General features: G+C 43.4%; 3 protein-coding genes and 2 pseudogenes across 4 annotated transcripts; 2 read left to right on the top strand and 3 right to left on the bottom strand.

Moving 5' to 3' along the window:
* Nucleotides 1-27,141: 27,141 nt before the first annotated feature.
* Nucleotides 27,142-33,817, bottom strand: LOC143387942 (carbonyl reductase [NADPH] 3-like). The gene is made up of 3 exons (XM_076842024.2): nt 33,547-33,817; nt 32,064-32,171; nt 27,142-27,578 (listed from the first exon to the last, which is right to left on the bottom strand). Exons 1-3 carry the CDS (start codon nt 33,815-33,817, stop codon nt 27,142-27,144), a joined length of 816 nt encoding a protein of 271 aa, XP_076698139.1.
* Nucleotides 33,818-59,239: 25,422 nt separating this feature from the next.
* Nucleotides 59,240-59,818, top strand: LOC143387934 (nucleoside diphosphate kinase 6 pseudogene; annotated as a pseudogene).
* An 8,173-nt stretch (nt 59,819-67,991) lies between these two features.
* Nucleotides 67,992-71,447, bottom strand: LOC143387932 (carbonyl reductase [NADPH] 1-like). The gene is made up of 3 exons (XM_076842018.2): nt 71,159-71,447; nt 70,361-70,468; nt 67,992-68,719 (listed from the first exon to the last, which is right to left on the bottom strand). The coding sequence occupies exons 1-3, from the start codon at nt 71,445-71,447 to the stop codon at nt 68,283-68,285; spliced, it is 834 nt and encodes a 277-aa protein (XP_076698133.2). The 3' UTR covers nt 67,992-68,282.
* A 19,925-nt stretch (nt 71,448-91,372) lies between these two features.
* Nucleotides 91,373-94,597, bottom strand: LOC143387931 (carbonyl reductase [NADPH] 1-like; annotated as a pseudogene). Its single transcript, XR_013155256.1, has 3 exons — nt 94,309-94,597; nt 93,512-93,619; nt 91,373-92,090 (listed from the first exon to the last, which is right to left on the bottom strand). The product of XR_013155256.1 is annotated as a carbonyl reductase [NADPH] 1-like (transcript).
* A 21,729-nt stretch (nt 94,598-116,326) lies between these two features.
* Nucleotides 116,327-127,598, top strand: LOC143390086 (SET domain-containing protein 4-like). Its single transcript, XM_076842688.1, has 7 exons — nt 116,327-116,406; nt 117,893-118,322; nt 119,527-119,701; nt 121,358-121,439; nt 122,599-122,679; nt 125,597-125,720; nt 127,419-127,598. The coding sequence occupies exons 1-7, from the start codon at nt 116,327-116,329 to the stop codon at nt 127,596-127,598; spliced, it is 1,152 nt and encodes a 383-aa protein (XP_076698803.1).
* The last annotated feature ends 16,581 nt before the right edge of the window (nt 127,599-144,179 follow it).

Genomic DNA, 144,179 nt, shown 5'->3' with positions numbered 1-144,179 from the left:
AGAACCTCACTTTTGTTGAGCCTGGCTTTGATTTTGCCATCCTCTTGCCTCAGCTTCTTGAGAAGCTGGATTACTATAACTAGAAATTACTCACATCTTGAAGCATGGGTAAATACAAAAATCTTACAATACCAACTGCTTTGTGTAAGTGGAGGTTCAACAGGAACTCTCATTTATTGCTAGCAGGATAACAAAATTGTACAGCCACTTTGGAAAAGTTGGGCATTTTCTTACAAAGCTAAACACAGTCTTAACCACAATTGTCACAACCACTTTTATGATATTTATCTAATGGAGTTGAGATCTAATGCCTACATGAAAATCTGCATGCACATTTTTATAAGGTCTTAAGTTGTGGATACAGTTAGGTGGAACTTCACTTGCCTAGTGTGCATGAGTTTCTGAGTTCCATTCCATGATTACACAAAAATAAAAGTATTCATACTTCCGTTATTCATAGTTGCCCAGAACAGGAAGAAAACAAGATATCTTTCAGTAAACACTTACATTTTTTTTAATTAAAAAGTGTCATTTTCATCAAATGATGTGTTGTTCAGAATACAAAATCAATGGGCTAACAAATATGAGAGGACACAGAGGCACATTTAATGCATACTGCTTAAAGAATAGCTGGTTTAAAATTTTATAGCTCTGTGAGTTCAAGTATGTGACACTCTTAAAAATGCTAAACAATAGACAATAAAGTATTAATGGTTCCATAGATTCAGGGGCAATAGAAGACAGTGAAGAAATGAAGAACAGAGAACTTTTATATTCTGACACTGTTAATAATGTAACAAAATGGTGGACACTCAACAGAATATTTTATCAGTTTCTTCAGAAATAAATAACAAGTAGTCCAATTAGTCTTGGTTGCCATTTTATTGGTTCTCTAATGATAATGAATCTAAATGAATAGGCAGAATGTAAATAATAGAAAAATCTGTGTGTAGAGAAGGCATATGGGAACTCTTCTCTATATGCTAAATTGCCCTGTAAATGTAACCTTATTTGAGAAAAATAATGCCTTTCTACAAAAACAAACAGAACACACTGGGGGTTCTCATACCTCAGCTATGAGCTATGCCTGGATGGCCCTCACTCAGTGACACAGATGCCTTCATTCTAAAAATTAATGACCCACCACAACTCTGTCTTTATTTTCCTATGAGGTTTTTGTGAACCTTTTGTAAGATATAGAAAGTTCAGGCATCCATTTTCAAAATATTGTATTTTAGTTTTAATTGTCAACTCACTGAGGATATACAAATATCAGAAAATAAAAAACAGAACAAAGGGTCACCAACAGGTAACACCTGAGTGTGGCAGACAGGAAGTGAGTGGAAATGGTCTTGCCTGACTAACACTGATCACTAACACTGATCACACAATAAAGGAGGGAGGACAACTAAAGGGACATTTATTTAAAAAACCCAATAGAGAGAGTTTAAGTTAGGCAATGTTAAGGAATACTGTACATCTCACATACTCACCAATGAGGAACAAGGGGAAAGGCCTTGTGAACTAGAGAAGGAAATTCTCATTGTTTCTGACTGTTCACCTAGACAGTGGATCTTACAATATTATCAGTAAAAGCCTCATTTAATGCTATATATTTTGTCTCTTATGAGTACTTGAGCTTGTTTCTCACACTCTCCTACCAAAAACATTGTCAAAATTTTCAATCTCTTTATAGAGAATGGTAAACAAAAGACCTTATAGGGAAAACTAGTATCTTACCTACTGAAGAAAATTGATTCAACTTTAACGCAAACATGAGTGACATGTTATCTTCCTGTAAAATAGATAGTACTTCCTTAAATACTGAGAACATTTGTTCCAATGTAATTTTACTACATTTATACTGAAGAGAAAATGATCTGAAATGGCTTTTTAGAAAGTCCATAGCAAAGTGAGGCACAGTGATGCATGCCTGTAATTCTGGTATCTTGAGAGGCTGAGTCAGGAGAATCATGATATTAAAGCCAGCTTCAGCAACATAGCAAGATAGTCAAATATTCTGTCTATATTAAAACTGGCTGAGGATGTTACTCAGCAACTAATAACTCTGGGTTCAATTGCTGGTACCAAAAAAAAAAAATTCCACCATGTAGCTTATAAAATGATTATGCTGGGTTGGGGTGGTGGCTCAGTGTTAGAGTGACATATCTTATGAATAAACACTCAAGATCACTCCAAGTAAACAGTACTGCATGAAATAACCACACAGAGGCAGAGTAATACCTTTTCAGGGGATTCTGTGATGACTCTTCTGACCTACAGGGGTGTGTGGAAATAAAGAAAGGAGCATGTACTGAACCCTTTTATTGTGAAGTAGCCATTGAAATGAGGGAAGGAGTAGCATTACAAAGGAACAGGTGAGTGTAACTCAACCCCGTGGCTTATGACTACACATGTAGATCTTCCTTGCTATCTGAGCAGGGAGAACTTCCAAGTTAGCAAAAGATGTAGTGACTGGTCAGAGCCTTGTGTTTTAGGGATGCAATGTGTGGTCACTCAGAGTGGCTTTCCATTTATCCCACCTTTATTAATATAAATTAAAAAGTCAACTGGGAAATTTTATCTCTCACTGGATTTTTGATCCAAGATCATCATCATAGAATGTGTTCATAATTTTAACTTTCCTGACAAACCTAGGAAGCGGTATTTCTAAAAACTCTGTATCTGGGAGTTTCAATTTTCTGTGTCAGGTTTTTCAGTCATTTTCACAATTACTGGGTGAAACTCTACCTTTTGAAATCTGATTAATTTACTGATTCATTTTTAGTACCTTAAGACTCTCAGTATCACAATTAAGAAAATGTTTGTAATATGTGTAAGACTTATTGTGTCCTATGGGGCTCTGTTTCCACCCTTTTCCTCACTTAATAAAATTGAGTGGAGGCCTTGTGTCAGCCATAGTATCATTAGTTTAAGTTATAGATAATAGTACACATATTTAAATAACAAGAAAAGATTTACCATCTGTAGTTGGTCCTAGATTTTGACAAAAGTTATCTAAAGGGACCATGACAAATAGATATTTAGGTTTTACTATATGTATAATCTGATTTTTGACTTTAACAGAATTATCAAAATTAAAGAATATAATAAGATGTATATAAAAATGTGTATTTTTGAAATTAGCTCTAGATTAACTTAAATAATTATATTAATTTGGAATTTTGACTGTGACAGAGTGTTTAACTTAGAAGCAGTGGTCTTTATTAGGGACATGAGAAAATATATCTATCCAAAATTGAAATTACATATGTTAAATAAACCTAGATATATATATATATATATATAAACCCAGACTGGTGGTATTCATGTAGATACCAGGTAAGTGCAAGTGAAATAAGGAGCTGCTCCCAGGACACTCTCACAGAGGAGCAGGCACAGGATTCTCATCCCAGCACATTGTGATGGCAAAATTACATGGCCACTGGAAAGAAACTGGAAATAAAACATGAAACAATGAAAACCCACACAGTGATTAAAAAGAACAGAACACCCTGGTGAACTTCTAGGGAGTGTTGCTAAGATCTGTTAGATTTCAGAAGTGATCTCAGAAAGGTGCTTATTGTGCATAAGAAGACGCATATTGGGCATGTGTCTTAGCAGAGGGTACCACAGTGAGAGGTAAGAGCAGTGTCTGCTATGGTTTGAATACAGTTGTGCCTCTCAAGATCCATTGTGATTAAAGGATTGTTCTGCAGGGAGGAACTGTTGGGAGATGGAGCATACCAAGATGTCCTCAATCCTCCCAGCATGCCCTCAGGAGGCAGCTCTTGTGGGACTCCTTGGTAGTTCTTATAAAAAGGTTGTTATAAAAGTTCTCACTAGCTCTCTCTGCTTCTTGGCACTAGATGTGACCACTCCTACCACCACCACTGACCATTTGCCATTAGCCATGAGGTCCTCACCAGGACTGATCCAATGGAGGCACCATGACCCTGAGTCTCCAGACCTGTGAACTAAATAAAACTTTTTTCTTTGTAAAGTTACCTATCTTGATCATTTCTTTATAGTGATGAAAAGCTGACTAAGGACAGTGTTCCACGTTGTAAGGATGCTGGGCCATACATGAGAACAGATGGTCTATAAGAACTGGATCCTAATGGGGGTACCCAGCTGAGGCAAACTTGTCAATAGAAACCTCAATGCCAATTCGAGCTAAAAGGCTGAGTCTGATAATGGACTGTGGAGAGAGGAATTCTTGTTAAGATTTTTAGAGACAGTCTGACAGCAGTAGGATTCATCATACTTTCACCCACAATGGGGAGTTGAGAAGGAGGCTACCTTCCCATCTCTCTCTACTCCTGCTCCACATCAAGCCCAGGGAGAGGTTTGGAGGGTCCCACCATCACCAGGCAAGGAAGAGAGTGTGGTGAAAGGGGCCCTAGGTTGCTCACAGTGGGGCCCTGGAGATAGTGAGGACAGACGAGACCCTGCCCAGTGTGGAAGAGGGAAGCTGGCTGTTAGGGGGGGATGCAGGAGAACAACTTACTTGTTCTCGAGAAGGATAAAGGAGTCATGCTGAAGCTGTCTGAGTTCAGGTCATTTTGACAGACTCTGTTCCAGAAATTACTTGCATGGTGGGGGACCCTGAGAGGAGGTTATATGAGCTGTCTCTGTGGCCATAGAATGCATGAGAGAGGTCCCTGAAGAACCCCTAAATCCCCATGAAAGAGCTGGCTTTGAGCATCTGACAGAGGGGATTATAATGGAGCACTTTCTGGGCTGGGGATGTGGCTCAAGTGGTAGCACGCTCGCCTGGCATGCGTGCGGCCCAGGTTCGATTCTCAGCACCACGTACAAACAAGGATGGGTCCGCCGATAACTAAAAAATAAATATTAAAAAAAAATTCTCTCTCTCTCTCTCTCCTCTCTCACTCTCTCTTTAAAAAAAATAATGGAGTACTTTCTGCTGAGAGGCTAAGAGCAGCCTAATGAGTGGAGGAGGAAGAGGAAAAAAGAAAAAAGAGAAAGAGGAAGGGGAGGAAGATGAATGAAGAAGAGGAGGACTTATAGGGATATAGAGAGGAGGGATTCGAGATTAGAAATGTAGGGATGAAGGCCGCAGAGACAGGGCTAGACAGTGCAGGGAAGTGTGAATAAGGATGATGGGAACAGGGGAAGGAGGGAAGAGGAGCTGGGGAGGAAGAATGAAAAGTTAGATGCAGGGATGAGAAATGCAGAGAGAAGGCAAAGCCGGGGGGTGGGGGGGCGGGGTGAAGGACACAGGGATGAGAGATGCTGGCATGAATGACAGAACCGTGGAACACAGCCATTAGGAATACAGGGATGCAGGCATGGTGACCACAAAAATGAGGGATGTGGGGATCAAAGGTGGAAGGATGAAGGCTACGAGGTCCAGGAAAGAGAGACAAATGCTGACGAATGAGGGGAGCAGAGGTGAAGAATGTAATGTAGGTTTTATCTTAAATATCTCAATACTGCACCTACTAAATAAAACAAGATGTGCCTGCGGCAGCTGTGGTGGAGGCAGTTCTGGGGAGCCTGATGTGAGTTTGGGGACCTTCGCAGAGGCTCTGTAGTTTTGTGGGGAAATTGCTTTCTGGGTGCAGAGAATGGGAGTCCCATCTCCAGTCTCCGCCACACCCTGCAGACAATAGGATAACTATTTGTTTTTCACTGGAGAAATGCCATTCATCGTTACAGCAGTAATGACCTAACTGGAAGGGCACTTTAGAAATTTTCACAAGTTTATGGTGTCCTCAGCCTCATTTCTGGGAAAAGGATGAAGCCCAAAGTTTAAGTGTGGGGCAATGACACAAGCACGTCCAGCACGTAGGCAGGCGGGTGTCAGCAGCAGCCTGGAACGCGTTTCTCAGAATACCCACGTGGAAGAGCTAGGTGACAAGGACATGAGTTCATTCGTGTCAATTAAGTGATGCATCCTCTGCCTGGGGACCTCAGCCCATCAGTCACTCTCTCACACCCCATCAGGGGTATAACCATACCAGTGACCACAATGTAGCCCCCAATGACACAAGATTCTAAACAACATCTGCATAAAGTCAAGTAGGGGAAGGGCTCTTTGGAGCTTGGCCAGAGCCCCATCGGCAGCCCCAAGTCCTCTAAATGTTGTGCTTTGGACACAGCATTTCCTCTAATTTCCTCTAGGTTCTCCTAAAACTCCAATATCTGGAAAACCCTTTTCCCTCCAACCAGCCTTCCCTGCCACTCGGAGATCCTGCCTAGGGTAACCCAGCTCTTCCTCCACCCCAGCTCAGACCCTCACAGAGACTTGTGTCGTCAGTAGAACTCAGGAGGGACATCCCAGCCCCCTTGATCCCAGATGCCCTGCAAGCAGACAGGCTCCACCTTGCTACAAAGCAGCAGTGAAGGCAATAGGTGTGACTCAGCTCAGACAGGGGCACAGTGGCAGCCTTCAGTGCCTTCAAGGCCAGGAACACAGAAGGGACTGGCCCTTTGCCAGCTCCCCAGGGCTGAGTAGACAGAATATGAGGGGAGTTTTGTAGAAGGTAAACACTCCTTGACACTGGGAGGACCCATTGATGATCCTACCCACAGAAGACATACCCCTGGGCAAAACAGGAGGCCAGGGTTGGGGGCTCAGGGTGAACCTGCCCAAGTTCACACCAGGGTTTGCAGCTCGCAGAGCAGGTGGCTTGAGTTTTTCAGCCTGCAATCTTGACTGGGATCACAGGACAAAAATTTGAAAAGGGCACTCATGGATAAAATAAGGGTTATAACTAAATTAATGTACTTATATTCTTAGAAGACTGGATATCCACAAGTGTTAACCAGAACACACAACTCCCCAGAGCCCCTCTTTCTCATCTATTTTGTTTGCTCACCATGATAATGTTCTGACCTCAAGGCAGGTGACATCAGCAGAACTGGCAATGGGAAGCCAGATTTTAAATGGACATGAACCCAAACTGGCATAATCATTTAGCGTTTTAAATTATGTAGCACAAAGCAGCCCCAGAAGATGCTCCATGTAATAGCTATTGGGATTCTGTCACTCATATGACGCTGGAGTTACAAGTAAACATCTACATTTGAGCCACTCAGGGTAAAATGTTGAGACCTCACTTCCATAAGGAACTGCTCTCAGGTATCCCCACAATTCTCCCCACTGTTCCTGCCCTCTTCTTGCTTCATGACTCTTCACCACTGTCATTGACTGAGCAGCAAATGAGGCCTTAGGAACCACATTTATAATATGTGCTCTTCAATTGGCCACTATTAGAGGAAGTATAAGTTACTACCTAAGGGAGTACATATGTATGTGTGAAAGAGAGAGTACATGCATGCATGTATGTGTGCCCGAGAACATGTGTATACATATGGGTGAACGTGTGTGACAGTTATGTCACAGAACAAGTCTTATCCTGTATCTGAGAAGATGAATGATTTGTAGAAACACAGACAAATCTGTTAATTGCAGGATGAATGACTCTGGCAGCTGTGAGTCTGTCACCCTCAGATTATACATCATAAAGGAGATCTTGATAAAAGAGTGAGTTTACTGCAGTGACATCCCATTAATTCATCCTTGGCAGGGAACAGTGAAATCTAATTTTTCCAGATAACTTAGATTACCCTGTAATCACTCTAACTCACAAATTAGCATTTGACTGGAAACATTTTTATCCTTAACCAAACTATTCAAAACACAATTTAATTTTCCTTCAATGACTCTGGTTCCTTTCTGTGAAAGCTGGGTCATTTCATATGATTACAACAAGGGAAATTTCAACAGTGGGTGTGTCCATTCGATCCCTACAGAAATGGCTCCAGTTTACTACATCTTTTGGCCTCGCTTGTGCTCTTACTGGTCAGCCACAAGTGTGTGACTACAGTGATTCACAAAGGCCCACAGGATCAATTATTTCAAAAAGGTGAACCTGACCGTAATCAATTGAGATGCTCTTTTTCAGCTGACATATAATCCATCTAGTTTAAGTTTGCGGAAGCATAGAGAGCAGGCTGGAGCTGGGACTCAGGAAAGCAGGGATGTGCCACGGCTTCATGACCCTGGACAGTCGGGTTATGCAGGTGGGCACTGTGGTGCTGGATCTTCAAACTGCTGCTGAGTTTTCACACCACAGTCCTTAAACCATATAGACCCTTGGAGTTACTGGCTCTTACCCTACTGTATTCCATGGAGGACCGCAGATGGCAGCTGCTCCTTTGTGCTTGGAGTCCTTGCCCACTGAGCCCAACCTGATGCTGGGCTGGGTGTCTGCAGCAGCTGGGCCTCCCCTCTTATCAGTGGAAAGGCCAACAGTACACTGTTCTCTGCTTCTGCTGACGTCTCCAGAGCTGGAGCACTGACTCAGTCCTCCCCTCTCACTCCCCTTTAGGGGTCTAGATTAAACCAAGAACCAGGAGCTACAAAACTGAGTCCAGACTCTGGCACTCAGTGACTATCACTTAACCAAAGAATTCAAAACACAATTTATTTTTCCTTCAATGACTCTGGGTCACTGGTCAGCACTGTAAGCCTTGGGAATAGGGACAAGCTCATAGCTCCTAAGAACAGTAAAAACACAGAAGTTGGTGAATTTTTGTTTGTAAATCACAGAGGATTATAAAGATCATAAAGAAAGATGGGTATTGTGCTACTCTGTATCAATTGTCTCATTTGGTGTCCCCATCAATCCCATGAGGTAGGAGCTCATAATACCCCATTTGTCAGATGAAGAAACGTCATTAAAGATTACAGTGGTAAAAGATCAAAGTGATGTACTTAAGAGCTCTATAGCACCAGCTTTCTTCTCTGCTTCACAGCCTTCTTCCTAGTCCAAAGTCAAAGCTGACCCTCCCACTGTGTCTCTCACATCACTACCTCCTGATGCAGGTGAGAGGAGGAGGAGGGTCACTGCTGGCCCTCTGGACCTTGCCCATAACCTGGAGTCTTAATCATCAGTCTCATAGATGAGCAAAGAATTTTGAAATGTCAGATTTCATTTTCTACTTACAACATGTTTTCAAGACTAGTTCATCAAAAACTGACTTACTTCCTCTAAGATTTGCCTTTTGTTATGTGGCCACATTTCAGCTGTCTTCTGCTCCACTACAGGCTGTGGCCAATCCCACAGGGCAAGGTCAGATAGGAACAGCATTTGGCTGCTAGTAACAGAACATGGCTTAAACAAGAAAGTATTTTATTTCTCTCTCATGAGAAAGAAGTCAGAGCGAGAGTGGAAGTTCCACTGTGTCCTCAGGGACCATCTATCTTTCTTCTCTGCCTCCCTGGTGTGTAATTCTGACAAAAGTTACTGCATCCCTATTGCAGCCAGAAAGACAGAGGAAAGAAGGAGGAAAGAAAAAGAATACAGATAACTTCTTAAGGAGTTGTACATATCTGGTCCAGCCCAAAACAAATCAAAACAAAAAAACCAGAAACCGTACTAGGTATATCCATCAAAAGGAGGATAATCCTCTTTATATGAAATGCTTGGGACCAGAAGTGTTTCAGATTTTGGAACTTTTCAGAGTTTGGCTTATTTGAACACTTTGCTGGTTGAACACCCCTAATCCAAAAATTTGAAATCCTCCAATATCTGAAACCTTTTGAACACCATATTAACACTCAAAAGGTTTTGGAGTATTTCATACTTTCAGATAAGGGAGGCTCAACCTGTATGTAGGTGGAAAACCAAAAGGGGAAAAGGAGCAATCAGGGTTATTCAATTAACCCTGACATTCATGCCTAGAGGAAGCAGCTGTGACCCCAGGGCAGGATGTCTAAGCAAAGAGGATTCTATCTGAAACTAGAGGCTCGAGGCAGCACAAGTGCTGTACCTCTGAGGCACAGCAAGCAGAGGCAGGGAAGCAGGAGTGGTGTCCCTGACTGTGCTGTGGCCGTGCTCAGTTGACAGTGCAACGGGAGCTCTCTGGGAGACCTCTTATTACATCCACATCCAATAGTTCCCTGTAGTTAGTGGAAAGTCAATGCCGTGGAAGAGCTTAGCTGTACTGGAGTAAAATTTCCCCCTTGCTGCAGTGAGCTACAGAGTCTATCCTCTTTGGTGAAAAGTGTTGACCCAATCTGTTTCCTGCTTGATACATCTGAACACCACAGACTAAGTAAGTTGTAAAGAATAGGTTTTCTTGACTTATGGTTCTGGAGGTTGGGAAGTCCAAAAGCATGGCCCTGGCATCTTCTTGGCATCTGGCGAGGGCCTTCTTGCTTCATCATAACATAGTAAAGAGCATCATGTGGTGAGACAGAGCAAGTGTGCCGGCTCAGATCTCTCTTCTCTTCTAATAAGGTTAATAATGCCATCATGGGGAATCACCCTTCTCTGATCTCAGCTAAACTTGGTCACCTCCCAAAGACCCTACCACCAAACACCATCAACTCATTATTTCAGGGATTATGTTTCCAGCACTTTTGGAGACACACTCAAACCATAGTAGATGTTTTCCTAATGGTCCTGATAGAATTGGTGAACTGTTAACAGGTGAAGATTCCACCATAGTATAGCTAAGACCCTTATTCCTATAGACTGGGACACTGACTTAGAAATAATGTGCAGATCTGAGACCACTTGAGTCATCATCTGTTGGAGGTAAATTTGAGTTTGAGCTCCAAATATTTCATCAAGTCCATCTGTGAACTGGCTGTTGTTTGTCTGTAAGATGCCTATAGAAAGAGGGCAGAGAGGGAATATCAATGCATCCTGCTTTGAGCAAGTCCCAAGGGGTTCCCTCTCTCTATAGATGCCCTTTTACAGATAAACATGAAAATCAGACAGGTAATAGGAGGAACCTCAGGTGCAAACTTGATGACAGCTGCTCTGGGCCAGGTTCTGGAGACATTTTTCTTACCAATCACTGCAGTTCTCATGGGGTGGTCTTGGTACAAGTCAGTGTCCTTGTCAGACCAAACAGTAGCTTACTCCATATTTTCATATAACAATTGTAACATGAAAATGGCATCACCGTTGTGCCTTAGTTGGTTTCAACTAAGATACTCAAATCCACAGATTCTCAAGTCCCTTACATAAAATGATTTAGTATTTGAATATAACCTATGCATATCCTCCCACACACTTCAAATCATCTCTAGGTAATATTATACCTAACACAATGTAAATGCCGTGAAAATCGTTGTCATACTGCATTGTTTATAGAACAATAACAAGAAAAAAAAGTTTAGTACTGATTTTTTATCCTACTTTCTATCTGCAGTCGGTTGAATCTATGGATATAGTACCTGTGGATACCATGACTATATTTCACTAAAAATAATTTGAAGACACCACTTCCACTTTTGATAACTCTTGACAGAGGCAGTATTATTATTTTGAAAGCTATCTTAAAACAAATTGAAAAAGAAAATTCTGACCCATGGCCTACATTCTTTACTTGACATAAGGAGACCCCTAAACTCAATTAAGATTCTAAAATTATCTGCCTAAAGGATTTTTAAAATTCCAGGTCAAAAAGTACAAAGTTCAATAATGAAAAGTACTTTTTCTGGGCACATACACTCCAGGCCTTTCCTTCCACCAAGTCCTCTTGTGGAAGGGCTGGGTGGTGAAAACTTTGACAAAAACAAATTAATTGGCATGACCCAAGAAAGGACATAGGTTTATAGATTCTTGAAAACACCAACTAAATAGGAACTCCTAACAGAGACACCTATTGATATTGTAAACAAAAGTCTAGCTAGAAATTAGTATTATGTCCTAGTCATCGGGAAAAACAAAACTAGAAATTTCTAAGGGTTCTGAAGGAACACCAAGGAAGGGTACATGTGGTCAGCTTTCCCTCATCTTCTTTTCTTCCTCATTGCTCCCATTACTTAAAAGACTTTGAAGATTATTTGCAGCAAATTGTATTTTCTAAAATTGAAAACTATGATATGCCATTAGCTAAAGCTAACCACCACACTGTACAGAAACCTGTAATAGCCCATTTTTTGTTACCATAGTGAAATGCCTGAGGCTGGAGACTTTACACAGGAAAGAGGTTTATTTAGCTCACAGTTCTAGAAATCTAAGAGCATGCTGTTGACATAGGCTTGGCCCTGGCAGGGACCTCAAGGTGAATGGTGTCTCAGTGGTGGAAACATATGTGAGAGGGAGACAGCAAGGTGAGACAGGAAATCAGAGAGCAACAGAGGATCAGGCTTACTGTTTTGAGCAACTCACTCTTGTGAGAACTAACTCGGGGTCCAATAAGAACTACATTAACCCTTGCAAATACAGCACCCCAAAGGCCTAACCACCTCCCATGAGGCACTACTCCTTGAAAGTCCCACCAATTTTTAACATTACCACACTAGGGACCAAGCTTCCAACACATGAACCTTTAGTGGACAAACCACATCCAAACCATAGCAAAACCCAAACCAGACCCACAGAGAGAGACCACATGCAGAGGCCCACTTGTAGAAGAACCTCCAGGCACATAATTAAAAATCTTTAGATGCTTCTGGCTCCAGCGTCTGAGTCTTCCAGCTGCAGCCCCAGGAATCAGAGAGCAGAGACAAACCCTTCTGCTGCACCCATCCAAATGTCTGATCCACAGTATCTATGAAAATAAGGGACTGTTTTAAGCCACTAGGATTTGAGGCCATTTGTTACACAACCATAGAAACCAGAACATTAAGTAATCACAAAAATGTCTGTCATTATGTGCACACTCCAGAGCTAACTAGCCCAGGTGAACAGATCTAGCACAAAAGAAAAATGCAACCTATCATAAGATCTCTTAAAAGTCCATGGGAGATACTGCCAAAATTGCTTACTCTGTAAAAATTTGAAATGAGAAAATTCAAGAATTTCCAAAGGAAAGAGGAAAAAATAACCTTCTTATTATGTGTTGAATCTTAAATTTTTTTTCAAGGGAACAAAGTTTAACAATGACTCTCATTAATGACCTTGGTTACTAGGTTACAAAATGAGAAGAAAAGTAGATCATTCACAGCTTTTAAACATAGCTGGAAAAATCTTTTTAAATCATTTTATAAAAATAGAAAGATACAATTGAAAGAAAAATTTTATACAATTTTCTTGATAGATCTAATCTGTAAACAGATTAGGGTGAGTTAGTGTTTTTGATCTAAAACATTTCATTCCTGCTCCTACGTTAGGATGAAGTCTGTAAAGAACAATGAGAAAAACCTGGAGAGTGTACCAAGTTATAATTTGTATTTAGTCTTCTAGAGATCTGACGTTTTAAGGCAATCAAGTAAGTTGAATTCCAAGGTGGGAGCAGGCCTTTTGAGGAAACATGGGGCACACTATCTACCTCTCTTTGAGCAGAGCACAGGGGACACATGTGGCCACTTTTAAGTAAAAAGGTATCATCTACATTTTAGCAAGTAATTAAAGGTAAAGTCTGGGTTAGTATGTAGATTTGGAATCCCTGGAGAAGCCAGACTTCAGGGAGTTCACACTTGCAGAATCACTGAGTGCTCTCTAGAGAAATATCAGAAACAGGCAGAAGACTAGAGAGACCTCTCTAAGTTGCACAGGCATGTGGGTGTGCAGGAAAAGATCAGTCACTGTTGGAGGGCAGGTACAAAGTCACACTCATTTATTTGCATCCTTCCTTCCTGCAGCAAAAACCTTAAGATACCCAGAGAGGGGTATCAAATGCTCCCACCTACAGGACATAGGAAAAATCCATTGATTTTGAAAAAGGAATAAAAACAAAACCCATTTGTCTCTGGGAGAGGAATAGGTAACTTTTTGCCCCCAGGACACAAGAAAGATCCATTGCAACTGTGAGGGATGTAGAAGCAAAAACTTCTTACTTCAGGGAAAAGGCAAGAAACTATTTGGGGCCCAGGATCTTACACCAATATCAAGCAGAGGCCTGCTATCAATGAGAGGAGGGGAGGAAATACCTCTCCAAGACCAACCATGATATACAGAAGAATTTAGTTGTCACAGGGAAGACAGGCAAGAGAGCTGAAAAAGCCCCACATTGAGGTTTAGGATCTAAGAAAGAGGGTGAATCAGGACAATAGAGAATCTGCCCTCTTACCACAAGCCTAGTACTGAATAGCAAGTAAAGACACCCTACCCTGCAGGAGAGGGAAGAACCACTCTGGGCCAAGGCATGCTAGAACTGCTAAAATGAAAGGGATCATTATGAACACTGAGAAGAAACATCTTATAGCCCTTTCTCCAACCTAAGCACAAGATAGAAGGATCTCCTATTTAGAGAAACTTAAAGCTTTAGCTGCATTGAAGGTAACAAAAGCAATAACAAAACCTAAACCCAGTTCAACTCCTAAAAGGACTGAATAGGCACAATTACTTACTGTATAAATACTATTTATCTCTGACTGCAGTGTTCTACTACACACAATGGAATTCAATCAAAAATTACAATTTAAAAAAAGTAAAATAAAACAATATAGATATAAAGCAATTGACAGACATAGACTTGATGACCCAAAAAAGAGTTGGAACAACCGGACTGGAATTTCAAATACTATAATTCATACACTAATGCATTTAGTGGAAAGGAGAGGCAATGACCATTAACAGACAGAGAATTTTCCAAGAGAGATTAAAAATATAAGAAAGAGTATACTAGGGATGCTAGAAATATATGCTATCACAGATGAAAACTTATTTTGAAAGGCACAAGAGTTGAATGAATACAGCTTTGGATTAATTAAAATAAAACTTGAAACTGGATCAACAGAAATTATCCAAATAGAAACACAAAGAGAAAAAAATGGCAAAACATTCAAAGACTGTAGGATATCATCATATGGTCTAACATACATATCATTGGAGTCACAGAAGGAGAATAGAGAGAATGGTGCAGAAGAAATATTTTAAGACAAAAAAGTAACGATAATGATAAACTACAGATTCCAGAATCTCAGAGGACCCAGAACAGGATAAATACCAAAAATAAAAGAAAGGAAACAATATCAGTACCCACTACTCACATCAACTGTTGAGAGCCACAACCAAAAGGGGCCCCAGCAAACTTCCAGCTGCCAGCTGATGATTGGCTCACAGCGACCCCAGCAAACTTCTAGCTGCCAACTGATTGGCTCCTCTGCGGTGATGCTCATTGGGCTCTTTCCCTGCCCTTTCAGACCACGGAGCTGCTCATTGGGGGACTTTTTTTGGCTCCGCCCACACGACCCAGCCAATCGGCCTCAAGAGCAGGAGGAGTGGGGGAGGTTGAGAGGCTTGTGGGAAGCCGGTGGTGGCAGTTGGGCTCTGAAGGTTTTTCCTGAGGAGCTGTGTGGTTTGGTGTGTGTGTTCTAAAAATAAAGTTCGTTTCTTTTGACAAGTGGCTCCTGAATTGTGCCCAGCCAGACTGCGGCAATCAACAACAAAACTCATGCATTGGGCTGGTGTTGTGGCTCAGTGGTAGAGCATTTGCCTAGCATGTGTGAGGCACTGGGTTTGATTCTTAGCACCACATGAAAAAATAAGTAAAATATATTGGGTCAATCTACTGCTAAAAATATTTTTTTAAAAAAAGCCACACATTTACACAGTCTACAGTCAAACTGCCTAAAGCTTCAAGAGAAAAGCTTGAAGGCAGCAAGAGAACAGAGAGAATATTACATATAGAGGAGTCAAGATAAGGGCTGAAAAAGGAGAAAGCTGTCACCAACAACTCTATATTCAACAAAACAGTGTTTGAGGAATGAGAGTGAAATAAAGGTGTTCTTGAATGAAAGAAATCTAAGAGAATTTGTTATCAGCAGACCAACCTGCTCTGAAGAAACAATGCTAGTGGAAATTCTTCAGATAGAACAGAAACAATAGAAGGAAACTGGGAACATTAGGAATGGAGTAGAGTAAGAAATTGTAGGTATTAGCATTCTCCAGAGGAACAGAACCAATACAATGTATGTAATTATGAGAGGGGATTTATTTGATTGGCTGGATAGTCCTACAGTGGCCATCTGTAGGCAGGGAGCCAAGAAAACCAATAGCTGCTCAGTCCAAGAAGACAGAAGCTTCAGAATAAGAGGGATCAGTGATGCAGTCTCAGTCCAAGGCTAAAAGCATGAAAGACCACCAGGAGCTGCTGATGTAAGTCTACATTCAAAGGCTGAAGGAGCTGGAGGTTGATGTCTAGGGGTTACAGAAGCACAAAAATATAGTCACTCAAGAAAGGTTGAGCGGGAGCTTCTCCTAAGGCTCTGACAAGTTACCCAATGTTCCCCAACACTTTTCCCTCAATAGGCAGCTCTCCTCATGGCAGCTCCTTCTGTGAGGACTCGCATCATTAGGTGACACCCATCTGCCTTCTTGCATGCCACTGTCATCAGGGGAATGAAGTGAAGTCAGTGAGGAGCTGAGATGCACCTGTACCCAGATCTGCACACTATTCCTAAACAGAAAATAGAATTTAAGAATAAGAAAAAAGGTCAAACAGGTCTTATAGCACAATATCCAAAATGCCCATCGTGCAATAAAAAAAAAAATCATTTGTCATATGAAGAACCAGGAGATTTCCCATTCAATAACTTGAAAGGCAAATTATAAGATGGCAACATTGAAATGACTCAGATAGGGCTGGAGATGTGGCTCAAGCAGTAACACACTCACCTGGCATGCGCAGGGCCCTGGGTTCAATCCTCAGCACCACATAAAATACAATAAAGTTGTTGTGTCCACCAAAAACTGAAAAATAAATATTAAAAAATTCTCTCTCTCTCTCTCAAAAAAAAAAAGAAAGAAAAAAATGACCAGATATTGGAAATATCTTCTAAGGATTTTAGAGCAGCAATCATAAAAATACTGCAGTGAGCAATTATGAACACACTTTAAAAAACTAAAAAATAGAAAATGTCAGCAAATAAAGATATTAAAAGTTACCAAGTGAAGTTATATAACAAAAAAATATAATAATTGAAATTTAAAACTCACTGAATGGCTCAGTGATACTTTAGATATGATACAGGAAAGATTCAGCGAACTCAAAAACAGATCAATAGAAATTTCCAATTTGAGCAATAAAGAGAAAGCAGGGGGAAAAAATTAAAAAGGCAGAACCAGAGATTCAAGAGAAGGTGGAAGAGGCGGAAAAGGAGCCAGGAGGAGTGGTGGTGATATTTGCACAACAATGTGAATGTACTTAATGACACTGAGCTATATGCCTAAAAATGGTTAAATGGCAAGTTTTATGTTACACATGTTTTACCACAACAACAAAATAACAATTCCAAATGTGTATTTTCAATTAAAGTTTCGAGATGTATAAACAAAAATCAATAGAACTGTAAAAAAAAAAAACACCAAAAATTCACCACTATAGTTGGAAACTGCAACACTACTCAGTTAGAAATTGACATATTGGCAAAGATATAGAAACCCCCAAAATACTATCAACCAGCTTGACTAACTGAAATTTGTAAAACACATTACCTGAACCAATAGAACACATGTTCTTTTCAAGTGCACACATAACATTTGTCATATGTTGTCTTGACACATCATATCAATCATGTCATGATAAAACCATAAAGCAAACCAAGTAATTCGAGATTTAAAATAATAAAAATTGTATTCTTTGACCACAATGAAATTCAACTGGAAAATAATTACAAAAATATATCTTGAAAGCTCTTGTGCATTTGGAAATATTTTTAAAAGTACACTTAAACAAACAAACAAAAACTTGTGTCAAAGAGGAAGTTTAAAATGGAATTATAAAATGTATTTAATTGGATACAACAGAAATTGTGAGATGCCCGCAAAGCTTAGAGGGAAATTGATAGCATTAAATACTTATATTGAAAAATGAGAGGACAGGGGAGGTAGCTCCATGGTAGAGTACTTTCCTAGTACCTGCGAAGCCCTGGATTTGAGATCCCCAGCATCAAAAGAAGAAAGAGATATCTCAAATCAATGACCCAAACCTCCACTCTAAGAAACTAGGGGTAAAGAAGTATTGCTTGTATTCCGTGTGCATTTCTATATTTAGGGGTTAAAATCATAGTGTGGCTTTATTTTGGGAGCCATTTCCCACTTTCTCAGCGTAAGTTCACACTTTGTGGCACATTTTTCTGTGAACTGAGTTCTTTGATCAGATGCAATTTTGTGTGAAGCAATGAATAATCAGAACATGTGTCAATTCCATTGAGGACAAATCAATGTTCTTTCCATGATGAAAGGGTTCAATGGAGGCAATATTAATAGGTCTACATTTTTTGTACAAGAATATATGCTCCCCTAAGGCAGAACTTGTTTCTTGCTCTATCTCCAGTCCCTCGGAAAGTTCATGCAACGTGGTAGGGGCTCGGTATTTTTGCTGAACAAAGAAATTCACTTAAATGTTCTATAGCATATAAGCTTTGCCAGGACTTCCTGCCTGTGTCTTAGGCCATGTTATCTTTGAGATCAACTCTTCATCTTTCTTTTGCATATTATGTTCCTTCTTCCCTTTCTGTTCTTCTGTGCTCTCTCATCCCTCTTGTTATACTGTTGTGTATATAAGTTTTGAGGCACTTCTTTTTTTAAAGAATAACTTCACTGTAGGGAGCCCAGGCCCAGGTCAGACCAAGGACCATCCCTGCCACCCACACTAGAACCCAGGCCCAGGCCTAGGACCACCCCCACTGACGTGTGTGAGAGCCCAGGCCCAGGACTGCCCCCATGGAGAGTGGAGGACCATACTGTGGCTCCCTGTTTATCAATGCATCACTCCCCCAGCCCACCTCCATTTTAGAACACTACAGCCATTACCATAGCCCTCCCAATATAGTAGCCTCCACCTTGGGACAACAGACAGGGCCTTGAGGCAGCTGCCCACCCTAGTACAGCAAGTCACAGCACTGCATCTCCACACAGGCAGCCCAAAGCCATTGTAAGACCCATCTTTTCAGGCTCATCTCTGAAAGTAGTAGCATCCATCTTGGGAAACCCTCACTGCCATCCTGAGTTACCTTCACTAGTGTCACCACCACCTTTAGTTGCAGTAGCATCCATTTTGGGACACTGGCAGGAGACTGGAAGACCAACACTGAGGGGGGGTACAGGTAATCTGCAGGGACACTACAAGATTATAAGGTAGAAACTGTAATACCTAGAACTGCACTGCAAGAAAGGAAAAAAAAAAACAAAGGAAGGAAGTGCATCAAACAAGCCAAGATACTACAATAATAGAATCCATGGACAGGGCAGTGATGAAATGTCAGAGAAGTTCAGAATGTACATAATTAAAATGATCTGAGAAATAAAGAATGACATAAGAGAGCAAATATAGGCAAAATTGATCACTCCAATAATAGATAAGAGAGAAAATACAGGTAGCAAAAGATTACTTCAAGAAAGAAATAGAGATTCTGAAAAAAAGATCAGAAATCCTTGAAATGAAGGAAACAATAAACCAAATAAAAAACTCAATAGAAAGCATCACCAACAGACTAGATCATTAGGAAGAGAGAACGTCAGATAATGAACACAAAATATACAATCTTGAAAATCAGTTGACCACATAGTGAAGATGGTAAGAAACCATGAACAGAAGATCCGAGAATTATGAGATAGCATCAAAAGACCAAATATAAGATTTATGGGAGAGAGGAAGGCACAGAGATTCAAACCAAAGGAATGCACAATCTCTTCAATGAAATAATATCAGAAAATTTCCCAAACATGAAGAATGAACTGGAAAATCAAGAGGCTTATAGGACACAAAATTTACAAAATTACAACAGATCTATACCAAGGAACATTATAACGAAAATGCCTAGCAGACAGAATAAAGTTAGAATCTTAAAGGCTGCAAGAGAGAGGAATCAGATCACATATAGGGGAAGACAAATTCGGATCATAGCAGATTTTTCAAACTAGATCCTCAAAGCCAGGAGATCCTGGAACAACATAAACCAAGCTCTGAAAGAAAATGGATGCCAAACAAGATTCTTATATCCAGCAAAACTAAGCTTTAGATTTGATGATGAAATACAAACCTTTCATGATAAACAAAAGTTAAAAGAATTTACAGTGAGAAAGCCTGAACTACAGAGCATCCTCAGCAAAATATCCCAGGAGGAGGAAATGAAAAACAACAATGAAAATCAGCAAAGGGAGGGACTACACTAAAGGAAAGGCCAATCAAAGGAGAAACCAAGTCAAGTTAAAAACCAAAAATAAACCAAAATGTTCAGGAATACAAATCGTATTTTAATAACAACCCTGAATATGAATGACCTAAACTCATCAATTAAAAGACAGACTGCCAGATTAGATGAAAAAAAAAGGCCCAACAATATGGCTGCCTTCAAGAGACTCATCTCACAGGAAAAGACATCCATAGACTGAAGGAGAAAGGGCAGGAAAAACATAACACTCACATGGACCATGTAAACAGGCAGGGATTTCCATCCTCATATCAAATAAAGTGGACTTCAAACCAAAGCTAGTTAAAAGGAATAAAAAAGGACATTTCATACTGCTTAAGGGATTGATACATCAACAAGAGATAACAATCATAAATATCTATGCCCCCAAACAATGGAGCATCTATATATATCAGACAAACCCTTCTCAAATAGACCACAACACAATAACACTGGGTGACATTAATACACCTCTCTCACTGCTGGATAGATCTTCCAAACACAAACTAAACAAAAAAATTATATAACTCAATAAAACAATCAATGATTGAGACTTAATATACATACATAGAATATTCCATCCATCAATGAGCAAATACACTTTTTTCTCAACAGCATATAAATCCTTCTCCAAAATAGACCATATGTTATGCCACTAACAAATCTTAGCAAATACAAAAAAAAAAAAATAGAGATACTACCCGGCATTCTGTCTGACCATAATGGAATGAAATTAGATATCAATGATTAAATAAAAAATAGAAGCTACTCCAATTCCTGGAGGCTAAATAATATGCTATTGAATGATGCATGGATAACAGAAGACATAAGGGAGGAAATTTTAAAAATTCTTAGAGGTAAATGAGAACTCCAATACAACTTATCAAAATCTCTGGAACACTATGAAGGCAGTGCTAAGAGGAAAGTTCATTACATTAAGCTCATTCATTAAAAGAAGAAAAAGTCAACAAATAAATAATCTGACATTACATTTCAAAGTCCTAGAAAAAGAAGAACACACCAACACCAAAAGCAGTAGAAGATAGGAAATAATTAAAATAAGGGCAGAAATCAATGAAATTGAAACAAAAGAAACAATTCACAAAATAAAAATTGACAAAACAAAAAGCTGGTTTTATGAAAAAATAAAATTGATAAACCTTTAGCCACCCTAACATCCTTTCCTTCAGGCTAGCCCCTAACCTTCTACCCTCAGGGAGGAGGCAGGATGGACCCTTACGTGCTCAAGGCGCAGAAGGCTTGAAGTCCCTCCTTAAGGCATCCCCTACCCTCGGCCCCGCCCCAGGCCTGTTCTATCACTAGAGGTCAGGGGAAGTGAGGTCACTTCTTGGAATGATCCCTTCATGGGTGCTCTGGCCCAGGAAAGAAGACTTCTTGTCAACTCTAGCATTAATATTTCCGGAATAACCCTCACCCCTTCCTATCATCTAGACCCACGCCACCTGGCCTGACAGCTGCAGAGCTAGAAGCCACAAGTGAGGCTGAGGGAGTCACCCTAGCTTGCCCTATCCTGGAATAGGGCATTGGCCCTATTCTGGTTGCCCCAGCTGGGACTCCCCGCCAATCAAAATACTGACACCTGTTGATTCAGGTTATAATTTCTGTTGTGGCCGCTCCCCTTTTAACCCCTGAGAAGCCCTTAGGAATTTTTGGATCTGGTCTGGGCTTCACTAAGGCTAAGCAGTCCACGAATGGTCTTGGAGAGTGAAGAAAGTCCACCGACATTTGGAAATTGTATAGAACACTTTGTATTATATGTATGTTTCTGGAGTAGGGGGTGTATAGTTTATACCAGATTCCTAAATGGATCTATCACCTCTCCCAATGCACCAGGATGCTGGATCTCTGGCCTAGCCACACTCCTGATTTGATTCTATCTCCATTTGCCACACCCCAAGTATCCCAGATGTAAATCCTTTAATTATCACTTTTAGGAGTCATCTTAAATAGAAGCAGAGAAAAATTAAACGGTTAAGCCACATTTAGCAGGGGGAAAAAGGTGAATTTTATGAAAATTTATTTCCTAATAAAGATATGATAAACTCTGTTTTTACAAAATGGCAGACAAAGTGGCAAAAAAACAATTGGCAAATGAGTGTTTTTTTTTAGGTTGTTCAAGTCCCAGCCACACTCACTGCAGTTCTGAACTAGCAGAGATGAAAGAACCTCTTTATACTGAACATTAAAGAGAAACAGCCTCCATTTGTGTCCAAGCCAACATCTACCAATTTGCCCTAATACACTTATATAAATTTATGCCTTGGAGATATGCCACCTGTCTGTAAAGAACTCCAGGTGTGAGAGGGATTCATTTAAAATAAGTTTGACACACTCAAGTATTGCAAACCCTTAAAAAAAAACAACTCAATGTATAATCAAGATTGACAGGAAGCATTACAACATTAAGAACCAAACAGAGGGCTGGGGTTGTGGCTCAGTGCCAGAGCGCTTGCCTAGCACATGTGAGGCACTGAGTTCCAACCTCAGCACCACATAAAAATAAATAAATAAAGGTATTGTGTCCAACTACAACTAGGAAAAAAAAATAACGTGCTGGGAGTATAGCTCAGTGGTGGAATGCTTAGCTAGCATGTGCGATGTCCTGGGTTCAACCCCCAGCACCATTGAAAAAGAACTGACTATTCCTAAAGCAAATTTGTTTTCTTTCTCAACTTGTCTTGTCACACTTAAAAGTCTATTTCATCTCTTTAAGATGTGTAAGTAGAGCTGGTTCCTTGTGTAACAGTATTCAAACTAATTAGCATTTCAACTTTAATTTACATCTGAACTGTAGTATTCTCTTGATAATAAAGAAGACTTTGTATGCCAGAGCCCATTATATTCTCAGACTAGGGCTGACCCCCATTGGAGACACTGTCCAGTTAAATGCATTCTCAGTTTTGATATGCAAATATTGGTGACCCTTCAGACCTATTCTATAAAGTAATTCTGCTCCACCCAGCAGCATTCATCCTAGTGTTCATCCCCACTGCTCTCTTAGTGGAGGAGAAATCTTGTGCGTGTCTCTATTTGATGCTGTGCCCAATTTGTGGTCAACTTGCAGTAACAAGGAAACCTTTGTCCTGCTCATCATTATCACCTATTTCATCTCCACATGACATTGCTGTTCAGAGCTTTGGTCTGTCACAATTCCTTTTGCAGTGTGGTAAAGGAAGGGAAAGGCAAAGGGCCAGGTCTAAAGCTGGTGTTATTCATGGGTTTACCACACAAGCATGAACCTAGAAAAGCACACTACAGAAAAGCTGTTGTTGAAGTGTCCATTGGCTCCATCAGTACAGGAGGACCAATTTAAAATATGCTGCATTTAAACCGTACTTCATTTCTCCGTGGAAAAAATATATCCAGGATAATTTAGGGATCTAATGGCCAGATAGCTTACAAATCATTTAGATTAGCTATATCATCTCCCTTATTTTTAAAAAAAAGTATTTATTTTTTAGTTGTAAGTGGACACATAATATCTTTATTTCATTTTTCTTATGTGGTGCTGAGGATTGAACCCAGTGCCTCATGCATGCTAGGCAAGCACTCTACCAACAAGTCACAATCCCAGCCCATCTCCCTTAATTTTTACACCAAGAGAGTTATCCGTGGTCTCTAGAGTCACAGCAGAAGCTACAGAAGCCAAGCACCAAGGAGTTTTGCAGTAAGATAGTCCTGGATATGGTCCAGGCTTGACTCATAGCTCTATGATCCTAAGTATATTAATTAGCCTCTCTCATCCTTTATGTCTTCATTTGAGGGAAAAATGACCTTAAGGGACTGTGGTGGAATTATGTAAAATCATGTTGGAAAAGTACTAGTATGACAAAGCTTTGCATGCCATGGTTCTCACTTCATGATTTTGTTTTCCTTTTGATCCCAAGCCTAATTACTCTTTTCTCTGCAGCATACCGTGAAATATTTTAGTGTACTTCTATTTACAATGTTCCTTTGGATCACAAGTAGCCACTATCCAATTTGACCTAGTTAAGGAAAAGGGAAATTTTAAGGAGACAAAGCTATATTAGTCAGATTTCCATCACTGTGATAAAATGTCTGAGAAAAATAAACTTAAAAGGAGGAAAGATTTATTTGGGCTAATGGTTTCAGAGGTTTCAGTCCATGGTCACTTGGGACCTGTGGAGATAAAGAACAATTGGTGGGGAACATGTGGCAGAGCCAAGCTGTTCCCACATTAGAGTGGCCAAGAGGCAGAGAGAGGAAGGGACTGGGGTTCCTTCAAGTGCATGTCTCCAGTGACCTACTTCCCCCAGCTAGAGCCCATCTCCTAAAATTTCCATCTCAGTTGCACCATTGGCTGAGGACCAAGCTTTCAACAGAGGAGATTCAGGGACACACTTAAGATCTGAATCACAATAAAGGGTATCTTGTAGCATCTCGTACATCCCAGATTTTCAGGAATGATCTGAAGTCAGGGAAGGGATGCCTCTGAGGGGAGTGGCCTTCTCTAGAGAAGTTAAATGTTCCTTTTGAGGTTTGACCTTCTTCTCTAGTTATGGCCTGGCTCCCTCTGCTCCTGGGACCATAATGGATGGGATGTTGCCGCATTACCAGCTCTGATCCTATCCAGCTGGTCCTACTTTTTAGAAGGACCCACACCTGGAACAGTCAACAGAGGCTTGCAGGGCAAAGTCACCTTCCAGTTGCTGAAGCTCAGCTCTTGAGGAAGCAGAGGGGAGGCAGGAGATACCTGGACAGAGGGTGCTGGGGAGACCATCCAGCGAGGGCCCCTGCAGCACTTCTCATGGGAAACGTCATTCTGGCCAACAGCTGACAATTATGAGTCTTCCAAGTGAGCTACAAGCTAATCCAATTGTCAAGCTGGAACTGGCTAGAGACAAACAGGAAGTAGAAATAAAACAAGGAGTGGTTTACTTGTGTACTTTCTGTCTGTGACTTAGCCAGAGTCTGAGTTCTGTGGTTCCCCAACTATTGCTCATCATCAGCAGGAATCTGGAAGTTGGCTGGAGGGAGAGACCAGGGTATGGAAGATATTCAGGAAACTTGTTGAAAAACCATCAAAGGAGGAGCTATGGCCTAAGGTAAATAGATATTACTGAGTGATATAAAAATGGGTTAAAAGGAAGTGGACTTACTGAGTGCTATAAAAATGGGTTAAAAGGAAGTGGAATGCAGTCTGGGTGGGACTCAGACTTCTCTGCATGCCAAGGGGATGAAAGAGTGAGGTGACAGTTAAGCTGATACTTTGAGGTGATGGAGAGTCAAGAAAAATAGATACCTGCCTACACCATGGGATATGCCAGAAATAACAGGGTTTCCTTGTTTAGCCTTGGTCCCCCAAATAAACACAACCTTGAAAATTTCTATGCTTTATTGATTCCTTATGTCTGAAAGGAAATGTTAGGACATAGGCTGTGACCTTTGTGAATATGATGATCAAGTATTCGGTCACTGGTTCACACTGAACAGCTGTCATATACTTGGTGATGCGAATGAATTTGCAGTTTCTCCCCCTTTGTATCCTCTCCATCACATAACTGTTGAATTGTTGGGGTCTCCTTTGGTTAGCAGCTCCTTCTCAAGTCTTAACTCCCTTACAAACCTTTGCCAGTAATTTCTCCTCTTTGATAAGATCATTTGGTCTCCAGGTTTTTTTTTTCTATAAGGCATAGCCAGCACTCAGGAGGCTCAAAACCAAGCCCACTTGAAAGCAATGAGTCACTGTGACTCACAAGTGGACTCTCTTGTTATGGAGACTATAAAAAGGGCTCAGGGATTCATCCAAAAAATCGCCCTGGGCTGTAGCTCAGAGAGGGGTATCAACAGGGGAAGGAGATGATCTGCAGTTAGGAAAGCACAATGATGAAGGACGTGGCAGGGCAGCCTTGGGCAGTAGTGCAGACACAAATCCCAGTATGGCTGGGCACGGTGGCACACACCTATAATCCCAGCTGCTCAGGAGGCTGAGTCAGGAGGATAGCAAGTTCAAATCCAGCCTCAGCAATTTAGCAAGTCCCTGTCTCAAAATAAGAAATAAAAAGGATTGGTGATCTAGTTCAGTGGTTTAGCCCCCCTGGGTTCAAACCCAGTATGGAAGAAATCACATCCTAATAAAACAAGACCTTTCTCCTGAGTCTTTCAAGTTCCGTTTCTTAAATGGGACATTGGTTTGGACTGAGCTCCTACACTAGGTCTACCAGACCAAACTAGGTGGAGTTGTTCATGCTAAAGTTACACTTCACCAGGTCAAAACTAAGAAAACCAGGAGAGAGATGATAGCCAAATTTCTAAACAACCCACGTTTAGCCTGCATACATACTTCTCTCCTTTTTAACCTTTACAAGAAAATAGCTTTGAAACAACCAATCTGTTTCTCATCTGTCCTTGCCTTCCTTAGTTCTTTCTCATCCGGGCTCGGCTCATCAGAACACTCACTATTTTATGGGATGAGATGTTGCCCCACTCGAGAATTATAAATAAAAGTCAATTTAGATCTTCAAATTTGTTGTAATTTTGCCTTTTGACAGAACCAATAAAAACAGACTCAAATACAGCAAGACAGAATGAAATACAAAAGGAAGTTTGCAAAGCTAGGGAAACAGGATAATTATGACCCTTCAGAATCAACAAACTAGAAACAGCAAGGAATGGCTTGGAAAATGGCCAAGATGAACTCCTCAGCTCTTAAGACCATTATACCATGGTTCTCAACCTGCTGACCCAGGACGGGCCGCAGCAGCAGCATTACTAGAAACTTGTTAGAAATGCAAATTTGGGGCCTACCCTAGGCCTACTGGATCCAAAACTATCGGGTGGGAACAGTGATAATGCCTACCAGTTCCATATGTAATCACGATGCCTGCTAAAATCTGATATGTCCTTTTCTTTCAGGCTACAGATGGCAAAATGGCTCTGCTCCAGTGTCTGGAACGAGACATCTTTCTCCCAGGGAGATTCTAGTGGACATTTCTTCTCAACCACAGAAATAGAATCCGACCACATCTGAATTCACTTGTTCCTTCCACCAACATTTATTAAATATCAAGCCATGAAGAAGACGTTCACCAGTTTTGCACGACTTTGTCATGGACTAGCTGGCCTTGTGGCTCAGTGGCATCTGGAGGCAGGAGGGCCAAATAGACAGGGGTCTCTGCTCCCTCCTCCACTGTCCTGGAGCCTTGGTCCCCGGCCATGTCTGTTTTCACCCATCCAGGGCAGCAGGCATTAAGCAGAATCCGGTCGGCTTTTCTCTTTTCATCCAGCCGCCGGGCCAGGATTCTCGATAAGACTGTGACCCCCAACTTGGACACCCCATAAGCCGAATTGGGCCAGCCTTCCCTCTCGTGTACCTCATTTCTTGTGTCCTCCACAAACTTTTTCATGAGGTCCACCAGATCCCCCTCGGTAAGTGTGTCACATCGGAACTTTTCCTGCAGATCCTCACTGCAGTTTTCAAGAGCTTTCAAACCCTGTAAACTGCTGATATTCACCACTCTCCCTGGAACAGAGGAATAGAAATGGAAGCACATCACAAAGCAGCACTGGTCAGCTGAAGACACCCAGCAACAACCGAGGCACGGTACAGGTTTAATGGCAGAAAAACATCAAAAAGCAACTCTAGAAGGCATAAAATCTGTGTGGGGGCGGGGCAGTGTGTGTGTGAAGGGGTTATACATTTATTTGGGCTCCTCTTCTCCCAAATGGAAGAAAGAACACAGCTCCGTCAAGAATAGGTTTTCCCTTCTGCAGCAATTCTCCATGAAATGGTGGAACTGTCATCTGTAGCAGACTCACTGGACAATTTTATAAAACAGCTTCCTTCGACACATATGCTGCAAGAGCCTGCTTTCTGAGGGACCGTACCTTCATTTTGCATCTCAGCTCCCAGTGCCCTCGGTTGGCACATTTCTAGGGCCTCAGGCAGTCACTTCTATCCTGGGTACCTAAATCAGGATCAAGTGATGGCAGGGAATACCACTGTCCTTAGTGCCAGGCATGTCCACAAGTGGAGCAGGTTAATTCTTCATCCTGGTCCTGATTTCTGATTAATTGTTAGTCTCTAGTTAATAAGAATATGGGATGAGTCATTAAACTAATATGAATTAATATTCATGTTGATTATAATTCACAACTGCTAAAGAGACAGTTGTGCCCATGAAAGCCAATATGCAGGCCAGCACCCAATCAATAATCTGAAGCATTGCTGGAAACCTGAAAACCAGCCAACACAAATTTGCACATCTTATCCACCAACCAAATCCACCTATCTTGGAGTGTTCTTTTCTTTCTTTATTTTTTATTTTTATTTCTTGGTACCAGGGATTGAACCCAAGGGTTTTTTACCACGGAGCTACATCCCCAGTCCTTTTATTTTTTTGTTTTGAGACAGGGTCTTGCTAAGTTGCTGAGGGTCTCCCTAAATTGCTGAGACTATTTGTGATCTTCCTGTTTCAGCCTCCCAAATGGCTGGGGTTACAGGTATGTGTCACCATGCCCAACTTGGGAGTTATTTTCTTACATGCTGTTCTGAATTCACATTCTCTACATCAGTGGCATCCACCCCAGGTGCACATTTGGGGCGGGTGGACCACTTTGAGGGCCCTGTTTATGGAGATACCCTCAGTCTCTCCTTGAACACCAACATCACACTCATCCTACAGGTATGTGTGATTCTTCAGTCTGTCCTTCATTCTTTCCCTCTCTCATTTTTTATGGTGATACATACTTCTTTCCTAAATTTTGAAAACTAATGAGAAGTTGCAAAATGTTCAGCAAAGCCCATACATACATTTTTCACCTAAGTTCACTGATGATTAACGTTTTGCCCCATTTTTTTCTCCATCTCTCCTTTTCTCCCTGTTGCAGAAATTTAAACCCTTTCAAATATTTTAGTGTTTAAGTGATTCTTGTCTTGGTATGGGATTGGTTCCAGGGCCTGACAGATACCAAATATACATATGCTCAAGTCCCATCTATAAAATGCATAGTATTTCCAGATAACTTAAGAGATTCTACCATAGGCTTTAAGTGGTCTCTAGCTTATTCATAATCCCCAATACTATGTAAATGCTATGTAAATCATTGTATTATTTAGGAATAATGACAAGGAAAAAAGGTCTGAACAGTTTCAATACAGATACTATGTTTTACAAATTGCAAATATTCTCAGTCCATAGTTGTTGAATCCCCACCTATAGAACCAGAGGTACAGAGCCTGACTGTGTGGTAACAGGCCTTCCCCACCAGAAGCACAGCATGATTGCACTCACACTGTTGTAAAACCCTGTTATCTCCAGTGGCATGCATGTTCAAATGTCCCCAGCCATTCCACATAATGCTGCTTTATAGTTTTTGTTTGTTTTAATCCAAGATACAATGTGGGATTTTGGACTGCATGTAGTTGTCATCGCTCTCTCTAAGTATTTTTTTTAGTTGTAGATGAACACAATACCTTTATTTATTTATTTATTTTTATGTGGTGCTGAGGATCAAACCCAGGACCTCACACGTGCTAGGCAAGTGCTCCACCACTGAGCCCCAGCCCCAGCCCTTGTAGTTGTCATATCTTTTTAATCCATTTTCATCTAGATTAGTCGATAATGACCTTTCTTTTGAAGACTCCAGTTCATTATTTTGTAGTATTTCCCCCAATTTGGATTGGTATGATTTTCTTATAACTAAATTTATTTCAATATTTTTGGCAAGAATACTACATTGGTGATGAATTCCTCATTGCTTTCTATACAGCTTTGTTCTCTATACTCAGCTGCTTGAGGAATGACATTTACAGGAGAAGGAAGAAAGAGAAGAAACAAACTACAGGAGCTACTCAAAGCCTTCCAGGAAATGCAAACCCTTCTACAGAAGAGGGGTCCTCTTTGATCTAAGGGAATACCTTTGAGAGAGGCTGGGTGATAATGCAGGAACCTAGTCAACAGATGGGTCTAATTCTGAGGAGAACTGCACCCCACCCTCATCTGAAGTCCAGGTGACCTTGTTGGTCCTGAAACAGCCTCATTCTAGAAGGAGTGGGCAAGTAGCTCCCTCTAGTGGCTCAAAGGTTGCTTAGCCAATTTACTCAGAATCAAACAAGCAAACCAAAGGCTTTTTAAACTTTTAAATGCATTTTAGAGCTAAACAAAGAGACATTAGGAACTAGCAATGCTCAATATTTACCTTCTGGTAAACACCAGATTTACTAAAAATCACAAATATTAGCATTTTGTAAACTAGAGATTCCCACTTTGGAAACTGACTGAAGATAGAGATTCACCTGCTCTGGATTAATTTTTAAACCCCATTCTCCCCCGAGTCTCCCATTGTCTTTCAAAATGGCTTGGTTTATAATCATTTGGCACTCTAATTCCTATTTCACTAGCACAGGTTATCCTAATTTGATTGAGTAGTGAAATCAAGAAATTAGGAGACATTTTCCAAATCCATGAATATGTGTATGTGTTCAGTTCTTTTGGCTTCAATTCCCCTCTCAGGAAAGTGAAGGTAAAGCAACGCAAGGCTTCTTCAGCAATTTTCAGCTCTTAAATTTTATGACTGTAAAATTCAGCAGGGAGAAGACTTCCTGATAACTTGGTAAAAGATAGCCCTGCAGTGGAAAAACAGAAAACGTTCTGTTCTAATCTGGGAAGAGCCCCAGAGGTATAAAGCCAACATAAAGCAAGATCACATCGAGTGTGGTAGCATGGGTCTGTAGTCCCAGGTATTTGGGAGGCTGAGGCAGGAGGATCACTGAGCCCAGAAGACTGGGCCAACCTGGGAAATGTTGCAAGATTAAATCTTAAAAAAAAAAAAAAAATAAGGTGGCAAATACTGTGCTAATCTTCACCTTTTGTGTTAAAAGGGGAGTTTTGAAAATATGCATTTTTATTTGCTTAGGTTTATATTTGTAAACTCCATCTCCTGGCCTCTGGGCACTCACCAGCTCCATGCACTGGACCAAAGGCTTCCTATGACCAGCACCTACAACACTGACTGCAGGCTTTCTATGATCCCAGTCCATTAAGAAACTGATAAAGAAAATCAATCCCTGTGGAGCTTGGGAGTGAGTGGGTAGGGAGTAGAAGTGTGCCTCTCACGGTGTACCTATTTAGACTTAAAAATGCTTGCATTCAGAGATTATCCTATTCAAAATCACATTTCTAATAAACCACACAATTCTTCTCAGAATCACAAGTAACTTTTTTTTTTTTTTTTGGTGTGTGTGGGCGTACTAGGGATTGAACTCAGGGGCACTGGACCGCTGAGCTGCATCCCCAACCCTATTTTGTATTTTATTTAGAGACAGGCTCTCACTGAGTTGCTTAGCATCGCACTGTTGCTGAGGCTGTCTTTGAACTTGCCATTCTCTTGCCTCAACCTCCTGAGCTGCTGGGATTACAGGCATGTGCCACCACACCTGGCTTTGTATTTACTAATAAAGAAAAATTATTTCAGATTTTCTCAATCAGCTTGCAAAATTGAGAGTAAGAAAGGAACATAGGGAAAGTAACAATGCCAGAGAAGACACCATCCTGCAGGTCCCCCAGACAAGCCAGGTGTGGGCACATCCTTGGGGAAGAGGAGATTCACTGAAAAGCCTTTGGGGACTTGTGACATTTTGTCCATGAGGGTTGAAGATCATGTGATCTGGATCCCAAGAGCATTGTGGTCTGTCATACAATTCTTTGAAAGCCGAAATGTTCAAGCAAGGAGCCAGACACTTGAGAAATTAGGACAATCTTCCATCTCCCTTCCCCCACCCCCTTACAAAGAAACAGCAGAGTCTGGGAATGTAGCTCAGTGATAGAGAGCTTGCCAGCATGTGGGAAGCTCTTGGTTCAATTCCCAGCACCACAAAAAAAAAAAAAAAAAAAAAAAAAAGAAAAGAAACAGCAGCCCTGGGTAATTGCTGGGGGGCCAGTCCAGAGGGCCCATGGCTTATTCCCTCCTAAGGAACACAACCTGACAGTCCATCCCCTGGACTTACCATGAGGCTTCATTATGGGAAGTAATTCAGTGCAGACATTTCTAGTAGCAAAAAAGTTTGTCCTCAGGGTCATCTCAGCTTGAATGTCAAAGGGTGTTGGATCATCCACTTTCAAAAAGACAAAGAAACAAAGAAAAAGTCACCTCCCCCATACACACTCCTGAGAACATGGATTCTATTGCCTAACAACCAATTAAAAGAGAAGCTAATTTTTTAAATCTCTCGTGGTTGGTTCTCAAACTTCAGTGTGCATGGGAATCCCCTGCAGGGCCTGTGAAAACAGCTTTTGGGGCCACACCCAGGGAGTCTCTCATTGGTAATGCTGCAGCTTCTGGGCTTCCCACCCCATTTCCAGACCCCTGGCTTTGCTGCTGCTTCTCAAACTTGATAGGCACTGGAGATATCTGGGATTTGTGTTAAAATGCAGATTTTGATTCAGCAGGTGTGGAGCCTGGGCACCCAGTTTGCGCCCAGGTTTGCGGGTACCGCCCATAAGGGCTATGTCTAGACCTCTTGTCTAGGAAGCAAGGTTTTTATTCACCAATCCCTCAGCCAACCGCGGCAGTCTACTTCCGAGGCTGTCAATTCCCGGTTGGCAGCTCCCCAAAGCCTAGAGGCTGAGTTGGAGGTGCTGGTGAGAGGAAGACTTGGGTCCGTGGCAGAGCAAGAGTGCGTGCCCAGGGCCAAAGGCAGAGCTACTTCTGCACAATCGGTTCTTTCCCTCTTCCTGTCTCAGGCTTCTCTTCCCCCCTCGGTTGTAAGTGAAGCTGACCTGTTTCTTTATACTCCTGGATCATGGCAACTCAGTAACTTTCTTCATTGACAAATTGCTGGAATAAATAATTTCTTTGATTTCTTCCCCTAAAGGAAGATGCTTCTTAAAAGCCACATTTGCATTTTTTATAACAAACATTAGCTCCCTGGGGGCGGGAACCAGGCTCGCTTCCCTTTGGCCAGAGCCTATCAAAGCTCTCCATTAAACAAATTATGAAATCCACTAATGTGCAAGTGCGTGCTAATTGTGTCTTAGCGACTCATTTCCTGTCCTGGGCAGATGTCTCCTGGCATCTATGAATGCGCCCTTGTTTCACGGGGAAAGCGAAAGTCAAGTGATTTTGGAGACCTTTAGCAGAGAAAATGGTTCTTGGAGTGGACGGAAAGCTGATGAGCTTAGCAAGGCGTGGCTCCCTCCCCGGAGGCCGGTTTTCCTACAAACAGCCATAGCTGAAAGTTCTGGGCGGCCCCTGGGAGGCGCACGGGCTTGCACAGGCCGGCGAGCCGGCTGGGCAGGCAGGGCGCGCGGTGTCACAGCCCCCCAATCCAGGAAAGCGAATAACCGCCCGACAAGGCGGGAGCTGCGCGCATCCCCAGGGGCTGGCACCGCCCTCCCAGATCACAGTAGTGGACAGTGGGGGCTCCTGCGGCTTGCCGCCGGTACCCTCGGAGCGCAGCGGGGAGTTCTCCCCCCAATCCCCGCACCTACTCTTGAAGGCGATGCCCGCGTTGTTGACCAGAACGTTGAGACCCCCGTACTCCTTGCGCAGGATGCTCTGTAGGTCGTCGATGTCCAGCTGCTGGAAGCGCGGGCTCAGGCCCTCGGCCTGCAGCTGCTGCACCGCTGCCCGGCCCCGCGCTTCGTGGCGTGCGGTGAGCACCACATCCCCCGAGAATTGCCGACACAGTTCACGGGCGATGGCGAAGCCTATGCCCTTGTTGGCTCCGGTGACCAGGGCCACGCGGCTGCAGGACAACATGGCCGGGTGGGCAGCGCGGGACACCTGTGTGGAGAGCGGACCTGACAGCGGAACACCCGGGTGCGCGCTGCGGAGCCGGGCCAGGGTCGGAGCAGAGGCGCAGATCTAAGATCTGGGGTCCAGTGCTGCGACTCCTAGAGAACAAGGCCCCCGGAGCCGGTCCCTCCCCTCTGAGGAGGGGCTGTCTGATCCCGAAGGTTTCGTAACGCCCCAGCTTGCGGGTCGGCCTCCTCCCGGCGCAGGGGTTTTGATCCAGGCTCTGAAATGAGAGGCGATCTGCGAGACTGCCCTCCTCTAAGCCACACCGGTCGGCGATGGGTCAGTAGCGAGCTACGGGTTCTTAGCAGCTGGACCGAAGCAACTATTTCGGGAGTACTCCAAAGACAGAAAAACAAGTGCTGAGTAATTTTCTTGGGCGTGAGCCCATTATCCACTGCAAAATGCAATTGTTCGCTTTTGCCTAACGCGCAAAGAAAATACTTAGACATAGTAACTTCTTCTGCACACAACGATCCTCTGGCTCGCTCCGGAGAGAATTAGCGAAGAGAAGTTCCGTAAGTAGACAGGTGTGGCGGGCTACACCGCTCTGTGAGCCCCTGTGCGCCCCCAGGTGGGAGAGGATGTTTACTGAGTGCCAGATCCTTTATAGGAATGTTTTATTTAATCCTAACGTACCTCTGTGGTGTAAAGTGTCTGCCTTTAGCTTTGTTCAAGGAGGATATATCTCTATAGAGTCATCTCCAAAGAGATCTAGATCCATCTGCGTTTCCCCTCCCAGTCAGATCTGTGCATCCAGCAACAAAATCAAAGGCATGTCAAGGTGTGCGTGCAATTAGAGCTCCACCCATCTTCTGTGTAATCACAGCCTGTTTGATTGGTGACTTCCAGATGAGGGGATGGCTGTGATCTCATCGTGACTCAACTTTTCCCAAGCCCAGCTAGACAAACTGCCTGGTGCCTCTGTTACCCTGACTCCACCCTCTCTATAAAGCCAATACCGAGGTCAGGAAGGTGGGCACCTGCTGGTCTAACTGCCTCAACCCAGTATATCATTTTTTTTCCTCTTGAAGATTAAGAAAGTTTAAGGTTTTCTACCAGTTTGATTTTGTTTGACTAGTTGGCTGCTGTGAAAGGGGTCTCGCCCTGTTGCCTACTACACTGGCCTCACACTCTGAGGCCCAGATGATCCTCCGGAGTAGCAGACAGGTGCACTCGGCCATACCTGGCCTTTCTTTTTGTCTCTGATCTCTCTGGCTTAAAGTTTAACTTTTTCTCACCTTCAAGGGATCACCTTTTGGTTTTATTGATCTTTTTTCTCCATTTTTTTTCTGACTATTTTGATTTCTGTTCTGATCTTTCTTTTTATGTGCTCAGTTGGGTTTTATTTGCGCTTCAGTCTCTTAGGATGGAAGCTGGGAGTATCGATTGGAGACATGTCTAATATGAGCATTATGAACTGTTCCCTTTAAAGTACTATTTAGTGGAATCCCACAAATATTGAACATGTTGTTTTCAGTTTTGTTCAGTTCAAAATACTTTCTAATTTACGTTTTGATATCCTTTTTGACCAACAGGATTTAGAAGTGCTTATTTTTTTAAAAAAATTAAATTTCCAAGTTGTTCAGGATTTACCAGTTATCTTACTGTTGATGACTTCTAACTTAATTCCACTGTGATCAGAGAATGTACTTTGACTAATTAAATTCTTTTTAAAAGAGTTTCAAAACAACCAGGTGCACTGACACATGCCTGCAATCCCAGCTGCTCCCGGGAGGCTGAGGCTGAGGCTGAGGCTGAGGCAGGAGACTCAGGTCAGCCTAGAAGTTTGGGGCCAGTGCGGGCAGTGAGACCCCCATCTCTTAAAAAAGAAAGGAGTTTCAAGAACTGATAGACATATTTTTTTTCTTCTCATAGACATATTAAAGCATGTTTTATGTAAAGGCAATAATCTCAGAGAAAGGTGATGTTGGTGAAGGAAAGAGAGTAATTGCAACAATAAACTTTGTGGGAAGATCAAGTGGAGGGACCCAGGACCACGGGGGTGAGGCTGGGGTGGCAGGGCAGCAGGGCAGCTTTCCTCTTGCAGCAGAGTGAGTGGGGTGGTTACAGATGTGCCCTGAGGGCATCTGTTAGTTCTTGGAAGATTGAGAAAGTTGAGTCATCATTGAGAAAGATTAGTTTGGGAGATTTAGGAACAGAACAGTCATTTTGCAGAGTAGTAAAGTGATTTATTAGGCAGCGTCCAGACTCTGAATCCAGGACCCATGGTATCTGTGGTCCTAAGATCAAGAAAGCTGGGTCAGCCTCCTATCTTCCCACTCTCAAATGTCCAGCTGCTAGTGCAGCGGGGTACAGTGGTTAAATAATAACAGGGGAGGTGTCTGCAAGGAAAGAACTGGAGTGCAGAATCATGGCCACTGGGGGCAGAAGGAATGATGTGATGGCACTGGAGCTTGGTAAGGAAGGGAGGCAGGAAGCCTAAAGGAATGGAGGTCTCCAAAGGAAGGGATCCTGGGGGACAGCACTGAGACCAGAGCTAAGCCAACTATCTTGGTCCATTTTCTGTTGCTATAACAAAATCTGAGTTGGGAAATGTATAAAGAAAAAATGTTGATTTTATTCACAGTTCTGGCAGTCCAAGACTGTGGTACTGGTATCCATTCAGCTTCTGATGAGGGCCTTGTTCTGTGTATCATGACAGAGAATTGGAAAGGGGAAGCAGGCGCTACTGGGAGGAGCTTGTGTGTACAGGATAGTAAGGGGAGATTCTGGTTTCCATAAAACAGCCTGGTCTGATGATGCCAGCCTCATTCTTGTGAGAGCTACATTAATCCCTGAAGAGGTAGAGCCCCGTGACCTAATCACCTCTTAAAGGGCCCACCACCTCTCAACACCACTACATTTCAACATGAGTTCGAACAGGGATAAACGTACTCAAGCCACAGCAGGTAGTTTGAGATGATGTAGGGTGTGGCCAGCCCTACTCATATTCATTGTTGAAGGGTTGTGGGGGGTAGTGTGGGAATTCTGTTGATCTTAACAATGGTTCCAAAATTTTGCATATTGCAATCCCTGGAGATTTTTTTAAAAATATTAAGTGTTGAACCAGATGCAGTGGCTCACACCTGTAATCCCAGCGGCTCAGGAGGCTGAGGCAGGAGGATCACGAGTTCAAAGCCAGCCTCAGGAACTTAGTGAGGCCCTAAGCAACTAAGTGAGACCCTGTCTCAAAACAAAAAATAAAAAGGGATGGGGATGTGGCTCAGTATTTAAGCGTCTAGGTTCAATCTCTGGTACCAAAAAAAAAAAAAAAAAAGTCAGCGCTGATACCTGGCACACATCCCAGGTATTGTGATGTGGTTGGTCAGGGGTTTGACAGAAGGACTGGTGTATTCAACATGCAGCCGAGTTTGAGAGCACTGGGTTAAAGGGACAGGTTACTGGATAAAAATGACATCCTATTCAAAAGAGCTGGGGTCTTTGAAAGAGAAGAGAAGAGAAAGGGTTTGGAAATGTCACAGGTTACTGTGGCAGATAGGAGAATGCCCTCCTGCAAAACACCTGTCCCCAGGGTGGTGAAAGTGGCTTCACTTTGCAGATGTGACTGAGGATCCCTGACATGGGGAAGCCCCAGGCTATCCAGGTGGGGCCAGTGTAGTCACAAGTCTCAAAGAGTAGAAGACCCGAGGGTCAGACAGAGATGTGGCCAGGGAGGCAAGACCTGCGGGGCTGGCCTCGATGCTGCAGGGAGGGGTTTTGGTCCAGAGGATGCAGGTGGCCTGGGGAAGGGTTCCTTTCCCACAGCCTCCGGAGGGAGTGAAGCTGCCTTGACCCTGCACTTTGGGACTTCCAACATCAACAACTGCATTTGCTGTAAGCCACTGATTTGGGGTTAATGTATTGGGGCAGCATCAGGAATGAGCTCAGTTATCAGGGAGGATTCCTGTGTCACACCCAGGGCTGGGGAAACCATTCCCTTGTACCAGTGCAGGCTGGACAGATGGTTGGGATTATTAGCTCATATTTCAGAAAGGGAGAAACTCCCGGGTGTTTCTGAAGGATGAGGAAGAATGCAATAAAGGGGAGAAGCTGTCTGACATCTGCTGCTCCCAGCTTTGCCACTTACTCACTGTATGACCTTCCTGGTCTCTCCGTGCCTCCGGTTACTCATCTGTAAAATGGGAATAATTACAGTGCTAACTCTTATGACTGCTGCAAGGATTAAGTGAGTTCATATTACAAAAGTGCTTAGGGCAGTGTTGTCTCATGGTAACTCCCAGTTAATCACCCACTTATATTCTTTGCAAAGGAAGACAGACAACCACCTAAAATCAATATGTTTGTTTGTTTATAGCTACTTATTGATGTCTTCCCAGTTTATAGGAGCTGTGCTAGGAAGTCATGTGGGCCAGTTTTAATTTGCTAGTGGTAGATAACAGGCAGGGGAGGGAGGAGAAGCTGGTCCAGCCTCACCTTACAGGAAGCACTATTGGGTTGTCATAAGACAGCTGGGTTGCTGCAGGCAGGTCTGGGCAGGAATGGGCCCCACTGTTCTTCTGAAAGCAAGATGAAGGTCAGGTTCCTGAGTCAGAAGGAAAGATGGACAGACACCTTGGTAACTCCCCACTTCCCTTCTCCATCCCCTGTCCTTCCCTGCCTGTCCTTCTTAGGGCTGGACCATTAGGTGAGTTAGATTCAGGACAAAGGTGCTGAGTACCATGGAGGGGACAGGGAGAAGCGAGTCCTGGTGCCACCTCACTGAGCTGTCTCCCGTACACCTGAGTGCTTCAGTGAGGCCACCCCGGCCTCAGCAGGACTGAGCAGGCAGGACAAGAAGACGTGTGACTATTCTTGAGGACACGCTGGTGACTATCCCTTTGGTGTCCTGGGTTGGTTTCTGGCCTTTAGGTTCAGAGTGACTCAGGGAAGAGGGAGCTTCTGGTTATAATTACTGCTGTCTTGGAGGAAGATGTTCTCTCTGCCAATGTGACACAACCAGTTTCAGTGTGCTGTCTGCATGCCTGGGCTCCGTGCCCAAAGGAAAATCGGTCAAGTCTATGGCAGCCTGGAGAGGGGACCCCAGGAGGCATCAGGCTGCGGAAGCCCCTGAGCCATAAAACATGGGTCCAAGGGTCCTTTATCTGTCCCTAGGACATAAGCCACTGATCTTTGCGAAGCCTGCTTTTTTAACCCTTAGCTTGGAAAAGTACTGTCACACTTAAATCTAAATGTCATTCTATACATTTCTGGTGAGTGTAATGTGCTACTACTTCCTTGGAGAGCAATGAGGGCCTATCTTTTGAAAATTTAAAAGGTGTATCTTTTGCCAGAAGGTGAATCACTGGGGAATTTATCCTATAGTGACCCTCCTACATGTGAAATGACAAAAGGACAAGAATGTTCTTTAAAAGAAGCTCCCCGCTGGTTGTTGCAAAAGTCAACAGTTATTCAGAAAAATAGTAATGGTTGTAATAATTGAAGTGATAAAATAATAACTTTGACATTCAAAAGATGGCTTTCTCTGTAAACAAGAGTAACTTTGGGGGCCCATTTGTCTAAGTGGGACTTGCTGCCCTCTAGTGGTCTAGTGACGAAACTTCATGGATTTCTTACAAGGGGGCCCCACATGGGTGGCTTAAAAGGACAGAAATGTATTCTCTCCTAGTTCTATGCCAGAAGCCCAGACCAAGGTGTCAACTGTCCCTGGCTCTCTCTGAAAATTCTGGCAAAGAATCCTTCTTGCCTCTCCCGGCTGCTGCTGGTGGTTGCCAGCAATCCTTGCTGCTCTTGGCCTGTAGCAGCATCTCCCCAGCTTCAGCCTCCGTCTTCCCATGGCCACCCTTGCTGGGGTGTGCCTGCTGTATCTCCTTTCCTTGTCCTCTTTCTCCCATATTTTATTGGTGCATGATTATTGTAGATAATAGTCGGATTCGTTGTTACCTATTTGTATATGCCCATGATAGAGCAATGTGATTGGGTCGCTCTCTCTCTCCCCAGTATCTCTCCTTTCCCTCCCTCCTTCCTCTCTTTGGTCTCCTTCCTCTACTGGGCTTCCATTTTCATAGGTTTCCACCACCTCACTTGGTTTTTCCTCTCTAGCTTCCACATTGAGAGAAAATAATAATGCTCCCAAGTTCCCTACATTATCCTACAAATGGCAGAATTCCCTTCATCTTTATGACTGACTAGGACTCCATTGTGTATTTATGTCACAGTTTCTTTGTCCCTCTTGACTCTTCTTATAAGGATACTAGTCATTGGCTTTATGGCTAGCCCTCACCTAGGTAATCACGTTTGCAAAGACCCTATTAGCAAGAGGTCATCCTGAGGTTGCTGGTAGGCATGAATTTTTATTTTCAGGGGGGCACTATTCAACCCACCACAGAATCTTTCTTTAAGATTTTTAAAATTCATTCTAATTAGTGTATTAAGTTACTTAATTTTGATATGCTTATCATGATTTGTTGTTGTTGTTGTGCTGAGAATGGAACCCAGGGCCTTCCGCATATTAAACACACATGCTCTACTGCTGAGCTCATCCCAGTCCCTTGTTTATCATTAATTATTATTATTATTATTATTATTATTATTATTATTATTATTATTATGGTACTGGGGATTGAACCCAGGGGCACTTAACCACTGAGCCACAACCTCAGCCTTTTTTTGTATTTTATTTAGAGACAGGGTCTTGCTGAGTTGCTTAGGGCCTTGCTAAGTTGCTGAGTCTGGTTTTGAATTTTCAATCCTCCTGCCTCAGCCTCCAAGCTGCTGGGCTTCTAGGTGTGCGCCATCGTTCCAGGGATGAATTCTTATCTATATACGTCACAGTCCATTTGTGCTGCTATAATAAAAAATACCTACAACTAGGTAATTTACAAACAATAGAAGTTTATTTCTCTCAGTTCTAGAGACTGGAAAGTCTAAGGTCAAGGTGCGAGCTGGTTGGTATCTGCTGAAGACCCCGTCTCTGCTTCCCAGATGGCCCCTTATTACTGTGCCCTCCAGCAGGGTGAACTCTGCATCCACACATGGAAGGAGGCAGAAAGGAGGGAGGCAGGTCCCTTATACCTCCTGTATGAGATCATAAATCACCTCCCTGGGAGCCCCACCTGCTAATACCATCACCTGGGTGATCAGATTCCAACATATGAATTTTGCAGGAACACATCCATTCAACCTATAGCAACACATATCAAGTTTAGTTTTTTGTTTTGTTTTGTTTTGGATCAGGGATTGAACCCAGGGGCATTTAACCACTGAGCCACTATCCCCAGCCCTTTTTATATTTCATTTAGAGACAGAGTTTTGCTGAGTTGCTTCAGGTCTTGCTAAGTGGCTGACACTGGCTTTGAACTCGTGATCTTCCTGCCTCAGCCTCCCTGGAATAACAGGCGTGCGCCACTGGGCTCATATTTTTTTCTATCAATACAGAAGTCATATGCATCTCTAATGTTTTTGTTGTTGGGTATGTCTGAGGGGTCTCTAAATAAAATATAGCTGAATTATAACTTTCCTTCTTAGTGGCTTTTTAAGAACTGAGAGCTGCTTAGTTCTTGCTGAAGCCTGGTGCTGCCTCTGATTGCCTTGTTCCACTGTGACTGGAGGCTCACCATGCTGTGGGCCAACTCTCAGGGAGCCCCTTTGCCAGCAGATGCTAAAGTGTCTGCATAGCCACACTGTTTTTTTTTCCTCTCATACCTGTATTTTTGCTTTCCATTCAACTTTCATTTCAACCAGAGATCTGCACACCCAGTTATCAGTGATCAGGGTTTAGATTCTGTAGCTCTCATTTTCCAGTTACAGTCTATAGGAAAGAATCTCTGTGCAGCTATCAGAAACACTAGTTATACTCTGTCATTAGTAGTTGTATTAGCCAGCTTTCTGTCTCTGTGACCATAAGACCCAACAAGAGCAATTTAGAGAAGGAAGAGTTTATTTTGGCTCATGGTTCCAAGTCTCAGCTCACAGATACTGGACTCATTGCTCTGGGCCCAAGGTGAGGAGAACATCACGGTGGAAGAAAGCTCCTCCATCCATACCAGTTGTGGCCAGGAAGCAGAGCAAGAGAGAAAGAAGGTGGAAGGGGCCAGGGAAGATGCATTCTTCCAGGGCACACCCCTGGTGACCACCTCATCCAGTCTTGCCCCCGCTGCCTACAGTTACCACCCAGTCAGTCCATTCAAACTAGGATGGACTGATGAGGTTACAGCTCTCAGAATTCCTTTGAACATTCCTGCATTAATAGAAGAGTCTGCTCACACTGAAACCACAGCAGTAACCATGGTTCTTTGAACTTTTTCTTCTTAAAAGCTTCATTGAGATGGAACTGATGTACTGTACATTTAAGGTAGAGTGTGTTTGCAGAACCATCCAACCACCACCACATTTTTGTTATCCTTAAAAGAAACCCTGTACTGACTGGTAGAGATTGTTTATTTACTTCTGTGCCCCAGCTCTAGACACCAGGACAGACTTTCCACCTCTACCCATCTGCCTGTCCTAGACACTTTATATACATGGAATTATATGAGTTCCTTTGTGAATGACTTACATTTTGTATAATGTTCAATTATGTTGGAGCATCTTACAAGCTTTTGAAGTTAGTAAGCAAGTCTGATTGTTGGTAGGGTTTGTAATGAATTTTTATTTGATAATTGTTCTGTTGATTTTTCATTGCTGGGACAAATGCCCAAGAAAGACAACCAAAGGAGGAAAGATATATAGATATATAGATATATCTCAGCTCATGGTTTCAGGGGTTTTCAGTCCATGGTGAGCTGGCTCCATTGCTTTGGCCTGAGCTGAGGAAGAGCAACATGGCAGAGGGACCCGGTGGAGCACAGTCGTCAGCTCATGGGCAGCTGGGAAACAGAGAGCCAGCAAAGAAGGGGCTGTGGAAAACCTTCCCTTCCATGGCCCACTCCCAGTGACCTCTCACCCCAACCAGCTCTACCTCCTAGATCTCCCACCACCTCCCACGATGCCACCAGATCACCAGTGTATTAATGGAGTAGTCCACGATGAGGTCAGAGCCTTGGGTTCCCAATCACTGCCCAGAAGCCCCACCCTGAACACTGCTGCACTGGGGACCAACCCCCGCACACGCACCTTGGGGGACATTGCCGGTCTGAACCATCACAGATATATTTGTTCTTAAAAATACTAATTGAACATAAAGCTGATACAAAAAAGGCAATAAAGACTTGATGTCTTTAGAAATCAATTTTTATCTGAACTCATTATGCATAAATATAAATATTGCCAGTTTTTCAAAATTTTAGTTAACTAAAACTAACATTTCAATATTCTTTTTGCCCATCTAAACTTATTCTAAAAATTGATTTGGTTTAGAGTGTTCTTAAGAAATGACTTACGCAAGACGTATTTTTGGAATAACAAATGTCGTAGTTGGGCCTGGAGGTGGCAGATGGCATCTGATGGCAGGAGCATGAGAGCAGTGCGTCAGAGGCAGAAAGAGTCATGTGACGAGAGGGGGACCAGTGACCTGAGGAGGCAAACTCGCTTTATGACAGCCTGCTCTAGCAATGACGAATCTTTGTCCCAGAGAGCGAGAACCCACCCTGTGAGACCTCAGAGAACATACTACCCCAGGCTCAAGCTGCCAGTCTATGAACCTCTAGGGGACAAGCCCTGCATTTAAAGCCAAAGACTTGCATTTAAAGCAAAAGTTCAACCTTTCAAAGATGAATTTCAGAATTGTTCACCAGCAATTACTGGTCAGTATTATAAATTGAGTCCTAAAGAATTAAAACGTGTGTAGACTAACATCTACACATGTTTGAAGGAAAAGCTTTGGTGTTGTTTATTGATTGACTGATTTTTGGTACCAGAGAGTGAACCCATGGGCACTTAACCACCGAGCCACATCCCCAGCTTTTTTATATTTTATTTAGAGTTGGGGTCTTCCTAAGTTGCTCAAGGACTCACTAAGTTGCTGAGGCTGGCTTGGAACTCTGATCCTCCTGCCTCAGCCTCCTGAGCTGCTAGGATTTCAGGCATGTGCCACCATGCCAAGAAGCTTCAGTGTTATTTTTAATTACAACGGTGCTGTCCAATTGCCTGTTGAATGATTGAAATATAGCTAGTCTTGTAGTGGCACCCCCTCCTCCACAGAGAATCTTAACTGAACTTCTCCAGAAATCTTCACCATAATTGATGTTAGAACTATCAACAAAAGAGTCTCTACAAAAGAGTTCAATGAAATTAAACTTCCTATTTACTTAGCCACAGGCCTGGAAGAAATCGGCACTCCAGGTGCTGAATGCTCCTTTACTAGTTTTTTACAAACATTTATGCAGTATAGTAGTTTGAGAAGCATGTTTGCAAATGCAAAATGTGATAAAAAAAAAAAAAAAGACAAATCCCTTAACAGGGCCTCTTGCCTTGAGCTGGGCTTCACAGAGATGTCTACATTTCTAAGATAAGAAAAATTACCCATTGGACTCCAGGGTACCAGCTGGCAGGGGGAGGAAAGAAAGAAGAAGCTGTCTCCTTCTCAGGAGCTGTCCTTGAGGGATTAACTTGCCCAGAACAGTGAAAGAAAAAGCTGGTTTTGTGTGAACTTCCGCAGACTGTGAACTTCTGAGCACCTTCCCTTACATGGTGGTACAAAGTTCTGGAACTACCTGAATTCGGGGTTCAGGGGGTTGATTGATTGATCATGGCCTCCTCCAATCTGTTACCGCTGTTTACCAGTGACGAGTCCTTGCTTCCCCAGCATATATAGTAGTATAACACCAGAGAAGCATGCTGAGGCAAGGTCAGAGTGGAAAGTAGAAGCTTTATTAAGGACAGCAGAAAAGACTTCTCTCTGGAGGAAGAAGGGGACCCAAGAGGTGGAATCCTTGGAAGGGCAATGTCTTCCCCTTTTAATAGCTAAGGTCTTCTTTCAGCTTTCCCACATTTCTGTCCATGTTCCTGTCCTTTGTTCTGTTATCTTGCAGTGATAGAATGTAGGTGGGAAGACCCAAAAGATGAGGGGCAGATGGGCCAGAGGAGTAATCTGGGCAGGAAGGGCCTTTTGATTAGCACCTCCCTGTTTCCTGGGAGCTGCTTCATTAACATTTCTTTAGAATGGGCCCTGGGCCTTGGGAACATTAACACTTCAATTTCCCCAAGTACTGCTCTGCTTTCCTGGGCTCCATTCTTAAAATGGCCTTCATTTTCGATTTTACTCAATATTAGACCTGATTTACCTAACTACACTAACTACCTATCTGTAAATCTGGCTTCATTCCCCCCTCTAATTTTGGGAACTCCTTACTGCTGTAAGGAAAGGGGTTGATGACCATTCTGGCTTCTTCAAGCTGAAAGGGGGCAGTGTTGAGCAAGCAGTTTTGGAGTCCCCCTTTTTAAAAATTGGATCTATTGAATGGTCCATGATAGAAGTCCGATTGAGAAGTAACAGGCTGTGATTCAAATGTATGATATGTCAAGATCATTGTACTGTCATGTGTAACTAATTAAAACAAATTTTAAAAAAAGAAAAAAAAAGAAGTAACAGGCTAGAGGGCCATTTGAGTGATGGGTGGTCTATAAGAGAAACAGGAAATTATTAGTACTGGAAATAGATTAATGCAGCAATAAATGCCACAGCATAGGAATATGCCAGTGAGTATGATGACAACGACAGAGACTAACAATGTTTTCCACCAGGAAGTACCAGAGAACCAGGAGCTAAGATATTGTTCTCATGACAAGATTGGTGAGGACATGACTTCTATCTGAGCATGTAAATCTTTAAGGATATTTGTAACATTGCCAGAATTGTCAGGGATGTAAACACAACATTCAGTTTTAATAATGGCACAAGTACCACCTTGAGCTGCAGTGAGGACATCAAAAGCCATCCGGTTTTGTAAGATGGCCTTCCTCATAAGTGTTATTTCAGTATTAAGGAGAGAGATACTTTCCTCGATATCATGGAGGGCCGTTTGAGTATAATTGTTTAAAGTTTCTACATGCCACATTACATCTTCTAAACCAATTTTGGGGATAAACAGTGAAGCTAGATGATCATACCAATGAAACACAGATCGTCCCCATCTATATTAGAGATTGGGGAGGTTTGCTGGCTGTTTTATATTTGGGGTCCATCTCCCCTGCATCCAGGGGTCCCTGATAGTACATCTTCCTATCCAGCCTGGGGGCAAAGATTGTGCCTCTATGGTGTCATGTAAAGTCACCACAGCATATCCTGCTTTGCGTTCTCCTTGTTCCATAAAGGAACTCCCATCAGTGAACATGGGGGGAACATTTTGAAGGTCTTTCTGGGCTGAGTAATTTATAGCTAGGACTTGTTGGCAGTCATGTTCAGGATTTCCCTCTAATTTATCTGGGAGGAAAGTAGCTGGGTTTAAATTAGAGCAAGTCCTTGAGTTATAGGTCCTTCTAAAAGTAGGGCTTGATATTTTAGAAGGTGATTGTCTGAGAGCCATAGTTCTCCTTTTGTATTTAAAATTCCTGAGAGATCATGGGAGGTGTAGGCAATAAGGTCTCTTCCCAGGGTGATTTTAATTGCCTCAGGGACTAGCAAGGCCACTGCTACTATTACCCTCAAACAATGCGGCCATCCTCGGGACACTAGATCAAGTTCCTTACTGAGATAAGCTACTGGCTGCTGAGCTGCTCCCTTCTCTTGTGTGACCACTTCCAGGGCTATTCCTCTTCTCTCCATGACAAATAGGTTGAATTTTTGCTCAGTAGGTAAGCTGAGGGCAGAGACTTGGAGTAAGGTCCCTTTCAATGCCTTAAAGGCTTTAATCTGTTCTGGTTCCCGTATCAGGGAAGTTGTTCCTTGGCGTAGTGTCTCTTTGAGGAGGCTATAGAGAGGCTTAGCTATTTCCTCATATCCAGGGATCCAAAGCCTACAGTATCCAGTTATCCCTAGGAAGCCTCTAAGTTGTTTTATGGTTTGAGGTAGAGGATACTGTCCTATAGGGGTTATTCTTTCTGGTACTAGCTTGTGAGTTCCTTGAGACAGCTGTAATGCTAAATATTGAACTTGTTTTTGGCACAATTGAGCTTTTTTCTTTGAGACTTTATAACCCTTATCAGCTAAGAAGTTTAAAAGTTCTTTGGTAGCTTCCTGACATTTCTTCTGAGTAGAGGCACACAAAAGTATGCCATCTACATATTGTAGGACAGTCAGAGATGTTTTATCTCTGAACTTTGTTAAATCTTTAGCTAGGTTTAGGCAAACAAATGAGGGTTATCTCTAAACCCTTGGGGCAATACTGTCCAAGTTAGTTGAGATCTGTTTTCTGGTTCCTCAAAGACAAACAGATAAAGTGATTGGGAGTCTAAGGGTATACAGAAAAAGGCATTCTTCAAATCCAACACAGTAAACCAAGCAGTGGCTGCTGGAATCTCAGACAACAGGGTGTATGGATTAGGAACTATAGGGTGGAGAGTAACAACTGCTTCATTAAAATGAATGCATCCTAAAATGGGTGTGTTACATGGGCTGTTGCAGGACACTAAAAGTTTCTATCTTTTGAGGTTCTGAATGATCTTTAATAAGCCCTTTTTTGCCTTTGTCTCTGATGTGGAAAGACTATTTTGATTGGAATTGCACTTTTTGCCCGTCCAATTTTGCCTTCAGTAGCCCACACTTCATGGTTTATATCACCTTCTAATAAAGGCAAACATAATGGCCCTCTCGGTCCTAAATTCATTGTAATGGACGTCTGAAGTTTTGAAAGTAAATCCCTTCCCAATAAAGGGGTAGGACATTCTGGGACTATCAGAAATGCATGAGACAACATCACCCCATCCCACTCACGACTCAGTGGGGGAGTAAACTCTCTGGTGATTGGCCGTCCAGACACTCCTTGCACTGTTGTAATATTAAGGGAGAGAGGTCCGGGTAAGAGGTGAGCACAGAACAACTGGCACCAGTGTCTAAGAGGAAGTTGACCTCTCGGCTCCCTAGGGAGAAGCATACCCAGGGCTCACGTGGGGTGATAGGAATTACAGGAGCCAGAGTTGAGCCTGGCCCCATCAGGCCTGTGTGGAGGAGTCTGGCTTCAAGGACCTATGCCCCTGAGGACAGTCATTCCTCCAGTGATTGCCTTGACATTTTGGGCAGGGCTTTTGAGGTGGTCACTTGGCTATTGGGCAATCCTCTTTGAAATGTCCTTTCTCTCCACAATGGAAACAAGTCCCTTTTGTGGATTGAGGAGCATTTTGTCTTCCTCCTTTTTCACCCTGGGAGCTTACTCCTCTAAGAGCAAATACCAGCGCTTCAGTTTTTTTTTTTTTCTGTCTCTGAACTTTTTTCCCTTCTTTTCCTCTTGATCTCTATTATAAAAAATGGAAGTAGCACGTCAAAGGATGTTATCTAAAGATTGATCAGGGCCATGTGCCAATTTTTATACCTTCCTCCGAATGTCTGGGGCTAACTGAGTGATAAATTCATCCTTTAAAAGTAGGTGGCCCTCTGTGGACTCTGGATTCACAGTGGTGGTGTTTTCTCATTGCCTCTCTGAGTTTCTCCATGAAAATAGCAGGGCTTTCCTGGGGTCCCTGAATAATTTCTGAAAGGGCTTTTGATTGATTCTCCTGAGGGCCTCAAGGACCAGCATTTGGAAATGGCTAATTTTCCAAGCCTCTTGCTCATCATTTGGGTTCCACTCAGGATCATTTCTGGGAACTGCCTGTGCTCTGGGTGGATAATTGGGTTTGCTCCTAGTCTGTTCTGCTGGGGCAAGAGCAAGGTGTAGGTCATCCCCAAATTCCTCAGCTGCTCTTAGGGCTGCTTCCTTCTCATTGAAAGTCAAGTTCTGGTTGAGTAATAGCATAATATCTTTCCAGATGAGGTCAAACACCTGGCATATGTTTTGAAATACCTCAGTATATTTATCTGGGTCCCCCCAAAATATCCCCAAGTCTGTTTTTATCTGCCTTAAGTCTTGAAGGGAGAATGGGGTATATGTACTTTGATTGGTCCAAATTCTCCTCCTGGCATCTCCTGGAGAGGTAATATATTTGGTCTGTCTATTGGGGCAGATGCAGAGAGGCCAGGGTATGGAGGACAGGAGGGCTGCTGTTGCACACCAACAGCAGATGGAGATTTTGTGGGTCCTCCTGATTCTTTCTCCTCAATAGGTGAGTCCCCAAGATTTTCTCTCTTCGTGGCAGATATCATAGCTAAGTCTACTTTACATTGTTGGCATAATTTGGGGTTTTCCCTTAGGGCAAAGAAAACCTGGACATACGGCACTTCACACCATTTCCCTTCCTTTTTGCAAAATTTATCAAGCTGTAAAATTGTATTAAAATCGATATTTCCCTCTGGTGGCAAGGTTTCTCCGTCAGGGAGTTTGCTTTGAGGCCAGGACTGGTGACAGAAGAAAATGAGGCACTTTTTCTTGAGCATTCGTGGGTCAAATCTATCCCAATTTTTCAATATGCAGGTTAATGGTGCACCTGGCATACTGGAGAGAGAATCTCCCATCTGAGTGAGAAGAGGAAAAAACAGGACTGGGGCACATGCGCTGGAGAAAGCTGTTCTCATTAGGGACATCTCCCTAAGTTTGAGCTTCCTGAACGGTCTAGAAAACCTGTCTCTCACCTTGCTTTGCCAAGGGTGTTTCTGGTCCCCTTTGGCAAAGTGCTAGGGTCTCAGTTTGTCCTGTGCCAGAGACCCTGGGAGGATTCAGACTTAAGGGCCTTACTGCTTTCCTCCCTGTCACTAAAAACCCAGAGCAAAAGAGAATCAATCGCACACTCTTCTTGTTGCCTTTTGCTCCATAGATTAAAGGAACATCCTGAGGGTAAGGGATATCTCCTGGTTGTAAGGTAGCCCTTTCCATTGGAGAGACTATTGGAAGATTCGATTCTAAAAATGCCTCCCTCTAGCAGCTTAAAGAGAACACAGCACATTCTAAACATTGGAGCAATAATGGGAAATTTTAAAACAGACTAGTGAAAGTTACCTATGCACATGAGGGAACCTGGGCAGCTTTTACTAATTATCCCATGCTTTTCTCTCAGTCCTACAACCTGAATTGCTAACATTTCTGACCTGTGAAGGAAGGGGAGCATCCAGGAGGAATGGATGTGGGGTTGGGAGTGTTGCATAGCCCACACGGAGGCAAATGTGATTGAGGTTTTCCCTCAGTGCCGTTCATCTACCGATCACCTTAGATACCCCTTAGGGCTGTTGAGAGGGGGCTCAAGAGAAAGGAACCTTAGGAATACGTCTGAGCATAGCCCGGACTGGAATTCCAAACTCCTTCCTCCACCTCCATGCATCCAAGGCAGATCGGGATTAGGGACACTGTGTACTCACGCCAATTGCTCTCCGGGCCCAGACAGAAAAGTTGGAAGCGGCTTTGGAAGAACCCAACATGCCTGCTCTATATGGAACAGGTGATTGAGAGCTGCCTAGGCCAGGAAACCTCTCACCTGAGTCTTGAAGAGTGGCAGGTGCACGTATTGCGTTTAAGTAGCTGTTGGGTGCCCAGATCACCCTCCAGAAAGAAAGACAAAGATGTGCTTGGAGAGGTGCTTACCTCGGTGTAGATCTCGGTGGAACCTCCAATCTGTTACTGCTGTTTACCAGTGACGAGTCCTTGCTTCCCCAGCATATATAGTAGTATAACACCAGAGAAGCACACTGAGGCAAGGTTAGAGTGGAAAGTAGAAGCTTTATTAAGGACAGCAGAAAAGACTTCTCCCTGGAAGAAGAAGGGGACCCAAGAGGTGGAATCTGTGGAAGGGCGATGTCTTCCCCTTTTAATAGCTAAGGTCTTCATCCAGCTTTCCTACATTTCTGTCCATGTTCCTGTCCTTTGTTCTGTTATCTTGCAGTGATAGAATGTAGGTGAGAAGACCCAAAAGATGAGGGGCAGATGGGCCAGAGGAGTATTCTGGGCAGAAGGGGCCTTTTGATTAGCACCTCCCTATTTTCTGGGAGCTGCTTCATTAACATTTCTTTAGAATGGGCCCTGGGCCTTGGGAATATTAACATTTCAATTTCCCCAAGTGCTGCTCTGCTTTCCTGGGCTCCATTCACCACATGGCCTTCATTTTCGATTTTACTCAGTATTAGACCCGATTTACCTAACTACACTAACTACCTATCTGTAAATCTGGCTTCAGCGAAAGCTGTGCCCTCTGAAACTGGCTACAGCCAAATAAAACTGTTTCCTGTTATCTTCGGTGCCCTACCTCATCTGTTCCCTACAACAGTATGAATGAGATGTGCCACACACATAAGTTCTCAAGGACTTAGTACAAAAAAAATATAAGTCACCTCACAATAGCTTTCATTTTGATTATGTTTTGCAGTGACCATATTTTGGTTGTCAGGTTAAAAATATATTAAAATTAGTTTCACCTGTTTTTCTTTTTAAATTTTTTTTTAGTTGTTGATAAACCTTCATTTTATTTATTTATATGCGGTACTGAGAATCCAACCCAGTGCCTCACACATGCTAGGCAAGTACTCTACAACTGAGCCACAGCCACAGCTCCTCACCTGTTTTTCTTTAAAATGCAAAATTTGAAATTATGCTTACATTTGTGATTCAAATTCTCCTCTTTTGGATAATGTTTATTTGAAGTATTAGAGTTTGATTGGATTTAAAATCCATTTACAGCATCACAAAAAAAATATTGTGAATTTAAGGCAAAGTTGCTAGAGTTAAAGAGATTAGTTCCTCAAGAGATTAATTATCTGTGGGCTGGGGTTGTGGCTCAGTGGTAGAGCACTTGCCTAGTACATGTGAGGCCCTGGGTTTGATCCTCAGTACCATATAAAAATAATAAAATAAAATAAAGGTATTGTGTCCAACTACAATTGAAAAGTAAACATTTAAAAGAAAAAAAGAGAATGAATTATCTAAAATCTGGTTAATGACAAGAACAAAAATGTGTTGGGAAAATAAGGATAAATAGCTTTTACTTACTTATGCAAACAAATTTTCTCATCAGTGGTAATGCTAAAAAAATTGAAGAAAGTCATCTTTAGTCAGCCTGATCAGGTACTACTTACAGTTGATCCTCAATATCTGTGAATTCCTTGGTTGTGAATTCACTAAAATTTTTTTTGTTTGTGATTTTGCAGATACAGTGGCCTGAGGCACAGATAGAGCCGAGGTGCTGTCCAGCTCCGGGAAGCTCTAGGGCCTGCAGTGTGGCCTAGGAGGTTGGGGTGGGTAAGCCACAGAGGGAGTCAGAGCCGTGCCCCTACAACCCTGGGGGCCACAGGGAAGGAGGAGGGAATTCACCCATCTGTCTAGGAGGCTGCTCTGGAAAATGCTGAAATAACATCACTGCATATGGCGAAGCTCTGGAAAGCAGTGAAATGTGTAGATTCATGAGATGATGACCAATTTAAAAAACATCAGTTAAAGGCATCATTGTGAGGCTGAAAACCAAAGAATCAGAAGCATGTTAATGCCTCCTGGGCTGGTGCGGCCAACCACCTTGTTTCAGGAAGGTGGTCAGGCATGAAAACTGTGAACTTGCAGACCAGGCAGATTCTGCAAATCAGCAAACTGGAATGATTTTTAAAAACACCTGCTTAGAATTATACAGGGTGTGGAAGAACAGGTTTTCAATGGTAATGAAATGGCTTATTTCACGAGGACATTGGCAAATGAACCTTTGTAGCAAGTGGCATTTCAGTTGACATAAATGTGATCAGAGGCTTGTAGGAAGCTTACTCTGTATTTCCTCTGTAAGTAATAGGCTAATATTCACTAATTCAGTGTTTATAGTGACTTATAAATAACAACTTGAATAACAAGAATCAACTGTATTTCAAGCATAAAGCCTGATACTAAAAAATCAAGTCCTCTAAACCACAAAATTAAAAGTAAAATTAATAGAAAGCAAGGTCTCATTTAAATCATGGAAAAGATGGGGTCCTGGGGGTTTGCTCAGAAATGTTCATTGAGCATGCTCAAGGCCCTGAGTTCAGATTTCTAACCCTTAAAAAAAAAAGACTCTAGAAGTTTTTATGCAATATCAATATCTAATATTTTACACATTGCTCTTTATTGCTTTCTTATATAATAGACAATATAGTGGGCTGGGATTGAAGCTCAGTGGTAGAGTGCTTGCCTAGCATGTGTGAGGCACTGGGTTACATCCTGAGCACCACATAAAAATAAATAAATAAAATATAGGCATTGTGTCCATCTACAACTAAAAAATAAAAAAAGAGAAAATATAGTAACTTTTTCCAACAAAGCTCAAGGTTGATGATCTCATTTCTTCCACTTCCTTTCTTTAAAATATTTTTTTTAGTTGTTGGTAGACCGCTCTCCCTCTCCTGTCCTCCCCCTCTAACCCTCCTCCCTCCTCCACCTCCTCTTCCCTCCTCCCCCTATAGTCTTGGGAAGGTGCAACTCTAAGTGGTGCTGAGAATCAAACCCAGTGCGCCATGCATGCTAGGCAAGCGCTCTACCACTGAGCCACAACACCAGCTCCTTCTTCCACTTCCTGTTAGTTGCTATGTAAACACTAGCATGTCTGTGGACCATGAGATGAGAATAGTCTGAAAGTACAGCATTAGACTTAATTATGACTTATTTACATGAAGCTCAATCAGACAGAAGAATTCTCAAACCATCCTTCAAGAACAGCCAAATAGGGGCTGGGGTTGTGGCTCAGTGGCAAAGTGCTCGCCTAGCATGTGCGAGGCCCTGGGTTCGATCCTCAGAACCACATATAAATAAATAAAATGAAGGTATTGTGTCCAACTACAACTAAAAGATAAAAATATTAAAAAAAAGAACAGTAAATGCCTGCGTGACAGGAGCCGTACAGCCACTTGAAGGACGGAGAAAGGCGCAGTGGCACACACCTACAATCCCGTGACTCACAAGTTCGAAGCAATGCAGCAAGACCCTGTGTCAAAATTTAAAAAAAAAATCCCAGGGGTTGGGGATCTAGCTCTGTTGGGGCACCCCTGAGTTCAATCCCCAGAATGCGACAGCTCCCAGTGCTGCATGGTGGAGGGGAAGAGGCTTGGAGAGGTGTTAATGAGCACGACCAGGAGGTGGGTGAATATTCATTTCTTTTGGTAGCTGCCCATAACAAATGATCACAAATGTGGGGACTCATGACATGTAATCATTGTCTTAAAGTAGGAAGCCCCACACATGTCTCAGGGCCCTGGGTCTTTGTGGAGGCTCTGGGAAAGTCAGCCTTGCCACCCCCACTCCTTGGCTGCCCCCATTTTCAATGCCCCTGCTCTCCCTCTCCTGTCCTCCCCCTCCAACCCTCCTCCCTCCTCCACCTCCTCTTCCCTCCTTCCACTACAGTCTTGGGAAGGTGCAACTCTAAGTTTCTCGTCACTGCAGTGGCCCCGCCTGACAATCCAGGATAATCTTCCCATCTCAAGATCCTTAACTGTGCCAGGTGCTGTGGCTCAAGTCTGTAATCCCAATGGCTTGGGAGGCTGAGGCGGGAGGATCTCCCAGCCTCAGCAACAGCAAGGAGCTAAGCAACTCAGTGAGACCTTGTCTCTAAATAAAATACAAAATAGGGCTGGGGATGTGGTTCAGTGGTTGAGTGGCCCTGAGTTCAATCCCCAGTACCCGCAGCAAAAAAAAAAAAAAAAAAAAAAAAAAAGATCCTTAACTGTAATCGCATCTGAAAAGGCCCTTTAGCCACATGAAGTCTTCTACTCACAGGTCCCAGGGGTTAGGACGTGGACATGCTGGCAAGGAGACATCCTGCTCAGAGCTGCTCCTGTGGTAGAAAACTATGGGGCATAGGAAGGCTAACATTTCACTATATGTACCCTTTATTATTTGGTTTTAAATATATGCAAGACTTAATTTAATTGAATAAACTTTAAAGCTCTTAAATTAATTTATCAGTGTTGTTGGTCTTCTTGTGTTTCTTCTTTATTTTTTAGCGCTAAGGATAGAACTCAGGGCCTCACTCAGGCTAAGCCAAGGGCTTTACTAATGAACTATGCCCCCAGCCTCGCTTGTATATCTTAAATGCTAAGTAATTTTTAAAAAAAAATCTTCTGAGCCAGTTGCAGTGGTACATGCCTGTAATTCCAGCCACTCAGGAGGCTGAGGCAGGAGCATCACAAGTTCCAGGCCAGCCTCAGCAACTAAGTGAGGCCCTAAGCAACTGAGGGAAACCCTGTCTCAAAATAAAAATGAATAAAAAGGGATGTGTTTCAGTGGTTAAGTGCCCCATGGGTTTAATCCCTGGTTCAAAAACCCCCCAAACTTCTGGATTACAGCCTTTAAGGCCCACCATGATGGCCACCAGATGGCGCCCTTTTGACACGCTGGTGTATCCTGGTCACAGGGCTTGCTTGCACCCTGGCTGCTGTGTTCCTCATCAGGAACCCAATAGGGATGAGGTGCGAGAGGCACACTCCAGAGCCCAGGGCAGCTGCACTCAGTGGTTTCTTTGTGCTGCTTATGCATTTGAAACCTGCGTCCCCCTCTGTTAACTGTCACCTCCTGGCCTCACTGGCGGACTGAGAATCCACATGAACTGCTCACAAAGTGGCACACCTGGTAAGCACTGGACACATGCAGAAGTTGGTGTCCACATCCAGCCCCCTGGTTAGTGAATTTCCCCAGCTCTTCTTGTGGCCTATTAAAGGGTAACCCCACCCAGCCCTGGGGACACTTTCCTACCACTCTCCCAACTTTCTCCCAATCTACAGGTCAGATGCCACCTTCCTTTGCCTCGTCCTGTACCCGGAGCCCCACTGCAAGGGTCTTTTCTGGAGGAAATTTATACATATTCATTTAGGAAAGTCTCCTCTGGTCAAGGTGGCCACATTCCTGAGCAGGCTCAGTTCAAGGTCACACATTTCAAATTTAAGATAAATAGCAGAAGGAATGCTATGGGTGGAGAATTGAATGTTGTGTAAAGTTTACTCCAGGTCACCTGAAAAGAGCAAGTCAGAGTGAAGAGGTGAATTGGGGCTGGATCCTTGGAAGTTTTTCTATAAGGAAATAAAGACAAACAGAACCACTCCACTTTGCCAAGTCATTCAAAAGTACAAGTGGTTGTGCCTGAAAGCACCAGAGCAACAGCTAACAACCTGGTGATATTCCTTTCTCTGAGGGGCTCATTGCCCTCCCACTTTCTTTCTTTTTCCCTGGGATCTCAAATTCTTCAAGGTCAGAGGGTTCCCCAAAGGCAGGCTTGGAGTCCACTGAAGGAATACAAGTGAGGGCCACAAGGGGGAGAAGGACAGAAGTGGGTGCTTTGGGCTGGAAGAGAGTTCTCTGATGAATGGTTCATTTTTTAGCATCATTAGTATGGAGATTTAAGAACAGTCTATTATTTTTGCTAGCTCGCTGCCTACACCACTTTTTTGAGAATTATATATCAAATGGACTGGGGACTGGGCAGTCAGGACAGCTGGACACTCCCTTCCTGCCTCCCTCACAACTGTAGGAAGTGAAGGTCACATTTTTAGACTTTCACCCTCTTATCAGTTTTTGGCTTGAGACCTTCTCTAGGGGTTGTCTACTTACCTTGGTGCAACCCTTGTACTGAGACCTTTTAATCAAAGAAAATACTCTTCTAGCTGAGCTGGCTCACAAGTGGCAAGGCCTCTGATTAGGGATTTTTTGAGCAGCACCATTGTGGTGGTTGGGGTTAGTCGGTGCCATCTCTCCCACACTGTCCCCTTCTGCCACCCTGCCTTCAGCAGTTATTAACACATCCACAGTCTTGTTGTAAGTACCTCTCTCGACTCCCTCACCCGCACCCCACAGATTGGTTTTAAAATCAAAGCCATCTTAATTTCTCCATATTTGCCATGAACTCCTAAAACACAAGGACTCTTCTTTAAACTGCATGATCTCTTAACATTAATTAGCACATTCATTAGCAGGAACAAGTTGGGTAAGGGTGATTGGTTAGTTCAAGAGGTGGATAGGGCGTGAGGGATTGCAAGGGCTGAGTCAGGGACATCTGGCACCACAGGCCTTTTCTGTTATTAACAGACAAATAACTCAGCAGGGTAGCCACATGCCTAGGAACGCTCTGTGGGTTTTCCAAAAACAAGGGTCACCTCCCCTTGGACAGACGCTTCTCTAAGGTAGAGGTTGGTTTATCCAAAATGGAGTCACATCAGTTTCTCATTCCCCTCTTTGTCTGGAAACTTGGGGACCAATCATGATTCCCTCAGTTGGAGGTTCATTCGGGCAGGCCCTACATCTTGGTAGGATTCTCCTTCTGGGTCTAGGGCTTGGTAGTGGGTACGCAGAACCATCATCTGAACTGTGTTCACTCTGTCCTGACGAAAGCCACTAGCTTGTTAAGAATACATGGGCTGAATGGAGACGTTGGTGAGTTCAAAGCATGGGCAGGCAAGTTTAGAAATTGCAGTAATTTATAATAAATTCCAAATTAACTTTTTATGCTTTTGTGATGAGATGGCTCCCAATCTTTTTTTTTTTAATAAAATACCTTTATTTTATTTATTTTTATGTGGTGCTGAGGATCGAACCCAGGGCCTCACACGTGCCAGGTGAGCGCTGTACTGCTGAAGCACAACCCCAGCCCGGCTCCCAATCTTAAGAGGGAATTAGGCTGGGTTTATCAATGTCTGGGGTAGTCACTGCCACACGGAATTAACCTGGAGCATATCCCCTGGGGCAGGACCCCAGTTCAGTCATTGCAGAAGTTCTCTTGGAGTTTAGTATCTTGTCCACACAAAAGGCATGACTTCTTTCCTACATAAGCTGGTGCTCCTTTGGAAGTCAAGGATACTTGTTTTCACGAACACTAATGGAACCCTGTTTCCTTAGTCTTATGTGACAGTTCACATGGAGTAGACAGAACATCTGGTGGGTGCCCTGAGAAGCACAGCTGGGGCCACTGGAGGCACCAAGTATCCCGGATGTGGCTGAGCCCAAGAGCCCAGCAGCAGTGATGGTGCACCTGCCCAAACCTGTCTTCACAGCACGTTCTAGCCTTTGATTTTGCCTAGTGCTGTAAGGTGGGTTCCCCCCAATGCAAGACCTGCCACAACTACAGGTAGGAAGCAGAGCAGGTGCAGGTGTCGTTCCAGGGGGAGAGTGTGAGGAGGAGCTGAGTGAAGCAATTTTTTTGTCTGACATAAGAGATCATCCCTTCCAGCAGAGTTGTTGGTGTTTTTCTACTTGCATTCTTGGAACGGCAGGGAGCCGATGAGTAATGCTTTACCTTCCTAACCCAAATACAGGAAGCAGGCCTATGGTTGGTGTCTGGCACTTACGGAAGCAGTTTCCAAAATAGGTGTGGCCTTAGTGGGGGATACCTGTTGTGCAAAACCAGCAAAGTTCTGAAGGACCTGTATCCTTAGGAACACCGGGAGCCTCACCAACTTCAGCTGTGGCCATGGAGGATAACAAGGAACCACAGAGCTTCTCGTGGTGCAGAACTGGAGGTGAGTCAGGAAGCCTGCCCCACTGTCAGGGCAGGCTATCCTCCCAGTGTCTGCCCCAAAGAGTTTTTCTATCACTAGGGCCCCTTGGTGGCTTCTGCACAGTGGCTTTCCTTCTTTCCCACAGGGATTGGCTGTCTCTGTTCTGGTTCCATTATTGCAGCCAGAGTGTGGGTGGCAGGGCTGTACCTTGTGGAATCCCTTATGGGCTCTGAACTGCCAGGAGCTACATCCTGATGAGAAGGCCTGGTGAGTGGGCCTGCCCTAGAGAGTCTGACTCTGAGTTGCTGCTGGCAACTGGCAGGGACTCCTGGTGGCCTCCCTAGGGGAGCGTGAGCATGTGTTCCTTCACCCAGAGCCACTGGTGTTTTTGGTGTGTGTGCCTGCCCACTCTGGGTGACATTTCCTAGCCTTCTGTTGTTGGCTATGGTCATGTGATTTGTCTGGAACCAAGGGCATTTGAGTGGTAGTGATGTGAGATCCCTCTGAGGATCTGAGATCCCGTTTTTGCCTCATCTAAGAGAAAGCTGCCTGTGAGGGTGGGGTATCCCTCTGTCCCGTACTGTGGACTGGACAGGGCAACACTTGAGGCTACAGCAGTGTGCTCAACCTTGGGGGCTCTGTGTGGGGGGCTGCAGAGCTCCCTTGCGCGCGTAGGGTCCTTGACCACCTGTGTGTAGACCACACACCTGCCTGGGCCAGCATGCTCAGTCTTTATTTCTCACACTAACCACCTGGGGAATGTGTTCAATGTAGGTGGACTCAGGCCCTGAGAAAGGGCCCGGATTCTGCATTCCTTGTGGGTCCTGGGATATATCCAGGCACCTGCTGAGTTGGCAGGAGCCTCATTACCTGCCTTCCCTTTAAACATATGTAAGAATGAACTTTCTAATGAGTCCAAAGTGTTTTGGAGTAGTTTTTTTCTTAATTACTATACTTCTTGAACTTTTCATGTTTTAAAACCCTATAGAGGCTTAGTTTTGCAGCTGGAGGATCAGGTGAACGTCGACCTGGCTGGGAGTAAGATGACCTCAATTTTGCAAAGCCCTAAGGCTCTGCAGCTTACTCTAGCCCTAATCAAGCCTGATGCAGTTGCTCACCCATTGATTCTGGGGGCTGTTCATCAGCAGATTCTGAGCAACAAGTTCCTTATTGTACGAATGAGAGAACTACTGTGGAGAAAGGAAGATTGCCAGAAGTTTTACAAAGAACATGAAGAGCGTTTTTTCTATCAGCGATTGGTGGAGTTCATGGCTGGTGGGCCAATCCGAGCTTATATCCTTGCTCACAAGGATGCCATCCAGCTTTGGAGGACACTGATGGGACCCACCAGAGTGTTTTGAGCATGCCACATGTCCCCAGATTCAATTCATAGGAGTTTTGGCATCTCAGACACGCCCAACACCACCCATGGCTCAGACTCTGTGGTTTCAGCCAGCAGAAAGATTGCAGCCTTCTTTCCTGACTTCAGTGAAAGTACTGGTATGAGGAGGAAGAGCCCCAGTTGTGCTGTGGTCCTGTGTGCTACAGAGGGAGGCATCCACTGTGCAGCTGGAACAGGAGGCCCAGGACCAGCCCAAAGAGGGCCCATCAAACGATGAGGATTGGTAGCAATGCCCAGACTTTTCTCCTAGATCTCTGGTCCAGAACATTCTCATGGGACCAGGGAAGCCTGGGCTCATGGTGTTATTTCTACTTGGCATCACTACTTGCTAGAGGGCCTAGGTCCTCACTGCAGAGCCTCCAGAATCTAGCTATCTAGCTCTTCCCTAGAATGTTCATGGTTTGTTTAAAAAAGAAAAAAGTGATTCTTTTTTTTTGACTGAGAAGTATTCATCTCTCTTCAAGGAAGAGCTTGCCCAATTGACCTGCCTGGAAAATACAGTGACTATATAAACAGTATTTAGCTTTTCTTCCTTAATAGAAGTCAGTGTTGTGAATTCTCAAATAAATAAATAAATAAATAAATCCCTATAGAGAACTCTTAATAAGCAACTCAATAATAAAATAGATAACCCAATTTAAATATGGATAGACTTGAATTAGCATTTCTCTAGAAAAGATATCTAAATGGTCAATACATGATATCAATACATGATATTATGGTCAATATCATTAGTCATTGGGGAAAAGCAAATCACAATGGCAGTGATATACTGCATAGACATTAGAAGTGCTATTGATGATATGGACTAATTGGAACGTTCATCTATTGCTGGTGGGGATTTTTATTTTTTGGGGTACTGGGGATTGAACTCAGTGGCAGTCGACCACTGATCCACATCCCCAGCCCTATTTTGTATTTTAGTTACAAACAGGGTCTCACTGAATTGCTTAGTGCCTTGCTTTTGCTGAGGCTGGCTTTGAACTCACCATCCTCCTGCCTCAGTCTGCCAAGCTGCTGAGATACAGGCATGTACCACCATGCCTGGCCACTGGTGGCAATTTATAATGAAGCCACTCACAGCCTCTCAAATAGTTAGGCATAGAGTTGTGATAAAATAATGTATTTCCACTCATTTAGTATGTCCAATAGAAATGAATATATGTTCACATAAAATCTTTTTTGTGAATGCAGGTAGGATTATTGAACCCAGGTTTGAAGCCTTCTTCCATGGAAAAACCAGTGTCCTGAGAGACCAGTATTGGGAAGGAAGCAAAGCTTTATCCAGTGGCCACAGAAAGGAAGAGAGCGAGAGCTTTGTTCAAAATCAGCTTCTGAACTGCATGGACATTGAGGGGTTAGAGACATAGACCAGGAATAATAAGTGAGAGGGACAGGCTAGTGAAGGGAAGGACATGCATGTCTTTGAATAGGTAGAGAATATCCGGGAAATTGATGGGCCACTTCTTTTCAATCCTTTCATGCTCTGGTATTTCCCACTGTGACATCTGGTAGGTGTCTTAAGCCTTCAGTTGAGGAGAGAAAGTAAGCAAGGCTGGGTCCACTTAACCCTGTATTAAAGTTTTGGACAAAATGTTTTTCAATTGATCAACATGTCAACATGCAGAGTTGAATAGAATCTGACCCAAAGATTAAGTAGCAAAGGAGATAGACTCAATACGAAGGTGGAGATGCCAGACCTGTGCATCCCGTTCTTGTTCTTCTGAAGAGGTGCAGTTTTTTAGCACAGTTACCCACTGGGTAATGTAGTAGCTGTTATATTCGTAACCCACACATCACAGAGGGACATACTAGTGGAAATCTGATAATGTGTTGCCCAGCTGTGCGCCCTCCAAAATTAGTGATTTTTACTTCAATTAAGAGCAAGTGAAAGTGGAGAATTTATTTAGGTTTTCCTTGTTAACAATTGCAGCATTATTCATAATAACCCCAAATTAGGACTCAAATGTCCACCAAATGGTAGCTAAAACATTGTGATATATCCATACACTGAGATATTTAGCAATATAAAGAAGTACTAATGTATGCTAAAATATGCTAGGTTTTTGCGGAGAAGTTAGGGGTTATAGATTTAACCTAGGGCTCTCGAGCAGGCTCAGTATGAGATCTTCCACTGAGCTATAGGCCAGGGCCAATGTGGTGTGTTAATCACGTTTTAATTTTTCTGTATTTTAAGATGTTTTGCCACCTTGGGGGCTTGGTTAGGCAGCCCCTCGTAGAGTTTGCTAATTCCTAGAGATTGCAAATATTTTTCCATGAGCACATTTTTGATGTTTTAACCAATCCAGAGCTCATACCCCTATATATCTTCTTTAACATACTCTTACACACTAAGTGAGAGTTCTGCCCTCAGTCACACCAGAGCCAGGTACTGGACAACTTGATAATCCTCTGTATCCCACAGCTCACTGAAACTGTGCAAAGCATCAAATCAAATCAAATCAAAGCATCCAAACTTGCATACCTGCCTCACACATTCCTTTCAGCAGAACTCACAACAAAGGCCATATTTTCCTCTTTGAGGCTCCAGAATGACCCTTATACTTCCCTCCCCATGTGGGTGTGTCCTTTCTTCTTGGGAACTTTAAATAATAAACTCTTAAAATTGTCTTTATTTTTGTCACTACCATACCTGGTTAGAAACATCTTAATACATGTGGGATAGCTTAGGAAAAAAATTGTTTTGTAAAAGAAGCCAGACACAAGAATCACTTAATATATGATGATTTCATTTACATAAACAGGCAAATCTACAGAGACAGAAATAGATGTGTGGTCTCCCCAGGGGGTGGGGTGGGGGTTGGGGGGATAAGGGACCTGGGAGTGATTGCTGATGGGTGTGGGGTATGATTGTTTGTTTGGGGGGGATGAAAATTTCCTAAAATTAGATTATGATGGTAGTTCTGATGAAACTAAAAATTTTGAATTTTATAAAGGGCAGATTGTATATAGCCTATGAACTATGTTGGCTGTACTTTTGTGAATGAAAAGTAAATACGTTTTCTTGCTACTTCTTCCCTCCCAGCTTTGGAAACTGTTTTTGACTATTCTTTTAATTGAAATGTAGTTGTTTGCATAACATTAATAAAAATGGTGCATTTGTAATGGATATACTTGGAATTTTGTTATGGCTTCCTAGCCTTGAGAGACTTTTTTATTTTGATTTTCTTTTTTTTTTTTTTATTCAAAACATTACAAAGATTTCAGAATCACATCGGTTACACATCCACATTTTTACATAATACCATAATAGTAACTGTTGTATTCTGCTACCTTTCCTATCCTCTACTATCCCCCCTCCCCTCCCCTCCCATCTTCTCTCTCTACCCCATCTACTGTAATTCATTTCTCTTCTTATTTTTTTCCCATTCCCCTCACAAACTCTTATATGTAATTTTGCATAACAATGAGGGTCTCCTTTCATTTCCAAGCAATTTCCCTTTTCTCTCCCTTTCCCTCCCACTTCATGACTCTGCTTAATGTTAATCTTTTCCTCCTGCTCTTCCTCCCTGCTCTGTTCTTGGTTGCTCTCATTATATCAAAGAAGACATTTGGCATTTGTTTTTTAGGGATTGGCTAGCTTCACTTAGCATAATCTGCTCTAGTGCCATCCATTTCCCTGCAAATTCCATGATTTTGTCATTTCTTAGTGCTGCGTAGTACTCCATTGTGTATAAATGCCACATTTTTTTTATCCATTCATCTATTGAGGGGCATCGGGGTTGGTTCCACAGTCTAGCTATTGTGAATTGTGCTGCTATGAACATCGATGTGGCAGTATCCCTGTAGTACGCTCTTTTGAGGTCTTCAGGGAATAGTCCGAGAAGGGCAATAGCTGGGTCAAATGGTGGTTCCATTCCCAGCTTTCCCAGGAATCTCCATACTGCTTTCCATATTGGCCTCACCATTTTGCAGTCCCACCAGCAATGTACAAGAGTACCCTTTTCCCCACATCCTCGCCAGCACTTGTTATTGTTCGACTTCCTAATGGCTGCCAATCTTACTGGAGTGAGATGGTATCTTAGGGTGGTTTTGATTTGCATTTCTCTGACTGCTAGAGATGGTGAGCATTTTTTCATGTACTTGTTGATTGATTGTATGTCCTCCTCTGAGAAGTGTCTGTTCAGGTCTTTGGCCCATTTGTTGATTGGGTTATTTGTTTTCTTATTGTTTAATTTTTTGAGTTCTTTGTATATTCTGGATATTAGGGCTCTATCTGAAGTGTGAGGAGTAAAAATTTGTTCCCATGATGTAGGCTCCCTATTTACCTCCTTGAGAGACTTTTGAAAACAACAAATCTGCGATTCATTCAGAAGTTCCAACAAAGAAAATTTAAAGACTAAATGTGGTAGTCACACCTCTATTCTTGCTGCATTATGGAAGGAATAAGGACATGTTTAATGAAGCTGTATTTATTTGGTAAGCAACTTAGCCTGGAGGATGTTTAGAGAAAGGCTACCTGTCATGAGACCCTAGCTCTGCTCACTGGGTTTGAGTCTGTTATCTGCCTGTTGACTGGACTGGATCCTGAATTCTTGGGGTTCATCCAGTACAGATTTCCCCCACAGAGTCTCTAAGAAGAGCTTCCCTGTTCCAGAAGGCCAAGGAGCTGAAGCTGGCCAATGCAACATGGAGCACAGGGACACGTCTCATGGTGGGTGTGCGAACCACACAGAGAGCTCCACAAACCCCTGATGCCCCCTTGAGCAGAGACATTGAGACTGCAGACCATGCTGGAGACTGATGACACGAGGCTGTGCACAGCTTTCCCCAAGATGGCCAGAGAAGACTACCCTATGTGAGCCTCTTCATCTCTCCTTGCTTATGCCTACATCTTTCGCTTGGCAGGAAGATGCTGTCATTAGCTTTTCACATCCAGTGGCTCCTTTGGGTCACTTGACAGAGGGTGGACCTGTGATGTCAAAAAAGCTTGACATAACATAAGCGATCGGTTAGTCTAGCTGGTGGCTAGCTTTCACAACAGCCCTTCTGCCACTGTGTTCCAGTGGTGAGGAGGACCCTTCAATAGACAGCCTCCTAGACGGGTTAGTCTCTCTCCTTGTTTTAATGGAACCCAGTGATAGGATACTAGATAACAGAATTGCTCCTTACTGGCCAAAAAGGGAGGAGCCTGGACAGTTGCTGGGACTCCTTGTGGCACATGGAATAATACCTCTGGGTATTGTGTAGCCTCAGGTGCCAGAAGTTGTTGAGCCAGTGACTTGGTTGAAATGCCTTGAGCCTCATTGGGCTCATTCTTTGATTTCGCTCAGGGAGACCCTGGCTAATGGCTGTATTTTAAACTCATGGTATGATCCTCTGATAGTCACAGTCATCTGCCTGGTACACTGTGTTCTCTGAAAAAGTATGAAATATCCACATGGAGCCATGTCCTGTCAGGAAGTTGTCTTTCTTCAGCTAGAATCATGGAAGCTCTCCAAACCTGTGATCACGAGGCCATCAAGGACATGTTGGGACTGGAAATGCCAAATGATCAGACCAGAGCAGAGTTGCTCCACCTCAGTTGTGTGCTTGAAGCACAACCAGAACCAGAGAACCAGAGTGCCTGAACCAGAGTAAGAAAACTGGCTTTGAGAGTAGCCTCCCATTCTGTGGTTCTACAAAATGCGGAGTTATGATCCATGTATATGTAATACGTCAAAGTACAGTCTCCTGTCATGTGTATCTTAAAAGAACAAAAAGAGAAAAGAGTTTGAAATGACCAATTTCACTCTCCTCGATGCTTTTATTTTTATAAAACCACCCTGCCTTGCTCAGCTCTTTCTTTTTTATGGCATGAAGTGCTGCCTTATTCTATAACCAGAAACAAAAGACAACTAAGGTCTTGTGGGGCTGGGTTGTGGCTCATAGGTAGAGTACTTACCTACCATGTGTGAGATACTGGGTTTGTACCTCAGTACCACATATAAATCCTCAGTCCACATATAAATGAAAATAAAGATGTTGTGTCCACCTATAGCTAAAAAACAAATATTTAAAAAATGTCTTGTAATTTTGTGTGTTTACAGTTAGGGCTGATTCCCAGAAAGCTCCCATGAGGGAGGGAATGCTTATGCACCTCTATTACTTTGGGAGACCTGAAGAAAGAAGAGTAATATTGCAGAAAGGGGAATTATGTACCGGGGATTGAGTCAGCACTGGCTAGCAGCTTCGGAGGTCCAGTTGGGATTGTGATTGTACATCTCAAGAGAGCCCAGTCAGCCCTGTGATTCCCTCCTCCCAGTGTCTTGCTGCTAGTCAGGCTGGGTGTGGTGGTTCCTTTTGAGGGTTGGTGTTTTCTGGGCTCATTCAAGAGTGTAGGATAACAAGGGAAGAGTTGGAGCCCCAGGCTCCCTCTGCCTGCTCTGAGATATGGGCATGTTTGTGACTGTCTGCAGTGGGGGTGTGTGTGCTGCCGGCATTGTCTAGCAGACATAATCAGCTTCCTCTCCAGTGTGCAAACCCCAGTTTGGTCTCCATTTGCAGTTCATCTCAACTTCCCTTATTCCACTTAAATCTGAGCCCCTTTAGCTTTTCAGGTGAGCTGGTTGTAACACCTGCCTGAATCCTTCATATCCTATATGAGACTCAGTTTCTCTTTCTCTTCTGATTTCCTTTTTCTTTTTCCCTGTGAATGGGTCTTATGTGCTCTCATGTGGTCTTGAACTCTTAGATTCTAGCTTTGAACCTGCACAAGCATCCCAAGCAGTGGCACAACAGGTGTGCACCACTGCACACACCTCTGGAAATGGTATTTTTGTATGTAATTTTACATTTTCTGAAAATTTTATTTTAGCAGCATGTACCTTCGTCTTCAGGTTGAGAAATAAATCTTAGCAGTAGGATAGAATATCCTTTCCCCCATCGCAGAGGTACCCAGGAACCTGAATATGGGATGATGATGTCTTTAGGGCTCTTGAAGAAGCTGGATGTCATTAAGGTATTAAGGAGACTTATCTTTGCATTTCAACTGTACATTTCTAAGCCAGCACTTGAAACACTATAGTCTTGACTAAGACATTGTTTATGTGTTGGTGTCTGCTTACAAAAACAAAATAACTAGGAGGAAATGAACAACCCTGTTGAAGGGTCAAACCTGGAAACCAAACCTTCCTCTTATTTCTTAAGTATTTTTTTTAGTTGTAGATGGACACAATATCTTTATTTTTTTGCTTATTTTTATGTAGTCCTGGGGACAGAACCCAGGGCCTTAAGCATGGGAAGCAAGCACTCTACCACTGATATACAACCCCAGCCCCCAAACCTCCCTTTTAAAAAAAGAGCTGGTTCTCAGGGGTGCTCACTCTTCAGGTCTCCAGCCATGGCAGCCCCTGGGGCAGAGTGAGAAGTCCTGAGAGTAGAGGTGTGGACAGCATGGAGCCAGGCTGTGGGAGGGAAGGGACAGTGGACACTTCCTGATACCCTCTGGAGCCAGCTGGGTGATGGGCAGTGAACAAGGGCTTCTCTCCACCACCAGGGGTGACATTGCTCTGATCCCAGTTGCGACAAAAGCACACGCCTTGTGGTACACGTGCCAGGCACCGTTTTTCAACACTTACACTGGTGTGTCATCCCATGAGTGCTTGACAGTTAAAGAAACCCAGACACAGCAAGGAGTGGCCACTCTGCTTGAGCCACTGCTAAGTAAGGTGCCAGATCCTGGGCTTTCCTTTTCCATTTCTAATTTTTATTTATTGTTGTGGTACTGAACCGTGGACCTGAACCCATGACTTCACCCATGCTAGGCCAGTGTTCTACCACCGAGCCATACCCTCACCCTCCCCAAGATTTCAAAGCTCAAAATAAACAAAAAAGTGGAAAAATGGTCATCAATGTCTATATATACATCTATGGTTTGCAATTCCAAACATCCTGTTATGCTCTTCTACTTCTTTGTATTTTGGAACACATGGGAGTATTACAGTTGTGGGATACTTCATTCCTACTTAGGAACACTCTCTTCCAGGCGTCTCTATAATACTTCTCCAGCTCAGTCATAAGTGACCATGCACACAGCACCCACTCACTCTTCTCAAGCTGCTGGTTGTTTTCACACAATGACCTAGGCTTTGGGAAGACACAAGGGCAGCTGCATTTGCCTTGGTGGTAGTGTGTTTTCCTGGGGGAGGGGTAATCCATAGTCCAGGGGCCACATCCAACTATTTTGCTTCTTTTGCTAAGTGTGTCTGCTCTCCTGTTGGACGAGTAGTTGCAACTGAGGGCATAGCCCACAGAGCAAGGTGTTTAAGGCCTGGCTCCTTCTAGGTCTGACCACGCCTGAGTTCCCCTCTCCCTCCCCTTGACCTAGCTTTTACAGTGACCAAGCTCCTGGCATGGAGTTTGCTTCATCATGAAAACAGTCTGCAGAGTGGACATTTATCAAGAATCCTTTATTCACCTTCTCATTTGCATTAGTTATTTTCAGGAATTTCACTTTTCTCTCCCTGTGTTGAAGAAAAGACCTCAGGGAATTAGTGGTGCCTGAGTGAGCTCCCTAGTCCACCTTTGACATGTGACACCTAAGCACTTGATAAGGATGCCTTGCGGGATTTTTTTTTTTTTTTTTTTTGTCTAAGGATAGTTTTGAAAGCATAAATATCCTTTGGGTCACATCAGTGCAGGATACCAAGTGGGGACCATGGTGGAGGTGTGAGTTCAGCTCACCACTCACTAACTTGTTTATCCTGAACAAACTGCCCATGAGGCCCCTCTGCCTCTGGGGGCAAAAAGGCCAAGTACACGGGGGTCTCGGCTCCTTCTTCCGGGCTCTTGGGGGCCGAGGGTCCTGTCATGTCGGTTCTCACCCACCCTGGGCAGCAGGCATTCAGCAGGATCTTGTCTCCTCTCCTCTGTTCACTGAGTTTCCAGGCATAGATTCTGGACAGGACTGTGACACCAATCTTGGACACTCCATAGGCAGAATTGGGCCAGCCTTCTTTTTCGTGCACTCCATTTTTTGCGTCTTCCACAAACTTATTCATGAGCCCCACCAGCTCCTCCTCAGTGATCGTCTCACTTCGAAACTTCTGCTGCAGCTCTGGGCTGCAGCGTTTAAGGTAGACCAGACTCAAAACGCTGGAGACATTTACCACTCTGCCTGAAATACATTCCAAACCATCATACATTCACCTGTGTTAACATGTAACATAAAATCTACATGAGAACAGTGAAGACCAATTATACTGAAATGTTAGAGCAGAAAATTGTCATATGAAAGAGCGCTACCAGTATGAGCTGTAGGAGAAACAGACATGGACTGTAGGGTGGTTGCATAACGAACTTCCATAAAGAACCTCCTGGGATCACAGGGTGCTTGTGAGCACAGAAGTTTCAAGGAAGCTGTACACTCAAGTGTCAACTCTAAGCCACACATCTCCTTGTTGTAAAGGCGGCTGGCTGCCAGTGTGTTCTTAATGAGAGGGGGTCTCCCTGAGTGGAGGAGTACTAGGGCAGTTTTTAGTGGAAGACTAGGAGAGTCTGTGGCGTGCACAGCATGAAACACTTTGATGGGGAGATGAAATGAGCCAGGAGGGAGACAGGGGCAGATCACAGCATCACTGTGAACCATGCTGAGGGCCTGGATTTCTCCTGAAGGAGTCTGGGAGTGCCCGGCATGGCAGAAGCAGAAGCAGACAATGTGCAGAGCCCTGGGAAAGCGCATGACTCAAGAAGGGAGGCCTCTCAGGAGGGTTTGCAGGTGTGTGCATGGTCAGCTGAGGGCACGTTTAGGGCTGGAATGCGGGATTCGGGTGATTCTCAGTGGGCACAATCTTTTTAATTTTATTATTTCTTTTTCTTCTTCTTTTTTGAGAGAGAGAGAGAGAGAGAGAGAGAGAGAGAGAGAGAGAGAATTTTTAACACTAATTTTTTTAGTTATCCGCGGACACAACCTCTTTGTTTGTATGTGGTGCTGAGGATCGAACCTGGGCCGCACGCATGCCAGGTGAGCGCACTACCGCTTGAGCCACATCCCCAGCCCCTTATTATTTCTTTTTGATTTCAGCAATTGAACCTAAAGGTGCTTAACTGAGCCACATCCCCATCCAGTTTTTTGAAATTTGAGGCAGGTTCTTCCTATATTGCTTAGAGCCTTGGTAATTTCCTGAGGTGGGCCTTGAACTTGCAATCCTCTTGCCTCAGCTTCCTGAGTTGGTGGGATTGCAGGGGTGTGCCATGATGCCTAGCTCAGTGGGCACAATCTTAGCACATGGGCATTGCTGATGTGGGGGCAGAGCCTCGTGACCACCAGGGTGGCCATGATGGTGGGTGGCCAGGAAGATTTAGAGGAAGGATGGACATCCTCTGAAAGTGTCAGTTGTAGATTGGGATTATCAGGAATTATGGAGGATCAGGAACATCCATATGTGTGAGTTGGTCTGGGAGTGTTTTGGGCAGGTGACAGGTTTAGTGGGGCTGTGTCTAGTGAGGTGGTCCTAGTCCATGAGTCTGAATAAGGGTGCACAGAATGGAATCTAGGGCCTTTGTCAGTAGGAGGGAAAGAAGAAATAAAGAGCTGCTCTGAGGAGACCTTTGAACAGACACTTGAGGATACCAAAGAGCCAGGTGTGGCAAGAACAGTGCACAGAGGATTAAGCCACTGGAGAAGATGGGTGGGGAAGTAGAGCTGCACCTGGCAGGTGGAGGCCCAGCAAGGCAGGGGCACAGCTGCAGCAGGAGAGGCCAGGGGCAAGGGGATGAGACTGCAGGAGGGCAGGGCCAGATCACCCACCCCACTCACCTTGTGGTTTTATGAGGGGGAGTAGCTCTGTGCAGACATCTCGGGTACCAGAAAAGTTTGTTTTCATTGTGACTTCTGCTTGAATATGAAAGGGTGTCGGATCAGCCGCTTTTGAGAAAAAAGAGAAAACAATAAACAGTTGCCTTGGGGTAGAATTTCTCAGAAATAAAAGAGTGCACAGGATATCCCTCCAAGTAAAGTCTTTTGTCTAGTGCAGGGTTGTTCACACTTGAGATCTCCTGGGAAGCGGGTATAGCAGTTGGGGAAGGAATGGGGAAGGGTTTCAGATAGTGACCTCATTATATTGTTATATTTTCTTCTATATGAACATGTAGCATGAAATCCCATCATCATGTACAGCTATAATGCATCAATAAAAAAAAAATGTGGAAAGCGGAAAAAAGTCAATCTCCTAGTTTCATAACATTCTTTGTTTTTGTAGAATGGCAGTATTGGGGTAATCTGAGTCATGGGTACTATTTACTATATTGGTGTAATCAATATTTTGCAATTATTTATTTCAAAAGTAGTCAAAAGTCTATTCAACTGCTTTAATGTAAAGTTTTTTGTAAAGAAAACCTAGAAAGGTCCCAGTGAGTCCCAGCCACGCAAACACAATGTCCCTTTGGCTTGCACCTTCTCGGTCTCTGTTTTCCCTATGGCTTCAGTCTGTGCTGTTCTGTTTCTTTCTAGGGAGACTTTCTGGATCCCACAAAGCAGAGGGCACCCGCCCCTGAGCCGCTTGCACAATCGTGGTCCCCCAGGACTACAAGCTTTGCACCCCGACCGACCGCTTACTCTTAAAGGCGATGCCCGCGTTGTTGACCAGCACATCTAGTCCCCTGTACTCCTTGCGCAGGAAGTCGTGCAGGTTGCGGATGCTCTGCTGGTCGTCGATGTCCAGCAGGTGGAAGAGCGGGCTCAGGCCCTCTGCCTGCAGCTGCTGCACTGCTGCCCGGCCCCGCGCCTCCTTGCGCACGGTGAGCACCACTTCCCCCGAGAACTGGCGACAGAGGTCGCGCACGATGGCAAAGCCAATGCCCTTGTTGCCTCCAGTGATGAGCGCCACGCGGCGACAGGAAGACATGGCTGGTGGGCAGCGGGGAACACCTGCACGGAGAGTGGATCTCAGAACTTCTGCACCGCTGGAGCGCAAAAGTGTAGCTCTGGCAGATTGCTGGCCCGGGACCGCCCGCCCACCACGCAGGTGCAGCCCCGCCCTGTGCAGGGCGTGGCTCGCCTGGAGTTGTCCGGAGTTGCTCCGAGTTGCCCAGAGTTGCCTGGAGTCGCCTGGGGCGGTCAAAGACTGGGAACTGGAGATTAAAGTAGTGCTTCTCAATTTAATTGTTGCAAAACTCGCCTCCTGATTTTATTGGTATGTACTTAATTAATTGTTCAACTGTTGTTTCCTTCCGCAGTTAGAGGAATACGCAGTGAAATCGGGTAGCTTTTTGTAGAGGAACATGAGGAGTGTTTTGGGGGAGTCAGAGTGAACCAGGAGGTAGGCTGGGGCAGATCACTGGCATCCCTGGGGAACCATGCTGAGGGCTTGGACTTTCTCCGAAGGATTTTTGGAGCGGTTTGCCAAGCAGACTGTGTGCAGAGCCCTAGGAAAGGAAAGGATTCAAGAAGAAAGGCCCTTTTCTTGCCACACAGGCCAGTGGGAGCTGGTGGGTGCTGGCAGGTGCCTACCTAGTAGAGAAGCACCATTGGGATTGGTCATGTGACTACATCTGTACTGACTCCCAGTGCTGGTCTTCTAAGGTTTGCTTTCTGTACCCCCATTATCCAGTATTCACAATTGTGCTTGAAAGACGTGTGGCTTGTGTATGAACTTCCCCTCCCTTTATCTCTGCAATTGAAGTCTTTTCAAACTAGAGTTGTGGAATGAACTGAAAGAACAGTCCAGGGCATCAAATTTCTGTTCATTTCACCCTAAGTATATAAAAGCAAAGCTACTCGCCTGTCCTTTTTGAGAATGGAGGGAAGTATTTACTAAATCAGCTGTTACTTCACTAAGTATTTGCAAAAATACCATCCTACCTGGTTCTGAGAGCTGCAGTGTACAGGTGCCTGGGCACATCACAGCCCTTCACACACACACACACACACACACACACACACACACACACAAACAAATCACATGTCAGGTTGTACCTTTTTTCCTCCATTTTAAGATGAAGGAATGGACTTCTGCTGAGAAAGTTTATAAGTTGGTTCAGTGGTTCGAATGAATTTTCCTCATCCCTTGGAACTTACAACTAGGGAAGAGGGGACTAGATCAAGTTTCATTTCTGTCCTGTCCCATATGTACCACTATACACAGTGTCTATTTAAATCTAAATTGAAATTGATGTACAATTAATGCAAATTACAATTAATACAATTAATGTTTTAGGCTGGGGTTGTGGCTCAGGGGTAGAGCACTCACCTATCATGTGTGAGGCACTGGGTTAAATCCTCAGCATCACATAAAAATAAAATAAAGATATTGTGTCCATCTATAACTGAAAAATCAATATTTAAAGATTCACACATCAGCGACCCCAATATTGAGCAGTGCAACTATAAGATATTTTCATCATTGCAAGAGAGTCTTGTGCGCAAAGCTGCTTTACACAGATTCTAATTATGTTGCCATTTCAAGGTGACTTTCCTGGCAGTTGATTAACAAAAAGTTGAAGAACCTTGCTTTTTTCAATGGAATTTTTTATTGAGGTAATAATAAATTCACAAGCAGTTTTAAAAAAAACAAGAGAGATCTTACAGGTCTCCCAGTTTCCCTCAGACTGCAAACTCTAGTATGATATCACACATATATTGACATGAAAAGGATGACAAGTCATTTTTGGAGTTCTTCTGTTTTGTGTCCTTACTCATGGGTGTACAGTTACTTCTGTATGATTTCATCACATGCATAGATTGTACAGGGCTCCTGCCCAAGACACAGCGTTTCCAGGAGCAGAAGGGCGACTATTCTTGCTGTTGTATAACCAAACTCTTCGCTCTTGCTCCCAAACCCAGTCTATCCCCTATCAATCAAGCATCTGCTTCCCTTTTCTCCAGGTTGTTGGAAACTTGTTACACAGATGAAGCCTAGGATACGTAACCCTCTGGGCTGTCTTTTTCACTTGGCTAATGAAGTGGCTTTGTGTGTTCTCCTTCAGCCGAGTGTAGGTGTGGTCTGTGGTTGGGTGGTCTCTCCTCTCTTGCTTTCTTCTTAGGTGTGGTGAGCCAGTGCAGGAGGGCGTGGGTTAAGGATGTGGGTTGAGTTAGAGTGGGTAGGAGGGCCACTCGCTGATGGCTGGTGGTGCAGGAGCTTGGAAAAGAGAGCACCTGCTGATTAAAAAGGCAGTGCCTGAGAGAGGGCTCTGGATCATGATTTTCAGGCTGGTTTGTTTATTCTTTCAGAACTGGTCCCCACACAAGAGTTGACAGTTCAATGGGGCTAAATGCTCCAGAAAATATGGTATAGGAACCATCAAGAGCAGAAACAATCGGAGAAAAAAAAATCATGGGTATCCTCAGTCACAGACACCAAGGAGGGAAATGGGAGAAGGAATTCCCAGCAAAAGAAGGTGTTCTAAGAAAGAATGGATGGCCAGCTGTTCCAAGTGTTAGGGGAAAAAGTGAGAAAGAGAAAAAGAAAACTGAGACACAGCCAAGAATCTTCTCAAGAGGTAGTCTTTGATCTCTTTGGGAAACATATTTATAGTAACAGTGGAGAAAGGAGCAGTAACCAGGGAAGGGACAATCATCAACAATTATACTTCATATCACCTTCAAAATATACACCACAAAGGAGAAATCACATATGGAGACAGACTAGCAAGACTAGGGTAGAGAAATTATATGATGGGAAGAATTGAATCAAGACAAATGTGAACATTGGGGACAGGAAATGTATGAACAATGGCTGGTTAACTGCAATAGGACAGAAAAGATGTGAAGGCTCCCAACCTAGACCATGGAGAACTCACTAGGGTGGGGATAGGCAGACTCTGTCTTGGAATCCAATCCAGTGAGTCAGGCCTCATATCCACAGGGTTTGGCAACAACTAACCAACCATCTTCCAGGGAGCACTGAGCAGGGGGAAGGACTGGGAAGGAGTACACGTGTTAACACAGTGAAATATGAAGTCTTCCAGCAAGTAAACTGGAGCAGGAACAGGAACAGGAATATTGTAGGAAATAAGCTGAAAGACAGCCAAATAGCATCAGAAGAGTGGAGTAGTAACACAGATCCTGCTAATGGACTCTGGTTCAGGGGCGAGACTCCAGTCCCTGGGTAGAACTGGCAAAGGCAAGTAGAAAGTACTATAGTGCCAGAGGAATAAGGAGACAGAATGCCCGGCAGGCTTTTAAGAAGCAATAAGGTGCCCAAGATGGTGTGGAAGCTAGTGAGCAGATCTGAGGTGCAAAATAGAGCCAAAGGGGCCAAAAAGTGATTTCCTGCAGCCCAGAACACTGGGCCAGAGCTCCTCAGCCCCTCCTAGCAAGACAGAAAAAGCCTAGCATAAACAAGTCGGGTTGCAAGGATCCCCTTGGAAGAAGACTGCCAAGACTAAGAATCAGGCAAAAGTCAAAGTAGGAGTGCTTCAAGATCAAGGGGGATTTTAAAACATAAAAAGAAGTCAGAGTAAGGGGAAGTTCAGAGAGAAGGTAGTGAGAAGCATTTTGTGGGGAGAAGACCAAGAAAGAAGGGAAAGTAGGGCTGGGATTGTGGCTCAGTGGGAGAGCACTTGTCTGGCATGTAAGAGGAACTGGGTTCAATCCTCAGCTCCACATAGAGATAAAAGGTATTATCCATATCTAACTAAAAAATATTTTTTTAAAAAAATGTAAAGGAATGAAATTCCCAAGGAATGCCTGACCTTTCTCTCACCAGACCTAACCAGTCACAGACCCAGTGCTTTACTGTAAAGTAAAGTAAATGTACCAAATCAGAGGACCTGAGATTCATCTGCTGTGTGAGGGCCAAGGAAGAATTTCTTCATTATGAAAAATGGTAAATACACAGACGTAAGTCCCTGAAGATGTAAATACTTTCTCATGATGTGGACTCACATGTCCAGAGTAGTATCTTGGGTACTATTCTAACTGAAGACCAACAATGAGCTAGAGAACCTTGCACAGAATTTGGTAGTTCCATTGCTTTTCTTCTGATCTTGCCTATCTCCTCCTGGCAATTGGTTTGCAGCTTTACAGCTTTTGAAGTTCAGGTCAATAGGCCAGGTTCCCTTTTAGTGGAGATCACTGAAAAGGCATATTATTTCTTAGCCTTTGAAGTCATCACTTCCAAGTTTAAACTTTTTAAAAGGCTCAAAATTTAAACTCCTGTCTAAAAAAATTATATCCTTGGTTTTGCAGTAGGAGGAGGACATTTTAGATTTTCTTGTGTTGGCCTAATGGATGCTGAGGAACCATTCAGAGAGATCTTTCAGAGGAGAAGCAGAAAGAGGCAGCCTCCCATTTCTTTCTAGAGATTAAATCACAAGGCCTCCAGGCAACTCTAGTGGCCTTGATACAAGATCTCAGGAAAGAAATGAGAGGACATCCTGACCCAACAACACTGTGACCACAGTGCAGGATTATGGCAAGGGAGGGCTGGACTAGGTAGGGAGTCCAAGTGACAAGGCCTCCTACTCTCTACATCCAGTTCCTACCCACCCAAAGTCAGGAACCTGAATTAGACAACAAGGCAAATTTAAAAGTCAGCTCGTAACTATGGTTGCTATGTCATTTTTAACTAAATGTAGAACATCATCCATTTTCAAATTCCAGTTTAAAAAAAAAATCAAACACATAGTTCCTGAGAGTTGGCTACCAGGTCATGATACACATACTGTGTACGAGGTGCCTCAACATGGGGGCAGGGAGCTCTGCAGAAATACAGTACCCATTGCTGTCTATTTTGGTGGCTGATAAGCCCCACACTGCTGCAGACCAGGAGTCACACTCGGCAATCTTCCTCTTCCGTACCACCTCACAGAATTTTCATGCAAAAGATCTTCAAGGGATAATGAAAGTGCCAATGAAGTTAGCAGGGAAAGCACATGAGCAAGTCACAGTTGTTCTGCATCATTGTGTAGAAGGTATCATGTGACATTACCTGGCAAGAGAAAGCTTGCAAGAGAGCAAGAAGGTGGGAGCAAAAAGGCAATTAAATTTCAACATGAGTTTGAAGAGGGTAGTCAAACCATTTCATGATGTAACTGAGCTCCCCAAGCTAGTCCACCTCAATATCTTTAAAATTAACCATATCCACAATGTTCTTTCTGCCATACAAGAAAACAGATTCATGGGTTCTGGGGACTGGGATGCCAACAAGACTGAGAGTCTCATTATGCCAACCAAGGTTGGTGTACATAATGTCCTTGATACTTAGAAATTGCGTTGACAGTAGGGTAGAGGAGCAGGAGAGAGAAGAAGTAGTAGTGGCCTGCTGATTAATATTCATTGCCTGAATATTAAACACATGGAAAAGTTAGTTCAATAAATCCACAGATAGCACATTCAAAACAGTCTGCAAAGGAAAGCTAGGGAATATCTGTGCCACCATCAACTTTTGAAAGTATTCCAGGTAATGGCAACTCCTCTTTAGTAAATATGATAGTGTTATCTAAAATCATGAGAATCTTAGTATATTTTTTAATTAGAATGACATTTTTAACAAGAAACCCAAGCAGTCTGTGGGCAACAGAATAAAGAACCCTGGACTGATGAACCAGTGTGGGAACATCCCAGGTGTGCCCATGAAGCAGGAGATGGTCCAGGCACAGTCTCACATCAGAGCAGCAGGGAGCAGTATTTCCGTGGCTGAAGCAGGAGAGGTGTGGGTCTGGCGCTCTCACTTGAGATGCAGCTATGGAACCCTGGGACACGATGATCAGCCAACCACATCTGAAGTCTGGACTCCCAGTCCCAACCCAGCTATTGACCAGCCAGAATATGGGTACTAACAAGTGGCAAAAGGGCAAGCTGTCCATCTTCTGTCCTAGGTAAAAAGAGATCCAAGCCAGCTATGGTAGAACAGGCCCATAATCCCAGCTACTTTGGAGGATGAGGCAGAAGGATTCCAAGTTCTAGCTCAGCCTGAGCAACTTAGCAAAATCCCATCTCAAAGCAAAAAAATAAAAAAATAAAATAAAATAAAAAAATAAAGGGCTGGGGATGTAACTCAATGGAAAGCACTTGCCTAGCATATACAAGGCCCTGGGTTCAATCCCCAGTGCCACACACACACACACACACACACACACACACACACACTTACACACCCACTTACACAATACAACACACATGCTGGATTCCCAAAACACAAGTATACAGTCAACTTTTAAAGATTTCCAAGGATCACTTCTCTTGCTCACAGGGCTATGTCCTGGGTACTCGGTGCAGATACAAAATGGCTCTTGCGTCTGATGTTGGGTTTACTTGGGTCCCAGGAATGGATCTCCAATGCAATACCCAAGGCTGTCTTATGAAGATGTGGGAAGGGGAGATCTTAATTTTTTTAAACTACATACAGTAGCATCACTAGCTTCTACTACAATGCTGCTTTATTTTCACCCCTCCCCCGAAAAACCTGACGGATAAGTCCTAGACACCCTTCCCCCAAATAAGCCAGGGGCCGGTGTTCCCTAATATCAAAATGCCTTGATGTGTTGGATGGAAGCAACTAATAATGAATCTCTCTTAATCCTAAGGAAGCCCTGCTAAGAATTACCTTGATTATCTTTTTAACATTTACTTATGGGCTGGGGATGTGGCTCGGGCGGTGGTGCGCCCGTCTGGCATGCGAGCGGCCCGGGTTCAATCCTCAGCACCACATGCAGGCAGGGGATGTTGTGTCTGCCGAGAACTAAGAAATAAAATATTGAAAGGTTCTCTCTCTCTCTCTCTCTCACTCTCTCTCTCTCTCTCTCTCTCTCTCTCTCTCTCTCCTCGCTCTGTCTTTAAAAAAAAATAAAAAAATTTACTTATGAAGAAAGATTATTTTTATTACCAATAAAAATTGCTATTGGTTACTGAAAACTTATGTTCTGCCTGCACTAATATTGCATATATTAACTCACTTAATTCTCAACAATATAACCCAACAATAGTTTGATTATTTTGTATCCTACATAACTGAGGGACACAGAGGTCAAATCTCTTACTCAAAATCTTTTAATTGGGGTAGGGGTTGTGGCTCAGCAGTAGAGCGCTCGCCTCACATGTGCTGAGACCCTGGGTTTGATCCTCAGCACCACAAAAAAATAAATAAGTGAAATAAAGGTATTGTGTCCAACTACAACTAAAAACAAATAAATATTAAAAAGTAATATTTTAAGTGGCAGAACAAACATTCAAATCCAAGTACTCTGGGTCCTGGACCTAAACTCTTAACAACTCAGCATTCTTCCTCTCAACAATTAACAAATTCCTTCACAGTGGTCTTGCCTATATTTTTAAGCATAAATATGTTTGTCCTAAGACATTCTGACCTCATTAAAGGCAACAGTGCCATGGAATAGGAGTTCTTGGTTCACCTTTAAGAGCAAAGACAGGGGCTCATCAGTGTTTTCAAGTACTGCTACAAAAAAATGAGAGTAATATGATCTTGTTTATTTTAACAAAAGACAATGCTTCACAATAGAAATAATCACTGCCTTACCCATTAGTCGGCATCACCAACACCACACCTGTAGCCATAACCTGGTGACTTAGCTAAGAGTTCAGAGACAGTGTCTTTATCTTCTACATTCTCTCCGATAGCTCCAGCTAACCTGCTCCACAATATGCATGTTATACATGTTTCAGATACTTCCTTGGTAGTGTGACTGGTATTAAAAGGGAGCTTTCATCCCAGAACATGCCCCACCTCACCCCCGAAAAAAGCGTACTCTAAATCTCAGTTACAACACTACTAAAGACAAAGTGGTGAAGGCTTCTTCTCTCAATGCTAACCAAATAGAGGTAACTGGAAAAACAATTCTGAGATGCAAGTCTAGACCCTGAAACTAGATTGATCTGGCACCAATTTATAGGAAGGATTACATAAACCTTTGGGGACTGGCTTAAAACTGTTTTGCCCTAAATTTAACTATCCAGCATCTAACTCCCTTTCCATTGTTTGGAGACATCTCCCCACACATACTGGCAAGGGCATCTCTACAGAAGCTGAACCTGCCAGGACCCACTAGCTCCTGTTTGGAGAGGAGGCTGTCACATGGCCTCCCATCACCACTCAGATGCTCTGGCTGGGACCTGGACTCTAAACTGGGTGACTTGGTTTATTTTCCTCTCTCTGTTACACTTACATTTGTCAGTTCATTTGGTGTATTTTCACATGCCAATGGAAGGTTCCACAAGGACAGTAATAAGTCTTGTCCACTGCTACATTTCTGGTGCCTAAAATAATGCCTGGCTTATAAGAAGAATGCAAAATAAATATTTCTTGAATGAATCGATATATGGAAGGATTGATGGCTACATATGCCAAGAAAGGCTAATTTACTGGAAACTTCTTCACAGAATCATGCATGATAAAGAAGTTTATCCATGCATTCCACCAGTGTTACCCAAAGACCAAACAGGGCAAACAAGGTCATTTTGTGTTGTAGAAGGCTCTTATCTCCTTCCACTTTGCAGCTTGTTCTCCTGAGTCAAACTCTGCATACTCTTCCCCATGGCAGTGCAACTTCAAAGGATATTTTTAAAAGAGTATATTTTCACCATTTTGATGGTCAGAAGTTCCAAAATTGAAGAGGAGGAATATATTATGAAATCTTCTAAGTAGATTACTGGCCACTGTTGATCACCCTAGGGACTAGGAGAAGAGTTTAGGAATAGAGAGAGGCAAATATTGCCTCAAATTTAAAAGGGGTAGAAGTGATTCATAACAGAGACCACAATACTTAATATCAATCCCTTAAAATCTAGAGCAAATTAATGAACAGCATACAGCCTGGAACTCTTGACCCACACACCCCCTTCCCACTTTACATTTTAGTCTCCATAGAAAATATCCGTGGTTGCTTCTACAATTACCTATGACTCTGCCAGAATAATCACTTTCACAGGTGTCTTCGAACTGATCAACTCCATTTTGTCAATATCCATAACTAGAAATGGTGTTCCAGATAATAGGAGAGTACAGAATCATTCCAAATCATTTTGGTATCAATACATATCTATCAACAAAAAGCCTTTCTTGTAGCAAGACTTTCACACAGCACATTAGAACTACTCCATGCCAGTCATTCCATCAGCCACACAGATCACAAAAAGGAGAAGACGTTGACTCAAGTGGCAAATGTGCGATACTTACTTCCTCTCCTTCTCTGTATTCTTAGAAATGGCAGAAGAGAAGGTTTTGAAAATACAGAAGCCATAAAACTACGTCACACAAGGAATAGTGCTGCCCCTGACCCGCTCGTGTGAATTTCCAGGGACACCAAATAACACACAGACACACACTTTACCTTTAACCAAGCTTCAGGACGGCTTCTCTTTTCTGGGCCTCAGGCTCCCCAAATGGGAGAGCAAGAGAAAGTCACGAGAGGCTGGCGAGAGACAGCGAGTGTGGAAAGCCTTTCTCGCACACGATTGGGCACCTCCCTGACTGGGTGTGAGGCGTTCCAGCTCAACTGTGTCAGAACTAATCCCCACCCTTTTTAGGTGCGAGAGCCCATCCGTGTGGGGGTGTGACTGACCATTGACCCTGAGACCAGTCACTGACCCTGACCTTGGAATGCTGTCCCCCTCAACCTTCATTGGATGGAATTTTCCCCTGAATTTCTTGTTCCCCAATAAAAGACCATTCTCTGGCGTACTCTCTCTCTCTCCTGCTAGTCTCTTGTGTAAACCTCGCTGCCCCACTGGGTGGCTCCAGGCAGGAGCCAGAGGGGGAGCCGTCTCAGACCTGGTCAAAGAAAAAGGTAAATTGAGTTTATGTGTCTTTATTTGGATCTCACTAGTTAACTTCTATGCTTAGGACCTCTAGTATGAAGCTAGCATGCTGGTCGTGCGGTTGAAGTGAGCACACTCAGAAGTGGGCTTTTATTGGTGGGGGACCCTTGTTCTTAGAAAGTTCCATCCAAAAAAAGGCCAGAAGGTGCAGGGTTACAAGGGACAGGTGAGAGTAATTCAACCCAAGGGGCATCACCTAAATCTGAAGACCCACCCTCAACTTTCCGAACTGGGACAACGCCCAGATCACAAGGAAATGTGGTGATGATGGTCAAAGGCTCTCCTTCAGGATGGAAGGTGCAAGTCATTCGGAGCGGCTCCCCACAGAATAGCACCCAATATTAACTGGAAATTTTGAGACAAAAAGCAAAAAGACATAAACTGGTAAATCAATTTGTCAGAGCAAAGTGCAGGCGAAATGCACAATGATGTCTGCTGTAGGGGAATGACACACAATGCCCCAGCTCTGAGGCAATGCTCCAAAACGCAAGGGGTACATGGACAGAAACCACAGGGGATTCACTTAGTCACTGTGTTTGAAGTAGCCACTTCTAGCTCCTTCCCACTCTTGAACTAAGTGGGGGCCAGCAGCAACAAAGTGAGCAGGCTGACTTGAGAGGCTGGGATACTTGGGCCTAAAAGGCAGCATTCCACCTGAAGATACGGCAGAAAGTGGTCAGATGCTCATTGTGCCCATCTTCCTTTCCTGGGCACACCGAAGACTACATTTGCCAATTACCTTGCAGTTCTGAGATCAGGTACTAGTTTCTAGCCAACGTTTAGCAAGGAAATGTACCCCTTCCAGGCCTGGTCATAAGTGCCCCATACAATCCTCCTCATTCTTTCCTCTCTAAAAATAAAAGATCCAATTACTATCTATAAGGAGTCCCTGGATGGGGACAATGCCCCAAAATGGAAGGGGAAAAAACAGTGCCCTTTGAGAAAGAAAAAAAAAAACAAATCTTTATTGAACTACTAAGATTTTGGGGTTATTTATTACAGTTGACATGAGTTATACAATTAATACCACGGCCAAGGATGACCCAAGAGAATATGGCCACACAAGAAAATATCTTCCCAGCATCTCCAATCATCTCAGTCAAGGTACTGAAAGGAAATGGATGGCCAGCCCAAAGGTCTAGCTAAAGAAAAATTCATAAATGGACTATCTTAAGAGGTCAAAATAGGACTGGGAGAAGTTCTCAGACATGAAGCACAGTGGAAAACAACACCCCCAGCTCTGAAGTGGGAGAGGATAGAGTAGTTACCTGAAACCAGGGAGAGCAGAAGCCACAATAGAGAGTACTCGCATTCTGACAACAGGAGTTCTGACAACAGACTGAAAAACACCACCCCTGCAGAACCAGAGACCCAGAGGAAGGTGAGGGCGATGGGATCCACACTCCAACCTTTCCTTCTGTCCTCTGCACTCAGCTGGATTCACCCTTTGGCTGCAGTAACTGGAAGGCAGCAGGCCACAGAACCCAGCAATGCAGGGATCAGCCTCTTGGGCTAGAGCAAGGAAAGTTAGGATGCAGCATGGATCTGGAAGAGAAACTAAGAAAAGCTACAACCTCCTTCCAAAAGTTCAGCATGCCCAACCCCAGTCTCAAGACAAAAGCAAGCACCTGTGATCAGAACTGGCACCCACAGAGGCAAATAAGACTCACAAAACAAAGATGAGCAGACAACAGAGAATCAAAGATTGAAGGAAAGAGAGGTACAAAAGCCACTGCAAAAAAGAAATGGTATCAAAGGAACCACAACTCCCAGAACCAACAGGATTAACGTAAGTGATGTATTTTGGAAATAGAGAGCAGCTATCACATCCATAAATTAGGAATCAGCTATGATATAGGAAAGTCTGATCTTAGAATTTTTAAAAACTGATTCAGATAATAAAACACCTGTTAGATGAACAGAATTGCAAAAAGTTCACAACTAGTAATTTATTGATCTGGAAAATTGAGAGAATAGATTTTTTTAAGACTATGTCACCAAAAGGAAAAAAAAAATTAAAGACCTTTTATTTTAAAAAAAAGCACAACTACCAATATCTATCTAACAAAAATTCTAGACAAGAGAAAAGTTTAGACATGGCAAAGAACAATAATTAGAAAACAAAAGAAAAATTTCCAGGACTGAAGAAAAATATGACTTTTAAATCCTATCACTTGAAAAAGATCTGCCATCTGTCGTACTGTTGTAAAATTGGGAAGTTCACAGATCAGGAGAAAATCCTAACTGCTGCATGAAAGGACAGACAGACTACCTAAAATAATAAATAAAAAATCTAGCCAGCATCAAATTTCTTCTTGACAATGCTTGATGCTAAGGGACAATAGAGAAGGAAATACTTGAATGGAGAATCTGAATCCTGTCCAAATTAGCACTCAAAAGGAAAAACAAATTAAGGCATTTTCAGATGTTGAAAGATTCTGAATGCTAAACCTTCCCACATACACCTTCTCCAAAAGATTTAATCAAGCACAAAGAGAAAAAAATTCAAAAAGGCGCACATGAGAGACCCAGGAATCAAAAGTATACAGAGAAACCAATGGAACATAATGTGGAAATATATTTAAAGATTTTAACAACATTCTGCAACTTAAATCCCAGGAGATCTCCACATGGTAGATGTTAGGGTTGGAAGTATAATGGAAATGAAGTGAAAACATGGTAAGCTTCTGGTTTTGTTTGGGGCATGAAGTCAAAATGGCTGATTATAAATAGTAACTAACCACCTGACAACGAGGGAAAAAATGTTCTAGATATGGAATTTTAAATAAATGGAAAGAACACTACATAAAAAATAAATTTGACCATCTCAACAAATGAGTGATTTTTATATTATAATAATTATTATTATTACATTAAGAAATTAGATATGAAATCATATAGCCTATAGGGAAACTTTCAGAAAAGATCATCTTTAATAGTAAAAGATTAGACAGTTAAGGTTAGGAAGAAGACAACCACACTGGCTATCACAATTATCATCTACCACTGTTCTATACATTCTATCTAAAAAGACAGAAAAGATAAGAAGAAATATAAATCAAAACAATAAAGTTTCAAATTTCTCTACTTATGGTATTAAAAATAATAAGTTCAGATACAAAGTCAACAGCTTTCTGACAAGTAATAGCAAACTGAATACCTCTCATATTATATTTTCATAGTTTTATTTTCTATTATTTAGTTCTTTTATCTATATGGTATAATCCTTAAGATATAAAGTAGGATTCTAAGATTTTAGGAATATAATTAATCATAAATAGATAATAATAGACCTTGGAATAAGTCTAATGAAAAATGTGTGAACTAGTTTTTTTTTTTAAATCACACACACACACATACACACACACACACACACACACACACACACACACGAATGGTTTTATTCCCTGGGTACATGTTGAAATCACTACAAAACTAATTAAATCAAAGTCTCCCAAGGGGAGTCCATGCCTTTAATATGTTCAACTAGGATTAAAACTCTATTATAAAATGTAATCCTGTTGTTTTTAATAATGCAAATATAACCTTTTTGGATGGGAAAATTAAAAATCATAGATTATCAGTTCTCCACAGATTATTCTATAAATTCAAAGCAATCTCAATCAACACCCGAAAAACTTTTTTTTTTTTTTGAGCCAGAAAGTTAACTTTTAACTTCCACATCAGGGAGGAAAAAAATGTCAAACAATCAAATATTTTTAAAAAATTAAAGGGCTGGGGATGTGGCTCAAGCGGTAGCGTGCTCGCCTGGCATGCGTGCAGCCCGGGTTCGAGCCTCAGCACCACATACAAACAAAAATGTTTTGTACGCCGATAACTAAAAAATAAATATTAAAATTAAAAAAAAATATAAAAAATAAAAAATTAAAGAGAACTCCCATTGAGTATCAAAATGCTTCAAATCTGCATTAATGATAGAGTATGCTGTTAGAACAGAACAGACAAGTCAACAAAAGTAAACAGTTTACAAACACTCTCATATACATATTTCATTTGTGTAGAGCTTCCATTCATTGGGAAAAGGATATGGATCATATCACTGAACAAATGATATTCAGAAATTAAATATTTATTAAGAGAAACTAAGTTACACTTCCCTCCCTCATAGCATACTCTAAGACAAATACTGGATAGATTAAAGAACTAATCATTTAAAAATGTAAACATTAGGAGGAAATCCAGAAAGTCTATAATCTATGGATGAGATGTTCCTAACCAAGTCAAAACCAGCAAAAACTGAGAAATATATTCTCATGAAAATTAATCCCATTGATGGATTCATTAAAAAGTTTCTTCTCAGCAAAAGAAATAATCTGTGAGGTGAATAGAGAGCCTGCATCTTAGGAGCAAATCTCTATCCCTCACTCATCAGATAGAGCACTAATCTCTAGGGTATATAAAGAACTCAAAAAGCTAAACACCAAAAAAACCCAAATAACCCACACCCAAAAAAAAACCCAAATAACCCAATCAATAAATGGGCCAAGGACCTGAAGAAACACTTCTCAGAAGTCGATATATAATCAATCAGCCAATATATGAAAAAATGTTCATCATCGTTAGCAATTAGAGAAATGCAAACCAAACCTACTGTAAGATTTCACCTTACTCCAGTCAGAAAGGCAGCTATCAAGAATACAAACAATAGTAAGTTTTGGTGAGGATGTGGGGGAAAAGGTACACTCATACACTGCTGGTGGGACTGCAAATTGGTGCAGCCAATATGGAAAACAGTATGGATATTCCTTGAAAAACTGGGAATGGAACCACCATTTGACCCAGTTATCCCACTCCTCGGTCTATACCCAAAGGACTTAAAAACAGCATACTACAGGGACACAGCCTCATCAATGTTTATAGCAGCACAATTCACAATAGCTAAACTGTGGAACCAACCTAGATTCCCTTCAGTAGATGAATGGATTAAAAATGTGGCATATATACACAACTGAATATTACTTGGCAATAAAAATAAAATCATGGCATTTGCAGGTAAATGGATGGAGTTGGAGAAGATAATGCTAAGTGAAGTTAGCCAATCCCCAAAAAACAAATGCCAAATGTTTTCTCTGATATAAGGTAACTGACTCATAGTGGGATAGGGAGGGGGAGCATGGGAGAAATTGATAACTCTAGATAGGGCAGAGGGGTGGGAGGGGAAGGGAGGGGGCAGGGGGTTAGCAAGGATGGTGGAATGTGATAGATATTATTATCCAAATTACACATATGAAGACACAAATTGGTGTGAACATACTTTATTTACAACCAGAGATATGAAAAATTGGGCTCTATATATGTAACAAGAACTACAATGCATTCTGCTATCATTTATTTTAAAATAAACAAATAAATAAAAGAAGCCAGACAAGAATCACCTATTATATGATTTCATTTACATAAATGTTAAGAACAGGCAAATATTTAGAGATAGAAATAGATGTGAGGTCTCCCCAGTGGGGAGAAGAATAAGGGGAACTGGGAGTGATTGCTGATGGGTATAGACACAAGAATCACTTAATATATGATGATTTCATTTACATAAATAGGCAAATCTACAGAGACAGAAATAGATGTGTGGTCTCCCCAGGGGGTGGGGTGGGGGTGGGGGGGATAAGGGACCTGGGAGTGATTGCTGATGGGTGTGGGGTATGTTTGTTTGGGGGGGATGAAAATGTCCTAAAATTAGATTATGATGGTAGTTCTGATGAAACTAAAAATTTTGAATTTTATAAAGGGCAGATTGTATATAGCATGTGAACTATGTTGGCTGTACTTTTGTGAATGAAAAGTAAATACTTTTTCTTGCTACCTCTTCCCTCCCAGCTTAAGAAAATGTTTGTGACTCTTCTTTTAATTGAAATGTAGTTGTTTGCATAACAATAATAAAAATGGTGCATTTGTAATGGGATATACTTGGAAATTTTGTTATGGCTTCCTAGCCTTGAGAGGCTTTTGAAAACAACAAATCTGCGATTCATTCAGAAGTTCCAACAAAGAAAATTTAAAGACTAAATGTGGTAGTCACACCTTTATTCTTGCTGCATTATGGAAGGAATAAGGCATGTTTAATGAAGCTGTATTTATTTTGCAAGCAACTTAGCCTGGAGGAGGTTTAGAGAAAGGCTACCTGTCATGAGACCCTAGCTCTGCTCACTGGGTTTGCATCTGTTATCTGCCTGTTGACTGGACTGGATCCTGAATTCTTGGGGTTCATCCAGTACAGATTTCCCCCACAGAGTCTCTAAGAAGAGCTTCCCTGTTCCAGAAGGCCAAGGAGCTGAAGCTGGCCAATGCAACATGGAGCACAGGGACACGTCTCATGGTGGGTGTGCGAACCACACAGAGAGCTCCACAAACCCCTGATGCCACCTTGAGCAGTCATTGAGACTGCAGACCATGCTGGAGACTGATGACACGAGGCTGTGCACAGCTTTCCCCAAGATGGCCAGAGAAGACTCCCCTTTGTGAGCCTCTTCATCTCTCCTTGCTCATGCCTACATCTTTCGCTTGGCAGGAAGATGCTGTCATTAGCTTTTCACATCCAGTGGCTCCTTTGGGCCACTTGACAGAGGGGACCTGTGATGTCAAAAAAACTTGACATAACATAAGCGATCGGTTAGTCTAGCTGGTGGCTAGCTTTCACAACAGCCCTTCTGCCACTGTGTTCCAGTGGTGAGGAGGACCCTTCAATAGACAGCCTCCTAGACGGGTTTGTCTCTCTCCTTGTTTTAATGGAACCCAGTGATAGGATACTAGATAACAGAATTGCTCCTTACTGGCCAAAAAGGGAGGAGCCTGGACAGTTGCTGGGACTCCTTGTGGCACATGGAATAATACCTCTGGGTATTGTGTAGCCTCAGGTGCCAGAAGTTGTTGAGCCAGTGACTTGGTTGAAATGCCTTGAGCCTCATTGGGCTCATTCTTTGATTTTGCTCAGGGAGACCCTGGCTAATGGCTGTATTTTAAACTCATGGTATGATTCTCTGATAGTCACAGTCGTCTGCCTGGTACACTGTGTTCTCTGAAAAAGTATGAAATATCCACATGGAGCCATGTCCTGTCAGGAAGTTGTCTTTCTTCAGCTAGAATCATGGAAGCTCTCCAAACCTGTGATCACGAGGCCATCAAGGACATGTTGGGACTGGAAATGCCAAATGATCAGACCAGAGCAGAGTTGCTCCACCTCAGTTGTGTGCTTGAAGCACAACCAGAACCAGAGAACCAGAGTGCCTGAACCAGAGTAAGAAAACTGGCTTTGAGAGTAGCCTCCCATTCTGTGGTTCTACAAAATGCGGAGTTATGATCCATGTATACGTAATACGTCAAAGTACAGTCTCCTGTCATGTGTATCTTAAAAGAACAAAAAGAGAAAAGAGTTTGAAATGACCAATTTCACTCTCCTCGATGCTTTTATTTTTATAAAACCACCCTGCCTTGCTCAGCTCTTTCTTTTTTATGGCATGAAGTGCTGCCTTATTCTATAACCAGAAACAAAAGACAACTAAGGTCTTGTGGGGCTGGGTTGTGGCTCATAGGTAGAGTACTCACCTACCATGTGTGAGATACTGGGTTTGTACCTCAGTACCACATATAAATCCTCAGTCCACATATAAATGAAAATAAAGATGTTGTGTCCACCTATAGCTAAAAAACAAATATTTAAAAAATGTCTTGTAATTTTGTGTGATTACAGTTAGGGCTGATTCCCAGAAAGCTCCCATGAGGGAGGGAATGCTTATGCACCTCTATTACTTTGGGAGACCTGAGGAAAGAAGAGTAATATTGCAGAAAGGGGAATTATGTACCAGGGATTGAGTCAGCACTGGCTAGCAGCTTCGGAGGTCCAGTTGGGATTGTGATTGTACATCTCAAGAGCACCCAGTCAGCCCTGTGATTCCCTCCTCCCAGTGTCTTGCTGCTAGTCAGGCTGGGTGTGGTGGTTCCTTTTGAGGGTTGGTGTTTTCTGGGCTCATTCAAGAGTGTAGGATAACAAGGGAAGAGTTGGAGCCCCAGGCTCCCTCTGCCTGCTCTGAGATATGGGCATGTTTGTGACTGTCTGCAGTGGGGGTGTGTGTGCTGCCGGCATTGTCTAGTAGACATAATCAGCTTCCTCTCCAGTGTGCAAACCCCAGTTTGGTCTCCATTTGCAGTTCATCTCAACTTCCCTTATTCCACTTAAATCTGAGCCCCTTTAGCTTTTCAGGTGAGCTGGTTGTAACACCTGCCTGAATCCTTCATATCCTATAAGAGACTCAGTTTCTCTTTCTCTTCTGATTTCCTTTTTCTTTTTCCCTGTGAATGGGTCTTATGTGCTCTCATGTGGTCTTGAACTCTTAGATTCTAGCTTTGAACCTGCACAAGCATCCCAAGCAGTGGCACAACAGGTGTGCACCACTGCACACACCTCTGGAAATGGTATTTTTGTATGTAATTTTACATTTTCTGAAAATTTTATTTTAGCAGTGTGTACCTTAGTCTTCAGGTTGAGAAATAAATCTTAGCAGTAGGATAGAATATCCTTTCCCCCATCGCAGAGGTACCCAGGAACCTGAATATGGAATGATGATGTCTTTAGAGCTCTTGAAGAAGCTGGATGTCATTAAGGTATTAAGGAGACTTATCTTTGCATTTCAACTGTACATTTCTAAGCCAGCTCTTGAAACACTATAGTCTTGACTTAGACATTGTTTATGTGTTGGTGTCTGCTTACAAAAACAAAATAACTAGGAGGAAATGAACAACCCTGTTGAAGGGTCAAACCTGGAAACCAAACCTTCCTCTTATTTCTTAAGTATTTTTTTTAGTTGTAGATGGACACAATATCTTTATTTTTTTTGCTTATTTTTATGTAGTGCTGGGGACAGAACCCAGGGCCTTAAGCATGGGAGGCAAACACTCTACCACTGATATACAACCCCAGCCCCCAAACCTCCCTTTTAAAAAAAAGAGCTGGTTCTCAGGGGTGCTCACTCTTCAGGTCTCCAGCCATGGCAGCCCCTGGGCCAGAGTGAGACGTCCTGAGAGTAGAGGTGTGGACAGCATGGAGCCAGGCTGTGGGAGGGAAGGGACAGTGGACACTTCCTGATACCCTCTGGAGCCAGCTGGGCGATGGGCAGTGAACAAGGGCTTCTCTCCACCACCAGGGGTGACATTGCTCTGATCCCAGGTGCGACAAAAGCACACACCTTGTGGTACACGTGCCAGGCACCGTTTTCAACACTTACACTGGTGTGTCATCCCATGAGTGCTTGACAGTTAAAGAAACCCAGACACAGCAAGGAGTGGCCACTCTGCTTGAGCCACTGCTAAGTAAGGTGCCAGATCCTGGGCTTTCCTTTTCCATTTCTAATTTTTATTTATTGTTGTGGTACTGAACCGTGGACCTGAACCCATGACTTCACCCATGCTAAGCCAGTGTTCTACCACCAAGCCATACACTCACCCTCCCCAAGATTTCAAAGCTCACAATAAACAAAAAAGTGGAAAAATGGTCATCAATGTCTATATATACATCTATGGTCTGCAATTCCAAACATCCTGTTATGCTCTTCTACTTCTCTGTATTTTGGAACACATGGGAGTATTACAGTTGTGGGATTCTTCATTCCTACTTAGGAACACTCATATCCAGGCGTCTCTATAATACTTCTCTCAGCTCAGTCATAAGTGACCATGCACACAGCACCCACTCACTCTTCTCAAGCTGCTGGTTGTTTTCACACAGTGACCTAGGCTTTGGGAAGACACCAGGACAGCTGCCTTTGCCTTGGTGGTGGTGTGTTTTCCTGGGGGAGGGGTAAGCCATAGTCCAGGGGCCACATCCAACTATGATGCTTGTTTTGCTAAGTGTGTCTGCTCTCCTGTTGGACGAGTAGTTGCAACTGAGGGCATAGCCCACAGAGCAAGGTGTTTAAGGCCTGGCTCCTTCTAGGTCTGACCACGCCTGAGTTCCCCTCTCCCTCCCCTTGACCTAGCTTTTACAGTGACCAAGCTCCTGGCATGGAGTTTGCTTCATCTTGAAAACAGTCTGCAGAGTGGACATTTATCAAGAATCCTTTATTCACCTTCTCATTTGCATTAGTTATTTTCAGGAATTTCACTTTTCTCTCCCTGTGTTGAAGAAAAGACCTCAGGGAATTAGTGGTGCCTGAGTGAGCTCCCTAGTCCACCTTTGACATGTGACACCTAAGCACTTGATAAGGATGCCTTGTGGGATTTTTTTTTTGTCTAAGGATAGTTTTGAAAGCATAAATATCCTTTGGGTCACATCAGTGCAGGATACCAAGTGGGGACCATGGTGGAGGTGTGAGTTCAGCTCACCACTCACTAACTTGTTTATCCTGAACAAACTGCCCATGAGGCCCCTCTGCCTCTGGGGGCAAAAGGGCCAAGTACACGGGGGTCTCGGCTCCTTCTTCCGGGCTCTTGGTGGCTGAGGGTCCTGCCACGTCGGTTCTCACCCACCCTGGGGAGCAGGCATTCAGCAGGATCTTGTCTCCTCTCCTCTGCTCACTGAGTTTCCAGGCATAGATTCTGGACAGGACTGTGACACCAATCTTGGACACTCCATAGGCAGAATTGGGCCAGGCTTCTTTTTCGTGCACTCCATTCTTTGTGTCTTCTACAAACTTGTTCATGAGCCACACCAGCTCCTCCTCAGTGATCATCTCACTTCGAAACTTCTGCTGCAGCTCTGGGCTGCAGCGTTTATGGTTGACCAGACTCATCATGCTGGAGACATTCACCACTCTGCCTAAAATACATTCCAAACCATCATACATTCATCTGTGTTAACATGTAACATAAAATCTACATGAGAACAGTGAACACCAAATTTTACTGAAATGTTAGAGCAGAAAGAGTGTTACCAGTATGAGCTTTAGGAGAAACAGACATGGACTGTTGGGTGGTTGCATAACGAACTTCCATAAAGAACCTCCTGGGATCACAGGGTGCCTGTGAGCACAGAAGTTGCAAGGAAGCTGTACTCTCAAGTGACAACTCTAAGCCACACATCTCGTTGTAAAGGTGGCTGGCTGCTGGTGTATCATTAATGAGAGGGGGTCTCCCTGAGTGAAGGAGTACTAGGGCAGTTTTCAGTGGAAGACTAGGAGAGTCTGTGGTGTGCACAGCATGAAACATTTTGATGGGGAGATGAAATGAGCCAGTAGGGAGACAGGGGCAGATCACAGTGTCACTGTGAACCATGCTGAGGGCCTGGATTTCTCCTGAAGGAGTCTGGGAGTGCCCGGCACAGCTTCAGCAGAAGCAGACACTGTGCAGAGCCCTGGGAAAGGGCATGACTCAAGAAGGAAGGCCTCTCAGGAGGGTTTTCAGGTGTGTGCATGGTCAGCTGAGGGCCCATTTAGGGCTGGGATGAGGGTTTCGGGTGACTCTCAGTGGGCACAACCTTTTACTTTAAATTTTTTTATACCACGGATTTATTCTAGAAAGTGCTTAAACACTGAGCCACATAACTAGCTTTGTTTTTGAAATTTGAGGCAGGTTCTTCCTATATTGCTTAAAGCCTTGGTAATTTGCTGAGGTGGGCCTTGAACTTGCAATCCTCTTGCCTCAGCTTCCTGAGTTGGTGGGATTGCAGGGGTGTCCCATGATGCCCAGCTCAGTGGGCACAATCTTAGCACATGGGCGTTGCTGATGTGGAGGTAGAGCCTCGTGACCACCAGGGTGGCCATGAGGGTGGGTGGCCAGGAAGATTTAGAGGAAGGATGGACATCCTCTGAAAGTATCAGTTTAGACTGGGGGTTGTCAGGAGTTATGGAGGATCAGGAACATCCATATGTGTGAGTTGGTCTGGGAGTGTTTTGGGCAGGTGACAGGTTTAGTGGGGCTGTGTCTAGTGAGGTGGTCCTAGTCCATGAGTCTGAATAAGGGTGCAAAGAATGGAATCTAGGGCCTTTGTCAATAGGAGGGAAATAAGAAATAAAGAGCAGCTCTGAGGAGACCTTTGAACAGACACTTGAGGATACCAAAGAGCCAGGTGCGGCAAGAACAGTGCACAGAGGATTAAGCCACTGGAGAAGGGGGGTGGGGAAGTAGCTGCACCTGGCAGGTGGAGGCCCAGCAAGGCAGGGGCACAGCTGCAGCAGGAGAGGCCAGGGGCAAGGGGATGAGACTGCAGGAGGGCAGGGCCAGATCACCCACCCCACTCACCTCATGGTTTTATGAGGGGGAGTAGCTCTGTGCAGACATCTCGGGTACCAAAAAAGTTTGTTTTCATTGTGACTTCTGCTTGAATATGAAAGGGTGTCGGATCAGCCGCTTTTAAGAAAAAAAGAGAAAACAATGAACAGTTGCCATGGAGTAGAATTTCTCAGAAATAAAAGAGTGCACAGGATATCCCTCCAAGTAAAGTCTTGTGTCTAGTGCAGGGTTGTTCACACTTGAGATCTCCTGGGAAGCGGGTATAGCAGTTGGGGAAGGAATGGGGAAGGGTTTCAGATAGTGACCTCATCATATTGTTATATTTTCTTCTATATGAACATGTAGCATGAAATCCCATCATTATGTACAGCTCTGATGCAGCAATAAAAAAAATGTAGAAAGCGAAAAAAAGTCAATCTCCTAGTTTCATAACATTCTTTGTTTTTGTAGAATGGCAGTATTGGGGTAATCTGAGTCATGGGTACTATTTACTATATTGGTGTAATAAATATTTTGCAATTATTTATTTCAAAAGTAGTCAAAAGTCTATTCAACTGCTTTAATGTAAAGTTTTTTGTAAAGAAAACCTAGAAAGGTCCCAATGAGTCCCAGCCATGCAAACACAATGTCCCTTTGGCTTGCACCTTCTCGGACTCTGCTTTCCCTATGGCTTCAGTCTGTGCTGTTCTGTTTCTTTCTAGGGAGACTTTCTGGATCCCACAAAGCAGAGGGCACCCGCCCCTGAGCCGCTTGCACAATCGTGGTCCTCTAGGACTACAAGCTTTGCACCCCGACCAACCGCTTACTCTTAAAGGCGATGCCCGCGTTGTTGACCAGCACATCTAGTCCCCTGTACTCCTTGCGCAGGAAGTCGCGCAGGTTGCGGATGCTCTGCTGGTCATCGATGTCCAGCTGGTGGAAGAGCGGGCTCAGGCCCTCTGCCTGCAGCTGCTGCACTGCTGCCTGGCCCCGCGCCTCGCTGCGCGCGGTGAGCACCACGTCCCCCGAGAACTGGCAACAGAGGTCGCGCACGATGGCAAAGCCAATGCCCTTGTTGCCTCCAGTGACGAGCGCCACGGCGCGACAGGACGACATGGCTGGTGGGCAATGCGGAACACCTGCACGGAAAGCGGACCTTAGAACCTCTGCACCGCTGGAGCGCAAAAGTGGAGCAACCGCTTTTGCCCAGGACCGCCCGCCCACCATGCAGGCGCAGGCGCAGCCCCGCCCCGCGCAAGTCGTGGCCCGCCTGGAGTCCCCTGGAGTCATCTTAGGTGGTCAAGGACTGGGAGCTGGAGATTAAAGTTGTGCTTTGCAATTTAATCTTTGCAAAACTCGCCTCCTGGTTTTATTGGTGTGTACTTAATGAATTGTTCAACTGTGGTTTCCTTCCGCGGTTAGAGAAATAAACAGTGAAATCGAGTAGCTTTTTGTAGAGGAACATGAGGAGTGTTTTGGGGGAGTCAGAGTGAACCAGGAGGTAGGCTGGGGCAGATCACTGGCATCCCTGGGAACCATGCTGAGGGCTTGGACTTTCTCCGAAGGATTTTTGGAGCGGTTTGCCAAGCAGACTGTGTGCAGAGCCCTGGGAAAAGGAAAGGATTCAAGAAGAAAGGCCCTTCTCTTGCCACACAGGCCAGTGGGAGCTGGTGGGTGCTTGCAGGTGCCTATCTGGTAGAGTAGAACCATTGGGATTGGTCATGTGACTACATCTGTACTGACTCCCAGTGCTGGTCTTCTAAGGTTTGCTTTCTGTACCACCAAGTATCTAGTTATTCACAATTGTGCTTGAAAGACATGTGGCTTGTGTATGAACTTCCCCTCCCTTTATCTCTGCAATTGAAGTCTTTCAAACTAGAGTTGTGGAATGAACTGAAAGAACAGTCCAGGGCATCAAATTTCTGTTCATTTCACCCTAAGTATATAAAAGCAAAGCTACTCACCTGTCCTTTTTGAGAATGGAGAATTATTTACTAAATCAGCTGTTACTTTACTATGTATTTGCAAAAATACCATCCTACCTGGCTCTGAGAGCTGCAGTGTACAGGTGCCTGGGCACATCACAGCCCTTCACACACACACACACACATACACACACACACAAGCACACACACACAAATCACATGTCAGGATATACTTTTCTTTCCCTATTTTAAGATGAAGGAATGGACTCCTGCTGAGAAAGTTTATAAGTTGGTTAAGTGATTCGAATGAATTTTCCTCATCCCTTGGAACTTACAACTAGGGAAGAGGGGACTAGATCAAGTTTCATTTCTGTCCTGTCCCATAGATATCCACAGTGGCTATTTATATCTAAGTTGAAATTGATGTACAATTAATGCAAGTTATACTTAATGCAAACTTAATTTTGCAATTAATGTGAAATTTCTGTATTGGGCTAGAGTTGTGACTCAGGGGTACAGCATTTGCCCACCATGTATTAGGCACTGGGTTCGATCCTTAGCACCACATAAAAATAAAATAAAGATATTGTGTCCACCTATAACTAAAAAATAAATATTAAAGAAAAAAATCTGATTTTTTATCGGGGCGCCACACCTGTAATCCCAGTGGTGCAACAGGCTGAGACAGGAAGATCATGAGTTTGATGCCAGCCTCAGTAAAAAGCAAGGCGCTAAGCAACTCAGTGAGACCCTATCTTTAAATAAAATACAAAATAGGGCTGGGGATGTGGCTCAGTGATTATGTACCCCTGAATTCAATCCTGGATACAAAAAAAAAGTAAAGAAAAAAATTTCTTTTTCAGGGCTGGGGATGTGGCTCAAGCGGTAGCGCGCTCGCCTGGCATGCGTGCAGCCCGGGTTCGATTCTCAGCACCACATACAGACAAAGATGTTGTGTCTGCCAAATACTAAAAAAAAAAAAAAAAATATTAAAATTCTCTCTCTCTCTCCCTCTTTCTCACTCTTTCTTTAAAAAAAAAAATTTCTTTTTCAATTTCAATTACCACATTTGAAGTGCTCAAGATTCACACATCTGTGACCATGGTATTGGGCAGTGCAACGCTAAGGTATTTTCATCATTGCAAAAGAGACTTTTGTACAAAGCTGCTTTACACAGATTCTGATTATGTTGCCATTTCAAAGTGACTTTCCTGGCAGTTGATTTAACAACAAGTTGAAGAACCTTGCTTTTTTCAATGGATTTTTTAAATTAAGGTAATAATAAAATCACAAGCAGTGGTAAAAAAACAAGAGAAATCTTACTGCCACTTCCGCAGTTTCCCTTAGTCTGCAAACTCTAGTATGATATCACACATATATTGACATGAAAAGGATGACAAGTCATTTTTGGAGTTCTTCTGTTTTGTGTCCTTACTCATGGGTGTACAGTTACTTCTGTATGATTTCATCACATGTGTAGATTGTACAGGGCTCCTGCCCAAGACACAGCGTTTCCAGGAGCAGAAGGGCGACTATTGTTGCTGTTGTATAACCAAACTCTTCGCTCTTGCTCCCAAACCCAGTCTATCCCCTATCAATCAAGCATCTGCTTCCCTTTTCTCCAGGTTGTTGGAAACTTGTTACACAGATGAAGCCTAGGATATGTAACCCTATGGGTTGTCTTTTTCACTTGGCTAATGAAGTGGCTTTGTGTGTTCTCCTTCAGCCGAGTGTAGGTGTGGTCTGTGGTTGGGTGGCCTTTCCTCTCCTGCTTTCTTCTGTAGGTGTGGTGAGCCAGTGTAGGAGGGCGTGGGTTAAGGACGTGGGTTGAGTTAGAGTGGGTAGGAGGGCCACTCGCTGATGGCTGGTGGTGCAGGATCTTGGAAAAGAGAGCACCTGCTGATTAAAAAGGCAGTGCCTGAGAGAGGGCCCTGGATCACGATTTTCAGGCTGGTTTGTTTGTGCTTTCAGAACTGGTCCTCACACAAGAGTTGACAGTTCAATGGGGCTAAATGCTCCAGAAAATTCAGTATAGGAACCATCAAGTATTAATAAGTCGTTACTGTTACATCAGCCCTGTTTTTCTCATTGCCAATTGCTGGGGCAACATTGGCAAAAGAGAAAGAGCTTGTTTACTTGGGTGTGGTGCAGGGTTGACCCAGTCTTAAGTCCTGCCACTCCCGCAGTAGGGCTTAGGGAAGTTTACGAGATAAACAAGAGGGTGGTTCGACAAAAGGGCATATATGGCTGGAGTTGAAGTAATCTCTGCTCTGACTATGCATTATCAACCTTTATGTCTCTTCATGGGATATATGTTCATATAATGGCATTAGCAGGAGTGGAGGGTGCAGTGTGGACTTCCCATTGTCAAAATAAAGTTAGGAGAGGTGGTACAGTCCTGAAATCCTTGTGAATCCAGAAGCTGAGGTGCTGAAGCAGGAGGATGGCAAGTTCCAGGCTGGTCTCAGCAATTTACCAAGAAGTTGTCTCATGGGCTGAGGATGTGGCTCAAGCGGTAGCTCGCTCGCCTGGCATGCGTGCGGCCAGGGTTTGATCCTCAGCCCCACGTACAAACAAAGATCTAAAAAATAAATATTAAAGATGTTGTTTCATGATAAAAAAAATAAGAAGGGCTAGGTATATAGCTCTGTGGTAAAGCACCCCTGGGATCAATCTCCAGTGCAAAAAGAAAAAAGAAAGAAAGAATCCCCAATGGACCCTTGCATAGGCCCAAGTGAAGAGCCAATGCTTTCACAAAGGCAGCCTTTAAGTCCCTGGAGGGAAACCTCAGCCACTATTTTCATTATAGGCTGCTCTTAAAAGGTCCCAGCTACCGCAAAGTGGGAGACTAACAACATATGCCGAGCTGTGTGACCTCCAAAATGATTCCCCCCTTTTTTGTGCCACACCGAGGACTTAGCCCAGGGGCACTTTACCACTGACTACATCTCCAGCCATTTTTATCTTTTATTTTGAGGCAAGGTCTCCTTAATTTACCTAGGCTGGTTTTGAACTTGTGATTCTCCTGTCTGAGCCTCCCCCATTGCTGGGAATACAGGCATACGCTACTAAGCCTGGCAGAACCCATGATTTTCAAGGTCTACTAAAAGCAAGAAACTAAAAGTGTGTGAAGGTGGAGATTTTATGTGGGTTTTGTTTTTGGTTTCATTAGTATATGAAAAAGGTTGCATCAAGAGTTAGTGGGGCAATGGAAGGATCATTCAAAATCAGTGCTAAGGCAAGGAAGCAATGATTGAGGGGGGAAAAGTAGACCCTGAAATAATCACTAAATAATTTCCAAAGACAGAGAACGAAACTGATTTATTAATGCAACCATAAAATAACTATAGAAATACATAACATTTATCCCTTCAACCTGGGAAAAGCACTTTATAAGGATAATTATAGGAGAGGACTCATGAAGGACTGACAGAGCTAACTATGGAAAACTTCAAGCATTTGTTTTTAGAAAGCATGGTATTTAAAAACCTGAAAATTAATCTCTATTTGAAGGATTTTGCATCCTTTTTTCCTTTGTGGCATTTGAATCTTGGATCTTTTTTTCCTCTCAATTATTTTTATATATTTTTTCTTTCTAATTTTGGTTATGTATATTATTATTATTATTATTATTATTATTATTATTATTATTATTATTTTAATATTTATTTTTTTCATTTTGGGTGGACACAGCATCTTTATTTTTTATTTTTTTAATGTGGTGCTGAGGATCGAACCCAGTACCTCACTTGAGCCATATCCCCACCCTTGTATTTTATTATTATCATGTTTTTCTTTTGCTTTGTTTTTCTTTTTCCCATGCTGTGGTTGGAACCCAGGGTCTGTCCCACCCCTGAGCTATGTCCCGAGCTCTGTGTCTGGGTTCTCGTTTGTTTGTTGGGCCACCCCAGCACAAAGCACTTTGTCCAAACGTCTGAGAAATAAACCCAAGGAGCAGGGTGAGGTTCTGGACCTTCCTTCTTCCTGCCGTTGGCTAAGTTGGGAGACATGCGTGGGTGGTGAGAGTCAGAGTTGTGGGATCTTGGCTCCTGTGTGGAGAGAGACTTTCATCCCATCTATCAACTTGTGGAGTAAATTGACATCTTTACTATCTATTGGTTTAAAACAATTTTTTAATTTGTCTTAAAGAACATACTTTCATGGTGTCTGTGAAAACATGCTGGAAAAGACTATTGCTGAATCCTAAATCATGACGCTCTCGGGCCTTTCCTTGCCTGACTTGTCCATACCAGCACCAACATCTTTCTTGGGAGTGCCCTGTGTGTCACAGAGGATCCACGTGTGGTGGTCAGGCCAGCTTTTCCACAGTGTTACTCAGTTTCATCTCAAACTTTAATTAGATCTTTCTTTGCACGGAGGCCAGCCTCCATCCTGAGCATATGGACTTGAATAATTTTGGACCTTGCTGTGCGGTTAACATACCTTGTCTTTCTGGTATATTGCCCGTAAGGTTTGTTCACATTGTCCCCACCCCCCCTTCTTAAGTATTGTAAGGATACTAGAAAACTTCTCTATGTCTATATGTGTTTGATTCATGGACTTACACTTTGATCATCTCATTAAACCACACGCAGCATGGTTGCTGAGGAGTACACTCCTGCCTTGCGGGAGATATATCTCAGAGGAACAGGAGAAGAATGCTTAGTACTAAGTCTTTTTAGTACATTCTTTTTTATTTTTTAGTTATAGTTGGACACAATATCTTTATTTTAATTATTTATTTTTATGTGGTGCTGAGGATTAAACCCAGGGCCTCGCACGTGCTAGGCAAGTGCTCTACCGCTGAGCCACAACCCCAGCCCCTTTTTAGTATATTCTTTAAGGGTGGTCAGGGGACTAATGTCAAGTGTTGTCTAGAATCAATAGTAAATTTTTTTTTGCAGCTTTTAACATTATCAAGAAGGTGCTAAAAGGGATGGGGGCTAAGCTTATCCTTGGGATAGAGTCTTGAACTGTTAGAAACTATGTTAGGGGCTGGGGATGTGGCTCAAGCAGTAGCACGCTAGCTTGGCATGCATGGGGTGCTGGGTTTGATCCTCAGCACCACATAAAAATAAAATAAAGATGTTGTGTCCACCAAAAACTGAAAAATAAATATTAAAAAAATCTCTCTCTCTCTTAAAAAAAAAAACAAACTATGTTAGTGTTTAAGTTGTTTGAGGTGGGGACATAGATGGACAAAATTGTTTGTGCTGAGGGTCTGTAGTTTTCATAGAACAAGTTTTAAATCAGGAATCTGGCTATAGTTCTGTCGAGGAGAGAATCTTTATCAGTTCCTATATAGCAAGTGGGATCATACATTATTTTTGACCTTCATAACAAGAAAGTTCTTATTTAAATGCTGCTTTTCTTTTCTTTTTTTGTTTTGGTACTGAGGATTGAACTCAGAGGTACTCCACCACTGAGCCAAATCCCCAATCCTATTTTGTATTTTATTTAGAGACAGGGTCTCACTGAGTTGTTTAGTGCCTTGCTTTTTGCTAAGGTTGGCTTTGATCTCATGATCCTCCTATTTCAGCCTCCTGAGCCCCTGGGATTACAGTTGTGCTCTACTGCGCCTGGCTCAATGCTGCTTTTCTTGATGTTTAGAGGGCAGGTGTATGTGATGCCCAGAGCTGTGGCAATTACCTTGAGATCATGAGAGAACAACCAAAAAGTGTATTGAATAGCCAATTACATCAGGGATGGTAATATGGAAAGCTAGAAAAAGGGTTGAACTTTAAAGACATCACCAAGTCTCAATCTGTTAAACACAGTAATAAAAGTGGGCCAACCAACTAACAAAGAAATGAAAGACCATTAGATTGAAATAGTTCTAATGCCCTAGATTCCTATATAAACCCAAATCTGACTGAGATGTAAAAGAACATGAGGACTGGACATTGGCTAGTGGTTAATAAGAGCATTTGCAAGCCCCTGGGAAGATTACCAGCTAAACATGTGCATGCGTGTGGGTGCCCCCCCCCTCCACAGACACACACACATACACTTTAAAAGAAAATGAAACTCAGGCTAGCCAATGACAGGTGGTCAACTGGGCTTTAGCTGTATTTCCTTGAACTTCCCATGGAAATAGTTCAAATAAGGCTTTTTTTGTGGTTAAAATTCAATTTTGTTGCTTTGCTTTTGAGAAACTGATGTGACTCCATTTTTGAAAATAAATAAATAACAGCAGCTTCTACCTCAAGGCCTGTCTTAAGGAAGGAGGCGGGACTCTTGTCCTTAGAAAAACCCACAGAGCCTTTCTAGGCAGATACCCACCCTGCTGAGTTGTTTGTCTGTAAATAACAGGAGAGATATGCAGCACCAGGTGTTCCTGACTCAGTTAGGCTAGTGAAGACCCATAGCAACCCACCTAGCAACCACCAATCAGCATGAGACAGGGAAAATACCAGGGATGCCAGATGACCCCTCAGTAGTTTATGATGGTTGATAACATGTTGGGAAACCATGTAGTTTAGCACATACACCCCTCATGGCCTAAACCAATCAGTTCAAAGGCATCCCCCTCTTGTACTAACCAATCACCCCTACCCAACTTGTTCCCTCCAGTGAATGTGTTAATCAATGTTAAGAGTTGTTGTTTGATTTTCCTGCGGTATGGAATGATTTGCTGTGTGATATTGTGACGCATAGAGTATTCCCCCAAAACCTATAAAATCTCACTGGACAGAAGACTGGGACTCACTCCTCGGGAAATGGTTGTGACTCCAGGCTCAAGCTTGCAATAAAGACTCTTGTATGATTGCATCGGATTTGGCTCCTGGAGGTCTATTGGAGCCCCACGAATCTGGCATTACACTTTCACGTTCACCCTATAAAAGCTGCCTCCTGGTACTCTTTCCAAGTGGAGATCAAAAGGAATTCCAGTTGCATCCTGCCTCACTCATGAATCTCTTCTGAAATAAAGTTAGTTCCTTAAAAACTTTATCAGTTTATTTTAACAGTTCCATGCTTGGAAACATCTATTTCTAGCCCACACATCTTTTTTTTTAAAGTTTTAAGTTTATAATTGTTTAATGTAGAGTAAAATTGCAAGTGTAATACAGAGAATTAAAGTATACCTCTAACTTGGTTTCTTCTATTAACATCTTACCACTTTTGTTACTGGTAATCCAGTCTTATTCCTCTGTTATGTGTTCCCATTAGAGAAGACTTAAGGTGAGACTTGAAAAGTAGCAAAAATAGCTGGGTACTCAGGAGGCTGAATGAGGCAGGAGGATCGCAATTCAAAGCCAGAGTCAGCAACTTAGTGGGATACTGTCACCAGTGCCAATCAATGCCAATTTAATAATGAGGACATGGTTTTGAGAAAAAGGAAAAGGTTTATTGCTTTGCTAGCAAAGGAGAAACACAGGGGACTATCCCAAAGGCTGTGACTCTTCAGATCAGGAGGGACAGGGAGTTTTAAAGGAAATTCAAGGGTTACTTTCCAGGTGTGTTCTGGTAAGGAGTCCCAGGATGCCCTGATGGTGTGTTAGGATTAATTTGTTAATTTAGGAGATATTCATTTCCCAGATCTTCAGCAGGCATCTCCTTCCTGTAGGGGTATGTTCAAGGGCAGAAGAAAATATAATCCTGACCCCCTAATCTTGTTAGGGAGGGGAAGAGGGGAGAAGAGAGAGAGAAAAAAATATATTTTTAAATAAGCCTTAGAGCAATGAGGGCTATATTCAGAAGGTGAAGGGACCACTGTTAAAAAGTCCACCTGAGCCCCCACCTCAAACAACTTAAACACTAACAAAGTTTCTAACCGCTCAAGGCTCTGTCCCAGGGAGGAGCCTAGTCCCCCACCCCACCTTTAAGCACCTTCCTGAAATGTTCAAGCTGCAAAAAAAACTATTTATTCTAGACAAAATTTGATATTAGGTCCGTGACCACACTTCCTTCAAAAATGTACTAACAAGAGCTTTGTGTTATGAATTCTCCCCCTGTTCTACGGAAATGTATATCCCTTAAATCAGGAGTGTACCCCCTCAGCAACCTTGTTGCATGTGGTAAAATGAGATGTACAAAGTATAAATTCCTGAATCAAACACTGTGATACTGATAAGCGTCTTGGAGATCAGGAACTGGTAGCCACACCCCTACCTCCACCCCCACTGTTGCAGATTAAACACCCAAGAAACCACAGGCAGAAAGCAAGTTTTATTTAAGAGAGGGACAAAGGTAGCAGACTTCAGAGGATAAAATGGGGCCCAAAGCTGGGTGCCAGTGGGAGTGGATGTATCTTGCTCTTTTATAGACCCCCAGAATTCCACCACCTTCTCTTCTCCATACAAGCACCTAAGGGCAGGAAGGAGCAGCACAGAAGGTAATGCCTTGTGCTGGGAAGTGCTGTCCAGGTTAGCTGTTAGAAACCAGTGATAACCAGTCCTCATCTCCTCAACCCCCATCATTCATTATCTACACTGACTGCCAGGCTTTTGGCCCCCTGCCTCGGTTTGTTGAGGAATGTGACATTTCCTGACCCCTCAGGATAGGCAAGGCTGCAGATAGATTGCTTTTTGGCAAAGTAGGCTCATTTTATATTCTCTTAACCCTTTGTTCCCACCATCCTATTCGTCCTATTTGTCAATTTTCCATGTTACATTGCCATAGAGTTTTCTTAGGTTTACATTATGTATACAATGGCAAGGAGGGGATTGCAATGCTAATTATATTAGAGTGCTATTTGATAATTTGTTTAGGGTTATCTTGAACATATTGCAGTTTAGGGAGCATGCCAGAGACCTGTTTGACAGCGTGGGTGTGCTGTTTGCCAAGAGACCCAATAATTCTGACCACAACTGGTTATAGCTTTCTGACAGCAGATTTTGGGATCCCTCTCTTTAGTCTGCTTATGTTCCCTGTCCCTTCCAGTGACCTTGCTCATGTCTATATTACCTAACACTGTAGTATTTTTGTCACAAGAAACCAATACTGAAGCAGCTGCAAAAACTAAGCTCCACACCTTATTGGATTTCACTTGTTTTCCTCCTAATATCCCTTTTCTATTCCAGGATCCCCTCCAGGATACCACACTGCATTTAATGGTCATGTCTCTCTGGTTTTCTCTCGTTTACGACAGCTTGTCAGAGTTTGATTTTCATGACAGAAAAGATATTTTAGGAATCCTGGGGTTGTTTTTGTTTTTTTTTTCTTTTTTTCAAGGAAGAACGCGAGTTATGGGTTTGGGGAGGAATACAGGAGGAAAATGCTGTCGCCTTGACCAGCTGGCCAAGGCGGTATTTGCCAGGTTAGTTCCCACCCAGCCCCTCTTCCACGTTGTACTTTCAGGAATCCATTTACTAAGCACAGCCCACATCCAAGTGGTGGGTAGAAATGGAGCTGGAATTGGTATCGACGTGGATTATTTGGAATCCTCCTGCAAGGCGGGTCTGGAGCTGGGCAGAGAGCGGGAGCGGGACAGGTGGGGAGACGGGCGAGACCGTGTCCAGGCCGTGGGAGGGGAAGAGTGGAGGGGGTGGGGAGCAGGTAGCGCCAGCCCGGTAGGGCCTGCGGGTGGCAAGGGGTGCCCTAGGAGCTGCGTCCTAGTGGAGCACAGGGCAAGCCTGGGCAGCTCGGCTCCTCGGAGGGCCGTGGCCGCCCGCGCGACCTCAGGCGCCGACCCAGCGGTCAAGGTTGGGTGCAACCGGCGAGCCGTGGCAGCTACGCATGCGCGCACACCGGCGACGGGAAGGGGCGGGGCTCCGCGAGTGACTGGCGTCTGGGCGGTCGAGGGGCAGGGGCGGGCGTGGTGGCTCTCAGCCTCTGACTGTGCGGGTTGGGCCGACCTCGGCAAGTGCAGTGTCAGGGGCCGTGGCGAGCTTGCTGGTGAGCCGGGGAACTTCCGGTCAGAGCTGCGCATTTCCCCGGGTGGCGGCGGCTAGGGCTTGCAGGAGGGTCCCTCTTGAGTTGGGAGTAGGCGGAGACGCGCGTGCGTGGCCGCCGCCCGTCCCAGCAGTGCGCACGCGCGGGCTGTTCCTTTGGGCGTGCGGCTCTGGAGCCGGCGGTGGGTGTCCCCGGCAGGCGGCGGGCGTGGTGGAGCGCGTCGGGGACGGAGGGTGGTCCGGCGTCGCGGGTGAGGCCAGCGCTGCGGTCGTGGCCCGCCGGACGCAGGGGGCCTTTGAGCCACCCGAGCCCTAGAGGAAACCCCTGCAGGGCGCGGAGCGCTGCTTGTATGGAAGCAGCTTGTAGAAATTCTAGTAGCCACTCTTCATCTTGCCACCTTGGCTTGTCTGCTTTTTTGACTTGTGTTTTCTCCCTAACTAATGCAAACACCTGTTTAAAGATGTTTATTCCAAGACTGTGATAGCCAAGACAAACAGCATTTTTTACTTTACACTTTTTTTTTTTGGTATTGGGTATTAGCCTAGGGATTCTTTACCATGGAGCTACACCCCCAGCGCTTTTTATTGTTATTATTTAAAATTTTAAGATGGGGGTCCAGTTGGTGAGGCTGGCCTCGAACAAATGAGTGATTCTCTTGCCAGTGTCCTCTCATTGTCTGGGGTTACAGGACTGTGCCACTGAAATCGAAGTTTTTGATTTGTCGAAGAGTTTTAATGGAACAGGAATTTCACAGCTCTGCGAGTTCTAAATATGGTTAATTCAAATTGGTGTTTTAGTAAATGTTGGTTATGACTGCAATATGCAAGTCAGCAAAGCACTCGTTTATAAAATCAGTTATGAGCCCACCGTGGCACACGGTGTAATCCCAGCATCTCTGCAGGCTGAGGCAGGAGGATCATAGGAGTTCAAAGCCAGCCTCACCAATAGAGAGGAGCTAAGCAACTCAGATTCTGTCTCTAAATAAAATACTGGAATGTGACTCAGTAGTCAAGTTCTCCTGGGTTCGATCCCTGTACCAGGAAAAAAAAAATTCTGTTTTCAGTTTCAGTAGCCACAATCGAAGTACTCAAGATTCACATGTGTCAGGGACTACTGTATTGGGCAGTCCAGAAATAAGGTATTTGTATCATTGCCCGAAAGTCTTTTGCACAGAGCTGATTCTAACTATGTTGCCCTTTCAAGGTGATTTTCCAATGGAAATTTTTAATGAGGTAATGATAAAGTATAAGAGGTTGTAAGAAAACAATAGAGATCTTACAGGTCACCAAAGCACCTGTTTATGAGCCAGGCATGGTGGCACACACCTGTATTCCCAGTGGCTCCAGAGGCTGGGGCAGGAGGATCTCTAGTTCAGAGCCAGCCTCAGCAACAGTTAAGATGCTAAGTAACTTATTGAGACTCTGCCTTAATGAAATACAAAAAAGGGCTTTAGTCCTCAATACCAAAAAAAAAAGAAATTATGAAGTTTTCTGTCATTAATCAACATTCATTAAGGCCTCAGGCTGAAATCGTTTCAGAGGGACCCATATGATGGGGTCTCCTTTATGGAAGAGATCTTGATTTAGCTCATGGCACAAGCATTTCCTGAACAAAAAGCACATTAGAGAAACAGCTTACCCAAGTGTATGTTTGCATATTCAGTAGTGCAAGGGTGGTGATTGTCATCCAGCTGGAAAGTAAGACAAAGACCTGCTTTGTATTTTAGGTTGGGCACCTACACAGAAACTCCAGTTTAGTATGCAGAAGGGAAGAGGGAGAACAAGCCGGATCAGGAGGCGAAAACACCTCAGAAGTTCTGAATCAAGAGGAGGTATGGTTTTGTTTTTTTATTAGTAAAACAGAACTTCTTTTTGTCTAGCGTCCAGTGATGTACATAGCTTTTCTCAAAGCCATGTAGATAGATATTGTTCCAAAGTACTGTTTCTTTCTTTCTTTTTTTTTTTTAAGAGAGAGAGAGAGAGAAATTTTTTTTATATTTATTTTTTAGTTTTTGACGGGCACAACATCTTTGTTTTTTGTATGTGGTGCTGAGGATCGAACCCGGGCCGCACGCATGCCAGGCGAGTGTGCCACCGCTTGAACCACATCCCCAGCCTGAAAGTACTGTTTCTTAAAGAGCATTTTTTTTTAATGGTGCTCTTGTATTCTTTCCAACCCTGGGTGCCGCTATGAATATATTTCAGTTATTGCTTCAGTAGTTTTCTCTGGGATGACCCAGGATCTGTAGCTTGCCATGACCTTAGTTATGTGTAGTGTATAAAAGTGGGGGTGTAAATTCATCACTCCCAATCTATGTGAAAGTGCTTGGACAACTTAAAAGTGCTGTTTAAATGTAAATCGTTTCTGTATAAAATTAGTTACACTCTTCCTAGTTGACCCCAAGCATGTCAGCACCATTTTGAGGCCCTCCATAGCCTGTGGCCAACTAAATCTTTCTTAGCTTTGTTCCCATTCTACCTTTGCCCCCTGGGATGATTTCCACCGCTCCTTTGCCTCCATCCTCTTTTTGCTGTCTACTTGTCACTGTTGGTGCAGCTTTCCTGAGGGATTGTGTCTGTGTTGCCTGTTTGGTTAGGTGTGTCGTGGGATCCTCGTGCCTTTTGTGTGAGATCTCACCTCCTGCCTGGCACTCATGTCTCTCACCAGTGGAGCTCCAATTTGGCTGCTCGATATCCTGGAAATACGTCATCTCTGCTCACCTCTTCTGGGGCCCCACACTTCCAGCTCTGCCGATCTCTCTCCTTAGCCTAGAACGTCTCCTTTCCTTCTCCCAGCTTGTTTGCTTTCTCTCCTGTGCTCAGAACTGAGCTGAGGTCCTATATTTTTGAAAATGCTCTTTCTACTAGTCATTGACATTAGTCTTTGCAATCATCCTTATTAGGTGTACTCTTCTTTGAGGATCTATTATTTTTCCAAGCTTTCTCATGAAACTCTTGTTTCCAAACCGTACTAGTTTTTGAGGGTCAGCAATATAGTGTATGTTTTTTCATAGAGGCTACCATAAAGCTGTGTCTTTATCTGTGTGTGTTTATGTATGTAAAGTTGCTCATTAAATTCTCATTTAAGGGCTGGGGTTGTGGCTCAGTTGTAGAGCGCTCTCCGAGCAAGTGCGAGGCTCTGGGTTCGATCCTCAGCACCACATAAAAATAAATAAAATAAAGGTATTGTGTCCAACTATAACTTAAAAAATATTTTAAAAAATTTCTCATTTAACCTGACATACTCGTGGGTACCTATAGTTCCAGCTGTTGGGAGGCTGAGTGGGTAACTACTTGAGCCCAGGAGCTCTAGTGCCAGTTTAGGCAACACAGTACTACCACATTTCAAAATAAACACATAAAAAATGATTATGCTTGTTAATTTATTGCTCTTACCACAAGATCTATTTCCTTGTTGTTGATTACATACTGGAAGGCTTATGCCTTTGCATTTTTTTTTTAGTTGTAGTTGGACATAATCTTTATTTATTTTTATGTGGTGCTGAGGATTGACCCTGTTCCTCACACATGCGAGGCAGACGCCTTACCACTGAGCTACAGCCCCAACCATGCCTGTGCATTTTTAAAAAAGATTTTACTGAGGTATAATTCTCATAATGAATATTGTATAATTAAAGTATATAATTTGGTATGTGTATCATAAATGAAGTCATTATGCTATAAAATTTCCATTTTTTAAAAAATATTCTTAGCTGTAGATGGACATAATACCTTTATTTATGTGGTGCTGAGGATGAAACCCAGTGCCTCACGTATGCGAGGCAAACGCTCTACCACTGAGCTACAACCCAGGCCCTTCATTTTTTTTTTTTTTTAAATAATCACTTCCTACCATCCCTGGCTGAACCCTCTGTACCCCACTTCTTGAGTAACTTCTTAAATACTTGCTATCACAATGGATTAGTTTGCATTTTATAGTGTTGTGTGTCACTAGAATCACACAGTGTGTCCAGTTCTTAAAAATGTGGTTTATTTTATTTAATTTTGAAATAATTTCACATTGTTATTTGCATTTGTTCTCTTTTATTGTTGAATGCCTTTATTGTTTGTTCATCCTGTTGATGATGGAAGGATGTATAATATATTGTATATGTGTAAGTTTTCCTTTTTTCTTTGAGTTCATTCACTTGTTGTTTAAAATCAAAGCCTCTGAGTGGTGTTCACTGGTCATGATTCTGCCCAGAAGTTTTGGAAGTTGAGAAGATTGATTCCTATCACTAGAGATGAGAACCTGGCACTGGAATGAGAAGTCACCTTAATAAGGATCATCACAAGACTATCATATTTCTCATCTCTTCTTAGGGCCTGTGTCTTTCTAGGGCCATTCATTTCCCCATAAGTGCCTTCTCCCACACCAAAGTACCCTAATGAGATGGTACAGAAGCCCCACAATTTAACCACCTCCTTGAGTTGCATTTTTCTGTGAATATCTGTGTGTACAGGTGAATAAAATTCTGTCTTTATTTTCTTGGTAGTTGTCTTTTGCCAGAGTAATTGCAGACCCCCAGACCCTTACTGTAGAGCTCAAGTTTTGCTTCCCTCAAACTGGGCACTGTAGTCATTTGTGTTTTGGGCCATTGCAAGTGAAGCTGCAGCGAACACTTGTGTGCAAGTCTTTGCATGGACTTACGCCTTTGTTTCCTTGAATAACTATGTAGGCGGGAGTGGTAGTAGGAGTTTCTTTCTAACTTGTAAGAAACTGCAGCATGGGTGAGTTTCTCAAGTGATTGTATGTTTTATGCTCTCATAGCAGTTTGTGAGAGTCCCAGTTTTCCATGTGCTTGCCAACTTTTGTTGGTCTGTAATGTGATCTATCCTGAATGCTTCTTGTGCATTTAAGAGAAATGCACTTTCTGCTGCTGTGGGTAACGTGTTTAGCAGCTCTCCTTCCATTCTGCTGGGTCCTTGTGCTCTCTCTGCTTCCTTGTTGATCCTCTGCTTAACTACCCATTATTGAAAGCAGGATCTTCAAGTCTCTAGTGATTATTGTAGAATTGTCAACTGTTCCCTCTAATTCTTCCAGTTTTTGCTTCAATATTTGGGGCTCTGCTGTTTGGTTTCTATCTGTGTGTAATTGTTATGTCTTCCTGATGGATGAACCCCTTCCTTGTTATAAATGTCTCTCTCTACTGACTTTTGCTTGAAAGTCTTTCTGGTCTTTTTTTGGAGTAGTCACTTCTGCTTCCTAGGTGCTGTGCATCCTCTGGGGCTTTCTATCCTTTACTTGCATTATCTGAATGTCTCTGTTGACAGGATATACTTGAATTTTGTTTTTAATCTAGCCTACCAAACTCTGCTTTTCCCCAAATTTCCTAATCCACTGACATTTGGTGTTATTGATAGATGTGGATTTACATTTGCCACTTTGCATTTTGTTTTCTGTGTGTCTCCTATCTTTGCTTTTGTTCCAGTACTTCTTCTATACTGTTTTCTTTTGTATGAAATCAGCATTTTCTGGTGAACTGTTTTCATTTCTTTATTGTTTTTTCATTTTGTTGTTCTGGATTATTTCCTTAGTTATTGTTCTAGGGTGTACCATATGTGTCTTAACTTGATTAGAATCTATTTCATTCTTGGTCTTCATCAGCTTGGGTTACCATAACAATATACCATAGAATGGGCTTCAGCTATATAAATTTATATCTTAGTAGTAGATGCTGGGAAACCTCAGGTGAAGGTGTTGCTGATTTGGTTCCTGGTGAGTGCTGTCTTCCTGGCTGGTGACCATTGCATCAACACTGTCTGCACATGGCAGACCATCTCTCTCCCTCCTTTTTAGTGTTGGGGGATGGAACCCATAGCCTCACACATGGTAAACGCACTCTGCCACTGAGCTACACCCTCAGTCCTCTTTCTTTGCTTCTTGTAAGAGCAGGGATCCCTTGGTAAAGGCCCCACCCTCACGACTTCCTGACCTCATAACCTGAACTCCCTAAGGCTCATCTTCAAATACTGTTGGACTAGGACTTTAACATACTCATTTTGGGAGGCCAATAATATTCAATTTATAAGAATCTATTTATTTATATATTTTTAATTGTAATATTTTGAAGTTCTTATTGTGCAGGTCTACATTTTTTTAGATTTATCTGTTTTTTAGGTTCTTGAATTATATATTTTTTGATGCTATTTCATATGATATTTTTAATATTAATTTTTGTTTATTGCTCATATGTAGAGATACCATTGAATTTTTATGAATTGATTTGATATGCTGCAACATAATATTTTGGTATTTGTATTTTATTATATTTCATAGTTTTGAGATTGTATCTCTTTGTATTGCCTAGGATGGCCTCAAACTTGCAATCCTCCCGTCTCAGCCTCGATAGTAGCTGGGATTTGGGGTGTATGCTACCATGCCTGGCTGGTTGGTTGCTTTTTTGTAGACTCCCCTTAGATTTTTTTCTATGGGTGCTCATGTCTTCTGAGAATAAGGAAAGGTTTACTACTTCTTTCCTGTTTCATTCCTTCGGTTTGTTTTTCTTATGTTTACTGGTGTTGATGAAAAGGGAGAGGTGAGATACACTTCTCTTGGTCTTGAAAGCACTGAGTTTGTCACCATTGTGTCCTTGTTAGATATTATTTCCTGGGCTGAGGAAGTTTCCTTGTGTTAGTTTGCTTAGAATTTTTATCAGGATGGATGTTGGACTTGATGAAATGCTTTTATGCATCTATGGAAATGATCATATAATGAATGGTCTTTCTGTTTTAGTTGATGTTAAACCTTTTATGATCAGTCCGTCTGATATTCTTGATTATAGGTGTTCTTAGTATACAGTAATTTTAATGAGCATGTTTTTTCCTCTCCCAACCAGTGAATGAGAGCTACAAGTCTGAATTTATAGAGCTAAAGAAGTGGCTGAAAAACAGGAAGTTTGAAGATAGGAACTTAACTCCTGCTCGATTTCCAGGTAAGAGTTGTGCTTCAGCTCTGCTGACCTCTCTCAGATGGGAGTGGGTGGAGCGCTCTCTGACAGTACATCTGTTGCTGGGTGGTGGGCTTCTTGACTTGTCTACACTGTGCTTCACCTTGTTGTAAATATAAATGTACATGGTAGGTGAAGGGAAATGACAGAATGATGAAATCAAAAGGAAAAGGAGAATGAGAATATAAAAATAAGATGAAGTCTTGGACAGGGACATAAAAGACACATTACGATATGTTACACACCTGTGGGAGGGGAGCTACGAATTCAACTGAGCCAGATTCTCTGGTATTGACAGGACCAGTACCGTGACTCTGGGTCTCCTATGCACTAAATTTAGTTGTCTGTTCAGTGGAAGTGCAGGTGCCCTGGACCCCAACCTGCAGGGAATGCCTAGCTAGGCATCATAGGAAAGATACTGGGTGACCTGTGTGCTGGTCACCTTGCCTGTGGTGGTTTCCGGGGATTTTTCAAGCATGCAGGCTAATGGGATTGTCCCTGGCCCCAGTGAGTTGGCATAGTTTTCTGTAGGCGAGGGAGGGCCCTCAGTTCATATTGTCCCTCAGCTTGGTGTCAGGTGTGTAGTTCAGTGTCTTGGAGAAGGAGCTGATCAGTGCTACAGGCTGCACAGTCACCTGAGCTGAGGCATTTTAACCTCTGATATGGGAATTGAAGAGCTCATTGTAGAGGTTAGGTTGTAATTTTCTTCTGGAACATTCTGTCACAGAAGTTGGATAGCTTGCTATTAGTGCACACCTGCATACAAGGATACCCTGCTGTGCCCATGGGTGGGCTAGAAATAATGGTAGAATATACCAGGATGCCCTTCAAAGGGACTTGGGGTCTGCCACAGTACAGAGAAGGAGTTGTGTCATAGAAGGGCCCTGAAATTCTATATCACAGGGCAGGATACAGACATTTTACCTTATAGAAAATGTAAAAGTATATGTTACTGAATGCTTCCTCTGGCCATTAACATTATCATTCAGTTTTAATTTGACTTTGAGCAAAATGAGTTCCTCTGTGTCTCCCAAGATAGATGATTTCCATGTGTGCCTCTGGCCAAGTGAAATGATATGTTGTTCCCCAAGAATCAGCTACATGTGGTGAGTTTGGACTAAATTGTTTGATTTGAGTTAATAACAACAGAGAGGGGCTCCAAAACAGTGTACTCAGGAATGGCAGGCCATAGTGAACTACTGGCATGTCCAGGGAGGCAGAAGAAGATAAGGGTTTTTAAAGGTGAATGAGAAGGTTTGGGTAAGATAAATGAACAATGTTTGTTGGCTGTAAGGATCAATAACAAGGGTGGCATCATTCCAAGGTTGAACAGACAATTGCTGGCAATTATCCTCACAGAAGTATTTTTGTTTTAGATTGTGGTTGTGGCAGAATCTTTTGTGACAGTTGTTATTGTCAGGCAATCAAGTGTGAGGACCCTTCCTTCACGGCACAAGTTAACTCCATTTTGGTTCTGACAACTTTGACCTAGTTGTTTTGTATCAGGGTTTCTGCTAGCTCTAACAGAATGTTTAATTTTCTGTTTTTGGGAGTCAAAGAATGATCTGTGAAAGCCACATTATCAGATTGATTTTAATATTATAAGGAGTTCATGATGTTTTCTAGAACAGCTTCCTGACCTCCTCTCCCTTGGGAGTGGAGGGCTAAGGACACCCATCTTCAGCTTTTTGTAATTTTGGAGCTCATTCACATTTTTCTTTCAAAATGGGCTCTCTAGGACCTTGAAGATACAGTTGAAGATATTCACCTCTTTTCCATGTTTGCTTTCCTAGGTACAGGAAGAGGGCTGATGAGCAGAACACCCCTGCGGGTGAGAACTTCTCTTTTGTCCTTGAAACCTAACACAGATTTTGGTGCTTTGTTTTTGTGGTTCAAATCAAGTGAATCAAAAGTACTTTACTTATAACTATTTCTCTTACGATTCCGTCAAGTAGGGTTAAGTTTGCTTCATATAAAAGCCAAAACCGAGTGTCTCAGTGCTTAAAAACAGTGCAGAAGTGTATTTTGCTGTCATTTAATAAAGCCTAGAGGGGCCAGACCTGTGGCCTTCAGAGGCTCAGACTCCTTCTAGCTCTCTGTCCCTCCCTAAGCCTGTCTAGGCTCCTGGAGCAAAAGGAGGGAGCAAGGGGGAAAGGCAGTGCAGGGACCCTCCCTGGAAGGATGTTCCCAGTTCCGCCCCCATTGGCCAGTGTTCTGTTGCTCGGCCTGGCGGCTACTTGGGAGGGAAAAACCTGTTGCCTTTTCTTTGGCCCCTTGCTCTTTAAATGGGACTTTGTTAGGAGAAGAAAGAGAGAAGTCATTTTGGTGTAGGCCTCTTCCTAACGCTTCACCACATCAAGGTTTAAAAATCAGGTCATATTGTAGATGCGTGAGGGGTGCTGTTCGTGGTACGGGAGGAGAGCCTGAGCAAGTTGGGGACAAGGCCTGATCCAGGGGTTGCTGCAAACTCTGGGATGGGCAACAAGATTCCAGTCCTTCCTGCTTCTGTTTCCTTACCTGGTAAATAAGGAGATGATCTTTAGGTCCCTTTTAGTTTTTCTCTGTGGTATTTTAGAGCATTATGTGATGCATACTTTTCTTTAAAGTTAGAAATTAATTGCTTCCTTTACCTTAAGTTTATCTAAACTTTTTTTTTTTTTTTGGTGTTGTGTATTTTTATATGCAAAGCCTCCTTCAACCCCTGAGCTACACCTTCCGACCCTAAATTTATTTTTAATTCCTTTATTTAATTTGTTTTAAACTCAGCTAAGAAAATGATACCTTTTGATGTTGTATTCTATTGTGCTGCTTTTATATTTTTATTAGTTTTCAATTTTAATGATGGTAAGATACATAAAACTTAGTTTGCCATTTGGACCATTTTTTCATGTACAGTTCAGTAGTGTTAAGTATATTCACATTGTTGTGCAATATTTTGTATATTTTCAGAAAGGCATAATAAGTCAATTATGCCTTGACTTATTTGAAGCAGAATTTGAGTAGAAGAAATAGACCTCTCATATATATAGCAGTATCTATAAGTAGTTTTTGTTGAAATTATTAAACGATAATTGGTAGTTGCTTCACTTGTACTTTCAACTGTGACTTCTTAATTAAACTTTTTGAAAGTAGAGACATTTTACATGTAGTGAAATGCACAGATCTTAACTGTATAGCCTGGAAAATTTATTTGTTAAAGAGATATTTACCAATCAAGTTATAGGATGTTTTATTTATTTATTTTTTTAAAGTAGAAGATCATGGGATGTCTACACTGATCACCTGCTTTATAGATTCAGAAACCATAAATTGAACCTCAAAGAGCTTTGAGATAATTTGTTGACTGGTTAAATTACTGATGCTGGTTAAAATGAAGGCAGGTTCTTCTATCTGCTTCTTAGTGCTCTATTTGGTGATCGTTACTGGTTCCATAATGTTGTACACTACCAGTGTCTCCAGTGTCCAGTGCCTGTTTGTTACTTTTTGTCATAGTTTTTTCCTCTCCGTGGTTGTATCTTAGTAAGAGAAACGAAAATGTACACTTTTGCAAGTGGTAGAATGAGAATCTGTGTGCTGGGCTGCCCTCTCTGGCACAGATCTCAGAGATTAGGCCATTGCCTGCTCACTTGGATTTCACTGGATAGTTTTTTTTTTTTTAAGAGAAAGGGGTCTCATTATGTTGCACAGGCTGGTGCCAGACTCCTGGGCTCAGTTGATCCTTCTGTCTCTGCCTCCTGAATAGTTGAAACTAAGCAGCATGCTGCTGTGCCAGGCTTTGTTGGATGGAACTTTTTTGAGTGGTTTGTGCCTGTGCCCCCAGGTATACTGGTTCCTCAGATAAGAAATTAGAAGAACTATATGGTTTCAAGTGTTTCCATGTTTCCTTCCTGTGCTGGTTTGACAGGTGGGAGTCATTCCCATTCTGAACCTTTAATTCTGTGTGGTTGTTGAACCTAGTGTTGGAGAGAACTCATCTGCTGACTCAGGGAATTGGGAGTGAGCCTACTGTTGGGCTCATGTGGCAAGTAGTAGGGACTTTTGGGTAGATGATTGCGGGATCAGTGACTTCACAATATGTAAGTCCATCCCAAAATGCTGGCGTCCTAAACTTTACTTTTTTTTGGCAAGGAGGGACAGATGATTATTTTGTTGCCTGAGAGTTGCCTGCTCACCACGGAAACAGTGATTCGAAGCTACTTAGGGGTGTACATTACTAAGTAAGTGGCCACATCATGTTAATCTGGTGCCAGTGTTTCTCCTGAATGCCTTTGTCATGGCAAATGTGTTATCCAAGGCACAATTCAGTAGAATCCAGATGCTTGTCTAGTAGATAAATACCTGAACTCAAATGAATGCAAATTGAAAGGTATATTCTGTCCTAGAAGTTTATTCTTCATGCACATAAACTGCATTTTGAAGTCTTTAATAGACTGCAGGGGACACAGGTGTGAGTCCTGACCCATCACCTAACTAGAAAGTGGAGGTTAAGTGGGACCATATATGTAAATCACAGCCAAGTGCCTTAATAGGTAGCAGTTGTTCCCTTGGTCATAGTAGGTATCCATGGGGGTTAGTTAACCCTTTTTTTAGTTTAACCCTTATTTTTATGTGCTTGAATTCTTCCTCAACTATGAAGAGCTTTAATATTTTGAAAGAATTAATTCTCTTTAGGTAGAGAGAGGAGGTGAAGTGGGAGTTAAGAAAGCTGAGAGTATTTTTGGCTTATTTCTGGTGGGCAATGGTTTGGGTGCACCTCAGCGGAAGGAGTTTCTACATTATGGGGTTGAAAGGTTGTGCTGTTGCTTAATCCCAAGGACAGCTCTGGGCACCCGCCCTTGCATCTTTGTATTGGCTGATTGGGGGCAAGGTTGCCCTTAGGGTTAACCTTTTCTCATTCATTCTTTAGTTTTTGGTGGAATGCATCTCAGTATAAGAATCTGGATATTTGGATATTAAAAGATTAATGATAACTTTTTCTAAACACATTCATGCCACATGAGATACTTTATCAGTAATTATTTAACCAAAATTATGTAATTTCTAACAGAGCACGTAAGTTTAGTGAGTGTATTATGATTTCACTCAGTTTCCTGTCCAGGTTAGTACCGTCCTGTAGAATGTTGGGCAATGACAGAGGTGTTTTATTTTGCATTGTCTAAAATGGTAGCCACTGGCAGAAATGGCTTTTGAGTACTTGAAATGTGACTTACCATACTAAGGAACTGACTTTTAAATATTAATTTAATTCTAAATAAACAGCTACATATACTTAGTGGTCCGTATATTGGATGGTATACGTCTAGGTTTTTTTCCCACCAATTTTTTTCCCCACTGTATTTTATACCCTTATCCAGGTGAAACCAATGGCTTATGGCAAAAGCTTTCAAACAGGAGAACAAAGTTGAAAGCAAAGAGGTGTTTTATTGATTTTTGTTTTCAAAAACATGTAAAAAATCTTGTAAACAGTCCTGGAATCTGTAGAGTCAGCTTTTCTGACACATAAATGTGGCTTTTTGAGGTCCCTGATCGGGATGTGCTTTGGAGAAGAGCCTTAAGGAAGGAGACAGTTCTCTTGGTATGTTAAGTCAATGTAGGGTGTGTTGACCGTTTGAGCAAAATTCTTCCTGCAGCAAACCAAAGTACTTAGCTTATTCCATATTTCAAGTCAGAGTAACTCCTTCAATCTGACCTTAATTTTTCAAGGTGGAAGCCTCGTCCATCTCCTCTGCTGGCTCTGTGCACCTTTTTAGTGTCAGAAAGGCATGCTGGGGACCGGTCTCTCTGGAAGCCTTACTTGCAGATTTTACCCAAGACCTACACCTGCCCTGTTTGTTTGGAGCCAGAAGTGGTGAATCTTCTACCCAATGTGTTAAAAGCAAAGACTGGAGAGCAGCGAGCCCATGTGCAGAAGCTTTTCACCTCCTCCAGAGACTTTTTCTCTTCCCTGCAGCCTCTGTTTGCAGAGCCCATTGACAGCATCTTCAGCTACAGTGCCCTCCTGTGGGCCTGGTGCACTGTCAACACCAGAGCTGTGTACCTGAGGCCTAGGAAGCAGGAATGCCTTTCCGCAGAGCCGGATACCTGTGTGCTTGCTCCATACCTGGATTTGTTGAATCACAGCCCTCATGTCCAGGTGAGAAGCTGATGTGGTGACACATGTTCTGTTTTGATAGAAAGATTTCAATGTGTAGAATCTGTGACTTTGAATAGTGAGTGAGACCAATGGGGAAAGTGTAGCTGACTTCGGGTAAATCAATGGGACCCATCTGTCTTTCGTGCATTCTGGGTTTTTCTTTTTGACTCCATTGTCCTTCTGGAATGCTTTTTCTTTGCCCCATTTCTCCGTTTTGCTGTCCAGGCCTCAGGAGCCCCGGGCTCCATCCTCTAGGCTACCATTACCAGCAGCTTGAGTCCTCCTTCCTTCATGCTCCTTCTAGACTGGGGCCAAGGTCTAGCTTCTTTCCTGTCCCATCCCTTTTGCACTTGGTGGCATGGCTGTCAGAGCATTAACCTTTGCTCTGATCACTGAGGGATTCCTCCTTCCTGAATTAAGCAGCAAAATCTTTGTGGATGGGGACTTTTTGTTCTCTTTGGAACCCCAGGGCTTAGAGCATAGTTTGGCATATAATAGATGTTTGGTAAACTTTTATTAATTGGATGAATATTTGTGGGGAGAGGAGTCAGGAAATCATGAAGAATCCTGCTTTGGGAGATAGCCACAGAGTTACAGATACCCTCTTTCCCTGTCCTTTCTTTTGGTGGCAGGTATGGAAGATGGGTGTGTCTGCAGGGTAAATGGGTATGCTGAGGTAAAGGGCTGACTTTCAGGGTGGAGAGGAGTTCCCATCAGTGGGCTTGTCTGTGGGTGAGGGGTGCACGAGGGATGCGCTGTGCAGGCGAATGGCTGGCTCTGCTTGTGCTCTTCCCTTTATGTGACATGTGCCACGAGAACATCAGAGGTGTCAGTGAGAGGAGATTGGGGAGGCCTGCTGTGCTTGCTTAGGCCCAGGACAATGCCTGACCTGTCCAATTATTCCTGCTACAGAAAGATGCCTTTTCCACAGTGTGACCCACAGAGGTCAGGGGTCAGAGGGGTGATTCTGTTGATACATACGAATAATGCCAGGGTGTGCAGTGCCGTAGGATGCAGTGATTTTTATAGACTACTGTAGGAAGATCATGAACTGCGGCCTGTGGGTGTGTGGCCTGGGTTCCTGAGCTTCTAAGAATGGTTAGTACAGTCTTAAAGAATTACCCAAAAATAACTTATGACAGAGGCCACAGCTCAGCTTTTTAGTTTTATATTTAAAATAATCTCTAACAAATTTCCATTCTAGGTAAAAGCAGCATTTAATGAGAAGACTCGTTGTTATGAAATTAGAACAGCTTCTGGTTGTAGAAAGCACGAGGAGGTATTCATCTGCTATGGTCCACATGACAACCAGCGGCTGCTGCTGGAGTATGGCTTTGTTTCCCCCTGCAATCCTCATGCTTGTGTTTATGTCTCAAGAGGTTGGAATCAATTTTGCTTTTCTTATTAAGACAATTTTTTGTCCCACTTGGATATGTTGTTATTTTGAATTTTATTAAAAATAGTAAAACCTTGAAACATACCTATACATCATTTACTTCATCCTAGATAGAGCTAGCCTTATTGTTTCTAACTATGCAGTTTCAATATTGAACTCAAAACAGCAAAGCTTTGGTTGATAAAGTGGATAAGAAGAACTGAGCAGAGTTTTATTGCACTAGATCAGAGGCCTATACTGGAAGAAACCTAGACCTACACTGTCCATACAGTGACCATTGGGTGCATGGAGCTGTTTCAATTTAAATTGCTTACAATTAAATTAATATTTAAAATTCATTCCTTAGTAAGGCAAGTCACATCTCAAGTGGTTGAAAGCCATTTCTGACTAGTGGCCACCATATTGGACAATGCAAAATGAAAGGAAGATTGCTAAGGAGATAAGTATAGTATTATTAGATCTAAGGAAATGGAAATATTTGTACTGAAGCCTTGTTACTGAAGATAGGATTAGAAAGCAGGGAATGAAAATGTTAAGACATCTTTAAGACACAGTGCTAATCAAAGAGGTAAGTGTAATATGTAATCCTATGTTTGGAGATTAATGCCATGGTTTAAAAAAAATTGATTTTGCTTGTGTTCTTTTGTGGTCTGCTAACTAGCCATGTCATTGATGATAATATTTTAAAATAATAATTTAGTCATTAAATTTATGATGTGAAAATTCCAAATTTAGTATTAGAAATAGTACATAGAAGTCTGATTTTTGTTTTTCTTCTGAAGTAGTAGAGGTGGTTTGGAGGTCATGAAGAAATGTCTAGAGATTTCCCCAGTGTATAATTTGAAGTGGTCATGTGTAAGTTGAAAGGGACATAGAAATGGTCAAGGTTATATATTCATCCTTTACACAGACTAATAATAGTCCTCAAAATATAAATAAAACGACTAAAATTGGGCCTTACAGAGTCTCTTGGAAAACTTGCTTTGAGATTGGCTCATGCTTCAGAATTCTGATAACTTTAATATTGATGGTTATGAAATGATAGTTGTCAAATAAATTAATTTGAAGAAAAATCACCCTTTTGTTAAAAAATAAAGAAGGGGCTTTGGGTACAGTCCAGTAGTAGAGCACTTGCCTAATATGTGCTAGGCCCTACCACCATAGAAAGAAAAAACCCTTCTTACCCTGTCCTATTCTCCAAATAACTGTCAATTTTTACATATTTGCATTTTTTTTTTGTAATCGCAACTAGTCATTATTATGCTATTTGAATTCTGCCTTTTAAAAACTCTTGTTACAAGACTTCTCTCATGTTTTTACAAGCCTGTGTTTTGTTGGTTGTGGTTTTCCAAGTTATTATCATGCCTTAATGACCTGGTTTTGTTCATTGATTGACTTAATGGGAACATGAACTCAGCTTGTGGGTGTTCTGTCCTGAGGCCTTGGAATTCTTAGTTTTTCAGGGACTAAATAATGATCTCAGTGAATTGGACTTGAAGAGTAGATTTCCTTCGTGTGAGTTAGGAAAAACTGTGTATACTTGATCCTAATGGGAAGGAAAGTAAGTGCAGATGGAGAGGGAAGATAACTTTTGTGTGAATTATACCCTAAATCTCTGTATGAATTTTTTTTAATGCAGATACACTTGTTAAATATCTTCCATCAACTGATAAACAGATGAACAAAAAGATTTCCATTCTAAAAGATCATGGCTTTATAGAGTAAGTGTTTCCCTTTCCCTTTTGAAATTACTCTTTTAGGAAGTTTTCATGAAAAAATTGAGGGCTGGATTTTCCATGAGACACCTCCTAACTCCATCAGCTCACTGGTAGGTGTTAGTTGAGCACTTACTGTGTGCAGAAAAGTGGTGCTCACTGTTGTGGAGGAGAGGACACAGGACTAAGACACTTTAAAGAAACTTATTTGAGGGGCTGGGATTGTGGCTCAGTGGTAGAGCGTTCGTCTAGCATGTGAGCGGCTCTGGGTTCGATCCTCAGCACCACGAAAAAATAATAAAATAAAGGTATTTCATCCAACTACAACTAAAAAGAAAAGAATAAAAAAAAATAAAAAACAAACTTGAACTATTCAATACTGTATTAAAAGAGAATCCCCTGCCTTTGCCATGTGGCAAGGTGGGATGGCCTTCAGGAAAACCAGTCACCAGCATCATGGTACAGGCTCTGGGGAAGGGGTGGTTGGTGGTTCCACACTACACGGGTAGATAGGCCTTTGGGTTTTCCCTTCCAAATTTTCTTTGAGGATAAAATTAAGATTTAAAATTAAGAGAGCTCTCACATAGCAATTGAGTGAGAGCTGTCTGGCTGTGGTAGCATCCAGATTCTTCCATCATTCATCACTATGAACTTTGTCTTGTGCCCCTTTGCTGTGTATCTCTTAACCAAGTTTTGCTTCTTACTAAAATTGATTGGAAGATAGATTTTTATTCTCTTTCTCTTTTTTTGTACCAGGGATTAAACCCAGGGGTGCTTAACCACTGAGCCACATCGCTAGACCTTTTATTTTTTATTTTGAAACAAGGTCTCACTAAGTTGCTTACGGCTTGGCTAAATTGCTCAGACTAGCCACAAACTTTCGATCCTCCTGACTCAACCTCCTGAGCTGCTAGGAATACAGATGAGCGCCACCACACCCGGCAGCTTTTTATTGTTTAAAAAAATTTAAAAAGAGAATTTTCTGTTTCTTAGACTTTATTCTTAAGTATTATTAAGTATTTATTCTTAAGTATTGTTTTGACCAACATCATAGAGGTAACAATGTTCTGTGACCTCATTTTAAAAAAGTTTGGCTTAACAAACATTTGTCATGGTGTCATGAAATACTGAAATGACAGAAATGTCTTTGTTTTTCTACTTTTAGAAATTTGACATTTGGATGGGATGGGCCGTCTTGGAGGTTACTCACAGCTCTTAAGTTGTTATGTCTGGAAGCTGAAAAATTGTAAGTTCCACGTGTATTGGTCTGAATTTGTAGCCACAACCTAGACACAATTTGGGGGGGGTTTGGCTTTTATTTAAATAGCCAAACAGAGAAAAAAGAAAGGCCATTCTGTATGTAACTGACTCATCCAGGGCATGTTTTACTGTTTCAACCATTTCTGGCATTCTGGTTTTAGAGTCATAATCACGTACATGGCTCTGGAAGTTTTTATTCTCAACTCTTGGGTTTCTCTGCTGGTGACCCGATGGCTTTTGTGAGCAGTGTCACCATTCAGCATCAAGACTCAGAGTAGTTCTGCTTTTCCTGGGAGCAGCAGAGCTCCTCACACAACCCTGCCTGTCAGTTGCCAGGGCAGACCCAGAAGCTGTGTTAAGAGCCCTAGAGTTTTCCATGGGGAGACAGGAGGAGGAGCCCCGGCAGGCTCCCTCGCATTCCTGTGAAGCTGTCAGTGCCACTCGCAGCAGCCGCCTGTCAGCACCTTTGGGCGTGCTCTGCCCAGCACAGGGCTGCTGCAGCCTGGGGCCTCCTCAGGGAAGCAGCCTTCATCTTGTTGCTGTCCAGCATGGAGGGAGGACTTCTTGAAGACGGTGAGGCCTGAGGAGTAAATGAATAATGCTTAGAAATTGCTCTTAGCACGGTGCTGGATGTAGTTGGTGCTCACTCAGTGCTGCCTGCTGTGCATGATGCTGCCTTCTTCTCTTCCTTTAGGAACTTGGGAAATAGATGATCTCAACCATGGGCAGCACAGATTTGCACTGTGAGGGTCCTTATACATGGATTTTTTTGGAAATTTGCAGTAATTTGAAAAATCTTAGCTATGTCATGAAAACATCAAATATGTATAGATAATAGTCTATTTTATCATTTGCCACCATAAATATGCAGAAAGTTAAATTTTATCAAAATTTATGCACAAACACATCAGAAAGATGCAGTTTTAAATCGTTAACTGCATAAAAATTCAGTGAGTGAATGTTGTGTTACTGTAATACTTTTGTACCCCTCCTGTTGATGTTGGTGTTTAGAATGTCTGCTTAAAACTCTGCTGATCATCTCTGCCTGAGCATTTGTTTCTGCAGTAAGTTATATATCACAGTAAAAGCCATTTCTCGCAGCCTATGTGTGTTTTTCGCCATGTATGATACACACAACACACAACATATGTATTAATCGACTATATTATTGTTAAGGCTTCCAGTCACCAGCAGGCTAGTAATAGTTGAATTTTGGGGGAGTCAGCAGTTATCTGTGGCTGGGACAGTGGCACCTGTAATCCCAGCAACTTGGGAGATTGGGTCAGGAGGATCAAAAGTTTGAAGCCAGCCTCAACAACTTAGTGAGGCTCTAAGCAACTTAAAGAGACCCTGTCTCAAAAATAAAAAGGGCTGGGGATACAGTTCAGTGGTTAAATGCCCCTGGGTTCAATCCCATATATATGTGGATTTTTAATTGTGTGTCAGCACTGCCAGCTCCTGGGTTGTTCAAGGGTCAGCTGTAGGTGTTTTCACTCTCAGCAGATGGTGTGTTCTGTTACTGATATGTTTGTCTCTTTTCATTATAAAAGAAAGCTTGGGAATATTTGTGGTCCTCCCAAATGTACAAACATCCTGATTCATTCCTGACTGTACTCTATTTTTCCTCTTTGTTTTTTCCTTTGACTTGTTCTTCCCATTCGTTTGTTTTACATTTATTTTGTTTTGTGCAGACCCATTCAAGTGTTTTTAAATCTTTCTCAGAACAAGCCAGATATGAGAGCTTTTCAGGCACTTCAGCCTAAAGTTAAAGCAACTGGACATTTTCCAGAGGTCATCCTTAGGCCTCTTTTCTTCCCTCAGAGTCACTTCTGTGTCGGGTGCAGGAAAAGCAGGTGGTGGGCTTCTGCCTACTGGGGGTTTGTGAGCTGGTCGCCTCCCACCCTCTTGTTCTGTCCGGCCAAGGTCTGCAGCTTTCCCAGTTCTCCCTTGGGTTAGGTAATTGTGAAGATTACATTAGATAGTGCCATGGGACACTGTCCAGGCACATGGTAATTTTCTGCTTTCTGTCACAAGCACTCTCTGTTCCTGAGGTGCAGCTTTGTCTCTGACTCTGCAGACGTCACGACTCTTCCCTGTGGGGTCTTGTTGCTGTTCTGAGTTTCTAGCTGGCTATGTCTACGTCCACTTGCACGTTGTGCGCTTTTACCTTCTCTTGTCAACCGATTCTCCAGAATCTCTGCTTCCCAGTCAGCCCCTCCATCCCCTCTCTCGCTGATGGTGCTCCTTCCTCACGTGTGGCCTTGGCTCTGCCCCCTTCCGGCTCAGTGTGCTTCCCTAGCTCACCTACACTCTTCTGCCTTCAGAAAGTCAGCCCCACCTCCCCACCGAGCTCCACTCCTTCAGACCTGCAGAGTGTCTAAGCAGAGTGGCTTTCACGTAAAGAAAGCTGTGGCTGTACCTGTTGAGCATTTTGCTTTGTGAAGTGCATTCCAAGTTGTCACCCAGCAAGAAAGACTGTCACTTGAAGAGTAGGACGACTCCAGTGCCTTAGCTCCCAAGTCCTCTGGCCTTTCTGCTGTGGACCTGGCTCCCTGTCCCGTCTCTGCCTTCCTCCTCTGTCGCCTGCTTTATTCCCTTGGCTGGTGGGCACGACTCCACTTACTGTGTCCCAGACACAGGATTGTGATGATGGTAACATCTGCTCGTAGCCAGCAAGGAGCACCCAGTACCCCTGCCTTTTATTCTTGGCTGCTCCTTTTTTGTGCACCTTGTTGCTTCCACACCGGAACTACCCATGGTGTGAAGGTTTTAGGGAAGCTGCTTATAGAAGGAGTTTTATTATGCTCTGGAAGAATTGGAGGGGAGTTTGTTGTTTGCAGTGTGAAAGCTCTTTATTTCTCAAGAGCCTGCTGAAATTACTTTATTGAACATTTTGGTTCTAGTACGTGCTGGAAAAAAGTTCTTCTTGGAGAAGTAGTTTCAGATGCAAATGAGAAGACAAGTTTGGATGTAGCCCAGAAAATATGCCATCATCTCCTAGAGGAGAGTTCTGCTATGCTTCAGAGGGTATGTTTCTATAATATGACATCCTTTTCTTAAGCATTGTGACTGTGAAGTTATTTGTCTTATACATGTTATTAAAGACAGTAGATCTTTTTTTAAAAAAAAAAATATTTTTTAATTGGGGGTGGACACATATCTTTATTTCTTTTTTTTTTAATGTGGTGTTGAGGATCAAACCCAGTGCCTCATGTGTGCTAGGCTCTACCACTGAACTACAATCCCAGTCCAATAGTAGATCTTTTTAAGAGCACTTTTTAGTGTCTTAAATGTTGTAAATTCTGGGGCTGGGGTTATGGCTCAGCAGTAGAGCGCTAACCTTTTGCACATGCAAGGTCCTGGGTTTGATCCTCAGCACCGCATATAAATAAATAAAATAAAGATATTGTGTCCAACTACAACTAAAAAATAAGTATTTAAAAAAATGTTGTAAATGCTAGATTTTCCTGTTGATTTTGTACCTGTGCCTTTAAAATTTTCCTTTTTAATTGACAGATTAAACATTCATATATTTATGTTGTACTACATGATGTTTTAAGATATTCTTATATATATATATATACATATACATATTGGAATGCCTTAATCAAGCTGTTTAACATATACATCACCTCATACTTTTTTTTTGGTTGTGAGACTCTTTAAAATTTAATTTCTTAGCAATTTTCAAGGATGCATACTGTTAGTAACCGCAGTCAGCATGCTGTACAGTAGATCTCTGATCTTTGCTAGGTGATTTTGAAGGTCTCTGGAGCCTACTCTTGTTTAGCTCGGGTGTTGTATCCCTTGACCAGTGTCTCCCCCGTCCCTCACTTCTAGCATCTTCTGACACCATTCTGCTCTTTTTCTGTGTTCAACTTTTTTCTATCCACATATAAACAAGAACTTATAATTTTTGTCTTTCTATTCCTGGCTTATTTCATTTAACATAATGTCTTTCATTTAGTGTAATGTTTGTCTGCGTTGTCACAAATGACAGGATATCCACCTTTAAATTTTTTTTTTTTTAGTTATTGATAGTCCTTTATTTTCTTGCTTATTTACATGGGGAGCTGGGAATCAAACACAGTACCATGTGTCCAAGGCAGATGCTCTATTGCCGAGCTACAACTCCAGCCCCCAGGATACGCATCTTTTTTTAAGATTGAGTAGTATTCCATTTTGTACATACTCCATGTTTTCTTTATCCATTTGTCTGTAATGGGCACTCAGACGGATTCAGTGTCTATGCCTGTACATTTAAATAGGTAAAAATTGATCACATGATTTCTTACTAATAGGTTTTATTTTATGTTTTAACTTAGTATTTTAGGTAAATGAGAAATCAGCTCATTTATATGAAAATGTGAATGGGATTATAAAAAGCAATTTTAAGGAACCTTGAAGACATTATGCTAACTGAAAAGAGTCATACACAAAAGGATATATGTAGATTCTACTTCCATAAGGTATACAGAACAGGCAAATCCAGAGTGACAGAGTAGAGTGCAGGTTACCAGGGCTTTTGGGAGTGAGGACTAAGGATGCTAATGTGTGGTCACAGGATATGTCTGGGGTGGCAGAGAGTCGGAGGGGATAGTAGTGTTGGTTGTACAACACTGAGAATCACGCAGTGCCACTGAACTATACGCCTAAAAATGGCTAAAGTGGCAAATTTTATGTTCTATTTTACTATAGTAAAAATAATTTAAAACTCACTTTCAGGTTTCTCACATGAAGGATGAAAAGGTGTCTTTGGTAAGCCAGCTGGCTTTGGTGGAAACACTGTGGCGGGAAGAGCTGATGGTCATCCAGGCCTCCGCTGAGACCCTCGCCAGCGTGCACACCACTTACCTGGCCTCCCCCAAACGCCTGGGGTCACCTCCTGTGCTGGGTGTGACTTAAGCATTTTTAAATTAAGTTGGATTAAACGGATTTTCTCTCAGCTATTTACGGTCTCTGAGTGGTTTGTATTCTACCCATGCCCTTAGTCCTTCCCCTGTAAACACTGAGCTTTTAAGATCAGGTGTTCAGGTGTGTGGAGCACGTCTGCAGGGGCAGAAGAGTTCTGGGAACTGGGAGCTGTGAGTGAAGACACATCCGCCATCTGAGTGGCACCTTTCATCCACTACAAAATAAACAGCAGTGCCAAGGGAAGAGGGCGGGGAGGGCCTGAGGGAGCTGGAGCCATGCTGGAGCCTGCCCGGACTCGGCTCTGTGTGTGGTCGTCACTGTGCGTGTCCTGCTTTGTTCTGACTCAGCAGAGGGAAGAGGCCAAGAAGTTGTGCTTTTAAGATGCTCTGATACCATCGAGTTAAGGGGCAAGTTGGTGGCGGGTGTGGGGGTGTGAAGCAGCCATGGGTCCCAGCCAGGGTTCCTCAGGCCTTCTGTGTGTGGACGCACCCGATGGGTGTTGAGAAGCCTTCCTGGGGGCATGCAGGGTCTCCAGGAGGACAGACTCCCCCGACCTGCTCCTGGCCGCTGATGACTGAGGCAGGCTTACTCGGGAGTAATCTGGAGGATGCCTGGCTGGCCTGCGGCTGTCCGTCTTCCTCGCCATCTCTTCTGGGCAGGCCTTCACTAGAGGAGCCGGGCCCTTGCTGTGTTGCTGTGCCTCAGTTGGGTGTCTGCTTGATCCTGGGGCTCAGTGGGGGACAGTTGGCCCCTACCCTTACTTTTGGTTTTATTTTTTAATATCTTTTAGGTCCAGGGCGGAGAGAAGGGAGTATGCCCCCAGAGCTCTTTGTCTTTGGCCTTATGGACCTTCCAGTGTCATTCGGAGAGCCAGGACTCACAGAGGTGTGGCGTGGCCTGTGCAGGGGACGCCCCAGCAGACACTGCACTCAGAGTCCTGTTCTCTTCCCTCCAGTGTTTCTTCCCCAGAGTGCCAATTCCTTCTCTTGTGGAACTTGGTAAAACCAAGTAAATGGCTTCCTCCTCGGAAGGTGGGGAGAGGTCAACATTTTCAGGATTCCGTTTTGAACCTATTTCCCTGTTTGCGTATATAGTTTGTATTAATTTTGTTTTGTACTGGCTGTAGTATATTCCATGATCCACTGTACCGGGGGTCAGAACACTCCCTCTTTAGTGGGCAAAATGGTAAACATTTTAAGCTTTCAGGATCAACTCTACTGCAATGCAGATTTAGATCAATGTGTAAGCAAATTGCATGGCTGTGCTCCTAGAAAACTATTTAGAAAGATGGGCAGTGGGCTGTAGTTTGCTGACTCCTGTGTTATTCCAGAATTTCTTTTTCTGTCACTACTGGGGGATCTTTTGGACCTAAATACATCACTTCCTTTATACCTTTGAAAGTGAAAGCCCTCCTGAGCTTAAAAACTTTCCAAATAATGCTTGGTAATTATTTGCTCAGTGATTAGGAAAAGAAACATACAATGACAAAAAGCAACTTCTCAGACACATTTATAATTGAAAGATACTTTTTATCAGCTACAACTGATCTACATTTATTTGAAGAATGGGAGCATAAGACTTTTATCTTGAAGGCAGTGCTTGGCATATATATGAAATCCCAGACGTCTGTCAAGTACTCTGGCCTCTGTGGGGTGGTCTGTGGTCCACAGGGTAAAACCACTGTTTCCAGGGGAACTCCCGCCCCGCACCTGCTAGACTTGTTCTCATAAAACCATGATCAATGGGCTGGGGTTGTGGCTCAGCGGTAGAGTGCTCACCGAGCGGGTGCAGAGCCCTGGGTTCGATCCTCAGCACCCCATAAAAATAAATAAATAATTATGTCTAACTGCAACTAAAAAAAAAAAAAAACATGATCAAGGCACAAGCCTCTCTCCCAGCAGAGAGTGGGAGGGCCAGTCCACAGTGCTCTTTACCCAGTGGCCACCCGGCCCCTCCACCAACCTCCCTATAATTTTTCTTCATTTTTGGTTTTCTCTTTGCAGGTGCCTTAGGCAGGCATGAGGTTCCCAAGCACTCCACCCCTTGCTGGTGTTGGGTTACTGAGTTGGTGGGTGGTAAAACTCCACTGCTCACCTGGCCTGAGGGGACAGACACCAGAAAGTTGTGGGTGATTCCAGGCATTCCTCTTATAATCCTTCAGTTAAAATTAACTGTGGCCCTCCTCAGACGGGGAGCTTTAAGTGCTTCTGTGTGAAGGTGGGGACTGGCAATGACCTTTAGGAAGTTGGAGTGCAGTTCTGGGAAAACGGCTTTCTCGCTGAAGCATCTGGGCACTGCTCTGAGAGGGCTGCCAAGGTACAGAAGAAGGGAAGTTACCTTAGTTCCTCCGTTGGTGGACAGCAACCATGTCCTGTGTGACAGATTAACGTTGGGCCGTAGGTTTTGCCCAGGGGGAAGGTAGAGCAGGACCCATACTGTTGATTGGTTGACTGCTGAACTTAGGAGCTTTGTCACGAGTGCCACAGGTTGGGTTACTTGGGAAAGAACTTCCCTTTAGGATCCAGAAAGTCACATGTGAACTAAAGGGAACAAGAGCATTAGGAGGGAGGAAGGAGGCCTGGTGCCCTTTTCTACAGCCCAGCCAGTGTCCCCCATACCCAGCACCAGTGCCCTGCACATCACAAAGCCACACACACCATGCCTGCGTCCCCCCCGGCAGAGCCATCGGTTCCCAGATGCTGGTCACCCTCCACCTTCCAGAGGGCATTTCTGTCTTCATCATTTTTATAACTTTAATTTCCTTCTTTCTGTATAGTTTTAATATTAGGCTGCATGTGAATTTTAAAAAATAGAATTTATTTAATAAACAAAGTTTCTACTTTATTTCTGGCCATGATCAAAATGATAGATAGCAATAGTGGTGTCCAAGAGGTGGGGAATTGGAGGCTCCTCCCCACTGGTGGGAATGCAGAATGGTGCAGCTGCTTCAGCAGAGGGTCTGGTGGCTCCTCAGAAGGACATGCAGTCACCTCATGACCCACCAGCACCACTTGACACATATTTCCTGGGGTGTGTGTCCGCATGAGAATTGAAAACTGTCCAGAAAAACTATTCATGGCAGCATCATTCCCCAAAGCCAGGAGCCCCGATGTCCACTGGGGATGATGGGATGAGCAAAACATGGCCCACCATGAAACGTCCCATGGGAGGAGGAAGTGCCAGCACTGTGGCAGGCGTGGAGGTGGAAGAGTGCCACCGTGAGAGACAGCGGTGATCTCATTTATATAAACTCCAGGAGAGACGCGTCTGCAGACAGCAAGTGTCCTGCTAGGCGCTTAGGCTGGTGAGCAGGGGCCGCAGCAAATGCAGCTGGTCGCTCTAGATGGGGGGTGTCTGGAGATGTTTTGAAATTGGCTGTGGTGACGTTTGCACACCTCTGTGAAACTACCAAAACCCACTGTTGTATACTTTAATTGGATGAATTTTACCCTTTGTGCATTATATTTCAATAAAGCTGCTTTTAAAAAAGTTAAGTTAGCACCTGGGAGTTACACCACTTTTTCACTTTCAGGAAGGAAGCCACGGCAATGTTAGGCCCAAACCCCACATGTTCCGTGTATCTCCTTGTTTAGCTTCATAGTGGGTCATCAAGGCAACATCCTCCTGATTTTGTAAATTTTGGAACAGGAATTCTGAGGTGGCACCAAGCTGAATGGCAGGCCCGGGAGGTGAGCCTCCTGCTCTTGATGTCGCCACAGACAGCCTTGGTGAGGGGTGCCTGAGTGCAGTAGGCAGGACTGGCTGGCTTGGGGGTGTGTCGGGAGGGCTGAGGGGGTGCGGTCCTGCTTATTAATGAGCTCTCCCTGCATAATCATGGCCTACTTTTGAATAAATAAGCTTATCAACATGTTGGGAGTCTGTCTGAAGAAATGACAATCCAAGCGGGGTGCGGTGCTGCATGCCTATAATCCAGGGGCCTGGGAAGCTGAGGCAGGAGGTTGCAAGTTCAAATCTAGCGTCAGCAACTTGGTGAGGCCCTAAGCAACTCAATAAGACCTTGTCTTAAAAAAGTAAAAAGAAACAACAGCCCACTTTGTGAATTTTTAGCCACACTTTGTAGACAACTCAGTGGGAAGTGGCACCCAGTAATGTGTAGCCAAGTGCAGAGCCATGTGGGGTGAGGTGGAGGTTCCCCCATCAGGCAGGCGGAGCCTCTGCTCTGATCATGTGCATTTCAGAGCAGCTCCATGCTAAAATTTACAAACCACTGAGTAGAGATGGCAGGGAAGAGCCCCAGGATTTTAGTTGGTGCTTTTGCAGACTCTTGATATGTAGCATTAGGCAACCTTACCCTGAGACCCCGGGAATCAAGGCCAGATCTCTCAATACCTTTAACATCAGAGGATTGAGGCCAACGTTCTTGAGATCTTCCACTCTGACCTCCTCATTTCATGGTGGAAGCCTCAACAAGTTGAGAAATGTGCTCAGGGCCAGAGATTTATCAGAGCCTGTGTTTTTAGCCAATTCCAGTGCACTTTCCCTTCCCTCCAGACAGATCCAGATGCCTCAAAGTTCCCCAAATGAGAATCCTCTGTTGAAATATCAGAAAGTTTGAGCAAAGCCGTGGATGGAGGAAGGGGTGGTTGGCCACACCCAAGAAGGGGGCAGCACTGTCAACTCCTCCCTGGACTTCCCCTGTGTTTGTGTCCAGCCTCATTTAGTGATTGTTCTTTGTTTTTGTTTTTGGCAGGGGTGGGTGGGTACCAATTTTAAACCCAAGGGTGTTTTACCACCGAGCCACATCTTAGCACTTTTAAATATCTTACTTACAGACAGGGTCTTGCAGAGTTGCTTAGGGCTTTGCTAAGTTGCTGAGGCTGGCTTTGAACTCACGATCTTCCTGCCTCAGCCTCCCAAGCTGCTGGGATTACCATTGCACTCGGCTCCTCATTTAGTTTTCACAGCAGCTATGTGGGGTGAGCATTACATCTTAGATGTGAAGATCCTGAGGCATCTAGGGGTCAAGTGACTTGCCCCACATCATACAGCGAGGATAAGAACCTGGGAGTGTCAGTGATACCTGCTTCTGCCTTCAGAGACAGGCAGTGGAGGGTACAGGTGGGGTCTGGAGTATGCCTGGGCACTGGGATGGTGGGTACAGGATGGCTTCAGCCCTGAATCCGCTCGCTCTGTTTGTTCTTATAGTGTAACGAGCAGCTTTACTGACCTCTGTACATGCTGATGTGAGGGCATCCAGCTCAGGCAGAGCTGCCCCACAGGCTTGCAAGGCCTGCTCACGAGGGGCCATGCCCTCTCCTGGGAGCCCCACCTTGAACAGCCCCATTTCAGTTTTACAGCCCCTCCTTGTCACAGCAATGCTCATGTCACAAAGGGCCAGGGCTTTATTAGAGGGCTGAGACAGGCTGAGTGGTGGGGCCAGGCCAGCCTTTCCCATTTCTGAGGAATTTGTCCTGGGGGAGGGGCAAGCTTGCTGATCTGTGAGTCCCTTAGAACTTGAGAGCTTTCTTCAGGTGCCGAGGAAGCTGCTCAAAACCTGAATTCCTTGCCCAACCCACTCTGAAAATAAACCAATGACCAGGCTGCAGAGAGCCTACTTGGAAGTTCCTGGGACAGTAAATAACTCCAGTTCTAACTTTGCATTCATCACAAAGGGAGACTAAATTGTTTTAAGGTAAAAGGGAGTTCACAGTGTCACTGAAGAAGCAGGCCAAGCCTAAGCCATGTTTGGGGTGGGGCTGTGAACTGGGCAGCATAACCCTATCCCCCAGACCCATCTTATTATCTCCATCTCCGGGTTGAGATGGTGGTTCACAGCCTTCGCTGTGCATTGGAAGCACATGTGGAACTTTGAAAAATCCTGAGGTGGGGTCTGGAGTGTGCCAGGACACGGGTGGGGTGGGGTGACTCAGAGCTCCTGGGTAATAACTGTTCCCCAAAGTTCCCTTTCTGAGCCTCTGGGATACAGGAGCCAGCTGTTCTAATTCTTCCCAGCTGAAACATTCTGGTTTCAAAGGTTTTCAGTTACCACAGTTTGGGGAGGCAGGATAGAGAGTGTCCGTTCCTATATTATGCAATTTTATGCTGCATTGATGTGTACAGATAAATCCAGAGATCAAATGTTTTCTCATTTGGTTCATCAAATACAGTTAAATATAGATGCCCAGCCCACAACAGATGATCAGTACACTTTAGTTCTCCTAAGAGTCTCCGTTAAAAATGAGCCACACCTGTAAGTGAGTGGGTTTATGCCTGAAAATTATCAGGTGGGTCTCTGAGTCTTTCCAGACTTTGCAAGGTGCTTGAGTCACTTCCAGCTTCGGACACTAGATGGCACAAGAGGACTGCTGTGGCTCCCCTGAGATAGAGGTGTAGGGTGGGTGGTGGTGGTTTCCAAATAGCAGGATCCCAACAGGGAAAAAGCAACTTTGTTACTACTGGGATCAAATGCAGGTGGGCATGGTTTCTTGTGGGCAGTTGGAAGATGCAGATAAACCTCAGTTCAAGGTGACAGCTACCAGGGAAGGGACCTGGCCAGAGGCTTCAAGGTCAGGGCAGAGGAGGGGCAGGTGACAAGATTCGGAATGATTCTGCCTGCCACAAGTAATTGGGTTTATTTAGCACTTTCTTTTTTGGAGTTTTCTCAGACCAGGTAGCAGGTTTAGTTTCTGTCATTAGTTTCTGTCATTGCTGACAGCAGGTGGACACAAGTCTATGTGACAGGCAAGCAAAGAGGAACTCCATTTAAGGCATGAAAGTCAAATACCCACACAAAGAAAGAGCTCCTCATCTGCTAGAAGTGTCTCAAGTAAGAAAATGGTGCATCTGGTGGATAGCTAGAAAGAATCCATTTCTGCTGATGGATGGGGGCTGGCCTATCCACTGTTGCAGGTGCATATTTGACCTGGGGGCAGACCTTTAAGGTGGAGTGGGCAGTCCCCAGGGTGCCCTTGGCTCCTCTGTTCACAGGTGGCTGTGAGATTGCAGACCCCAATGTGGCTGACTTAGAACTATATCACACTGAATTCCTGAGGGCTGCATTTAAATTGCTTTCTTTCCTCTTTCTTTTGTCAGTGCTTCTATTATCTGTTGTATCTCAAAGAATTTAACTTGCAGACTGAGAAGCTCCTATGAAGGGTTTTCCCTCCAGGCCCATTCTCCTCCCCTCCTTACTGCTTTTGTGTTGATTGGAAGTTTATTTTCTCTCTGACTTGATCTGGAGATTGATAAGACAGAGCCCTGGTAGAGGCCCTTATCATGACATCAAAGTTTTAGTTTTTAATTGTGAGAAATGAGAAAATTATAAATTATGTTTATCTGCTTGGAGTTGGTGGGGACCCTGGTTGTGTGTTTGGGATTCAGATATTGCTCAAGACCATTCCGGTTGGAATAACAAGTGAATTTTGATTGCTGTGGTAGCCACCGTGTGTGGCCTGGTTGGGAGCCAGGGCTCTCGTGGAAATGACTGGGATTTTTTCAAGAGTGGAAATGTCGTATTCAGAAGGCAATGTTTCTATACCAGTAGGAGCAAAATACTGGCAGTGGGGAACTGCTAGGCTCCAGCTTTTATCATTTATCAGGGTAGAAGTCTGTGGGAGAAATGTCTGCCCCCAGAATGTCCCCAGGAAGCAAAATGAGCACTTTCAGCACCCCTTGCTAGGATTGCTTGCTTAGAACCCCACTCCTCAAAGGGGGAGCTGCGGACAGTAGCATCAAAGGCACTCAGAGCTTCCTACAATGCAGGTTCTCAGGCCCCCCGAGTCCACCCAGTCAGAATCTGCTTGGGAACAATTTTCCATGAACATGAAAGTTAGAAAAGCTGAGCCTGAGGTGTGTGGTGAGACACTGCCACACAGTGAGTGGGTCCTCTGTCCACAGGTTCCGCCTGTAGTGGATCGAAATATTTGAAAAAAAAATTGTGCCTGTACTGAACATCTACAAACCTTTCTCTTGTTAGTATTCCCTAAACCATACACAATAGCAGCTATTTACACGGTGCTTACATTGTACTAGGTGTCGTGAGTATCTACAGATGATACATGTGGTTATATGAAGGTACTGTGCCATTTTATGTAAGGGACTTGAGCATCTGTGGATCTTGGTGTCCATGGGGTGGGTCCTGTGTCCAATCCCCGGCAGATACTGAGGGACCACCATACTAGTATCTTGGCCATTTAGTGAGACGATTAGCAATCTGCATGGCCCCACTGGGAGTGCCTCCCTTGACAGAAGGGGCTGCTGGAGATGGCTGCTCTTAAGGGTGACACAGGCCTGTGCTCTGGTCAAAGGACCCACGAGGCCTGAATTTCAGAGATGTGACTGGTTTGCCCCTTAGGGATGTGACTGTTCCCGACAATCTCTGGCAGTGCCAGGTAAGGTGGTGGGACCTGGCATGCCGGGAGCCTCAGGGGTGTTGGGCTACCGAACCCACTTCTGCCCAACACACACTTATGAGTTTCACAGGCATCGGGAAGAAGCAGATCTGCAGGTGCAGGGTGGGTAGAAAGCCTTGGGGCTGCTGCAGGTGTCAGCACGGCCAAACCCTGGCTGCAGGGCCCCAGGCGCCAGCAGGCCCGGCTGTGATGTTTACTTGGCAGTGCCAGACAGTCCCCGATGCCTACCATCCAGCAGTTGATTCCATCCTCTGGCTACACGGCTGTCCTCCCAGTAGATGAGAAAAGTCCAGGTCAGTTGGTCAGTAGGCAAAGCCTCTTGTTTGCCCAATGCCACTTGCTGGAAGGAGGCAGACCTGCTCTGAATCCTGGGCATTCTGTCCCCACCCAGACATTTCCACATCCGCTCTCTGAACCCCCATGGCCCTGAGGCCGAGTCCAGGGAGGAGCTTCCCTGGAGTCTAGGGTGCGAGGTGTGGGGAAGGAAGCTGGGAACGCAGTGGCGGCAGGGACCCGACTCTGCCTCTGCTTTGGGCATCTGGGGTTCAGGAACGGGAGGGCCTCAGGAAAGGAGGGAACCTGGGATGTGGGGGGCAGACAACTGACTGGCACCGCCGGCTGGGCCTTCTCTTTCTTGTGACTTTGGTTCCCACAGCTAGTTCTGACCTGCAGACGGCTCACACAGAGGCCAGGGAGCTGCGGGCAGCTGCAGCGGGCTGGCTGGCCGATTTCACAGACCCGTGTTCACCCATTAGCTCATCTTGTGCAGAATGATGGGGAACAGGACCCGGTGTCCCTTCCTTTGTTTATGTACATTTTTTCTTTGTGAAGGGGGAAGAGACATGAAAACTGAATTTTGTCTCTCCTTCCTGTTACTGTCAAACAAAAGTCACCTTAGAAGTCCAGATCGCATGGGCTCAGCACTGTCAGGAAGCCGGGCCTTCCCTCCTGCATGTGTAACTTGCAGTCAGTTCTCAGCAGACCAAAAGAAAAAAAAATCCCTTTCATCCTGCTCTGTTTTCCCCACTGTTTTATTTCTTACAACCACTCACACCCACGTGGTGCTTGTCAGGGGGCTGTGCTGAGGCTGCCCAAATGCAAACTCTCAAAGCAGTTGTCTGTGTTGAAAGAAGATCTTACATTTGATCTTTGAAAAAATGATTCTTGCAGACATGATATGTCTGCATTCTTTAGCCTTCCAACCCCTTTCTGTTTGGGGGAGGGGGGGGTCCCTGCAGGAAGTAGAACTTCACGGGGAAGTTAGACTGCACCTGAGAAGTAACCACAGCACATGAATAACCATTTTCTTTTTTCTTAATATTTATTTTTTTGTTTTAGGTGGACACAATATCTTTATATGGTGCTGAGGATCAAACCTAGTGCCTCATGCATGCCAGGCAAGCACCGTACCACTGAGCCACAACCCCAGCCCATGAATCGCCATTTTCAAAACATGGCCGTAATTTATTTTATTGGCTCTCTGATAAATTTTCATGGGTTTTCAGGTTGTTGTCTATTGAGTTATGACTTCAAGCTTAGCATTTTATGTGCATTTCTATGACAATATTTATTCTTCTGAGCAACCAATAAAAAAATACTTATTTTTCTGGGTGGAAATATGCCTGAGGATGGTGGTAAGCAGTGCAATGCCCTCTCCTGCCATCTCGATTGCAAGCTACCTGCTTTTGTGGTGCAGACACCATATAGCCAGCAGGTTAGACTCATCTGATTCCACTGAGGCCCAGAGAGCAGGAAGAATTAGACATCATGCAGTAAGTGAGGACTGGACTCCTACAGCAGCGGCCTTACACTCTACTGGGCAGCTCCTGTTGTCTGCTTGGGGCCAGAGCACAGCCATTGGAGAGCTCCTTCTCTTGGTCTCTGGGTTGGACCCAACTGGTCTTTGCCTGTGTTTGGTGGCTACAGGTGAGTACACTGGGCATGCTCCAAGTGGCCAACAACCTCTTTTGGATCATGGCGTGGATGTGCTTGGCTGCTGCTCAAGAGATCCTGCCCTTTGGTTCTCGTGAAACCCAGATCAAGTATGACCTACACCAGGAGGCACTTTTCTCTCTGCCCCAACACGCATATATTAGTTTCCTAGGGCTGTCTAAGAAACCCCCACAAACTTGATGGCTTAAAGCAAGAGAATCCTATTCTCTCACAATCTCGGCAGCCAGAAGTCTGAAATGCAGATGTGGGCAGGGACACTCTCCCTCTGGAAGCTCGGGGGGGAATCTGTTCTGTGCCCGTCTTGGAGCTGCTGGTGGTCGCCGGAATCAGCCCTTAGTGTTCCTTGGCTGGTTGGTACGTCACCCCCGTTTCTCCTTCTGTGGTCGCATCACCTTCTCTCTGTCTCTGTATCTGTTTCTCCTTCTTTTTTCCTGTAACAGCTTGTCACTGGGTTGGGGTTTACTCAGGAGGACAGTCTCACTTTAAGGTCTATTAGTTACATCTGCAAAGACCCTGTTTCCAAAAGAACTTGTATTCACAGGTACTAGGGGTTAGGACTTAGATTATCTTTTTTTTTTCAGGGTGAGGGGAGGGAAATAAAGGAAATGACACTGCCTTTTGCCAGTTAACATTCATGAACACATTTATCCCCACTTTGAGTAAGGCAGCCATGTAATGATGTAAAAAACTAGTCCTTTTTAGGCAAAAGGCTGATGTTGCTAATGTCATCATTGAAAATTATTTTAAAAATGTATTTAAGGAATGGTTTTTTAAAATATTGATTATTTTAAAACATGTTGTTATTTTTTTAAAAAAATATTGGAAAGCTCTGTGTGGTGGTACCTGACTTTAATCCCAGTTACTTAGGAGGCTGAGGCAAGATGATCCCAAGTTTGAGGCCAGATGGGCAAGTTAGCAAGACCCTGCCTCAAAATAAAAAATAAAATGGATGGGGTGTGGGTCAGTGGTAGAACATCCTTGCGTTCAATAACTAGTACACACACACACACCCTCTCACACACACATACACACACACTCACACACATACACTCACACCCTGAGAAGTGGAGAGTGCTAGGGTGAGGATAGTTCTGCAGTCCACAGATAATGAAACAAGCATGCACTCCAATAAATATTACCCAGTAATTATCACAACAGGCGGAATTCACAGATTTTTCAGGTTTATGAGAATGAAGAGACACAGTAGGACACCTTGATTCTCCAGAGCTGCAGATGGCTGCCCTGGCTCAAAAGGAACATTGACAAATTGAAACTGTCTGATTTTTCTTGTGATGTTTGTATGAAAGGAAATCTAAATAGTGATTTTGGGAAAAAATGAAGAGTTGTGAGAGTCTGAGATTTTCCCACCTCATGGCTACGTTTGGATCTGGAATGGCCCCAGTGGGCCCATGACCTAAAGCCTGGATGTTGGTGTGATCAGACCTGGAGGTAGTGTAACAGTAAAGAGGTGGGTCTAGTGGGAGGTGTGAGTTCTTTGGTGGTGTGTCGTGGAAGGGACTATAGGACACCAGTTCTCTTTCTGTCATTTGAGTCCTGCCATGAGGAGAACAGTTGACTCTGCCATGTATTTCCCCCCACGATGTTCTGCCTCACACAGCCTCAACAGCAATGGTGCCAACTGACTATGGATTGAAACTGTGAGCCTACACAAACCTTTCCTCTTTTTAAGTTGACTATCTCAGGCATTTATTTATAGTAATAGAAAGCTGACTGACACACATGCTGATTTTGCTCAGGAGTGATACAGTATTTACACATTCTTTGTCCATTCCTTGATGTCTTTCTTATTAAGAATGTATCTTAGAGGGGCTGAGGCTGTAGCTCAGTGGCAGTGCACTTGCCTAACACTTTTGAGGCACTGGGTTCAATCCTTAGAACCCCATTTTAAAAAAAGATAAAATAAAGGCATTATGTCCATCTATAACTACAAAAAATTTTTAAAAAAGAATGTATCTCAGAATAAATCTAAAAGGCAAACAGCATCAACGATAAAAGCTCACTTCATAAGCAGTGAACAACTTGTAACTCCCACCCTTATTATCTGTGTATCAAGGATTTTGGGGCTGGGAAGAAAAGGAAGGAAAGGTGGCTAACTATTTCCTCATTCTAACCCAAATTTTCTTTTTATAACTCAAGAAAGCTTGTCAGGAGTGACATTATCTTGGAGATAATATTTAATCCAATCTAAGATACAGAAGGAAAAATTTGATTTTATATCAGTGATGTTAAATTTTTATCATAACACATTGTTTTGTGCTACACATATCATAGATACCCAGGATGGTGTTATGATCCATCTCAATTTGCAAGATTATTTCCATGTTGAAAATTTAGGGCCTTCCACAGTCAGAGCCTGGTGGTGACAGCCCCCAGTGGAAACAGGGCCATGACTGCACTTTCTGGAGAAGAGATGTCAGAGAGGCAGATGAGGCCGAGAGGGCCTTTCCTGTGACAGCTTGTGGTGTAGACAGCAGTTCTGGGGTCTACCAGGTCTGTGCAGGTAGAAGTGGGGCAGCTTGCACCCTCTTGGTCTTTTGAGGTGAGCTTTCTGTAGTGGCCCATTGAGAAATGGAGAATGTGCTAGAATTAGGATGGGAAGCCATCATGGAAACAAGGGAACAGGGAGCCCCTCTGGCACTGAACACTGGGGAGGAGGAGTGGGGACACACCAAAGGCCATCTGCAGACAGGGAGAGGCCTGTGGCCTGTGACCTCCCTGGGGTCCTCCCTTGGCCTCCCTATCAACAGCACACCCAGTTTCAGAACATACCTCCCAAAATCTCACCATGCGAAATGGCTCTCCAAATGGAGATGGAGAAAGGAAGAAGACGAGTGTGGGTGAGGAGCATAGGGCTTTTATTATCACCCGAACATTCTCATTCTGCGGTCTCCCACTCACTTCGTCCTGGAGGCCATGGTGTAGTGCTGGGGAGACTCGGAGCGATGGACCTTTGTCTCTCATTAAAACATGGCATCTCATGGCATGACACCGCTATGTACTTTAGTAGTGAACAAAGTGAAAAGAGATGATTTGTCTGATGTAGGATAAATACAAAATATAATCATTTGTGCAACAGCTATCTAAGTTGTAAAGTGTGAATTGTGGCCCTACTGATTCTAGTATAGCATAAACCAGGCAAATTACACTCTTGGTTCCAATTTGGCCTGGTGCCATTTCTTAAAAATAAGGTTTTATGGGAACATAGTCACCTACATTTATTTGTATATTGTCTATGACTGCTTTGTGTTTACCAAAACAGAGTTGAGAGTTGCAAGAGAGACCCTATGACCTGCAAAGCTGAATATTTTTACTATGAATAAATAGAAAAATGTTGCCAATAATCAATAGTAGTAGGCTGCAAGTCAAACAAAGTAGCATTCCTTGGGAAATGATAGTATCCTATGATGGTGGCCTTCCCTTTGTCTTATTTATAAGTAGGAGAATTTTACAAAAAACATGCTTTGATGGGGAAAAAATAGAATTGACCAAAAAGAAAAAAAAATCCAACTAAGAAAAAAATATACTTATCTCAATTAAAAAATCAAGATGGAAGCCAAGAAAAGTTGAACTATGGGCATGAGCTAACTGCTGATCTTCCATTATCATGTTAGGTTGTGTTTCTTTCCCTCCTAGTCCTACCTTAGCATGTATTTTCTTTCTGAGGTAGTTCTAGATAAAAGTGAAGCGCTAACAGGTAAATGCCAAAGACGTTAAGTAGGTGGCCAAACGTTTTTGCTTATTGCCCTCTTCCCCAAGCGTCTATTAGTTGTCTTCACTGTTGAGTTCACAGCACAAGTAGTTTTTCTGTGTTCCCCAAACACCGATTCACTTTGTCCCTAAGATGTTGATAAAACTGACTAATAAATGTTCCCAACGTTTGTAATGTTTTTGAAAAGCAAATAGTAACACACAGTCATGACGTCATTCATCAGATATGACAAGTCTCTGTACATACAATCATGAATTCTCCTTATGGCTTCCACATCCATGAAATAGCATCACAGTTTTTTTTTTCCATATGAAGCATAAGGCTTCATATTTTGACAACAGAAGAAAAACTCAATGTCCTGTATCTTCTTTAAGTTGATGTTGAAGGTATACGACGTGGAGTCTTTTGGGATGTGTAAGAGTCGTATCTGACATTTTTTCAGCAACTGTAAAGAAACAATGAATTGAAACAAAATGCAGTTAGGATTGAGAAGTAATGGATTCGTTTCCATTCTGGCCCACGAGGAACTCATTCCACCTGTCTTTTTTGTGCTGTTTTGTCCACCTGACACATCTGGGAAGTCAGATTGTTTTCTTGCCCTTGTAGTGGGTTAGGTAAGGCACATCCGGGAGTTTTGCCTTCACATCTTTGATGCAGTGTGACTCACTGGGCAGCAGTGCACTGTGAGGGAGCTCAGTGCCAACAGGGTTTCCATCTTTACGAGAGTTTTGTTTTACTTTGAGGTGCTGGGGAGGGGACCCAGGGCCTTGCACATAGGCAAGGGCTCCACCACCGAGCTCTCTTCCCCAAGAGTATTAAAGGGACCCAAGAATGTGCTGTGAAATGACATTTCAGTCAATGACAGCATGTAGATGAGGATCCCATAAGATGCTGCTGCCTAGTGACATCTTAGTTTGTTTGTGCATTCTATGATGTTCACACAGTGACTAAATTGCCCAATGACACTTTTCTCAGAACACGTCCCTGTCTTTTTTTTTTCTTCAATTGTAGTTGAACACAATACCTTTATCTTATTTATTTATATGTGGTGTTGAGGATCAAACCCAGGCCTCCCACGTGCTAGGCGACTGCTTTACTGCTGAGCCACAACCCCAGCCCCTACATCCCTGTCTTTATGTGGCTATACTTCATGGTGGTATGTGGAGAATGGTGATTTGAATCATGGCTTCTGACTGTCTCATGGATGTGTTGCATTGGGAACTTCCTGTGTAAAAGTACAGGTTAAGATAGCCCAGTTGCTATGGTGATGTCAGCCTGAGAAGGCTGTGTGCAAAGGCGTGCAGCTGTGTCAGTCAAGCCCTTGAGCTCAGGCACCCAGCTTCCAGGGATAGAGGATTCTGGGCATAACAAGATGACCTCGATGTCTCCCAAGTTTTACTTTGGCCTTCAAGTCTGTCTACTTTTTTGAAACTTTCTCACAAATAACCTTTTGATGACAAAACCTGTATAATAAACGTGCTGAGCTGGCTCTGAGTCAGTCAAATTCCACCAGGGTTTGACTACCCACCTGGCCCTAGCTTTTTCTCTCTCTGTGTGTCTGTCTGTCTTTTCTTCATCCCCCATCATCCCTGTGGGTTTCTGAATTAACGGCCGTCCTGTTTGTGGCAGTGATGTGTACAGGAAGTCTGCTTCTTGTGCTCTCTTGCCCAGAACTGTCTTCCTCCAGCCTGTCTTTCCATCAGCCTGTGTCTCTCTGGCCACAACCTCTCCCCAGGTCCCTCTCCCTCTGCGGAGTCCTGATCACTTCTTTCTCCTGTCTTCTGGGTCTCAGTTCCTATTAAGCCTCTATGCTCCTCCCGTGTTCTGCAAGGGCCCCTCTCAGCTGCCCCTTGGCCCCACCTGTGATGGGAGATTCCTTCCCATGATCGTCCTTCCATCCCCTCCTCCCCTCGCAACTGCGGAGTTCAGAGGAACGTCTGATGCATGTGTGCTGGAGAAGCACTGGCAGGACATCATTCCACGTCTCCTCGCAGGTCCCTTGACCCCGTGTCTCTAAGGCTTTATGCTGCCAAGGGTGTTAAGGCCTGGGTAGCCTCCTGTGACATGCCTCACACTAAGGGCTGATATTCTTCCCTGCAGGTTTGATGGCTGCAGGCTTCCTCATGTCCCCTGAGCTTGTTGGGTCTTCAGTCTCATGATGGGAACGGCAGGGACCCCTTTAAGCTGCATCAGCCTAAAGTTGTGGCTCTGTGTTCAGGTCCTTTGGATCCTTGTGAAACTGCACCACCCTGGGAGTCCCTGCTTCTCACCCCTTTGCCTCTTCTCGCTGTCCCCTCTCATCCCCACCATTTCCTTTTGAGACCATTCTTGGGAACTTCAAATCTCATTGGATTTTCAAATATTGGGATATAATTCACATGTCACGAAATCTACCATTTAAAAGTGTCCAACTAGGTAGTTTTTAGAATATTCACCAATTGTCCCATTCTCTCTGCTATCAAATCCCAGGACATTTTCATCAGCCCCAAAGAAATGGCCTTACCCTGAGCCGCCTTG

The sequence above is a fragment of the Callospermophilus lateralis genome, unplaced genomic scaffold, assembly GCF_048772815.1.
Source record: "Callospermophilus lateralis isolate mCalLat2 unplaced genomic scaffold, mCalLat2.hap1 Scaffold_89, whole genome shotgun sequence".
Lineage (NCBI taxonomy): Eukaryota > Metazoa > Chordata > Mammalia > Rodentia > Sciuridae > Callospermophilus > Callospermophilus lateralis.
Note: the sequence above shows the minus strand (reverse complement) of the source record. Positions and strands in the feature narration are given on the sequence as shown.

Excerpts from the sequence above, each read along its gene's own strand:
- LOC143387942 (XM_076842024.2), bottom strand. The coding sequence starts at position 33,817 with ATGTTGTCCTGCAGCCGCGTGGCCCTGGTCACCGGAGCCAACAAGGGC. Across the intron at positions 32,172-33,546 it reads CGCGGGCATCGCCTTCAAGA|TGGATGATCCAACACCCTTT; the intron begins GTAGGTGCGGGG and ends TCTTTTTGAAAG. Across the intron at positions 27,579-32,063 it reads TCCCATAATGAAGCCTCATG|GGAGAGTGGTGAATATCAGC; the intron begins GTAAGTCCAGGG and ends CCTCTGTTCCAG.
- LOC143387932 (XM_076842018.2), bottom strand. The coding sequence starts at position 71,447 with ATGTCTTCCTGTCGCCGCGTGGCGCTCATCACTGGAGGCAACAAGGGC. Across the intron at positions 70,469-71,158 it reads CGCGGGCATCGCCTTTAAGA|CGGCTGATCCGACACCCTTT; the intron begins GTAAGCGGTCGG and ends TTTTCTCAAAAG. Across the intron at positions 68,720-70,360 it reads CCCCCTCATAAAACCACAAG|GCAGAGTGGTAAATGTCTCC; the intron begins GTGAGTGGGGTG and ends AATGTATTTCAG.
- LOC143390086 (XM_076842688.1), top strand. The coding sequence starts at position 116,327 with ATGATTATTTTGTTGCCTGAGAGTTGCCTGCTCACCACGGAAACAGTG. Across the intron at positions 121,440-122,598 it reads AAAGATCATGGCTTTATAGA|AAATTTGACATTTGGATGGG; the intron begins GTAAGTGTTTCC and ends TTCTACTTTTAG. Across the intron at positions 125,721-127,418 it reads GTTCTGCTATGCTTCAGAGG|GTTTCTCACATGAAGGATGA; the intron begins GTATGTTTCTAT and ends ACTCACTTTCAG.